This window comes from Lissotriton helveticus, chromosome 11, assembly GCF_964261635.1.
Source record: "Lissotriton helveticus chromosome 11, aLisHel1.1, whole genome shotgun sequence".
Lineage (NCBI taxonomy): Eukaryota > Metazoa > Chordata > Amphibia > Caudata > Salamandridae > Lissotriton > Lissotriton helveticus.
The window spans coordinates 61,436,186-61,568,254 of NC_136072.1; the positions used below are offsets into that span (position 1 = coordinate 61,436,186).

At 44.2% G+C, this 132,069-nt stretch overlaps 1 protein-coding gene across 2 annotated transcripts; it reads right to left on the reverse strand.

Moving 5' to 3' along the window:
• Positions 1 to 14,774: 14,774 nt before the first annotated feature.
• On the reverse strand, positions 14,775 to 64,989 carry LOC144792938 (cytochrome P450 2J4-like). 2 transcript variants are annotated; one of them, XM_078668143.1, is made up of 9 exons: positions 64,286 to 64,989; positions 63,161 to 63,323; positions 56,599 to 56,748; positions 47,651 to 47,811; positions 45,155 to 45,331; positions 31,772 to 31,913; positions 27,142 to 27,329; positions 23,134 to 23,275; positions 14,775 to 15,130 (listed from the first exon to the last, which is right to left on the reverse strand). In XM_078668143.1, the coding sequence occupies exons 1-9, from the start codon at positions 64,454 to 64,456 to the stop codon at positions 14,952 to 14,954; spliced, it is 1,473 nt and encodes a 490-aa protein (XP_078524269.1). In that variant the 5' UTR covers positions 64,457 to 64,989; the 3' UTR covers positions 14,775 to 14,951. The 2 variants fall into 2 exon arrangements, with proteins under 2 accessions (XP_078524269.1, XP_078524270.1); XM_078668144.1 differs by lacking the exon at positions 63,161 to 63,323.
• Between the last annotated feature and the right edge of the window lie 67,080 nt (positions 64,990 to 132,069).

Sequence of the window (132,069 nt, forward strand, 5' to 3'; positions counted from 1 at the left end):
GTATTTTGTTATGTGGATTGTAATGCACCATGAGACCTGTTATCTGAAGATTGTCATTTGTTTTGCACGTGATGTGTTATGTGCAGAGTGCATTCTACTGAAAGGCACAGATTGCATTGCGATAGCGTTTTGTCAGTGGTTTTGTATTTCATGTTGTGCTTGTGCAACAAACACACCAAGTTAACATTTCCATTGTATTGTAAATGCCTAAATTGTTCTAAATTGTGCTTTTGATGAAAATATTGTGATTTAAGTGGTTTTTAGTTCTCTGTGAACGATTAGCAGATTCAAAGAAAAAGGATCCGTAGATAACTATTAAGGTTGTCCGCTGAAAAGTAGTATTTATCATACGTTAGAGATTGATAAATCCTTATTTGTTTAGTTGCATGTAAACTAATAAGGGTTGTGTTGTCTGTTTCTTTTTGTACGAGACACACTTACTCAAAGATAAATAAATTACTGCTGGTCGAGAGTCTATCTGTGTTTACTGTGTAAAGTGTTTTTAGTGTTTTTCCCTTTCTTGTGGTGAGTTTGATTTTCATTTTGTATTCCTCCACCCAGACAAATACTTTGTCTTTGTTTGCTTGCCTTTACATGTTTTGTTTAAGGTATGTGTTCCAAGTCTCATTTTGAAATTGTATTGTGAATGGTTGAATTGTTCCAGTTTGTGTTGTGAGAGTTAGGTTGAGATAAAAATGAGTTCACCTTTGAAAAATTCTAAAATCCCAGTCTTTGTAGGAGATACAGTTCCAACCGAAAGGTACACCTGCACACAAAATGTTACTAACTTTAGGACTTCATTCTTGTTTATGGTTGAAAGAATGGAATAAAATTACCAATGATGATAAGACATGCAATTTTCAATGAATGGTACATTTAACATGTGCAAGATTGAGTATTTGAGGCGTGCCATATATGAGGCAAATCCAAGTCTAGACCTGCATGGTTACAGGCTTTGAATGAGTGGGGTCATATAGGGAATTAAAAAGAGTGCCAGAAAATGATGACAAGACCAGTTGCATTAGGCAATTGGTTGGATGTGATATGGCATATGCAAAAGAAAGCATGAACCAATGGCGTGGTAGAGAGTGTGCATGGGTCTTTATTCAATTGTGAAGGAAATATATAAAAAGAATAAATGTTGACAAAGATGAACCGAAAAGAGACAAAGAGATAGAAAGGGATTCTGGAGATGAGACTGGATTTTTCGACAATTTGTTAGATTACCGACTACCTCTGTATAATGATGAAACAAGACCACTGTTGTGCCCTATGACTGATTGACACAGGTAGCCTGGTAGAGTTTTGTAGACTTCTTTATTGGTTCCATGTAAATATCTACATCAGTCCAGAACAACCACAAAAGCAGGAGAGTCCCCATGGAAATGAAGCAGTACTTAGTTTGCTTGCTGGTGCCCCGACTGAGAGAGGTAGACACAAAACATTTATAGACTAAAAGTGGAATTTGGAGATATTGTTAATGGCACTAATAATCTAGAAAGTATAACATTAACCAATAAGGAAAAATTTAGATAACCGTGTAGGGAATCAGCAAGATGTGCATGTGATGCATATGAGAAGCTTAAGGAATTAGCAGATGAATGTAATTGTGAATTTATATAGAAATGACATGCCAATTACAAAATGGACATGAGCGAAAGTACAATAGGAGTTTGTGAACACATGGTAGATGTGTATTAAAGTGAATAAATGAGTCGGATAACTTGGAAATATTTTGGTCAATGAAAGGGGGAAAATACAAAAACAAAAGAAAATTGAAAGAGAAAAGAAAACAAGCGTAAGTGATTCAACATGTTAAATAGTTGTGGATTACCATTTGTGAGAAGTGCATTAAATAGCATATGTGCATGTACTATGCATGATGAGCAATCTACTAACACTTACAAAAACTTTTTGAAAGCTTAGTAAATAATTGGATAATTGGTATACAGAAGTAGAAAGCATTGTCATAATTTCGAAAGAACTTTGGCTTGATTTGCATACATTGTTCGAGATAATTATTCCTAAAGATTTGTGGATAAAGCGCAAGGAACATGTTGGTTGGCCTGATGCAGAGCCTCAGAGAGCGACTACCCAAAATATTCCATCTCCTATTGTAATGGACAAATATAAATTAGTGATTGAACATTTGAAGACTGAGTTTCCTCAGAGAGAGATACATTGATCAAAGATTATGAAGGTGACACAAGAGCCTAAAGAGTCAGTACATGCATATTATGAGAGATTGCTGCAGATTTACAGGCAGTACAGTGGAATAGAAGTACTTGCTAAAGGAGTTATAGGATTTGTCTCAGTTTTTGTGCTGGGATTGCATTCAGAATTAATTCTCATATTCAGCAGAGTGTAATGTGTTGGCAAGCATAATCCCCTGATGACATCCTCAGATATGTGAAGTATTGTAGTGATTGTTTTGATGCTAAATATAGAACAATTGCCAAAAAGTTGATTGTAGCGCACATGAAGTATTTCAAGAAAGATGGTGAGAAAGGTTCTCACAAGTCAGATCCTAGTTTTTTTTTCTGGTTTGGTTACACGTGCTCTGGGCATGCAAGCAGTTGGTTGTCATGATTACACGATATAGCATTAATTAATAATTATTGAGTTACAGGTAATACAATTCAAAATAATGCTTAACAAAATTGGAGAGCTAGATATAAGCATCTTCAGCTTAAAAGAAAAGCTGGTGTGCACACCGATGAAAGGCATGACTAAGACAAAATCAACATGAAACTCGCGGGAAGAGGAATTTCTGACATGGTGGCCATCTTGGATTGAGATTGCATAAAAGGAGAGCGAAGTCAAAATCTCATCACTTCCCAAAGCATTGAGTTTATGCAGTCATCGGATGATCATCGTGGAGCCAGTGTATTGCAGAAAGAGTGTTGGAATGGAACTTTTTACTTTTTGCACTATCTTGCTATTCAGATAATTTTCAAGACCATTACGTTTTTCAAAGCCTTGTATATTTGCACCTATTCTGTGCATGCACTACTTTCCCAGCATTTTTCAGGTTTTTGCTCATTCTTATTTTGCACTTTTCATCTCTTCTGTTCCATAGTGAACATTGTACATATTGTCAGTTTTCCCTGGACTTACAAGACTGAAATTCCTTTTTACCTTTGGTGCATTGAACTCTCTAGTAAGTCCATAAGAGTCTTACATAAGGACTACACCACAATGTTCAAAGAGAACAAATATTAACAATCTTTTTCTTAGGTGAAAATATTGCATTAACCTAGAGGATAAAGGCCCGAGTTAGAGGACTTGGTACTTGACCTAATTAGGTAAAAGTACTCAACATGACTTTAATAGTATAAGATTCTTTTTCTAATTTAGTATTGTTTCATTACAGGCTTCCATAAGCAGATTCCAAAGGAAGTGTGAGGATCCTTGTATCAGTGTTTTCTCTCTCTTCCCATTTCCACTATGAGATCATGGTCTGTCTGTGGAGGTGATTAGGATTAGTTTCATGGCACTCCTGCAGACTGGAATTGATAATCATTGAACTATACCAGATTGGGAAGTCCACGTTGGCTTATCTGCCTGGGTGCCAGGAATCCCTACAAATTTTCCTTACATGATATTGGAAAGACCATCCTAGGTTTACAAAATAAGATAGAAGAAGTCAGGAGTGAGGATTAGTTCCTAAAATAACAAATATTAAGTATTTCATATCAGATTAATTAACTTAGTAATGGGCCCCCAGGATCAAGTCACAAAATGTAATTGGTAGTGAGAGTACTTACAATCAGAAATCTCACATAGTAGTTACAATACGCACGCCATTTGCTTCACCAGAAAGGTATAGTGGTGTCTCAAAAAAACTAGGAATTTTCTTAACTGAATCTGGTTTACATTATGTCTGTAAAACCAGTTAATTTCCAACCTCAAAGTCGGGGGCGTGGCTTGGAGCTCGGCGAAAATGGCCGCACTGTAGTGCCAGCCATTGAACAAAATTTGCTAAAATCCTGCCTGATATCCCGAGGAGCACCGAGTGGGGACCATCGGAATGCATACGTGAGATAACGGGACCTCTGCCGTGAAATTCTGATCAGCACGGAGAGAGTTGCGGTGTGGTAACGGGTCGGAGGAGCTGGAGACCATACGAGCACAAAATGGAGGTGGCGCGCTAATCACTGAAGCAGACGGGTCGAGCGGAGCGGCGATGAGACTCCAGACAGCGTAGGGAACCTGCGGACCGCCCGTCGGGAACCCCGCACAGTGCTTGATAAAGACGGGACTGTGCGCCGGCCGGGGAGCTGCCTGAGGGCGAGACGAGGGAGCAACCCTGCTGGCCACGATGAAGCACAGACACCGGAGTGGGAGGTACGCGAGGCACCGGCTTCGGCAGGCAGGAAAGGCCGTGGATGTGTCTGAAGGCGCGAGCTGGTGAGATCAATAGTGGGGACCTACTGCGGGCCGCAGATGCGCGCTGAGACCCAGTGCTGAGCGGGGGGCCAGATATCCTCGGGCACGGGTTTCTTCGTGAAGGTGTGCGAGACCGATACCGCAGTGGGACCCAAGACGGCGATAGGGACGCTACGACGCCTGGCTGAGGAGCTACGCGATATGCGCCACAGGCCTGGAGAGGCCGGAGCTGGAGCTCGGACACGCTATAGCTTGCGACTCCACTGAGAATAGCGCGCACACACACTACACGGGGCCACATAGGGTCGATTGATTGAAATGCTGTGACTGCAAGACGCTCTGGGAGAAGACACCCGCTGTAGAGGTGAAAGCAGTCCGCGAACGACCGTTAGAGACACTGCAGGGAGAAAATAACGCGCCATTTTTGTAGGCAGAGAGAACGAGACTGGAGTGAGGTACGGAGGGACTGCCCCTGGGACAATTGCTCTATGTAGACCGTGCTGTAGGGACCACTTTGCTGGCATTACATGCTGTAGAAGGTAACAAGGGACACGAGCGCTGAGAAGCTGTGCTGCCCCGAGAGGGCGGGAATAAGCGCAATCCACTTGCAGCTGGGGCCTGAGACCTGAAGGCTGTAAGGGCCGATAGTGAACTGTGGACAGTGTGGGAAGGCGGCCACCTGATATAAAAAATACAGACCAAGAACAGTACAAACAGCCCAGCGATAATACAGCATTGGTGTAATATCAAGCCCGAGCAAGGCGAAAGGAGAGACCGCCGAGTACAGGCGACACCGGAAGCGACGTGCACGGACCCTGAAGGGGCCGCCATGGGTAAGCCGGATAAGGCCCAGCCAAAGCTGACCTTCGAAGTGAGGAAGGGGGGAAGGTCGCAACGCACGACTGGGTCAGACACGGAGCAGGACACAGCACCCACGACGGCCTTAGAAAAGACACTGGCAGCCATACAGAACAGCCTGCAGACCATAGATGGGAAGATTGAGGTGCTGACGGGACGCATGGACCAGTTTTCCTCCAAACTGGACAAACACACTGCAAGATTGAAGGAAGCGGAACAGCGGATTTCGGACGCAGAACAGATAGCAGAAAAAACAGGGGAATTCGCGAAACTGCTAGAGGTCATACAAGCGAGGAGTGAGGACAGTGAAGCAAGGTCCCGAAGGAACAACATTCGCTTAATAGGCCTCCTGGAATCAACAAATGTGGGGAAAATGGAGGACTACATGGAAACGCTACTGCTGGACATATGTGGTAAGGACGAACTCTCCCCCCTATTTGCTGTGGAAAGGGCACACAGATCTTTGGTGGCGCGGCCCCCTCCAGGAGCGCAGCCGCGGCCGATAGTTGCACGACTGCTAAACTTTAGGGATAGAGACACGATATTGCGCATTGCTCGACAAAAAGGCACCATCATTCACCAGGGAAACAATTTGTCCTTCTACCCGGATTTTACACACGCGGTACAAGCGGCACGCAAGGAATACTCGAATGTTAAGAAGTTACTCCAGAAAGAACAAATTGCTTATGCGATGCTATACCCCGCCAAACTGTGCATAGGAACTTTTGAAAAAGGTAAAATATGCACAACTCCGAAACAGGCGATGGACTATGCGAAGGTGCTGCTGCGCAACAAGAAAGACTCTGCAGAGTGCCAGACATCGGACGTTGATGAATGATAAGTAAGGTGGTTTGTGCATATAGATGGAAAGCGGGGTGGTCATAAGACGGGGGATGAGTTGAGATACACTGTGAGCAGGCCGGAATGCAGCAGACAGACATATGTGCAGCAAAGGGGGTGGACACCCCCGGAGGTGTAGGAAGGGATATTGGACTCTGAGACTGACTCAATGGCTCCCCTCCCATACACTACAAGGGAGTGGTGGTAGCTGTCACGAGCCCCGATGGGTATTCCCCAACCTATTGTTCATCTGTTTGAATTGTTATCACAGAGGGAGTTCATGAGGGAAAATGTCTTTGGCAATAGGGGTATGCTGAAGTGGGTGGAGGGAGGGGGGGGGCGTTATGTTCTTTTATTGCACTGAGGGCTACTATATTCTATTGTGAGTTGCTATGGGTAAAGGTAGACCTGGAACACACGTTGTTGGAACAGAGATGCAGGGACTGCCTAGATGGGTGAACAGATTAGAACAGTGACATGGAACGTCAGAGGTCTCAACACTCCACAGAAGATTAGAAGGGTGTTAGCGTGGCTAGATAGATACAGCGTTGGAATAGCACTTCTGCAGGAAACGCTCTTAACCAGGAAATCTGAAGAACACGTAGCTAAGAGATGGGCAAGCCACAGGGTTGCATCCTCATACTCCACATACGCTAGGGGTGTTCTAATTCTGATAAAAAAGGGGTAAATTTCAAGCTGCTAGATACGGCCAAAGACACGGAGGGCAGATGGGTGATGGTACTGGGTAAACTGGGCCATAGTACGATTACGATAATAAATATGTACGGGCCGGTGGTCGACGACTCTTCAGCTTATGAACGCCTATACAGCGTACTAAGGACATGGCCCGACACTCCAATCATGTGGGGGGGAGATTTGAACACACAGCTGGACCCGGGTGTCGATAGGTCCAATCCACAAGGTGCCAGAATGCTCAAAGTAGCGGCGTGCATCCCGAAGGCCATGGTAGAATTCGGGCTGGTAGATGCGTGGAGACGTAGACACCCACAGACACTACTGGGTACACACATAACTCCGGCGACCAACGGCTGGTCTAGACTAGATTATTGGCTTGTACCCGAGGAGATAAACGCCTGGGTTGAGGACGTGCAGATATTGCCAAGAACCTTGTCTGATCACAACCCTGTTATGGTAATTTGCACATTGCCGAAGACACAGAGACCCCCTTCACATGCCGATTTAGGGCGGAGGCACTGCTAGACACTTCATATGCGGAGACTGTAAGAGTGGCCATAGAACACTATTTTGAAGACAATGTGGGAACTGTAGATAGCATGGAGACACTGTGGGAAGCCTTTTAGGTCACAATTAGGGGCACATGCACTGCTACCTCAGCAGGGATACTAAAGGATATACGATCTCAACTACGAACTATAGAGAGCTGAGAGACTTGGAGACGCAATATGAACAGGGAGATACTGGCAGAGATACATGAGAGCATAGACGAATATAATGAGTTAGCAGAAACTGAAATTAAATATGTTTCCAAAAGACATGTAGCCAGGAGATATGGAGAAGGTGGGAGGCCTGGTAGGTCTTTGGCTTTCCGGCTAACTTCACGAGCTATGCAACCTCCGATAGAGCGGATCATTGACAGCACCGGTCAGGAACACCACACGAACAGGGACATTCTAGAGCAATTTCGTTCCTTCTACAGTACACTTTATGCTTCTGGGGGAGGCACGGAGGGTAGAACATTGGACGCATACTTGGAGGATATCACCTGCGCTTGGCTGTCGGATGCGCATAGAGCGTACCTAAGTCACCCTATAGATGTGGAGGAGGTAGAGGACGCCATCCGTTCACTCTCCAATGGGAAAGCGCCTGGGCCGGATGGCCTAACAGCAGAGTTCTATAAAGCCTATGCGAAGATGCTTGCACCCCATTTGTTGGATATGTATGCGGAGGCTTATGAGACGGGCAAGTTGCCACCTTCCCTCCGGCAAGCTATGATCATAACATTGCTCCAGAAGGACAAACCCCCGGAGGAATGCGAATCGTACAGACCTCTCTCTCTTATAAATATAGATGCGAAAATACTGGCAAAAATTCTGGCGGTGAGACTCCAGCCACTGATGCCACTGGTGGTCCTACCGGATCAAGCTGGTTTCATACCGGATCGCTCAACAGCCATGAATCTGCGCACTATCTTCTCGCTACTCCATGTACTGAACCCCGAGATGCAGGTGGTTGCGGTGTTACTTGACGCCGCGAAGGCATTCGACTCGATAGAGTGGGGAAACATGATACATATTTTGCACAGAATGGGATTCCCTCCCATATTCATAAATTGGATTAAAATATTATACAACGAACCATCGGCAAGAGTGCGAATAGGGGGGGGGACACATCAGACCCAGTGCGCATTGAACGAGGTACAAGACAAGGGTGTCCATTGTCCCCGCTACTATTTGCCATAGTGCTGGAGCCCCTAGCATGCAAAATTAGGCAACTCCACAGACCCGCAGCGCTGAACTTTGAACTGTGGCCGATCGGGATTTCACTGTATGCAGACGACATGGTGCTGTATGTGAAAGACCCTGCCACCAAGCTATCCCCTATACTGTGTGAATATGTCCGCTTCAGTCTGTATTCGGGCCTTCACAATTAATTGGAAAAAATCGGTGATCATCCTGCTGACGGAAAGCACTGGAGCTCTGCCGGTGGAATATCCATTGGTGTGGTCGGCTGAACCGGTCAAATATTTAGGAGTGTGGGTGCATAGGGATCGGCATTAGTAATAACTGAGAACTATGGGGCAGCATACACGGCGCTGGTCGCACAGGTGGATAAGTGGTTATGCCTGCCACTATCATTGGCGGACCGGATAGCAGTCATAAAAATGGTGATACTGCCTAAATTTCTGTATTTATTTTGCAACGTCCCGGTTCCATTAACTAAACATTTTTTTCAAACAATACAAACGCAGCTATTACGTTTGGTGTGGGGTACAAAGCAGCCACGGATCAGCTGGCACACGCTCACTCTCCCCTTTGAGAGAGGAGGATTTAAAGCTCCGGACATGTATTTATACTATTTGTGTTGTCAGGAACAATATGCTTACTACTGGTACAAACCGCATGCCTACGTGCCCCATGTAGCGGTGGAACGGGCTGAGGCTGATCCTATACCTCTAAAGGGAGTTATTTCACATTCTGCTAGACACACGCCTAAGGCAGAGATTAATACGATTAATGTTGCAACGGCGGCCTGGCAGGCAATAGGACGCATAGCGAAAAAACTTCCACTATACGCCCCAATGCTGCCTATGGAGGGTCATGCAGCGTTATCAGTAGCGCAAGCTAAGGGGACTATCAAACTACTGAGGGACGTTGGTCTAACACACATGGGGGATCTATATGTCGAGGGACAGTACATTACGGGGGAGGGACTGGCATACATAGCCAATCCGACAACGTTGTTTACTTTTACCTGTTATCGGCTGAGGAGAGCGATGCAGGCCCATTACACCACATTCCCGACAGAGCCGGAGACTTTATTACCATTACAGACTGTCATAACGGCCCCCACCGAAAAGAAAATGATCACCAAACTGTACAAAGCGACACAGGCTGACACACCACGCATTGAGGACACTAGTTTGGAGAGATGGAACAGGGTATTGGATACTCAACTGACTGCTGCAGATTGGGAAAGAATTTGCACGGCAACTGGAAGGCTGACCCCTAACAGTAATTTGAGAATTATACACCTAAAGTTCATACACCAGACATACCACACGCCCCATGACTCTGGAAGATAGGACTGCGGGAAGATGACACATGCAAGAGATGTAGACGGGGGCAGGCGGGATTCCTCCACTTAGCATGGGAGTGTGGCACTGTGCATGAGTATTGGGAAAACGTACTGCAATGCATAGCGAAGATGACTGGTGTTGAGCTACAGAATGTCCCAGAACTGTGTTTGTTGGGCGTTGTGCCACGCGGGAAGGGGGTACTGGGCAGGTTGATACAAGTGGCACTCCTATTGGCTAAAAGGCGCACTTTATTCACATGGGACAGCAAACGTCGGCCAAAAGTAGAGGCATGGCTTAAAGACATGGTGTACTGCAGGGATCAGTTGGAACAATACGCGGAGGAACTGCCTACCAAATCCAAACCCAGAGACATATGGGCCCCTCTCCGTGAATATTTACTGAGCTGTAGTGAAACCCAATCAGGGGGAGGATCCCCTACTCAGGCGGAATGAGCGTGTGGCCCTAAGGGAGAGACGATAAAGATTAAAGGAGTGTTGGTCACCCACCTGGGAGAAGGGATGAAGTTATAGATGAACGATCTACATATGTGTATAGTACTGGTCAAATTGATACCCTTTCCTTTTATGCCCTTGGTTTGTTGAGGTCAAGTTTTGAGTTAGTAATGTTGTATTGAGTTATATAATATACGTTTCAGACATAAAGGGAGTGGACCACTGGATTAGGTCATGCACACCGACAGCATATTGCATGGAACTGTAATGAAAAACTGGCACCAAATATGTTGCGCTTGCTCTCAATGCTATACTGGTAATTATGCACAGGTGGCACACAAGCAACCCGAGGTCATTCTAACAGAACGTATACCCGATTTCTGAAGTCGGATTTTGTGAGAGTGCTTTGTATTGTGACAACTGTGGAAATGCCGGCCAGTGTATTGTTGTAGGCGCACGTCTGTAATGCACATGTTTTGTTACTAAAGGTGCTTAAAAAAAAAATAATAATAATCCAACCTCAAAGTCAGAGGTTTAGTTCTAATTAGCTATCCGTTATTAAATGACCTTGAAGCAATCAAAATAAATAAATAAGGAGGATTTTTGATAGAAGGACATTGACCCAAGGGATTGATCATGAATTAATAGGCCCAAAGGCAAGATAAGAGAGATTTGTTTCAGTGTGACACAATTCCAGAAATTGATGGTTGAAATCAACTGGCTTGCTGAAAAAAGAAATACCATTTCCTATAGGTGTCTGAACGAAGAATTAAAAGAACTCTTATCTCAGAATCCAGACCTTCCGAAAAGTGTAGAGGATCTAACTGACTTAACTATACGAACTGATAAAAGATTAACAGATAGACAAGTTGAACTGGTGCAGCCTCCCCCGCGTTTTCTATTGGTCGGGGAAAGAGACAGGGTTGCCTCCTGTCCCCTTATTTATTTGCCCTTGCCATGGAGCCTCTGGCTGCGTGGGTGCGAATGGATGTGCAGGTGCATGACTTTGAATGGGCACAGGGACTGTCGGATAGGATTGCATCATACGCGGATGACGTCCTATTCTTCCTCACAAACTTGGACAGAACGGGGCCAGGGCTCTTGCGCATTTTGCAAATCTTTGGGGAGACCTCTGGATTGTATATGAACCCCCGTAAATCTACGTTGTGAATGCTCGACTCTCGGGCGCGAATGGGCGCCTAGGCATCGTCGGTCCAGTTGGTGACCGGGGTACTAAAATATCTTGGGATGTTTATATTGTACATGCCCGCGGTTTTCTGGGAGCGCAATCTGGTTCCGGTGTGGGAGCGAGTGCGTGATGATATTAAGATCTGGTCCTGTATGCCCCTGACCATATATGGCAGATCGGCTATATTTAAGATGGTTGCCCTCCCCGTCTTCTATATCTGTTGCAGAACCACCCCTATCCGATTTCCCCCGATAGTTCCGGCAAGTCCATGCAGCCCTTGGGCAGTTCTTGTGGGACGGGGCCAAGGTGCGTGGTGCCCCACGGACGTGTTTTTTATCTACCTATTGTGGGGGACTAGCATCTTCGGACATTCTGTCATACTATCAGGCTTCACACCTGCTCGTATTGAACGAATGGTGGTATGGCAGTAGGGAGGATCCGGCATACGCGGTCGAGTGGCGGCTTATGGGAGATCACTCGCTGCATAGGATTTTGTGCTCAGCACCGCTGCGGGACTCGCTGCCATCGGCAACGAAAGTCGTGTTTCAGGTCTGGAGGCAAGCGCTGCGAAGGATGGGATGGTGGAACACACTGATGCTGGAGACTCCCCTCTGGGATAATGGCCGTCTGCCCCAACTAGCTGCTTTGCAGGGATTCCGGGGTTGGGATCATATAGGTATATCGTTCTTGGGAGATATTATGAAGGGTCTGGTTTTGAAATCCTTCCAAGACCTCCAGACAGAATTTCATATGCTGAGGTCCCAATTTTTTAAGTACCTTCAATTCCGACACTCCCTGTCCCCCAGCCTGGAGGACTTGGAGTCCATGGCTGAGTTCGGCCCCCTAGAGGCTAAAGTCTTTATGGGAGATCTCCAGGATCGCAAGATCTTCAGGATCTATCAAACCCTAGTTATTCATTGCTCCTCTACTCTGCAGAAACTCCGTGAGGATTGAGAGGTGGATGTGGGTCCCTTGGATGAAGAGGAATGGGTGGAGGCCTTGGCTGCTCCACGAGGGGCGGCCACAGCAGTGCGTTTGCGCCTAGTCCAGTTTAAATACATGCATAGGGCCTGCTATACACAAGTACGTTTGTGGAGGGCAGGGTTGATTGCCTCTCCTGTGTGCCTTAGATGTAATCGGGAGGAGGGTACTCTGGTGCACACATTTTGGCAGTGTCTCTCTCTAGATCATTTTTGGAGGGGGGTTCACACTTGCTTATCGGCGGTTCTGGGTTGGGACCTTCCCCGCTCACCGAAACTGGCCCTGTTATGGAGGGGATAGGTGGCAACATCTACAAATGACATTTACTGCTGTTTGGTCTTACATTGACAAAGAGGGACATAGCGAGGGCGTGGAAAGCACCGAGGCCTCCTTCAGTGGCTGCGTGGAAGAATGGTTTGGATTTTTGCATAGGCCTAGAGAAACCTATATTCATGGCCAGGTGATGCCCCCACAAACATTTTAAAATATGGAAAAGATGGGCAGACTATCGGAGATTGCTGCTGGAGCTGCTTCCAGTGGCACGGGACCCTCATCTATAGAGATTAGGTTTCTCCTGGGAGGAGCCAGGGAGTGGGGCGTGATTTGGAACTCCGGTGGATAGCTCAAATGTAATATCAAAATGTCTCTCTCTAGTGTGGGTGTTTAGTGCAATCAAGGGGGGAAGTTAGATTTTATTTGTATTGCTCTTCATTTTTTCTCTTGCGTTTCAGTATGAAAATGTCAAAGTCAGTATAACATGCTCTGATTGTGCAAACGCCTCTGGGTTACAGGGCCCTGCTGTATATCTGACATTTGACAAGAAAAGATCTGAATTCAGAACAAAAGCGTTCAAGAGAAGTTGTGATACAGTTAGAACCACCCTTCCCCCTCCTGTGCCATCCAGTTAAGCATGATACATCCACCCATAACCAAGGAAGAAAAGGGAAAAAGAAGAGAGCAAGGATTGTGTTTATATTATGGTTCTTATCAATATCATGTTAAACAATGTATTAAGAAACCTGTTAAAAAGCATCAGGAAAACCTGAATGCTTTACAGATGTGAGGAGGAATCAGTTGAGCAATGTTTTAATAGACTCAGCTTAACAAATTTTGAATACATTACAGTCAGGTACATCCTGTGTTTGTTTAAACATTAAATTGAAAGTAATAGTTTTTTCACATCTTACTGCAGTCATTCATTCAGAGGCTACTGGAAATTGTGTAGATTTTAAATTGGTAAAGAAATTGGAATTATCGTTTGTCAAGAAGAACAGCACAGAACAAGTGAGAGCAATGGATGGTACAGAGTTGACTTCAGGATTTATCACCTATTCCCCTGCTTTATTACTAGTAAGGATAATCACAAAATATACTTGTCCTTTGACATTCTTCAATTGTAGATCACCTTAGAAATTCCATGGTCAATTAAACATAACCCAAGGTTTTGCTCAGAGCAAGGTACTCTACTGGCTACAAATTAAGAAATGGGTAGTTTCGAAGTTCATGATGGCCTGTGCAGAAAGGAATGGGGTTTCATGCATATTGGGTGACATTCAGTCAAGTTAAGTTTGCAAAGATCTTGCTTATCTGTGTGATCCACAGATCTAGCACTTGTGCTGATTCCCAAGTTGAAGAGTCAAATAGAGGGTGGCTGTGTTCTCCCATACAAGAACACACATACTTGGGATGGTCTGCTAGTTGCCCTAAGCTTATGGAAGGATCATCATAGGTTTTACAAATTGCTGAAAAACTGGAATTTTCAAGTTGGTTTTTAAGTTCAATGCCACCCTCGCTTTGGTCACTAAGTAATTGTGCAAGTTCTATGCTTTCACTGCTAGAACCACACATGAGGATATTAGTTTTGCTATACAACCCTTTTAATATAACATATGTACATCACCCAAGACAAGAAATCCTGTGTTAAATGGCCTGTTCTCATGTACCTCATTAATGTTCAAAATTCTCCCACCCATGTTTGGTGAAACAAATAAATACATTATTAAATAAATACATAAATTCACCAATACATAGATAAATAATCAAAGGTCAATGGCATCTGCTTTATTCACTTGTAGAAACACATGAAAACTGCCACACACATTCTCGTTGATTTTTGTATTCTTATCACTAAGGAATCAGTAGCTAAATTAGGAATAGAAAATACAGGCCAATTCATTTCACTCAAATTATCAGATTGCATCGGTGCGTTTACAACAAACTACCTGTTGAGTCATTATTCCTTTTTTCAAACTCTTAATAATCATTTCCAAGATTAGCTGAATTTATACACAAAACAGAGGACCCTAATAATTAAATCACACACATCTCCCTATTGAGATTACAATTTCTGATTATGAATATTCCTCATACTTTGGTCTTAAATAACGTAGGATCTACTTTATCTCATGTTTAGTATCATAATTTCATATCCTATAGATACACATTGTGTATAAGGTGACACTATCTAGCGTGCCACTGCACATATTTTAAATGGTAGGGGTTTCAATGTGGACCTTAAAGTGTAATCCGTGCTAGCTTGTTTCACGCCTTCAGGGAGCTGAAATGTGTAGGCCCGGAGAAGGTTGGCGAAGAAGAGGAAGACGACAGTCTTAGCCAGCTGCTCCCCCAAACACACACGATGACCTGTCGTGGGATGGAAAGGAGGGTGTTAGTGCTGTGACCTGTGATTAAAATGATGAACAGTGAGATAAATATTTGAGTCATTGAAGCCACACTAGAATAGGTATGAGGAAAGGTAAAGTGGTATTCAAGTATGCATCTGATTGATTTTATATGAGGCACCAACCCAGCAACTTTCCTGTGAAATTCTCCTATAATAATGCTTGAAACTAGTACATTTCCATTAGCTGGATTTGATATGCCACAGAATGTTTCCCAAAACCTAAATAGGTTGTGATAAGTCACAGTCACATCAGACCAACTATCCCCACCTTTCTAACCTACATCCTACCTTGCAATATCATATGTCACTCGGATATTCAACCAAAGACTCCCTCTTCGCCTTCGTTGATTACCTATTGCTTCACAAAGAATCATAATAAGATAGTAGCACAGATTGAAAAACTTTAATTTCTATAGTCGTTAGTTCTTTGATATATTCAATTAGAGTAAATTTGTGAAACTGCAGTGTTTGTGCATCCTATTGAAAAAAAATCTAAGAACTAGCCCAGCAGTCTTTCTAAAAAAATTCAAAGATTAGAACAATTATGGATTTTCTATTCAACTCAGCCCTTCAACCCAACTCCAACCTTACAGTGATGCTTAACATCATAAACGCCATATCTGTCAATGAAATAACTGAACTAGAAATTGCATAATGTACTACACAGCCCCAGAAACACTCCATCCTCACATGTCTAACATCCATGAAACATCCCTCATGCTAAAGCGATCCAAGAAGCACAAATGATCCCACTGCTTAGGTGAGGGGTGGGGGTTGGCTGTAGAAATCTGTGAATCCACTGCTAAAATCCCAACCAGCCCTGAATGAAAGATGACTTAGTATTTTCAGCAACTCTATTGTTAAGTTTGTTTATGCTAGAGCTGGGGCATTAGTCGATCATTTGGGAATCTCCATGAATCATTTGTATGTGTGATTCTCATTCATGCAGATAGAACTTGTTACACAGACTCAACCTTATTGAAAGTAGGTATATAGCCTATAATTGTTCGATAGAAACTTGGCAAAGACTGAAACTTGCTTAATATACGGCAAAGGGTGTAATCTACACATACACTCTTCGATGTAAGTTTGATGACATAACCTAAGACATGTTGGTACAGACAGATCGGTCAGTTTTGTTCTAAATATTGTTTTCACAATTGATCTGAAAGCTCTACAAATGAAAGCTTTAAAAAAGTTATCAATGTTCAGGGTGAATTCATTCATTGCCTTTGTGTATCAACTCTGAGCCTACACCCTTTCAATGCCAACAATCCTGGACTCTACACAATGCTTGCCACTTTGCACTAGCTTGGAGCTCTCTGAGTAAACTGGGCAAAGAAAAGTAATAGCTTTCCCTTCTTATACAATTCCAGGGTAAATGTGTGTGTACAGATGCAATCACACTGTATGGTCAGTGATTGTTACAAATATGAGGAGTTGTTTTATCCAACAAAAACCAATACAATTAAATGAAAGTGTAACAGTACACCTCATTATGAATGACAATGAGCTGTATATGAATGTTGGCAGGTGTTCACGAAATTGTGTGTTGTGATATGTGGTATATAACTATTCTTCTATTAAAACTCAATTGTTATTCATTTACATATAGTGATTCAAACTTCAGTGGAAAACAATTTTACTGCCCTTTATACCTATCCACATATGGGAGTGCCTCATCACATTCCATGTATATTGGAAGTGACTGTCTAGACAGTTATTCCAACCATATCAATGGGTAGCAAGAAATAATGATGTGAGAGCAACACACACGCTTACCAATATAGGAAACGCTCATATCGCTCATATAAAATAACTGCGCTATTTCTATTACCACAGGGAACAGCTGTAAGGATGTGCAACTTTGTGCCATGAGCTACCAATGTAATAGTTGAAGGAAAATAAATAATGTTCCTTTTCTATATAGTTCCAAGGTGAGTATGTATAAATAGATGTAACTTCACTGTATGATATCTAGTACAGAGACTACTTCAGTACCCATGAGCATGTGTGACTGACTCTGCCTGGGGATTAGGATAGGAGTACTCTTCAGACAGTAAACAACATAAGCTGTGAATAAAGTAAACAGTATGTTTCTTGAGCATATGCAATATGACTTGGTAAAAAGGCACGACTGTCTTGATGTACAACAACAAACCTAATGGCAATAAATAAATCCTTACAGTTTAGTCCTGATAAGCTTCCTATTCGCGGATAAACTATACTGAGCTGGATCTTGTACAACAGTGGACTAAAGCATTCACCACAGGGATGTTTGTCTGACCTCATGGTCACAGGTTCAAGTCCCAAATGATTCACTCAGGTGTTCGCCCTTCCAATGCCAATGAAATGAATACTATTGAGCTGACTAACAATGAGATGAAAGAAAAATATTTTTTCTTTCTTTATTTCTTTCTTTATTTTATTGTTTTAAAGAGAGCGGACTTGACCCTAGGGTATCAGAGCACTTTACAAGGGAAACATAGCAGTGTACAATAGGAAGGAATCACAATAGTTAAGCGGACACGTATGGAAAACAGTTTACATATCATTAACTCCAGATAAGGCCCCCGATTTCTTGAAGAGGTAGGACGGTATTCCGAAGGGAGGCGCTAGTCTGTATTAGGTCAAGGTCTGTGTATTGGTCAAGGACTGAGAATCAGCAGGAGGCAGCATTTAGGAGAGGAATTTACCCATAAGGTAGGTTTTGGCCTCCTTTTTGAAGCATGTCAGAGAAGGGATTCTTCTGATGGCGGGCGGGAGAGAGTTCCATATTCTTGGAGCGGATCCAGAGAAAGCCCGGTTATACATTTTTTTTCTTGAACAGTGCAGTTTGGAGGAAAAGGTCTCTGGCGGTACGGGAGTTTCTGCTTCGGTCGGATACCACAAGTTTCTGTGCAAGGTAGGCAGGGGAGTTGGAGTATAGAGCTTTGTGTGTGATGCAAGCAAGTTTGAGTTGGATTCTGGCCTCGAGCGGGAGCCAGTTCAAAGCTTTCAGGTGTGGAGAGATATGACCACATTTTTGTGAGCTTGTAAGAAGTCTGGTGGCGGCATTAAGGCAGGCTTTTAGGGGTGCAAGGGAGATCTTGGGTAAGCCTGAGAGACTAGAACAACCGTATTCCAGTCTAGAGATTACTAGCGCTTGGACTGCGCTTTTTAGGCCGGTAACGTCAAGGAAGGGTTTCAGTTTCCAGAGGTAGCTCAGGTGGAATCTGGCTGATTTGGCCATCGAGTTCAGCCTTTAATATGCCAAAAGGCATTTTAACAAGCTGCGAGCACAACTGCTCAGATCACAATAAATTAAACTCTCTTGCTTTGTCAGTGCAGAAAATGGGACTGCTTTCTATGTAGAATGCATATAGGAGATAACCAATTGCTAGACCCGAAATCCTTTGTGTGGTACTACCACAAACTTATTATCTTTGCTCCATTCCTTTGCTGAAACCGTTTTTGTTGAGTTTTAGGAATCGAGGGGCATATTAGCAAGGAACCTCGTTAACATTATCGCCGTTTTAGCGGCAGGAAACTGCTAATATGCCCCCTTGTCACTTTACCACTGCTAACCAGGGCAAAAGCTCCTATGCTCTCTCCTTCAAACATGGTAAAATTGGCCTACAGTTAATTGGCAAATTTTACTTGTAAGTCCCTAGCATACTACATGTATCAATAGCCACTGCAGTCTGTAGTGCAGTTCTTAACTGCCATTTTGACCTGGCAAAATAAACCTTTTGATAGGCCTAAAACTTAATTGGTAATAATTATAAGTCACACCTCAGGTAGGCCGTAAGGACTCAAAGGATACTGTGCATTGTATTAAAAAAGTAGGAAGTGTGCGTACAAGGTTTACATGTTCTGGCAGTGAAAAACTCCTAAACTCGTTTTCACTGTTATACGTCCTATCATTCACACACATTAACAAAGGGTTACCTTATTACATTTGATAAGTGCTACCTTTGGATTGGGAGCAGAAAATGATATACTGTTTATACCCAAACAAATGGTAATCTAAAATTCTCTTTAACAGTGAAATTGGATTTTAAATCACAACTCTGACAATTGTACTTTTAGAAATTTGGCATTTTATTGTCTCAACTAATTGTGCCCTTTGCCAGTGCCCTGGTTCACATGACTGTAAATGGTTCTGCTGTTGGGGTTTGTGTATTCCTTCCAGACTGTGACACAAAGGAGGCTTATGTGTGGACATCATGGGCTATCCTGTTATGGTGGCTGAGGGAAGAGCAGTACCCAGCCTCATTTACACTTTTAAGGGATTTGCATTCGGCATCCACAATGGAGTTTGACAACAGAGCCACTCTTTGGAACACTCCTGGAATTGTGAAAGATTCAGAAAAAGGACTATCTTGGTGCCAAAGAACTGCCCTGCTGCTTGAAGGACTGCCTTGCTGTCTGAGAAGGAAGACTGGACCTGCTTTCTTTCATCCCCGGCTACCCAGTGCGACTCCAAGAGTCTGTTGGCTGACCTCCTATGTGAGCTACAGGGGCACTATCATGCTTCAGAGGCCTTCTTGCACCTGCTCAGCTGGCATACTGCAGCTGGACCTGCCTATACCTGCAACTGGACTTGCTTGAACCATGCTGCCTCTACTAACATGAGTGGCTGATCCCCAAGAGGTGCCTCCTTGGGTTCTGGACCAAGGCAGGCATCCGTTTGAACTCTCTCTCAAAAAAAAGGTGATATCCTGAAGTTTCCACACCCCTCAACCAATAACCCAATTGCTTACACCAATTGAAGGTGACTAAGCAGCATGATGACAAAATCTACTTTTCAGATGCAAAATAGTTCCTCACGCATTCCAATAGAATCCCTTTCGGGATGGCAGAATGATACACTGAACAGCCAATAGGATAGAATGACCAGGCATCCTAGATTTACTGGCACATGCCAAGTTGTTCACTACATGTCGTGGCAAATTTTAGTAAATTTACCACACGTACTGGTTTTCAAAGAGGTTTGACTGAACTTTGTTACAGTACACAATTAGTTAGTAGACTCAAGCAAAGCAATTTAGCAAACACAGATGATAGTATGTAACATTCATACTTGAGTACTCTTAGTGACTCATTTTCTATTATGTCTGATTGCTGTCAGTTAAGCCTCTTTAGCCCCTCTGTTGATGCAAAATTGCAGTCCTATTTTCTCCTTGTTTTTGGTTTTCAAAATCTGGTCACTCACTAATAGTATGAGGTGAGAGGTTAATATTCCTTTAAGCAGAGGCAACCCTGTGTATATTTTAAGGAATTGGTAACAATTCTTCGTTGATGAGCCAGAACTTAAAAGGAGAAAATGCTAAGTGCACCCACCTGGATGTGAGCCTTTGACCATGGGGTTCAAGCATAGATCCTTTTGTCAGATGCACGTCCACAGAGCCTCCGGTCCCAGCCCACAGACCACATCTAACTGATAAATTTTGTAAACATATCCCCTCTAATGCTCTGTATTGAGCCACCTAGTCTTTAATATGTATGTACCCACCCTCATCCAGCTAGCAGATAAACTTGGAGCCAAAGTCATCTTCTATGCTGATGAAACTCAGCTCCTTTTCTCCTGGAATAAAAGTGAGTCCAGTTGTACCTATGCTGAAACGTGCCTGACCGCAATCTTTCAGTGGCTATAACTAGCCCAACTGAAGTGTAATAAGGACAAGACAGAGAACCTCTTATTTGGTTACTTCCCTTCACCGTATTGGCTTGCCTTTTGGCGTGATGAGTCTCCCCTGCCTTCACCCCATGGGGTGCCTACTGAGAACTTGGGCATCTGGTTCGATGAAAAATTGTGCTTTGGCCCTCAGATCAAAAAATGATCTGGAATATGCTTTGAAATTCTGAAGGCACTGAAAAAAAATCCTACTGCTGCTCTCAATTACAGCAACGAAAACTGTCACCCAGCCCTTGATCACATCCCGCATTGATTAAGCCAACATGCTGTATGTTGGTCTGCCTGGTTACCTTTTGAAGAAACTCCTGGTCCTTCAGAATGCTGCGGCTAGATTACTACTGAACCTCTCTAAGTGGAAAAGCGTTGGGTAACACCACCATGGCCTCCATTGGTTGCCAGTGAAAGAGAGGGTGAGGTTTAAATCTCTGGTCACTGTTCACGCCGCTCTATATGGACATGGCCCATCCTATCCGAGAACAAGATCCAGGTTTTATGCTCCGGCTAGGCAGTTACGCTCATCTACCAAGCTTATGGAATGCATCCCCAGGTTTCGTAAGTTGAGGATCAGTGGCAGCCCCCTTTCACATCTGGGTGCTGTAGTCTGGAACCAACTCCATGTGGAGTTGCGTGGTCTGATTGACCCTAAGATTTTTCAGAAAGAGACTGAAGACCTTGCTTTTTATATAGCTTTCTCCTCTTCTAATCTCTTCTGGGCATGAGCCGGGACACTTTCTGGAGTAGCTGTGCGCGATACAAGTGTTGTCTAACATAACATAATATCACCATTTAATGTAAGTGTGCCTCATTGTGACGATTTTTTCCACCTGCTTTCCACTTTTATCTATGTGTATGTAGTGCCAGGCGCACTCCCATGTATTGGGACAAGGTGATGACCTTTGACTACCATTATTTTAATTGACTTTAGGTGTTTTCTTGAATGTACAACATCATTTTTTTCTGCATATGCACTTATTTCTTTGAAGATTTATTTCGTGTCTCCTTGTAGTTTTAGAGGGGGAGGGCTTCCACATGGTAGAATAGCCTTGCCAGGAACAGAATGTGTAGGATGTGCGTTTGAAAGCATGAGAGAGAGAAAGGTGAGAAATGTGCTTCTCAGTACTGAAGTGTAGTGCTAAATGCAGTGGTGTTTAAATGTGCATTATGTTGTACATTGGGAGATGAAGTGTGAACTGCTATAGGCAGTGGTGCACAAATGTGCATTGGGAAGTATTATGAAGTTCTGACTATTGACTTTGACATGCCCTCATGCCATCTTGAATTCTGACTCTGTCTAGCTTGAGATTTGAGCACAGGCAGGCCCCCAGATTACTCAAGTTGTTTAGGCTATTCACGTGCAAGGTTGTTTTCTGTAGTTTTGGAGATTGTTTTTTACTTTCTCAAGCTTTGTTAAGATAACTAGCAGGAACATGTGAGAGCACAGAAGTATATGTGAGAACTCTTTTGCCTATGGAATGCTTGCATGGAGAGTGGTCATCTCCAGTATGTTTCCTTGGAAGCTGAGGACGTCCGCTCAGAAACCTCTAGTGCTTTGAGATTATAAAACTCAGGTTTTTTTAATTGTAAACCGGAATTTTGTTCTTGAATAGCGGATGCATCTACTTCAGTGTAGAAGAACCCGGCTTGCTGAGACTCTTAACCCATGTGAATCCCCCAGTCTGGAGTGGGCTAAGATGCAGTGTTTGCAGCCAGTGAGGTGCTTTATTTTTTATTATTGACTTTGTGATGTGTGAGTGTGTCTCTTTGCACATTCAAATCTACAGTGGTTATAATCATCTGAGGTGTTTTAATTGTAATGTGTAAGTGTGTCTGTGTGCACATTCAAGTCCCCAGTGGTTATAATCATCTGATGTATTTAGTGTATATATCTTTCTGATTTCTTGCAGTGGACGTCCATATTATTATCTGCTTGTATTTCATTCCATGTAATTTATTCCATGAATTTAACAGTTGCATATGCTATCTTTGAAGTGTGATATTATTGCTTGCACAGATATATACATTTGAGTGTTGTTCCTTGGACATCCGGGAAAGCCTTTTGTTAGAGAGTGTTGCACAAATTAAACTCCACGTCTTATTCTGAGAACAGTTTTTTTTATGTATCTCCTTTTATAGGAGTGAAATCCCTTTCCAGCTGTTTTTATTGCTTCGCCGTGTTTGTGCCTCCATGTGGGAGTGCTGTATTTTCTATTCTTTGGGAGGGCAAAGCAATACAGTGTGGCCCACAGAGTACACCACAAACTGAAGCAAATGAAGCCTCCTTACCTGCGGAGAAGGCTAAAAAGGCCTCCTTAGCAATGAAATTCCCTTCTTTGTCCAAAAAGTGGCTTGGGTTGAACTGTCGCGGGGTCTCCCAGCATTCAGGATCATACAGGACAGAGGAGATATTTGGCAGGATTACAGTGCCCTGTAAGGGTACAAACAGATTACAATCATGTCATATCTTATTTTCATCCGAAGGAAGCCAGATGATGAGACAGAGGTGTGGTGTGTTTTATTCTAGTAGGTGGGCTGGCTAATAATTAAAAGAGGAAGAGTTAATTTTATTCAGGGTCAATTAAAGAATTCAGTCTTCAAAAATGAAATGCAACTGGAGAAAAAAGTAACTGACCCTAAAAAATGTTCAATTCTTTCCACTAGATGTAGATGTCGATAGGAAATTCAGAAAATATGTTGTTAATAACTTTATCTTAAAACTTTCAAATAATCTAATATTGGTCTATAATGCATGGTCAGATGTTGGCTGCCTAAATATCCGGAGGCTGTTAATTGCAGTACATTGCACGTCGCGCAACAGATCAGAAGCATTATTTATGTATTAACATATTTAGAGGCCCCCATTATCAATAACAGAGGTACAGCCATATTTATTCCCACCTAAATCTTACCTATAGCTTTTCTGTCCCCCAGCTTTTATGGATATCTTTCCATCAATCCCCAACAATCCTAAGCACCTTCCCCTGACCCCCACAGGGCAGCCACTGCCCCATCTGCATTGTCCAGTGTGTTAGAGACTCTATGTCTTTGACAAAACCATTACATTGTTCTTTCTTTTGGCTATAATGAGTCAATACTGCCATCTTCCAGTAGGTATCTTCAGAGAGGACCCTATATGTCATTGCAAAGGGAAGTGCCTGCTGCATTGTTGCAGTATATATACTAGGTCTCTTATCCATTTGACAATGGACATTTACTCCAACACTAGGCTAACTACCTTTTGGTCAAAGGGAGCACCAATGCCACCCATAATCTAGTACATGCCGGAAGATCCTTAACAAATCCCAAAAGGTCCAGAAGTGGAAACTAGTACTTAATTTGTAAATAAAGAAGTGCCTGAGCCAAAGTATTGCTCATGGGCCACTGCAGCTTGCTTTCCCAGTGGGACCTGCCATTGCTGTCAGTTGCCATTATAATTGCTCTGTACTAAGCATCACACTCCTACCAGTATGACAGTTTGACAAGTTCAGGCCATCCACAGCTGTAAGAGTGTCCTGGAGGTGCTAGAATTATTTTTAGGTCTTGCCTATGCAGTGCATGCACTGTCTTTTTGAGACATGCTGTTATCTTCTCTGTGGGGTAAGTGCACACCCATTGCTGCCAGTTGCTTTTAATTGTTTTTTTTATAGTGCCTCTTGTGAATGTGTATTTTTTACTAGTCACTTAGTCATATTTTTCAGTCATTTCGTTGTGTGGTATGCTCACAAGGGGAATGCCCCTGTTACATATACGCTTACCTTGTTCTTAATATAAGCATTTGTCGGCGCACTATTATTTTGCTCGGTTATGTTCCTTTTCGGGTTCATACTGGTACCAGAGACACTCCCTTCAAAATGGAACACAACTTTGGCAGCCAGCCGCTACTGCGCTCCCTCATCTCCACAACACTCCAAGCCTCTTTAACAGGATTCTTGCTGTTTTTACCCATCCCATTTTCTTCCCCCCGGAGTTTAATTATGCATTGTTCTGCTTTTCGTTGTATGTTGCGCCTGGTTCATGTAGAGCCATGATGCATTGCAGCCCCTCCCCCTTGTGCCTGGTGTTCCTGTCCTATCCCTCATCCCTCCTGCCACGTTACTTGCTTGGTGCGCGCCGTCCGAGCTGGATACAGGAGTTGGCAGTCGCTCACAGTCTTACAATAAATATAAAATAGACATCTTTGCTCACTTTAATTTTCTCCTACAAGTACCGAAACACCGGAATTATGCCCGATAGGATGTGGCCATAAACCCTTCCTCCCACGTTACTTGGTTCACAGAGCCTGCTTCCCTGGGGCTGTGTGCTGAAGCGTGTCAGGCACTGCACTGGTTCAGGCTGGTTTTACTTTTGGATGTAGAACGTCAATCTTGTTCTCTGCGACCAATTAGCACTGAAAAATGGCAACAAAGTGGTATCAAGTCCAATGAAAAATAAATGTAAATGTAGTAGTACTTGTATAGCGCACAAATCACCCCATGGGGCATCTCGGCGCTTGTACGCATACCACTGTGGAACCCTTCCTGGCTTTTCCCTGTGAAGTGCCCACTCCTGGGCACCCCCAAGGTGAAGCTAGGCATCCTAGCGTTGTTGGGGCCGTTGTGGAGATTAAGCAAGCTATTGCCCAGAGTTGGACTCATGAATTAGAATAGGCACCGAGGTGAGAATGATCAGGTCCAAAGAAATTAAGCCCAAGACCCGCCGAGGCGGGAATTGAACCCTGGTCCCAGGCTAGACCTCTGCATCAGGGTCTGCCGCTCTAACCATTGAGCCACACTTCTCTGTATATATGTTTAAGTTATAATGGTGAAGGAGAGATTAAGAAAGTAACAATTGTCTCGTCTCTGGTTAGTGGAAAAATAATTTGGACGCACAGCACCGAAAAATGGCTTGCAAGAACATCATCGAGGGTGGTGGCTTCTCAAATACCAAGTTGTTATGTTCCTGCTCTTATTGCGCTTCGGCTCAGGCCAGAGCTGGTGCAGGGAAGAGACCCAGTAGACAGCACAGCACAAATGAAAACACGTGGAGATTTTGCATTCATGTGTGCACAACAATAACTACGGTCACTTGGGCAGAATGTTGCCTGAAGATGTGGAAATGTATGTGTGCGTCTGAGTGAGTGAGAGAGATATTTAAACTCTGGGGCATATTCTCAAGCCCCTATCGCCAAGGGAATGTCACTTTTTCTGATGTTCCCGTGTCGATAGGGTAATCGCCATATTCTCAAGGCAGCATTGACCCACTTAACGTGGCTTTAAGCCAGGTTAAGTGGCTTAACGCTGCATTGAGAATAAGGCCCTTTTCATGCTACATTTAGCGTGAACGGGGCGTGCAGTGGGTGTTGTGGTGGGCGTTCCACCAGGAAGTACCATGTGAGGAGACATACATTGATGATATCCAAGACAGTCTCGTGAAGTAGTATGCCCCCACACCTCATGTGTATCCCTGCTACAGTGGGACTGGGTTGACCTCAGCGAGATTGGCATGGCCTGAAGGGTGTATTTTAAACTGATTACTAGAATGTTGTAGGATCTCTGCATGTGTGCATAGAGCTGACAGCAAAATTAGCAAAAGCATTCCTAAATGACATAAAATACTGTTGAATATGCAAGGGGGATGCTCAGTTACAAATATGTCCCTGTGGTGTATAAAGTCATATTGAGCCAATTGTCCTTTTAATTTTGCAGTCCTCGTGATTTAATTAATTTGTGATGACACAGGCTGGGAGGGCTGTAAAGGACTAGAATAGCTGCAAATAAGTGTGAACAATGCCTGTCACAATGTTTGTAGGCACTGAGGGAACACATTCTTTATCGCTGGTTGGAAAAATACCTTTGGTCTGTGTGGGAAGGTGTAGTCAGGGTAGAATATATGAACTACACCACATCATCATGTAAGTACTTCCCTGAACTCTTGGTGGGATATGAAGTGTTGGAAAGTAAATCTAACAGAATTCTAATGACTTTGTAGTATGATCTAATGGCAGAGTTCAATTTTAACTAAAAGGGCCTACTCACTGCCTCATTCTTCAACACTTGACTGAGAAGAGGTATTTGATTTTTGTTTGGGCCACATGCGGAAAATATTTAAAGAACACGGTTAAGTTGGCCTAAATATCCTGCAATGTATTATTGTTTTGATGACTGTGAAATGTCTGGAAGGTTCCATTTGAGCACTGCACAAAGCTCCATACACACTTATATACAAATATATCAATAATAAATTCCACCTGCTCAGTATCATGACCCATACTTCTGCTAATGCACAGAGTGTGGAACATTGGGGAAGAGTCTGTACCTTCTTCACATGGAACCCCTGCAGCTCTGTTTCCTTTATCACCTGCCTCACGATGCCGACAGAAACAACATTGCTGAAGCGGTGGATCTCATGAACCACAGCATTGGTGTAGGGCAGCCTCTTCCGATCCTCGTACTCGATGACATGCATTGGTCCAACAACAGCATCCAGCTCCTGCTGAACTTTCACTGGGGAAACACATTCCATTATCACAGGAGAAAATGGCGTGTGTCGCTTGCATGCCTGATTTCCCTTCACATTAAGCCGAGGCATAGGTTATCTACTGGACCAGGGTCATTTCCGTACAGTGTTATTATTAGTGTTATGGGATCACTGCCTCATTCCCATAGTGTTCCATGAAGAGTGTTAGGGAATCACGCCTCATCTGTATTGTGTCATGAAGAGTGTTATGGAATCACGGTCTCATCTGTATTGTGTCATGAAGAGTGTTACGGGATCACAGCCTCATCTGTACTGTGTCATGAAGAGTGTTATAGAATCACGGTCTCATCTGTACTGTGTCATGAAGAGTGTTATGGAATCATGGCCTCGTGTGTACTGTGTCATGAAGAGTGTTACGGGATCACAGCCTCATCTGTACTGTGTCATAAAGAGTGTTATGGAATCATGCTCTCATCTGTATTGTGTCATGAAAAGTGTTATGGAATCACGGTCTCACTTCCATACTGTGTCATGAAGAGTGTTATAGAATCAAGGTCTCATTTCCGTACTGGGTCATGAAGAGTGTTATGGAATCACAGCCTCATTTCCGTACTGTGTCATGAAGAGTGTTATGGAATCATGGCTTAGTGTGTACTGTGTCATAAAGAGTGTTATAGAACCACAGTCTCATCTGTATTGTGGCATGAAAAGTGTTATGGAATCATGGTCTCATTTCCGTACTGAGTCATGAAGAGTGTTATGGAATCAAGGTCTTGTGTCTGTACTGTGTCATGAAGAGTGTTATGGAATCATGGCCTTTTATCTGAACTGTGTCATGAAGAGTGTTATGGAATCAAGGTCTCGTGTCTGTACTGTGTCATAAAGAGTGTTATGGAATCATGGCCTTGTGTCTGTACTGTGATAAAGAGTGTTATGGGATCACAACCTCATTTCTGTTGTGTCATGAAGAGTGTTATGGAATCATGGCCTCGTGTGTACTGTGTCATGAAGAGTGTTATAGAATCACGGTCTCATCTGTATTGTGGCATGAAAAGTGTTATGGAATCACGGTCTCATTTCTGAACTGAGTCATGAAGAGTGTTATGGAATCACAGCCTCATTTCCGTACTGTGTCATGAAGAGTGTTATGGAATCAAGGTCTCGTGTCTGTACTGTGTCATGAAGAGTGTTATGGAATCAAGGTCTTGTGTCTGTACTGTGTCACGAAGAGTATTATGGAATCATGGCCTTGTGTCTGTACTGTGTCATTAAGAGTGTTATGGGATCACATCCTCATTTCTGTTGTGTCATGAAGAATGTTATGGAATCATGGCCTCGTGTCTGTATTGTATCATGTAGAGTGTTACGGGATCACAGCCTCATTTCTGTACTGTGTCATGAAGAATGTTATGGGATCACGGCCTCATGTCTACTGTGTCATGAAGAGTATTATGGAATCATGGCCTTGTGTCTGTACTGTGTCATAAAGAGTGTTATGGAATCATGGTCTCATCTGTATTATGTCATGAAAAGTGATATGGAATCAAGGTCTCATTTCCATACTGTGTCATGAAGAGTGTTATGGAAGCACTGTCTCATTTCCGTACTGGGTCATGAAGAGTGTTAGGGAATCACGGCCTCGTGTCCGTACTGTGCCATGAAGAGTGTCATGGAATCAAGGTCTCATTTCTGTTGTGTCATGAAGAGTTTTATGCAATCACGGTCTCATCTATATTGTGTCTTAAAAAGTGATATGTAATCAAGGTCTCATTTCCATACTGTGTCATGAAGAGTTTTATGAACTCACGGTCTCATTTCCATACTGTGCCATGAAGAGTGTTATGGGATCAAGGTCTCATTTCTGTACTGTGTCATGAAGATTGTTATAGAATCACGGTCTCATTTCCGTACTGAGTCATGAAGAGTGTTAGGGAATCACGGCCTCATTTCTGTACTATGTCATGAAGAGTGTTATGGGATCAAGGTCTCATTTCTGTACTGTGTCATGAAGAGTGTTATTGAATCATGGTCTCATTTCTAAATGATATTATGAATAGTGTTATGGAATCAAGATGAAGCCAGAACCTCTGCATACTGAAGTAAAGAAGGGAGGGCGAGAGAGCTGTGTGGGAGAACAGACAGCCTCTTGTGAGCATTGACTTAATTTACTCCTTTCTATGCATCCCGGCAATAGGTTACGTTTTGCCGTAATAAAGCCACGTGCTGGGCGAACACAATGAGCTGCAGGATGTGAAATACAGATTTTCTGTCTTCCAGACTACCACCAAACAAAATATCTCCCCAGAGAAATGGCAGGAACAAACCCATATGTCTGCCATTTGTTCAGACAGACATTGCTATATCTACATAATACAATATCACCCCAAACAATGTAGACAAGAAGCTACCATCTGCAATACACATTCTCGAACACCATTGGCTGTAATCAATGTGCCAAATCAAATTCCACAGGTTTGGGAGACCAGAAATCTTTGATTTTTTTCTGGGTACGGATGCAAAGGAACTGGGAAGAGTGGTCTTGTACGAAGTGCATTGTTGAGAATGTTGGTGCCTGCCTGCTTTTGTCAAACAATTTGCTGCTCAAGGGGTGACTATGACCCATTTATGTATGCTATATTTATGTTTAAATCATGGTCTCATGGCTGTATGGAGTTGTAATACATGGGATTCTATCATCCCTGTATAAATGTCAGTCTCTGATTTCTTTATAATCGACGACTTGTGATGCACCAAATCACGGATTACAAAACAAAGATGTCAGAGCTCAACTATTATAAGTTATTACAGTCGAGATCTGACGACACAATACCTACTGCCAGAGCTAGCATCGGAGGTGAAAGGCAGGTCAAGTCACGGAACATAACTAAGTAGCTGTTTAAAGCAACGAAGACAGGATGTTGCATTTCTTTCTTTTGCACTTTTAGCTTGCAATGACAAGCAGAGAGAACATGTTTATTTTCTGCACTCCTTAGAAAAAAACTAGAATGTTTCTGCATGTTACTACACATTCCGAGCCAGGGCAGCTTTTTTTTTTTTTTTTTTAACATTTCTAACATCCCTTTACAACAAATACCTAACAGGCTCTGATGTGTTTACTTTTGCACTGGAGGTTTTATTTTTATTCTTCATGTTTGCAAACATGCTCCCTTTTTCACATGAAAGAGCTACCCACCAAGGTTTTAAGTGGTTTTTGGGAAAGGTGATGGTGTGACCATGTATTATTTGGGATAAAGTATCTCCTGGCATCCATGATAAGGATATTGCAAGTCACTTTGGATTTCCTTAACCTTATAAAGAGACTCAGACTTTGACTTTGTTCCTTCATATGGTTATGGAACTCCTCGGTGACTAGCAATATCCTTATAATGTACGGGAGGGGGTACTTTATCCCTCATATAATTAGTGTCATAGAACAATGGTTTCTGTATGGTGTTTTGAATAGTGTTGTAGAATCATGGTCTTATTTTCCTACGATGTTATGAACAGCGTTGCGGAATCATCTTCTCATTTTAACACAATGTTTTGTATAACGTTGTGGAATCATGGTCTAATTTTTGTGCAGTGTATAATTAGTGTTGCAGAATCATTGCCTTGTCTCCGTACAGTGTTCTGAATAGTGTTACAGGAACATGGTCTCCCTCTCATACAATGATATAAATAGTGTTTGGAAATCGTGGTCTCAGTTCCATCCGGTGTTATAGTTTGTGTTGTGGAAGCATGGTCTCATTTCTGCATGGTGTTAGAATCAGTGTCCTAAAATCATGTTCTCATTTGCCTATGGTGTTGATATGAGTGTTATAAAATGATGTTCTCATTTCCATATGTTGTTGTGAACAGAGTTGTGGAATCATGGTCTAGCATCTCATCTCAAGTTCCCTGCTGGAAGATGTGGCTCTGGTTCTCAAAGGAAAACCAGAGTGGATACTACCAAGGATCCTACTCTGGCCATTGTGAGAGTAGGGGATTCAAAAGATCCCCTCTGATATTTAAGATAAAATAATGAGGCTGCGAGAAGCTTTATTAGGACCTTTGATATTGTTAGATTTTACTGGAGCCAATTCCAATGCTTCTTTATACTTACTCGAACAGGAGCGGCTCTAGGCTCATGGCAGCCCTGGGCAGGAAGCGTAGGTAGGGGGCCCGAGAAGAGGGGGTCCCGGGTGTTTGGAAGTGGAACAGAGCCGGAGGCCGCCAAATCCCTGCCAGGGGCCGCCACGCAAATATGTATCCATCCACAGAAGATTATTATATTAAGGATATATATTGGCATGGCGGCCCCTGGGGTTTGGCGGCCCTGTGCAGGTGCACAGCCTGCACATGCGTAAGGCCGCCCCTAACTCAAAGCTCTTTGTGATGGGGCCATGAAATACATACAGCTAACAGCTAAATATATTGACTCACAGGGGTTCTGTGTACTTTCAAAAGAGAAATGCTGCCCATCTCTCACCTTGGATGTGTGGATGATTTAACATGTGGATAATTGACCACAGCAGCGTCGTTGTGGTGGTCTCTATTCCAGCCATGAAAATGTCCATCGAAAGGTGTATCAAGTTTTCTTCGTTAAGCGCAGAGGTCATTTTGTCAGATGCCTAGAATGGATAAGGAGGGTCAACAAAGCCAGGCCATTGAAAAAGCAGAAGTATCAAGCAACTTTGAGGATATGGCTAGAAACAAGATGAGGATCCAAAATATCCCCTCAAATGCACTGTAGAAAAGATACAACCCCCAACCTTAACACTATAAAGCACCGCTGTAATCCTTCACACATGGAAGCCACTCCAGAATTGAAGCAAAAGCAGAACCTGGCGTATGCAAATTTGCGATTGAAACATGGACCTTAGTGGTTTATCCATGTATTTATTTATGATTGTATATATCATGGTGATCTGTATAAAAGGTAACATGTATTTGTAAAGCACACATTCACTCAGAAAGGTATCTTGACGCTGAAAAACAGATGTTTATTGTTACAAAACTCAATGGTACTCATTGTTTCGACCTCAGAAGAATAAAAAGCTGAATGGACCTGGTGGAAATTGAACCTGAGACCATAGGTGGGCAGCAGAACAGAGTTCAAGCTTTGAAGCAAATGAAGCCATTTATCAACAGAATATCTACTTGCCAGCGATGGTGTTGGATTTTTGTTGTGGAGGGAAGGGGTCATTTTACGGTGTTACCGCTGTGTCTCTTAGGTTGTGACTAGATGTCGGTTCAGAGAACGGGAATCTTGTATAACTGCTCATATTTTTGCGCACCATAGAATTTGCCATTCCATTTGCTTGTAGGGTATAGAAGGGCTTTAAATACACAGTACACTGAGGTGGGATACTGCTTGTCATGGTGGGGCATTACAAGCAATCATGAAACTGGGAAAATAAATGTTCCAAGATAGGCGTGTGAGGATTTGGAGCACATATTGTCCAAGAATGCAAGCAGCTGCAGTTAGGCCAGAAGAGCACATGTTCCCTTTCACAATATTACAGGTGATAATATAAAGCAGGCAAAAGTCCCCCCATAAAGACTTGGTTTGCATACCACAATGCTACTGTGGAATAGATCTTGTCAGGTTTTAAAAAAAAAATACTTTACAATTTGTAGTCAATCTCCCAATGCAACATTGTACTTTGCTGATATTTTTGTAGGGTTAAAACTGGCTGCATTCTTTACAAAGCCATCATGCCCTACATCCTCACTTTTCTTACAAACTAGTTCACCTAGAGGTTTTCAGCACACCTGCATCAAGAAGACCATGAGACTGCATACTAAAAAGTGTAACAATAAAAACACAAGGCTGCGATACAGACTGAAGGCAAGATGGCGGACTGAGGACGCCGCGGAGCAGCAGCTAGTTGGAGGCTCCTCACTTACCTCACTCAACAAAATCGTAGCGAATCTGGGCTAAAGAGATGCGGTTTTTTTCGATGCTTCAAGGTGATAGGAACGAATGGTGAGTGGCGAATTGATTATCCCAATTAACTCGACTGCTTCTCTTCTGACCTGACCTGACCGGAGAACCACGAGCTACAGCAGGGACGGAAAAAGTAAAACTCTTCAATTGAATTGGAATTACCTGCGACGGCTTCACCCGCCTCGTTGCTTCCCAGGATCTTGGTGACGGATGACGGATGCAGCGGCTGTTTTGGATTCCTCTGCTGATCGCCCGGCATACTATCCCTCGGTTGGTTAGCGGGTCGGCGCTCGGCTGGTCCGGTCTTTGGCCGAGACTGGGTTTGTTGTCGACGTCCGCTGAGGAGGGCTCAGTGTGGGGCCCTTGGTCACTTATGGCTCCCAAAAATGTGCCAAGAGCAACATGCGCAAACAAAAATGCCACTGCGGAGGTGGCGGTAATGACGACGGCGGCGGCTCCCGCGATGAATGCTATCGCGCCAATCTCCGTTGCTCCTTCACAAACGGCGGCCGCAGTGAACGTGCTGACTTCATCTCCAGGGGGAGATGCCTTAGCGTCATCGGGTAAGCAAGTGCTTCGGCCACCCGTGCTTGTTGTGTCGGGGACTTCTTCCGTTGTTAAAAGCGGGACCCTTAAAAGCAACAAAGGAGGGGAGGAAGCTGAGGTTGATGTCATTGCTAATATAGCTGCAGTGGCAGATGTTGGGCTCAATAATATAGCGATACATATTGAGCAAGCCGCTCCCCTGGTTGACACTGGTGATCTGGTATCGGGCTCAGACAGCAGCTCCAAAATCTATCAGGCAGCTGAGCCAGCGCTGCCCGAACCACGTGCCCCTGAGAAAGGTAAAAGTCAAAATACAGGGTCAAGGGAAAGGCCCAGGCCTGAGACAATTTTCCGGAGTTTTTAAATCCAGGAGTTGAATGTACCCTGATTCCGGCCTCTGATCATTCTGAGAGGTGTGTTTCTCCTACAACGGGGATATTTGATAAGACACCAATTTCAAGTACTGAGGCAGCTGATACATTTATTGATTTCTCACAAGTGGTGGCGGAAGAAGTGGCTGGTGAAGATGTTTCCAATGAGGAATATGAGGATCTAGCGGATACTGGCTCCCCCCTAGATACTGCTAAATATCTGATTGACAGAAGAGACAAAGCTAAACTGAAGTCAAAAAACAAGAATAAGAAAGGAAAAGCTCTTGGTTTAGTAAACGCACCATCTTTAATCACCGCCCCTCCTACTAGGAAGTTTCTTCTCGTGGAGAAAAGTCCTCCTAGGAAACGGATACAGGCAAAAGGGCTGGTGAAAAATATGACTTTGAGACTTTCCGGCACTAGTCCATCAGATTATGATTCTACTCGAGACTCTTCTACTTCACCAGACGACCTTTCATCCATCAATAGCATACCACATTTGCCTTCTGCAAATATCACATCATCGGTAGTATCCCCTGAAATTGCTCCTGTAGCTATATGCTCTGTTTTGACCCCTTCTACCGAGAAGACATCTTTAAGCCAGGCAATTCCAAATGATACTAACCCCCCCTCCAGTTCAAGTTCATTAACCCCCCCTGCCTCATTAGCTCCTGTGATATCTTATTCTCCAATTACTGTTTCTGGGCCAACCATACCAGGAGAACAAGAGATTCTCAGTTCATCTCTTGATATTATCTTACAAACTTTAACCATCCATCGGCAGGAAGCACAAGAACACTTTTTGCAGTTGTGAGACGATAATAGCAAGCTGCAGAATTCCCTACAAGAGATTACTCTTAAGATGAGGGGATATCACAGGAAATGGAGGATCTACAACACCGGGTGGTTAATATAGAAAAAGGGTGAGTCCGTACAGATGCTGTTGTGACCCAACACGATGCCCAGATTACGTCCTTACAGCTAAAAGTTGAAGATTTAGAAAACCGTCAAAGACTATTAAATCTGAGACTTTTTGGGATCCCTGAGGGAACTGAGGGAGCAGATCCTAGGGCATTTGTTGTAAATCTAGTTCAGAATGCATTCCCGGATCTAGTTGATTGGGACTGGGACTCCCAACTCCAGAGAGTTCATAGGTTTCCACTTGTTCAGAGGAACAAGGAAAGCAAATTTCCCCGTACCTTTCTTATTTATTTCGGGAATTTTTTATTGAGACAGGCAGTATCATTTAAAGCAATGCCTAACTCTCCTGTTATTACTGAAAATCTGTCTTTTTTTGTACGGTCTGACCTCAGTAAGGCCACTATGGACAGACAGTGGAAGCTACGCAAGCTTATTGACCCGTTTAAATCTCTTAGTGGGCAAGTGTTTCTACAGGAGCCTGCCCATCTAAAAGTTATTAAGGGAGGACGTACTTACTTTTTTACCGATGAAAGGGAGGCCAAGAGTGCACTATCTACACTCGCTTAATTTAGAAAGAAGGAAAGCTTAGATTTCTAACTAAGGGGTATATTATCAGCAACTAGCGATAATTTTTGTCTCTAACTTGTTTAGAGACAAAAATTATCGCCGCACATCGGCGATTTTTATCGCAGATAAACCTTGCTATTAGCAAGGTTTATCGCAAATGCGATAAAAAACGCCCGCAATGCATGAATATCGCTGAAAAGTCAGCGATATTCATGCATTATCGAGCAAATGCTCTTAGCCATGTTATCCACCTCCCATTGGATAACATGGCTAAGAACTGCTCAGGGCAGGTGTTAGCTTTTGGAGATATTCGCCCTTACCGCAAATATCTCCAAAAGTTGGTAATAGGAGATAGCGATGTTAGCGACTGTTTCCAGTCGCTAACATCTTGGCACGCCCACTTTGCATATCATTAGTGATAAATATCACTGACATGCAAAGTGGGGCCCATGATGGTCGCTATCTCCTATTAGCTGTCGCTAACTGGTGTTAGCGACAGCTTGGTAATAAGGAGATAATTTTATCTCCGCTTTCTTGGCTTTTAAAGCCAAAAAAGCGGAGATAAAACCCCTTGATAATATACCCCTAAATTTTTACTTTTATCTTAATGCACATTTCTTTATTGATCGTACTTTGACACTTTCTTTCCTTTTTTTCTCTTTCATTATTTACTCCTGGGTAAGGTAGTAGGTTGAGCCTCATGCTGCTCCTTAGGGTAGCTGCCAATTCAGCGGCAGCAGAATATTGAGGGGTGCTCCCTCTCGAGCGAGGTGAGGGAGCAGGGGGAGGGGGTGGGTTACTTGGTGGGTGGGTGGGGGGTTTTCTTTTGGAAAAAGCAACTCGAGAAGGAGATCTGGTGGAAGTAGTTGGGAGAGGTTCACTTGTTTCATTTCTGCAGAATGCTAAGATTTATATGAATTTTTTTTAATGTTCGGCTAAGATGTCTGGCTTGGAATGTTGCAGGTCTTAATAATAAGAATAAAAGACGCCTGGTCCGAGAAGAGTTAGTACTGTATGACCCACTTTTTATTTTTTTATCTGAGACCCATATTGTTTATAGGGACAGAAAGTTATTGGGACAACTTGGCTATGGGGTTATTATTTGCTCAACTTTCAATGCTTCAATTAGGGGGGTTGCCATTCTTAAAGATAGACGTCTCAGAGTAGAAATTTGTAAAACAGTTTGTGATAAAAGCGGACGATGGGCTATTGTGCAATTATCAATTGAAAAATGTAAATTTGTTTTCTGTGTGGTTTACGGCTCAAACTTTGATGATTCTTTTGTTTTTGATCAATTGAATATGGAACTTTTGGAGTGAGAAGGAGAACTTGTCATTATGGGTGATTTTAATTGTATAATGGATTATCAGCTTGACACCACCCGGCTCGGCGCTTTTCAACGAATGCGCAGATCTCGTGACGCTATCTTAGAAATAGGACGCATCCATAATATCAAAGATGTCTGGCGCAGTATTCATCCTAATGTGGCCGGCTATACTTATTATTCTGCACCTCACAAACTCTGATCTCGCATTGATATGGCCTGGGCATCTGATAATGTTGTGAATACTAGTTCTATCGAGCTATGCCCACGAGTCACCTCAGATCACAATCCTATTTTGCTTTTGTTCAATATAGCACAAATCCATACAGGTACTAGGATGTTTTCTTTCCCTAGGCATTTATTTACAAACACAGTGTTTATTTCCCAGCTAAAGTCACATCTTATAGATTTTATTAAAACTAATCTTAACAAAACACTGACTAATATTATTCTTTTACTCGAACTTTTATTGGCCGACGCTCTACGCTTACGCTCTTCTAATGTGGTGGAACTAGTATTAAAGCTAGGACATTTAAAAGCCACTTTAAAAACAATACTTTGGGAACAAAGTAGTGTAAAATTAAACAAATTTTATATTTCTCAATATGAGAGTCGCGGATGAGAGAACCAATACTTTGATTAAAAGTTGATTAAAAGTCTAAGTGGCCCTAATAATATCATATATGACCAACCGCTACCGATATTAGAACAATTTGTAGAGTTTTACAGGAAACTATACACGCCACAAAACCACCCCACCTCGGCTAGTATTCAGGATTATCTGGATTGTAATATCTTAGAAAAGCAAGATTTCCCCGGGCTCGATCAATTGTCTGAGCATATTAGTCTGTTAGAGATCCGGCAAGCTATTTTTTCCCTACCATCGGGAATAGGGGCCGGGGAAGATACTCTACCTGAAGAGGTTTTTAAAGTCTGTATCGATGAGCTCTTACCCCTTTTCCATCAGGTCATTAGCTTTATTGGCGACAATGGGAAAGCCCCGAGTTCCTGGAACACTGTTAAACTGGTCTTTTTTCTGAAAAAGGGCAAGCCGGCCGATGAATGTGGGTCATACCGACCCATTTCACTTATAAACACAGATGCCAAGGTATTTGCAAAAGTGCTGGCCACTCGACTGGCTCCATTTATACCAAAAATAGTTAACCCACAGCAGCATGGGATCGTAATAGGTAGGGATACTACAGCTCATATTATTATGGACATAACTGCCTTTGACATAGCAGAGATAGATTCCACCCCACACGGTATGATCCTACTGGACGCTGAGAAGGCTTTCGACCGAGTGGGGTGGGATTATCTCTGGTCGGTAATGACTACCATTGGTTTTAGTGGTAAATTCATAAGATGGACCCGATCCCTATATGATAACCCTACCGCGAGAATCAGCTACGCGGGTTTGACATCGGCCTCTTTTTCTATATCTCGGGGCACCCGTCAGGGGTGTCCCTTGTCACCCCTTTTGTTTGCCCTTTCGATGGAACCATTCCTTCATGCGTTGCAATTACAATCTCGTATCATTCCTTTTAGTTCGGGCCCTCATTCATTGAAAATAACGGCATATGCCGATGATATTGCCATTTATTCCACTGATTTCGTAAAGGCTCTACATGGAATAACTACTGAGGCTAGTAGATTCGGAGATGTTTCCGGATACAAATTAAATCTAAGGTTGTTTACGGTGTCTACTAAATACGGACAACCAACTTTATTTTCATATTTTTATGTTAAAGTCGGATTCTAATATGTTTTTGTTAAGAGTTAATGACCTCAATTATTTTAAAAGGATTAAATTCAAGACCGCCAGGGATATGGTTAAGATCTGGTTTAACATTCTGGCTTTTTGCAAAGCCTCTTTTTTCACCCCAAGCTTTTGTTATGGAGTAATCCTGGGCTTCTAGGGATCTTTATGACGATACGGCAAATATATGGCTTGCACATGACATAAAGACACTGGGGGATTTATATGACATCGACTTTTTTTGAGCTTTGAGACACTTAAAATCCTCTATAAAGTAACAGAATCAATGAGGTTCAAATATATGCAAATTTATGATTTTCTTATTTGCAAGATGAAAATACGTGAAATATCGGACTCTGACATCTGGGATTGTTTTTATTCACTTAAGAATGAATCTTTAATTAGTATAGGTTATAGGTGTCTCAATACTTATATAATCAGTGATTGTACTAAAATTAGCAGAAAAATGGAGCACTAAGCTGGGGCTTAATATCACCCCTACTATGATCACCTTATCTTTTCGCAATATCAATAATCTAGTTCAATCCTCAAGCTTAAGGCTTCAGCAATTAAAAAACACTTGTATGCTTTATCACACACCTGAAAGGATATCTAAGTGGTCTACGAATATTTCGTTCAGTGATCAAACTAAATGTCCCAAGTATGGTCTTATTGCTGCGGATTTGGAACATATGTTGTTTTCTTGCCCAATGCTATCCGAGTTCTGGTCAGCTTTGGATAAGATAATGAAATTAAAATTGGCCTGTTCTCCCCCTCTTACAGTATCTTCTGTATTACTTGATATTCATACCATCTCTATCCCGCAGCAAGCAGTAGTTACTATTGTATTATCATGTGCTAACTTAGTTATTGCACGTGCCTGGATTTCTCCTAATCCCCCACATATCATGGAATGGTGGTCATTGGTCAATGAAATGTATTCTATGGAGCATGCTTTGACTAAGCATAGAGGTACTCTGTCTTTCGAAATGTGATAAAATGTGGGGTTCCTTTATCATCTGAATGTTTACTTTAAATTTGGGTATCTATTTTGGGGAAAGTACCTGCAAAGTCATATTTTCCCCTATCTTATCCACTTATTGTATTGACTGGTTTTGTAATTGCTCTAATTTTCATTCTGCTATTTTGTCTTTTCTCTCCCATGCCTGTTTTTGTTTTAATAATTTGTATCTCTCTCCTTCGAGTTGTGAATAAAAACTATTTAAAAAAAAAAAACAAGGCTGCAGACCTTTTCCTACCATGACCTCAGGATCTCAAAAAACATCCCTGTATCCATCAGGGCTGCTCCAGCATTGCTCCAATTTTGGAAAGCATCGATGATGCACTTCATGAAAAATGCTACATCACAATGCATGAACAGTCCACAATCCAGCTAACATTCCCATCAGTGGTTGGCCTTGTGCCAGGCCTTGACTAGGTACATCACTCTGCTGCCTTTTGGCTAGGTTAGAACTCTATTTATACCACATACATGAAAGGTGCTCTGATGACTTTGAGATTATATTTGCATGGTATAAAGCTGTAAATACAAGTAATGCACCATTCACACCAAATAAACTGCTGCTAGGGAAGCCTTAATCCCAAATTTCCTTGAAAGAGCTCATAGTGTCCGTTTATCAACAACATTATTAAAACTTGGAATTTAGGATCTTCATTTGCAAAAAATATTCTTCAAATACATTTTACAGAAAACCGCCTTAATACATTTTCAAAGTGATTTTTAACAACTGTTTTTAGTTAATTATATTCTCTTCATATGCTTGAATACATGATTATACCTGCGTTTTCCTACTATATTTTTGGCACGGTGGTGGTGGAGGGGGACTTGTACTCCCCATTGAACATAGTCTATAAACTTTTTTAGATTGGCCTTCTTTCCTTGGATAAATGTGCTTTAGAAAACAAACATTTGTTTTGGCTCAGTTTCTAGGTTAATTTGGATTTGTACATTCGTTAAACAAAATGAGTAGTACAATACTACAAGATCTTTGAATTAATAAAACCTTCACTATAGAAGCACACAGATAAAAATCATGTATATGATATAAAGCAGTTCAGGCTGGACAATTACTACAAGGAACAGGGTCAAGCCTGATTTGCATATGGCTGGGTCCAAACTGGGGTGGTGTGGTAAGCAAAAGAATCCTTGTGACTGGGGGTAAATGTTTGCATTGTCCAGCATTCTGTCCATCAATTGTTTCTTTTGCATATGTCGCTCTAAGTGGGAAAGGTATGCCACACATGGGTCCCGTGCTCACTACACGTCTGGATTTAAGCTAGCCTGGCGGATGAAGGGTGATGCCCTGAAACCAGTCCCAGGATGCTTGTTTCCAGTCCAAGGAGGACCTGGCTTGGCAGTTCGGGCTGGGCTGTTCCCACAAGGAACAGGGTCAAGATTGATTTGTATATGGCTGGGTCCAAACTGGGGTGGTGTAGTGAGCAAACGAATGATAGATTAATCCCAGATCCTTGTGACTGGGGGTTAATATTTGCATTGTCCAGCATTCTGTCCATGAATTGTTTTTTCTAATATGATATTAAGCTGGCATTACTAAAGCGGGTGATACCTAAAATTTAAGATTAAAGATTTTTTCATTGATAATGCAATGCTTGTGTTATTCATGTAAAACAGTAGCACCCTGAGTTCACATCAATCACAAACATCTCTTTGTAAAAAATATATTCAGAAAAAATCTCTCAAAAAACTATGGGATTCTAAAACAGTTTACAAGCAACAGTTGAGTTTTACCTAGCAGTCCAGATAAGATAAGCTGCCAAGGTTTGGCCTACTCAGAAAAGTGGCTAGGCATCCATTGCATCATATGCGGTTTGATACAATAGAAAGTTCGAAAGATAGAATGTTGAGGGAGCTACCTTGATAGAATGTTGAGAGGATTGACTTGATAGAATGTTGAGTGAGCAGTGTGAGCTTGATGAGTTTGCAGCAGAGACGGAGGAGAGTCACTGATCATTTTCTCTCTACCGAACCTGCCTCTTCCCTTCCACCGAGAGAACAGCCCTGGAATCCTGTGTGTTAATGTTATGGTTGGTGTCAACCTCTGTCAGACCTTAAATGAATGAAAGATGGCTCATGGTGTAAAAGTTCATCGGGGACCAGAAGATTTCTGTATCTGGGCATGTAGGTGCCCATGACCAACATGGCTCAACACAGTCACAGGGAGGCCTGATGAGGTGGAGTTAAACTGAGGAAAATTATCTGAAGAAGTCTAGTGTGTTATGATTGAGTGCAGCTGGACCTAGAGTTCTTACATAGGGTGCAGCCACATGGAGGTGGCACAGTGCAAGGATGTCATGGAATAGTTCCCAAGAATTAGTACCAACGTTTCTTGTTATTGTTGAGCAGCTTCAAGACTGAACTCAGCTAATAAAAACAACTTTCCCCAGGTGAGCTTTTTGAAAGTTAGAGCTGACGTGGCCATCTGGTTTCTCACCTGAAAAGGCGACCAATTTTCAAAACAATTAGGGGAGAGGAATTGAGAAAAAATAGATTCAGTGTCCATAATTCTATTATTACAATTTGCTTGTAGCACCAAGTGTTAATTTAAAATTGTGAGTGAAATGATTCTACCCAACAACACAACTGTTGGAAATGACCTTTTCTGCAGGGTTGCCCCAAACATTTTTCCTTCCTCCTCCACTTTTTCTGACCTCGTTTTTGTTGGCTTTAGGACTATGGGCACTTTTTCAATGCTAATCAGTGCTAAAGTATTTTTGCTCTCGCCTTAAAATGTAGTAACATTGGTGTATCCACAATTGGCATATTTGCTTTACTTATAGGTCACTACATTTGCCCAAGAACAGTAAATTAAATACTACTGATTGTGCCACCCACTTAAGTTAAATATGTATCAGGTCTGCCACTGCAGAGCCTGTGTGTTCAGTCGTCGCCCTATTGAACGGGCAAGCTAAACTACTTCTTAGGCCCAAACCTTCCTTATTTAATACATATAAGTCACCCCTAGAGTAGGCCCTGGATAGCCCAGAGGGCAAGCTGCAATGTATTTAAAAAGCAGGACATGTACTTTTAAGTTTTACATGCCCTTGTAGTGAAAACTCTTACATTTGTTTTTCACTACTGCAAGGCTATCTCTATCAAAGGATAATCCTGGGATTGTCTTATTACAATTGGGAAGAGATAGAACCCCCAAATTTAGAGTCTGTGGAATCACAATTTAAAAACACAATTCATGGCGAAGTTGTTTTGTAAATTGAAATTCTGAAATTACCACTTTTAGAAAGTTGCCATGTTCTTACTGTAACCATTTGGTGCCTTCAGCCTGTCTCTGGAATCCACTTCTGTGGTGGGTGACAGCTGGCTTCCTGTATTTCCTCCCGACAGCCACACACAAAGGAAGAGTAGGTGTGACTAAGTAGCCATCTGCATAATGATGGGTCATCCTGAGCAGGATGGGAAGGGAGGAGATGACACTTACACCTGAAAGGGCTGTGTCCTGCCCCCACACAAAGGGTTGTTGCAGACTCCCCTGTAGTGAGTCTGGAGCCAGGGCAGGAACGGCAGGGTCTTGTGCACTTTAAAGCATCTCTTTGAAGTCTCCCTAATTCAAAGGGCCAACTGGGTATAAGCACAGGACCTGTGAGACCACCAAATCAGGACACTTCTGGAACTGAGGACATTCTACCAAGACAAATGAATGCTGTGCTGTGGGGGAGATTGGGACTTTGCTGAACTGCTTTGCTGTATTGGCCAGCTTGTTCTTGCCTGAGAGTGAGAAGAACTCGACCTGCACCTCCGCACCCCAGAACCTAGGTAATCTCTAAGGGTTTGTTGGCGTGCCTCCTGTTTCTGAAGTTTCAGGAATATCAAAGACTTCACTCAATTTTTCAAACCAACACCTAGACTTTGCTTGCCAAGAGGTGCCAATCCACTCCAGGTGCATCTGCCAGAACCCGGCATCGACGTTGTTGTGCTGATCGAAATGAACGCATCTCCTTTTGCGAGCTTAGGATCCATGCATCACTGCTGCTGCAGGGACCGGTCGGGCACCTCGCACTCGGAACTGCTGCCTTGCCTCTGAAACTACTGCTCTGGAAGCAATGCATCGCTGCTATTGTGTGGAGAAGATTGATGCATCGCCTATCCAGCGTGGATTATCCCAGTGCATCACACTCGGTACCGCTGCACGCAGAACCGGCAATTGACTCAATGGACTCAATGCATCGCCGTAGTTGCATGGGAAAATCTGGCGCAACAACTCAAAATAGTGGGGATCACCGATGTATCGCTTGGCTGCACCCTGTATCTCTTGCTACAACAAGGATTTTGATACTTTTGCTCAGCGGGCCGGGCATGGGTCCCATAACCAGCATGTGTTCCATCGTGGCCTGAACTCTTGCCTTAGTCCCGTTCATGTGCGACCATTTTAACTTTTTTTGCGCTATTTGCTTCTAAGCACTGTGTTGACATTTAATCTTTGAAAATTCATATCTTGACTTCTATATTTCAACTTCTACAATTGGATTTTTGTTGTTTTGGACTTATTTTATTTATAAAATATTAATCTATTTTTCTAAACTGGTTTGGGGCATTTTTGTGGGATTTTCACTGTGATACTGTTTGATATGTTGCACGCATATTTTACACATTACCTCTTATGTTAAACCTGACTGCTCTGCCTGACTGCTCTGTGCCAAGCTACCATAGGGTGAGCACAGGTTAATTTTTCGTGTGTATTGTACTTACCCTGACTAGGATTGTGGTTCCTGCTTGGACAGAGAGCATACTCTGTCGACCCGAAACAAATGAACAGCTACAAATGAATTATTTCTGTGTCAATCAAACACATTCGTTCTGGGAGAATAATTATTGTCAAATTAGATGCAGAGATAAGTGTTACATTTACAGCTGGTTTTAGTTGATAAACATGGAATCCATGCAGGTGCCATTTTGTCATAATGTTCAGTTGGAGTTAAGGCCCCCAATCTGATAAATAAACAATTATGTTGTCTTCCTATATCTTATAGCAAGATGTGTTCTACTGAAGGCAACAGTCTACCTGCCCTCAATCAGTTGAAATATTCTATAATACAGAATAGACCTCCAACTAGTCCAAGAAGAGGGTTATGCTAAAGGAAGAATGTTACATTTGTGTCTAAATAGCAGGAAGAAGGCAGCAGTTCTAGAATGCAAGGTATCAGAATGTTTCAAGTTCATACGCAACATGTATGGAGAGGAAAAGAGGGATCGATTCTTCGTTGAGGGGTATGCAGGTAGACAGAGTTTGAGTAACTTTATGGAGAACATTTCAAATCCACTGATGTGAGTTCATCAGGATACCTTTGAATCATCTGTAACACACAGTTTGCTTTAGAAGATTCTAGGTATAATATGAATTCAAAAACCCAACAAACACTTCTAACCAACACAGCCTTACCTTGGACATCTGGGATAGATAAAAGTCAATGATGTCCTGTGATTCTTCTGGGGTTCCACTCTCTTTATGGCTTCTGATCTCCTTCTCAAAAAATTGGTGAAGGAAGGCATTAAACTTGAACATCTTCTGTTGACCTCCAGGTAGATAGCGCATTAAGGAAGGGAAAACATCAAATAGCTGGAAGGATAACAGATAGGAATGATAAAGTCTGCAGTGTAAACACATGACAGAATAAGATAACAAGCCTTAAAGAGGACTCATATATTTCATTGTTTGTAAACCGACTGTGTCCACTTAAAGTTTCTTATTGCAAGAAAATCATAACATAAAAAACTTCTCATGCTCAACATTCTTTCCTTCACTCTCTCACCCTCATCTATCTAGCTCTCTCTCTCTTTCTTACTGTCTGTCTCCATATCTGTTTATTTCTCCCTCTCATTTTCCCTCAACAGAACCTTTCTCTTTTTCTTTTTACAACCTTTTCGTCGCTTCTTCTGTTTTCCTTTACCTATTTTACTGTCGAACTCTCCATCTACCTGTGACTGTCCCTATCTCGCTCAAACTTCCTCAATATAAAAAATACATTTTTCACCTACAATATTTTGACAACCTTCTGCATATAAATAGGGTTTTGCATTGAATATGGGTTTTAACAGATGGACCTGAGTGCCCATTTAATCTCAACAACAGATTTTATGCTTCCAGCAGGTCACCAAGAAGATTCTAACGTTGGGTGAAATCCTTCTGGGGGTACAAGGACTGGCTGTACAACGAAAAAGGAGTGGGGTGAGAATGTCATTCAATTCCACCTTCTCAATGCCTAGGTCACATCTTTTCAAAACGTTTTTTGAAAAATAAAATTCCTATGCTGCAGTGAGTGACTTTGCAAAGCACTAAGGGCCAGATGTAGGTGGCCCAATACCGGTCGGTAACGGCCGAAATGACCGAATTTCGGCCATTACCGACCGGTATTGGGCATTTGGGATGTAGGTGGCCTAAATTGCAAATTCGGTAATTTACCGATTCGGTATTTTAAGGAATCGGTAAATTACCGATTCCTTAAAATACCCAATCGTAAATTACCAAATTTGAAATGTAGGGAGCACTCAAATAAGTGCTTTTCCCATTTTAGGATTCGTTATTTACCACCAACTGTAAGTCTCCTTGCTGAATTTTTACTGACCATGAGGTTATGAAAAATATAGACCTTTTTATTCCCTTATCTGGTAGTTGGATGGTGCCCTCTATTCTCCCATCCCATTTTTCCTCCCCTGTATGGCAACCGGAGAATCTGAGATTGAATTGCTTTTAGCTCGTCTGCACTATTATAGAAATTGACCATATGCTTACCAGTCTTGATCCCTGCCCGAATGGTTCAGTCAAGCCTGGGTCATTATATATTACTCTCCCCGCCCCACACTCTGAATAGCAACTCAAGCAACACATGACTTTAATGGTCCACATCTGAGAATTGAAGCCTGAGCCCACTTGGTACAGGAAGCTTGGGGCGCATGTCTTGCCATTCCCTTCCCCCAGAGGGAGACTCTTGTAATTACTTTAGAACCATTGTAATCTATATATTTAAATCGTAGCATAATTCATGTAAAATCTGCTTGACCTCGTTGACCTTCCAGAAAAGCCTTTGAAAAAGCATTTGTTTCAGAAGGTCCCTAGGAAATGAATATAAAGTAACCCCGGACGGAGACTTCCGCTCCGCTCGCGGAATGTGCAGAGATTTGCCTCCTCCGCATTGTGCGGAGAAAGCGGAGAAGGCAAATCTCCACACACTTGCAGCAGAGCGAGTTTGCCGGTCCCCGCCTCCACCCGTCCAGTATTAACAATTGATTCTACATGACTTAAAGTTATATTAAAACCACTTACATGGCATGCGGGGTCCCCGGGCTGCTCTCCTCCTCTTCCTCGCTGTCTGGATAATTCTTCTAGAAAACTGAGCAAGCCCAAACGCATGCAAAATTTTCTCACAGAATTATCCAGACAGCGAGGAAGAGGAGGAGGGAAGCCCGGGGACCACGCATGGCAGGTAAGTGGTTTTAACTTAATTTTAAGTCATGTAGAATTAATTGTTAATATAGTAGTGGTGGAGGTGGGTGGCGTGGTGTAGCGTAGCGGAGGTCCATGGAGTTTGTCCACAACTTCGTGGACCTCCGCATTGCCCCGCTATGCCCAGTACGCCTGGGGTTAGTATAAAGGAGGCTAACAATCTCTCCTCTTCTGCTCATGTTCTTCCACAAAGCTTCATCTCCTCTGCTTTTAGTCTATCAGCTAATGACATTATTCTCTGCAAAGTACGCAATACATTTCCTGAAAAAATACAAATAAAATGCAGTGATCAGAATTAAAATTAGAAATGTTATAGACACTAATTGAAAAAAAATATTGCAGGTGATCTTTGTTTAAAAGATGTCATGAATTGTGAGCAGATATTAGCAACCATTTTATATGGCATTTTATGAATGTTATACATTAGGGCCTCACCCTCCCCCATATCGAGCCTCCCATGTTTATCACGCAGTCAGTGGCATCAATCAGCTCAGCGAAGTCTGAGTCGGTTGTGGAGAAGCGATGGCCGAAAACTATTGTGGATAGTACGTTACTGACAGAATGGACGATGGCAGTATTAGGGTCCGTGTCTTTTCCTGTGAGCATAAAACAAGACATACCAACATTTTATCGACCAATGATGTTCACATTTATAGCTTTAAGTAGCGTTCATTGTAACACATTAATAAATTAAACCCAGCTAAATTCTAAATGTGACACAGATAAAACAATATATATTTAAAATTAAATGTTCAAAAATTGTAATACCTGCAAACTTACATGAGAAATGTCTTACAATCATAGAAAAGAACCAAAATAAAATCAACCAATAGAACACATCTGAGACACTCTCTTCCTCTCGATCCTACAAGATGAATCAATATTGTTCTAGAAAAGCAGAAGAAAAGGAAACTTTGGAGCGATTAAAAAGTTCTGACAACTAGTTCAATTGAGGTCTTCCTGTATCTTTTTTTATCATATTGGAGTTCTTGATAAACCCTCCCTAAGAAAATAAGGATATATCAATAAACTACCAAGACAGTATGTCAATTGGCTCCTAAGGATCTAGGTCAAGTATAGACCACAAATAAAGGTGTGGGTTGGTCCACTATAATTCCTTACTATAACTGATAGAAATTGTGCTTGTGTCGCAGCTAGCAAGCTCACTCCCAGCTTGTGATTGGTCAGCACTGCCTTTCGTAAAATAGGAAAGGTAGGTGTGTATCACCATTCGCTTCCTGAGCTCTAATGCCCACTACCACAGGGACTACATGTGGGACTTTCCAGTGTTCAAATAAGCTTCCAAACCTTCCTCTGTGTGCATATACTGACTTCCATTCTTTTCGGCTTTATTTTGAAATTCCTATTCATTCCCTATCTATGCCGAAGCCAGTCTGCTCTTGCTAAAAACTCTAATACCTAGAATTCCCTGCTCATTACTTTGGCTTCGCCCACTGCAGGCCACGGATGAGTGGGCGAATTCAGAAACCCTGTGGCTGTCAGGTGATAGCCTGCTCACACCTGAGGCATGTGATAATTGTGAACTCTTTTAGACCCCAGTTTTCTTCAGGCCAGCATTGTTCATTGTAGCAGATTTCATCTTTGGCTGATCCCTTGTTTCCTGACTTCCTGAACTATAGTTAATCTTTGTTCCTTGTACTAGCACCACTTGCTATGCTTTCTTGATTTTCTGAGACTTAGAGTTTTCTATTTAGTGCTTCCTTGAACTGTCAGTCCTCCGACATTTACCTTTTCCCCAGTGAGTGCCTTCTATCCATTTACCTTGGTTCTAGTTTCTAGTTTGCTACCTTCCTGTTTCTGCTGTCTTATCATCCAGCTCCCGTGTGTGGTTTGCTACTTGCTTTTTGCTAGGTGTGCTTTGTTTTCCCTTCTTTCTTATTAAGCACTCCACTCGCTAGCTCATTGTCTGTTGTGGCTGTGTATTCAAGTTCTACACCCTTGGTATTATTGCCTTGAAGCATTCTGTTTATCGTCAAGATTCTTAGGCACAGCTGATAACCCTGGGTGGTGTTTCTTGTCCACTGTATTGTCTTTGAGTTACTTTTATAACATCATAGTATCAGCTCCACAGACCATGCTTTTTGTTATATATCCCATGTGTGGGTATTTGCAAACAGCAATTGTGGGTGAGGAACTTACTGGCCTTCAGTCTTACAGTGTGGAGCTCCCATATGCATTACACCATGATACGTTTATTGTAAATGTTGTTATATATATGTCTTGTACATCCGTCCTGGTTATTAGTTTGAATGCCACATTGGCTCCCCTTTGAGTCCCCTTTCTCCTCAGACTCCCTGTGTGATTTTGGGTGGCTCTGTACCCACTATTATCTTTGTTTTTCGACCCTGCCAACAGTCCTTGCCAGAGTTCCTTAGAGAATGACAGAGTCATCATTCCCATATTACTTTTGAGATTTTTTTGCATTCAGTCAGCTACCATTTTTCTCTGAATAGTTGTGTGTGACTTGTTTGAATGTGTGCTATAATGAAGGGTTTACGAAAAAAAAAGTGCCAGTGTTTCATTTAAATTTGTACAGGGTAGTTCTTGAGTGCCCAACACTGAAAGGCTTTAGTGTCTACTTTGAGACTATAGGATGATCTTAGTCCTGAAACAAAGAATCACCTTGTAATAATTGGGCATTTGCATTAGAAATATTTTGCTCATTGGCTCTCAAACACCTCTACGGCAAATCCTGACTTAATCTACTAATCCCGCCCTTGCCCATCATTGCCAGGAAGAGGCAGGGCAAGGCAACCCCCCTTGGTTATGACTTTCTTCAGAAAAACGTGGGTAAGTCTTTGCTGTTTCATTCTTTCATTATACTGCCTGTCTCGTGCTGAAATGTGTGCTGTCACCCGCTACTAACTGGCCCTTTTGCAGAGGAGTCCAAGGTGGTTTATGGGGAGGAGTTTCTGCAGAGGGGATCAGGAGAGTGCCTCCTAAACATTCCAAGGGAAGAGTTTTGCCTATTACACCCAACAGCAGTGGACTGGGTTGCTCCTGAGACACTTCTGACAATCTCTACTGACGGCTGTACGACTAGTTTGTATTCACTTAACTCTATCTAGTACAGATCTCAAAGGGCAGGGATTAATTACCCGTTAAAATTGCAAGTATACAGGTTGAAATCTGCTTCCTGCTTTACCCATTAATTCTACCCTCTGCATATCTTGTGGCTTGTTGATTATATTAATCCCAGTTGTTTGTTCTGTGGTTTCCAGATGGGAGGTTACATTGCAGGTCCGCTAAGGTTTAAAAATGGGGAAACGCATCTGCTCTGTTAAACAACTTTGATCCCAAGTAACCCCCTCATCTTTACTGCCTCCAAGCTCAATTGATAGAATGTTACCGAGGGCCATAGGTGCGGTAACATCTGAAATAGAAATCACCGAAAGGCAACTGTCATTAACCCCAGATCTTTGTCTCCCGCTGTTAGTCTATCTACCTCTAAAACTGCTACCCCAGCTTCTACACCTAGGGCAACCATTCCTCCGCCATATTCATGACAAGAAGCTGCACCAAACATTGTAACCCGAAAGGGGTGTGCTGCTTCTAGTCTATCCAAGAATGGGAAGCTTAAGCAAGTAAGTGAGGGGGCAGTCAAAAGTGAGAAAGTTATAGGGGGGCCTACAATTAGAGTAGAGCCTTTGGATAACCCTGATGCAACTGTAGATTGTACTGTTAACACTCGAACAGATATGGTTTATCCATCCTGGATGCAGAAACTGTTAGCGGACCTACTGACCCAACTTAGAGCTATTGTGAAGGAAGAAGTTGCCCCCCTAGCTGATCGTATACCCAATTTGGTAACATTGGGGGATACTAGGAAAGCACACATATTCACCAACACCACACAAACCTCATTGGGGGGGATTTATTTTAGCTGCCAGGTAGACAGCTCAAGCTTGACATCTTCCGACAGGTCTGGTATGCCAAGGAAGCAAGATTCCAACTGTCTCGGGGGACCTAGTCAGGCCGATGATCACACTCACTTGAGAGGCAAAACCACCCTGACCCCTGTGCAAAGTGTAGGTGTACAGCAGGCACAAGATCACGTTACCCACACAACATCAAGGAACGCTAATTGTGAAGTTGGGTACGACAACACAACGGACAACCCGCGGGGCTTAAACAAAAACAATATTACTGCAACAGGGCCTAGAGAGAGTAGAGAAGGGCTGGGGGGAGAAGAGAGCTCAGTGAGGAGGACATAAGTAATGATCAAGCCTACTATAAATTTACCCCAAGCCTCATCTCCTTATGTGATCATATTGACAGGAGTACCGGAACTTAAAAATGGCCAGAGGGAGACACAACTGGACCTCAGGAGTAAAAGCCTGTTTTGGTTTGCAAGATACAGACAGCTCCCCTATGGCAGGGCAAGGGAAAATTGTAACTGTCTGCAGAGTTGGTTGGGTGGGAAACAGTCAAAAAACAATATAAGGGGACTGAAAAGGGGAACATGCCAGGGAACCACATCCTTGAGGTCTCCTGGAGAACTAGAGGAGCACTGTAGCAGTCAACCAAGTCAGTGCACCACCCTCGGGGTAGGTACAGATCCAAAGGGCCTAGCTATACTATCACAACAGGTGACCAGTGGTGTAGTAGGGTTACGGGAAGAGTTGCCTGGACCACTAGCTGCCACAGTCCCTGTTCCATCACACATCAGTGACACGAGGGCAGAAGAACCTATTAGAATTCTTGGTAACCTCCCCTCAGCCCAAATAGGGGGTATTCAAACCTCTGATACCTATGTCTTTGATGTTACAACTGACAAGCACAATCAAGGTAGTAAGCTGAGGGTCCTATTGTGGAATGTTGCTGGTCTAAAAAGCAAACTGTACTATTCAAAGTAGAATTAGTATGATTAGCTTTGCTTGAATATGATTTTATACACACTGGATGAGAAAGACTGCATCACAGAGAGAAGGTACAGAGAAAAGGTAATTGAGGAGCTTATCTCATTAAATAGGCAATACTGACATTAGTAAAAAGCAAAGATTGAAAGTACAACCACTTTTGTTTAACATAGATATTAGACGTCCTACCCGAAAATAGTCCCGCCCTGATGAAGACCTTCATTTAAACACAACGTTCCGATCCAAACATCACGCGGTCGAAACGCGTTGAAATGTATATACAAGGAGGTAAAGAGTGCACAACAATAAAATCATGCCAAATGTCTGGCCTCTTGAGATAAAAAGTTAAACTCAAGTTAGGAATGTGTGATTTGCCCCTGACCCTCATCGGACATAGAAAAATAACGCTTATTGAGGACAAAAAAATAAGGTTTCCCAATAGCAGATAAAAGAATTAGGACAGATAAGCGAAAATAACGCTTCTCTAACAAAGTGTATGTATTTGTACCGTGCTTTTGATTGTAAAGATATGTGTTTGTCTATGAAAATATAATTTTTGTACTGTTAATGTCTTTATATATGTAAATGTTGTAAATGTTGTAAATACTGCTTTGCCTAAAAGACAATATCACAGGCATGTTCAGATGACTGGTGATAGGAACTCTGAATGTAAAAAATATTTATAATAGAGCAGAATATGAATAGAGAACCCAGAGTCAATTAAAAAGACGTCTGAGTAAAAATATAAATACAATCAATGGTGTCTGAGGCATTCTTTGGTTTATAATCAGTTTTCATGATTCCAGCCTCAGATTTCCATAATTGAATCACTCCCCCATTGTTTATAGTCGCATGAATACTTTATAACATTGCTTGTAAGTTAAGCCTCACTGCTTTTTGTACAAATCTAGCAGGGGATAAATCAAAGGTTAATTTAGAGACTTTTGTGGTTCACCCTAAGAGGAATTCAGGCTGTTGCTTGAGCAGCATTAACACCCCACTCAAATGACAACCCAATTTCTCACAGAGCGGCACATGTGGGTAAGCAAGGTCCAGGACGAGGACAGAGAAGATAATGAAAAAGTGGGAGATAAAATAGAATAGGGCAAGGAGCGGTAGGGGGCACAGGCAAAGATCTAGGTCAGAGGACAGAGCAGCAGTAAGTCACCACCTCTACCCACAACAATGGTGCCTAACTGTGGCCCCAATGCTGTTCAATGTATCACTTCGGGCCACAAAACGTCTGCTGCAATGAATGGGAGCTTAATCACCAATATATTGTAATGAAAGTCAAATGGTGAAAACTTATTGGCAAAGTCATTATATGTGGTCTGACAAAACTGAACTTTTTGTATCTATTTTATAGGATAGACAGTAAAAGTGTGAAAGTAAGATGAAGTAAAAACGCTGCCTTTAAAATGTGGTTTTCTTATGTTTGCAAAAAATAAAAATAAGTGAAATATGACCAGTTGCAAAAATGAACAAAAAACCATCATGAAATGAAAAAAGAAATAAAAGCAATAACTGGCCAACCAGTCCTGGAATCATTTGGACTACATTTAGATGAATGAGAACAAAATGGTGTTTCTCCACAGAACAGAGCCAAGTGGGCTGTACCACTGTAGGCTGTGACGGGTGGAAGTAAAATGTAAATGAAAATTGAACAGAACAATTATTGAAGAGGCTTGACCAGAAGCCCCTTTTATGTTTTTACAATATATTTACTTTTAGGATTAACTTTTGGAAAACATCTAGCTTGCAACAGAGCTAGGTGAGACCTAAAAAGGATGATGCCTCACACTGGGCAGATTCCTCTGACTACAACCCAAATTAAATGACCTTGAAATGGTGCAACAGCAAAACTCAATACAACACAATCGACAGTTACAATAAAAAAAAAAGCTAATGAATATTGGACAATTAATAAGGAATTGCCATTCTAATCAATGGACGAGAAGCCATCACCATGTGCCCCACTTCTCTCTGGGTATTTAACATTAGCTCTGTGAGCTGTTGGCATTAAATCATAGGTACTCTTTAACTGCATCTCAAGTAGTATTAGCTTGACTTCTACAAGAACCCAACTAATTTAAGGAGTACAAATTAAAAGCAGTAGAATTCACAAACCACATAAGACAAAGAATCGGGGACTGATTTAGAATTTGCTGAACAGGGCACTTTGTCACAGACACCATTGAATACCCTGTCTGCCAAACTCTCGGTCCGCCTTTCTCATTTAGTGAGTGCCACAACACAGGTTTTCCATTAATAGAGCAAGCAGAATACTGCGGGCCTCATTTATGAAAAGTGACGCACCGCTGCATGAAAACAGCGATGCGTTACTTTTCATTGTGCCCTCCTTGCGATAGCAATGATGCGTCTTATTTACAGTATGACGCATCATGTCGCAAGGAGTTACAGATACGTATCTGTAGGCGCAAAAATGACGCATTGCTGGAGTGTGTCACAAAAGTGACGCAACTCCAGCAATGGGCCATTTACACATGGGCAAGTCCCACGTTAAATGTGCTTGCGTCAGTTTCACGTCTGCCGTGCAGCAGGCGCAAGATATTGACACATTTGCGTCCTGGAAGCGATGCAGTGAAATCTCATAGATTTCACTGCATCACTTCTACGACCCTTTCTTGCACCGGAACACCCACCCTGCATACATTATACCTGGTGCAGGTATAATGTGGTGCAGGGGTTTACAAAGTGACGCATCTATCTATGACACAACATGGCACATTTTTTACCCTGCTGGTGCGTCACAAAAAGTGACGCACCGGCGGCACAAAAGTGATGCAAGGGCTCATAAATAAGCCCCTGTGTCTGGAAGAGTATGGGACATCAGATGAAGGGCATAAACTGCGTGCCTCATTTAAGGTTGATGGAGTAATGTCCTTTTTTTCTGTACATCACCGCCTGGTAAAAATAAATAAGACCCCCATACCCTGGGAGAAAGCTGCCAGGGTATAAGGGTGATTCGTTGTTTTTTGTTTTTCGGAAACAATCTCCCACTTTGGAAGTTTGTTTCTGAAAAACAAAACATACTTAAATGGCGGCCATCCACCCAACCTTTTGTACTTTAAAGGGGACCGCCATGATAGAGATTCCTTTCGAGGTGAAGATGACTGCTGGGCCGGTAGTCATCTCTAAATATGACTTATCAACTACACTCGGGATGGCAGCCGTACTGTCCTTTGACATCTCGAAGGACACTACTACTACTCCTCCTTTCTAAATCTAAATTAGCCCCTATGATTTTTGGTTCATAACTGATTAGTATGCAGCTAAACAGAGCAAGACAAGCAAGAGAGGTTTGGCATAGATCTGCAGGCAGAGTCTGATAGAGAGATAGAAATGGGTCACAGAATGAGATGTAAGAACCAAGACTGTCATAGAAAACAAATCAGAGTGTCCCAACAGAGTTACAAATTTGGAAACAGTACCAAAGGTGGCTGGTAGGGAACGGTAGCGGGGGGTGGGGAAAGGTGGTAGGGGGTTAGGAGAAAAAAAGAAATGAAAACTTACCTACCGCTGCCTCTACTCTGAGCAGGAGCGAGAAAGAACCCAGGTTCCCAGACTCCCATGGGAGAGGGGATGGAGGCTGGGCATGTTCTCCACCTAGGCTGTGTAATTCAGCCTGTGGAGAACATGCAAATTGCGCATGATTGTTTGGCAGACCCAAGACGGCGGGACAAACTGTCATGCGCACTTAAGGGGCAGCCATCACCCCTCCTCCCTCGTCACAGGTGCGCGGCCTCGATCCGCCCCAACAACCTGGCTGCAGTGCAACTGCAACACTAAAAATAAAAATAATTTTTTTTTCTTTGCACTACTTTAAAGCAGTGGGGCAACGCTCAGCTGCGTTAGTGGAGGACCGGTGCAGTAGAAACATTCCATAGAACCATTAAAAGACCTGATTATTAGTCGGGTGGAGTGTAATCCCCGGGTGGGATCCTGCTCCACTCAATTATGAAGGGCCTGGTGTTCTCACACTCAGATTTTCCAAGAGTGGGAACACTAGACCCGGTGATAGGCCACAAAATTCAACCAGTAAAATTGCCTTGGGTAAATTCCATCCAAAGTCTCCATTCCAATGGCACAGAGAAAGCAGGTCATTTTTTATTGCCAGGAAACATTCTCCTCTTCCCTCTGAATCCTCCCCAACTACCGCCCCACCCTACTCTCCCTGCACTAACCCTTTGGTACAGCCTTAAAGCAGGTGGTAACTGTGTGTGTTAAACCCCACAAAAATGTGAATTCTGTGCAGAATTGCTGTTGGTAAAACCCAGTTTGCACAGTTATTGCCTATTCTGTGATGTTTACCTTGTAAAATGTAGTTCTATAATTAGATATGCCAGCCACCCGGTATCTCCACATATATATCCGCCTGACTCGTAACCAGCCCCTTGGTATGGTGAATGTCAAATATCTTTTCTACAATCTGAACAGCAACAGGCAAAGGTAGACATTGTTACTGAAGCACAAACTACGTACCTTTCATCATTGCAAAACTCTCCAACAACCACTGTGCCTCATTCTGAATATGTCCTTCCATAACTTTCTTCCCGACTCCTAGGGCCCGTAGCGCCATCAAGCCACAGCGCCTCTGAGCTTTCCAGTTATTTCCCGATATGAAGATAATACCTGGAACCAATGTAAAAGGATTTGTTATGTATGACTACCTCCCTAAACCAGTTGATGCCAATTAACACACAACACTTTGGGCCAGATGTAGGAAGGCTATTACCGGTCGGTAACGGCCGAAATTAACGAATTTCGGACGTTACTGACCGGAAAAAGGCTTTTCTGATGTAGGGGCCGAAATTAAGGATTCGGTAATTTACCGAATCGGTAATTTAAGGAATCGGTAAATTACCGATTTCTTAAATACCGATTCGGTAAATTACCGAATTCCTAATGTAGGTAGCACTTAAATGAGTGCTTATCCCATGTTAGGATTCAATATTTACCATCAACTACAAGTTGGTGGTAAATAATGAAGAAAAAAAAAGCAATTTTATGCAAATTGCTTCAGTGCCATGTTGCAGATATACATGCCCTTAGGGCATGTATGTCTGTAACATGTGCACCCATACACAATTGAGGGGTGCAACAGGGTGTCAAAGTGACACCTTGCCACCCTTCAATGTTTTCCCCATTTTACCGAATCGGTATTTACCGATTCGGTAATTGCCATTCATTCCTATGGGCCTCCAGGCCCATAGGAATGAATGGCAATTACCGAATCGGAACTTACTGATTTGGTAAATACCGAATCTTAACGATTCGGTAATTTTTACCGATTAATTTGCTACATAGCATTTACCGATTCAAAAATACCAAATCGGTAAAATTCGGTATTTTCGAATCGGTAAATACTATTTACCTACATCTGGCCCTAGATCTCGGATGTTCTAGTACATGCAGGAACTCAAAGAACAGGAGACTCTTCAAACTTACCTCACTGGTAGATTGATTCCACTTTCAGACAATCCTGTCAGTTTGATACACCATGTGCAATAGTTTTGGTATGCTATTTTACAAAAATGATAGCAACATATTTTTGGTTCCTACTAGGAAAGAAGTGCAAAGATCTTTCTAGTGAACTTCTGGACTTTGATGATTCCTACTCAATCTGGAACATATTTCTAAAAAAAAAAATTTTTCAGTTTGTGTCTGTACTTCACTTTTTGCAATTATGCTACAAGTGGTGAGGAATGAAAAAAGAACAATTGACGGACAGAATGCAGAACAATGTCATACACTCACCCCAGTAAAGAGATCTGGGCTTAAATCCACAGTTGTTCTGCTCCCCATGCCATTCCAGTTTAAACCCAATCATATGCAAATCAGTCAACCTGAACTGCCAGGCTAGGTCCTCCCTGAACTGGAAACAAGCAAACTAGGACCGGTTTGGGGTATCACCCCTCATCAGCTAGGCTCGCATGGAGAGCACGGGTGCCACGTCTGGGCATACCCGTCCCACTCAGGGTGGCGCATTTAAAAAGAACAATTGATGGACAGAATGCCCAGCACTGTCATATATTCCCCCCAGTACAGAGATCTGGGCCTAAATTCATAGTTTTTTTGCTCCCTTGCCATTGCAGTTTAGACCCGGCCATATGAAAATCAATCTAGTCCCTGTTCCCCATAGGAACAGTCCAACCCGAACTGCCAGACGGTGCCACTAGATCCAAGCTAGACTGGCTAATGAGAGGTAATACCTCGAAACCGGTCTCAGGATGTTTGTTTCCGGTCCAGGGGGGGACCAGGCTTGGCAGTTGGGGCTGGACTGTTTCCATGAGGCACAGGGTTAAGACTGATTTGCATCTGGCTGACTGGGGTGGCATGGTTAGCAAAAGAATGACAAATGTATCCAGATCTCTGAACTGGGGGTGAATGTTTGATTTGCTCTGCATTCCGTCCATCATCTGTGTGTCTTTTGCAAGTGGTCAGGAGTCATAGTATTTAATAGTGATAAGTTGGGATGGGGAAAACCAGTACTGTAAAAAATAAACTATTAGCAAAGCACCCTCCTTTCTGCTCTGAGGTTATGGTGGAAGAAACATTTAACAGCTGAATTCAGTGATTCTCCCCCGTTGTGCCAACCTATGTCAGTGATCAATCTAGATACAGAATGTCAATGGGGATCATGAAACTCCAGCATGAGTCCAGTCCTCCTGGACTTACCATCTGCAGACATTCATCTGTGACCCCCTCACCCCCCCCCCCACCTCCATCACCAGAAAAGACAATTATGTGCCAATACAGGCACCACAAGGAGCTGTGACAGTATGCTTCATCTGAGTAGTAGTCTCGAAACTCCAAAGACATCTTCCTAGTAAAGTACAGTTTCTTCAGCCCTAGCCCACATAGTGACGTCCCAGTCCATGCTACCACAACTGGTCCATGCGTGTGCAGTTCTTGCACCTGGCTAACAAGCAGGCTAAATTCGGAAAGCTGGTGCAGACTTTGTCCACTTTGGGTCTGGCAAATCCCCCCAAGAGGCAGGTTTCCACTCCACAGGAAAGGAAGCGCTCTAGTGCTGAATGGAAGTGAGGCAGCCCTACGGTCCAATAAGCCTCAAGTGTTGTACACCCTCACATCATGTGACTAAAATCCACGTCAAGCAATCAGCATCTGGAACATTGCTGGGATTCACCACCATAAGTAACCTGTAGCCTGTGTGGGGTAAGGTAGGTCATGTGCAGAAGATTGAATTGTATATGTTTAAGTCTTGTGTTGAGGGAGACTGTCTTGGAATAAGCTAGCATCTTGTCCCATTCCTTGCCAGTGACCGCGCGGCCCAAAATACCATCCCATCTAGTCCCAAGTGCTACTAATCATTTCAATACAAAGATTTATAATGTGGCCAATACCTCTACACACCAATGATATATTCGAAGCACATGCATTTTGTAAACAGTTACACCCATGATGCACACAGGCTGAACAAATTTAGACAAAAGGGTAATCTGGCAGTTACCCGCCACTACGTAACCTATAAAACAAACTAGCACACTTATTGGATTCTGTTCCATGGTTTGAGCGGAATCAGACAGGGATGGGTTCAGGAGATCGTTGTTCTCTAGGTATTTGGTTAGTTGGCGGTTGATGGCTTTTTCTAGGACTTTGGCTGGGAACAGCGAGATGGGCCACTAGTTCTCGAGATCATATGGGTCCTGCAGATGTTTTTTTGAGAAGTGGTTTAACTTCTGCATGTTTCCATTGCTCTGGGAAAGTGACAGAGGAGATGGAGGTGTTAAATATAGTGGCAAGTTATTTGCTGATAGTTTTGTTCCCTAGGTTGACCTTGTGGTGGGGACAGGTGCCCCTGGGTTCTCCTGAGTGAATGGAGCTCATGATGGAAGAGTGCAGAAAAATACAGTGGAATGTTTACTTTTTGTATGTCTGTCACTGGTGAGGAACATTTAATCAATGAAGGTTTTTACTCTAGTTATTACATGAGCCATAGAGATCTCTCTACCATTCTCAACAACCTTACCGTTTACCAGCACAATTATCACCACCAAATTACTGCCACCACTGCCACAATAATTTCCACCACCTCAACTACTACTACTACCACCACCAATACCATCACCAGGATCCCCAGTTTTATGATGACTATTATCGGTACCACTATCACCACCAATATCACCATCACCACCACCATAACATGACATATGACAAAGAACATTTTGTAAAACACAGGGGCATATTACCGAGGAGTGCGTTGGAAAACGCACAACGCACATTCCCGTATCGCCGGATTTCATCGCCTTTTTAGCGCGCAATTATCAATGAGTTTATCGCAGGTCTTTTCCTCCCATCGCCTTCCTTGGTAATAGGGTGTTCCCACCTCCAACCACATTTTACATGTGGTTGGACGTGGGAACGCCCACTTTGCATGTCATTAGCGATGTTTATCGCCGACATGCAAAGTGGGCTTGGGGCAGGCTTTAAAATGCCCTTGTTAATAGGGCTCGAGCAGTATCGCCACTTTCTCGGCACAATTCGCCGAGAAAGCGGCATATGACAAAGAGCATTTTGTAAAACACAGGGGCATATTACCAAGGAGTGCGTTGGAAAACGCACAATGCACGTTCCCGTATCGCCGGATTTCATCGCCTTTTTAGCGCGCAATTATCAATGAGTTTATCGCAGGTCTTTTCCTCCCATCGCCTTCCTTGGTAATAGGGTGTTCCCACCTCCAACCACATTTTACATGTGGTTGGACGTGGGAACGCCCACTTTGCATGTCATTAGCGATGTTTATCGCCGACATGCAAAGTGGGCTTGGGGCAGGCTTTAAAATGCCCTTGTTAATAGGGCTCTAGCAGTATCGCCACTTTCTCGGCACAATTCGCCGAGAAAGCGGCGATACTTGCCCTTGGTAATATGCCCCACAGTTTGTCCTCTTGGGGCATCTTGTTGCTGGTTACCAAATGTTTCTTTCCCTACTCGGTGGTACTCATACAAGCATTACCATAACCACCATTGCCATTAGCGCTACAAGTTCAATCTATACCACCTTCACTATTAGCAGAACCGCTATTACTGTAATTATCACCGCCACCTAACCAGAACCATTTTCATCACCATTACCACCACCATTATCATCATTTATCGCTATTACCACCACCCCATTGCGAATGCCTAGCCACCATTACCACCATCACAACCACCACTGTCACTATTATTACCACATTCAACACTATCACCCTTACCACCATTATCACCACTGCCAGCTTTGCCAACATTACTATGACCATCACCACTACTAAGACAACACATTCACCATCCTACCAATACCAAGATCACCGTAATTATCGCCACCATCAACACTACCACCAATATCGCCAGTCCTACTACTGGCACAGCACCAGTACTACCATTTTCATCACTGCTACCAGAATCACTACATCACCACTTCTCCCGCCATCACAACTGGCATTAATGTTAACAACACTCCCACCACTACAACGTCCTCATGTGTTTTATCGTGTAGGACCTTTTTTGTGTTTGCTAGTTTTTAAGTGTCTGTGTTTAGAGGAAATTGTGATGTTTGCGTATGTGTGGGAGACAATAATGGTGTGCTATCAGTAATAAATAAAAAACATGCCAACCCAACTTATGCAACTTGTCCACCATAAGCGTGGAAGGGTATACTCAGATGTGAGTCGCTAGCTCATTGCACCATCAGGATTCAAGCAAGCCGGGCCGACGAGGCTGAAATGGCAGAAACCGGTCCCCGGTAGCTTGTTTCCTTCCCAGTATAAGAATTGGCTTGGTAGTTTGGTTTGCCCTGTTCCCATCATGCACTGGGACAGGAACAGACTAATTTGCATATAGCCAAGTTCCGAGCTGGGATGGTGCAGTGAGCTAAAAAACGGTGATGGATCAAGCCCTGATCTTTGGACTGGGTAAGAGTGGTCTGCTTAATTCAGGCACTCTGTTCATCACCACCCCCTTTTCTGAATCAACTGGCTGTGCCAGCGCTTGTTTAAAAAAACACTTGATTGAGTAGAGTTGAGTGAAAATTATTATTGCAGTCTATAGTAAGAGCTGTTCCTTATATAGCACTTGCAACCACAGGTTGTAGCATTTCTAAATGCTTAAAAAAATTGCAGATGTTACTGTTACCCATTTTAAATGTGCTAAGTTTATTAAACTCATAAAGAGAAATAGCTGGGGAGGCCCTGCAGAGAATCACACTCGTGCTGCAAGTCAGGTGTAAATGTCATCAGTAGGCTTTTACCCTACTGGCCAACCTGCAGCTGCCTGACCAATGGACCAGCATCGTGTATTTACTCTCTTCTGCTTACTACTGAAATTGTTTAGTTTAACCTCCTTTGAAGTGGGATTGAATGCCTTCAAAGCTGTAAAGGCATTTGTAAAAACATTATTTTCTAACTCTCGTGAGCCCTCCTTTGCAGGATATTTAAATGAGGATTATATTCTGTCTTGGACCAGACAAATAGGGTGGTTGTTACAGGCAAAAAGTGAGATTTAAAAAGAAATGTTCAAATTTTTCTGAACATTGTTTTCCCAAAAAGGATTCAAAATGTTGCATTTACAGATGTTAAACCAACCAGAATTTTGTAAGGATAAGGCAATGTGCACGTGGTATTTTAATTACTGGTCATCTTCATTACTCCGAATCCAGGTCTTCTTTCTCATAAAATGTATATAATTAAGGAATGACTAAGATGAGGTTGAGATAAGGTAGAACTGAACACATGTAGGTAAGTTATAAGCCTTCATCGAGGCAAGCATTATGTCTCATAGGAAAGAACACCCACACCAAATCTAGCCTGACTCGTGCCAGCCTTTTACTGAACCAAAATACCTGCTTACCATTGCCGCCTGCAAAAAGACCAATTGATGAACAGAATGCAGAACAATGTCATACATTCATCCCGGTACAGGGATATGGGCCTAAATCCATAGTTTTTTTGCTCACCATGCCATTCCAGTTTGGACCCAGCCATATGCAAATCAGTCTTAACCCTGCGCCCAATGGAAACAGTCCATCCCGAATTTGTTTGCGTACCTTTGCCGCCTGACATTTCTTCAAAGAGCGGTGTTGTAGGGCGCCCCGACACCTCCTCGGAGTGGCCAATCAAAGCATTCCTCACCGCCTGATATCCGTTCAGCACAACCACGGGCTTCTGCCCCAGCCACATGGTGAAGATGTTGCCGTGGGTCTTTGCCATCTGTGGGTTAAGCATAAAAGGTCTGTAAGTTACCATATGTTGGGTAGACCAGCTGCTAATGCACCCACTTACCACCTTTGCAAGTATTAGAGGGGCTGTCCAGTAAAGAGAGTGAAAGACAGTTCTTTTTACCCAGTTCTAATCAGACATCTGCTGGGGTTTTGAGATCTATTGTGCAGCGGCGGCTCCTCCTCTAAGGCGGAGGAGCATCGGCCCACTGCTTTCTGAGCAGATCAAAAAAGGAAAAATAAAATGATAATACTACAATGTTATTATCATTTTATTTTTCTGTGCTGGCTCAGTTGGTTTACACTCTAGGTGCGGGATGGGCTGGGCTGGGCTGGCCAGAGCAGCGGGGGGAGTGGTAGGCACTCACTAAGTGCGCATGACAGTTTGGCCAGCCGTCGTGGTCTGTCCAAACAGTCATGCGCACTTAGCATTTCTCCACCCTGCTGTCCAACTGTATTGCACAGCCGGGTGGCGAACGTGCACGGACTCCCACTCCCTGTCTGAGCGCCGAACCAGGCCGCTCAGACATTCACAACGCTGCTGTCATGTTAGCGACAGAAGCATCAAGATTGGCTAGGGGAGTCCGGAAGCCTGTGTGCTTCCGTGCTGCTGGGAGTCCGAAGAGAATAGCACGGAGGAGAGGAAGTGGCTGTGCCTAGGTTAGTGCTAAATATATTTTTCATTCCTCACCCGCTCCACCACCCCTGTTGGGTAGCAGCGACTGTTATTGTGGCATCACTCGGCGGATGACCCTTTAAAGGAGCCCATCCGGGGCAGATCACTCTTCGTGGAGCACGACCAGGAGCAGCCGAGTACTGTCCGATTAGTAATAGGAAGTCCAACCAAGGTAGGTCAACATCCTCATACTGTGAGTTCAAGAGCAGCCCACACCCAGAAGGTCATGGTGTTACCCCCTGACATTCTTACCTCCTTATTAGCAAAGGGTACAGTACCTGTATGAAGACCTCGTGATCCAGTCTGAACCCCAGGTCCCACAGGTTGCCGATGATGGGCAGCGGGCTGGGTCCAGGTGGTAGATATCTGCCTAGCCATCGGAATCTGAGATACTGGACAAGCAAGAGAGTCACTAGTAGAGTGGCCAGTACCTCGCCGAGAGCCAGCATGGTGCTCCCCTAAAGTGGGCTCTCTGGCTTGACCTTCTCCTCTATGGTACCCACTCTTCCCTTCTCAGTTTCCGTCTCTATGGCACCAATTCTCCCTCTTTTGCTTATCTCCTCTCTGCTTGTTCACTATCCCTTTAACCATGGAAGCTCCTTTGTCTTTTTTTCTGTTTCCTAGGTCACCCGCCCTTTTCCTTGACCCTTTTCCTCCTAATCCTTCCCTTGCTCTCCCGCCTTCTTGGCCCAGTCACTTCCCCTCTCTTCCGGTGCACCGTTTCCTATCTCGCTCCTTTCATCCCAGTTTCTTCAGTGCCTCCCTTTATTCTGCACTCTTTCTGCGTGTCACTCATCTTCCTCGCTCGAGATGCTCCTCTTCCTCGCTCTCTCCTTTGTTTCTCTCTTAGCACCCCCCGCCACAGCCTGCGTTCTTTCACTTGCTCTCTTTCACCCCGCTTTCCTATCTATTGTACCCCCGTTCAAGCTCCCCCTGTCTCCTTCCCAGCTCTCCCGCGGCGTCCTCTCCTTCTGTGCCTCACAGTCTCTTTCTCTCTCCTTCTACAAAACAAAAATAGTTAATTACTAAAAGGTTTACGTAAGAAGTGGTCCCGTTACTTTCCATTGCCAAAGCCTCGCCCAGAAAGCCAAACTTTTGCCAACTCCAGCCCGTGCCTCGGGGCAGCAAGCAGCTGGCAGCGCACTGAAGCATTTAGTGTCAGAAATTCTCTGTCCAACTGACTTCCAGCCACTCCCCTCTGACCCCTCTGCTCCGAATTTCTTCCGTTCCAGAGATAGTTACCCTTTTCATACTTACTGCTTACCCCGTGGTAAGACCACGCCCTTAGCCCCTTACCTTGCAGAGGTTTACAAGGCAACACCAGTCCCTATCCCACGGGTGCTGACAGTTTACATTGCAGGACATGCACATACATGATCTGCATGTCTGTCTTCATATAAATAACGTGCCAGTTTGAGTGAGGTCTTTCCTTTCCTTACACACCCTTAAAAAATGTGGACATTCTCTGGTCTACGTGTACTCGTTCGCCAAGGCATCCTGGCGCTAAAAGTACCTATATAGCCTGCCACATCTGCATCCTACTCTCAAAAACAAAACAAAATTTGGAAGGCTTGTGAAGGTGCCTGGAACTGAAGAACGCTGGTCAGAGGACCCAGAGACATGGGCAAGGTGTTCTAGGCCCGTACAGCCGCAACAAATAGGGTGGAATCGCTGTGGTTGAATGAGCAGGTTCAAGACGAAAAACGTACTTACCATTGGTAACATTCTTTCTGGCTTATACTCTATCTTACCGCATAATTCTCGCCATATAAATACCCCCTGGTTGAAGGCTGGATCAGGAGAAGTTTCTCAGCAATTCCCTTCCCGTCAGTAGGTGTTGTCATGCAGGTCTGCTCTATATTGGGTTCTTCCCACCCAGGTATGGCTTTGGGGCCCCTAGATAGACTCCACCTCTGCTGCTGGTGTCAGTTTCTTTTTGACCTCTGTGGGGCGTGGAGCCCTTAAAATTAGACTGTGGCAATCTGCTGGTCTCTAGATAGGAATCCTATTAGTATGGAGTAGATGAAACCATTCCACCAATGGTGGGATGGTGAGTCGGTCAGTAATTTGCAGTCACATAGAGTATCCACCAGAAAGAGCATTAGCAATGGTAAGTATCTTTTTCTTCTAATGGATACTTCTACCCGCAGACTCCTCATCTTGTGAATAGGTACCAAATAGTACCTACTCAGGTGGCGGGACTGTGGAATGGCTCAGACCAGAAAATCCTGCTGGACCGACAGGGTAACATACTCCTCCAGTTGGACCTGGTTATCAATTCATTAGCGTTTCATAAATTTGTGGACCAGTGCCCAAGTAGCAGCATGGCAAATGTCCAAAACTGGCACACCGCATGCCAGCTAAGTTGTAACAGACTTTGCTCTGGTGGAAAGCATGCATAAGCCTTCTGAAGAATCCCTCTTAGCTGACCCATACCAGATTTTGATGCACAATACAATCTATCTGGAGATGGTTCTATTCTGTATCATTTCTTCTTTTTTGCTTCAGAGAATCCAACAAAGAGATGATAGTTCACCTGATGTTCCCTGGTAGGGGCCATGTAAAAGCTCAGGGCTCTCTTGGGATCAAGGGGATTGAAGCTCTCTTCCTCTTTGGATGGATACGGAGGGTGGAATAAAACTGGTAGGATGATAAACTGTTCTGTGTGGAAAGGTGTGATGATCTTCGGTAGAGGACAGCTTTTGTGGAAATACGTGTCCTGCAGAACCAGTACTACCATTCAGGGTCCTGGATCCAGCACTGACAAAACTTGGACCAGGGTGAGCATTTTGAACTTGTCCTTCCAAAGGAAAAAGTTCAGAGGGCAAAGATAGAGAGTGGATGCCTATGTCCTTCCTTGGCACCAGCAAAAGTAACCAGTACCAATTTCTGATCAGTGGTGTAACGAAACTTGAGGGGGCCCCCCTGCAAAATACATGGAGGCCCCCCCCCGTGGCCCGGCCCACCACCTACCACTTTGCCCCACTTTGGATGGATTGATGGGTGGGTGGACGGTGGTACGGATGGATGGATGGATGTGGGTGGATGGATAGATGGATGTGTGGCTGGGGATAGATGGATGGACGGATGAATGGATGAGCAGACAGAGGTACGGATTGATGGATGGATGTAGATGGATAGGTGGAGGGATGGGTGGATAGGTGGAGGGATGGGTGGATAGGTGGAGGACAGATGAGTGTGTGGTGGCTGGGCGGACGGATAGATGGATTAATGAACGAATGCGGGTGTGGCTAGGGATGGACGGATGGATATGTGGCTGGGGATGGCTGGACGGGTGGACTGAAGTACGGATGGATGGATGGATGAAAGAATGGGTGTGTGGCTGGGGATGGATGGATGGAAAAATGTATGGATGAAAGGATAGGTGTGTGACTGGGGATGGTTGCATGGGCGGACGGATGGATGGGTGGAATAGGATTTATTTAATTTACTCTATTCTATCGTCTATATTTCCCCCTTTGGTGATTAACTGCACCAGTCGCTGCTGGATGGATGAATGGATAGTTGAAGGGATGGATGGATGGACGGGTGGATGGAATGATGGGTGTGTGGCTGAGGATGGTGGATGATTGGTTGGGTGGATGGTTGGTTGGATGGATGGATGGATGTTTGGGTAAGTGGAATGGGTGGACTGGATTTGAAGGTTAGAATGCACATGACGTAGTAGGCAGTGGGAGGTGACAGGACACTAGGGCCAACTCGGGGTCTGATTTCAGAAGTAGGCATGCAGCACTGGTGGCTGGGAGGCAAAGTGGCGCCAGTCACAGACCCTCCTCTCCCCAGGCCTGTAAGGGGTGCCACAGTAAGCAGACCCTTCCTTAAGCTTCTCTCTAGAGTCTCAACACCCTAAAGGGACCACGGGCCTTTGCCAGACTGTCCCCGACTCATCAGTGAGTGGGGGCCCCATGCCACCCAGACTTGGCCTGTGATTCTCTGCCCCTAAAAGACTCCCCACAGCCTCTCTCCAGCGCTCCTGTGAGCCGCCTTTGTCCAGGTGAACAGCCCCCAGTGACCACAGTCAATGCCCCAATGTTTACAATCAGCCTCGCCCAGTCCCCTGGCACCTGGCCCTACCTCGTAAACACACTTGCTTGCCGGCCAGCACTCTAGTGCTCCTTGTTAGCCCTCCCTAGAGAGCCTTTTAGGAACCCTCAAACCGCCTGTTATTCGTTGAGCGCGCCACTGACCTCGAATGTACCCAGGCTCGGTTCTAGCGAGAGGGCCAGGTGGGCCAGGCCCACCCAAGGTAGCCCCATGGCCCTCCCAGAGCCGATTTGCAAGCAGAAAAACATTGTTTGTTCTTTTTCGTTGTGATTTATTTGGGCCAGCGGCCTCGCTTTCTCATCCTAATTGTTTAATAAACATGATAGGCACCAATGCCATGGGCTGCTTGAAGTGCCTGGAGACAGGCGTGAAATCAGTGAGGATTGCGGTTATCAATGAGCACATGTGAAAAGGAGGAAAGCCTGTGACACTCCTACCAGATCAAAAGAGACACAAAAGCTCTCATCACACAGCATTAGGGAGATGTTATGTTATGTTATGGTATGTGGTCTTCTATAGCGCGCAGCTGCCCCAGCAAAGGGGCGTCCCGGCGCTTTCCAAAAAAAGGAAGAGAGTACGCCAAAACAGATGGAACAGTGGTAATCACATAACGTAACCGTCTAGCAGAAGAGATGGGTTTTAATGGCCTTTCTGAATGGCAAAAGATCAGTTATTCCACGAATCCGGAGGGGTAGGGCATTGCAAAGATTAGCCGCAAGGTACCGGAAGGAGCGGCCTCCCATCCAGGATTGTTTAATACAGGGGACCACTGCTAGGTTCTGGCCCTCCGAGCGGAGAGTGCGTTGAGGCATGTATGCGGTCAAAAGTGGGCATAACATGGGGGGGAGGCGGTTTTCAGAATTCTGAATGCGAGGCACAGGGTCTTGAAATGAATCCTCTTCTCCACCGAGAGCCAGTGGAGTTTGGTAAGTGTATTTGCCACCGAGTGATGACGGGGGAGACCTGTCAAGGCTCTCGCTGCAGCATTCTGAACTCGTTGCAGCCTTGCTTTCTCAGCCTGGTTAGCCCCTAAGAGTAGGGAATTCGCATAATCCAGCTGCGAAAGGATGGCAGACTGTATCACGAGCTGGCGCGTCTGGGGATCGAAAATTTTTAGGATCTGCTTAAGGTTCCGAAGGATCCCGAAGCACGAGGCAGCAACCTTTTTAGTATGGTGGGTGAAGTTGAGAAAGGAGTCAAACCAAACTCCAAGGTTTTTCACCTGGCTTTTAGGCTCGGGGAGCTTACCAAGAGTCTCAGGCCACCATTTGTCTCTACAAGCCGCCGCCTCTTTACCTACAAGTAAGACCTCTATCTTGCCCGCGTTTAGTTGTAGGTAGTTAGCTGTCATCCAGCTAGTTATGGCTGTACGGCCCTGTTTGAAATTTTGTGCACTCAGTCCAGCTTTGTCTCTCAAGGTCACCACTAACTGAGTATCGTTAGCATACAATACTAACAATAGTCCCCATCTCTTGGCTATCTCAGCCAGTGGTAGGATGTATATGTAAAATAATGTTGGACTGAGTGCAGATCCCTGGGGCACTCCCTGTATGATCGACTGTTCCTTAGAAAGGAACGGAGGAGTGGAAACCCGGAATGACCTTCCAGGCAGAAATGCCTTAAACCAGTCCAGGGCCTGTCCCGATATTCCTACCTCCTCTAGCCGAAGCCGATACTACAGGGCCACAATAATATGATAGTATTTTGCCATCCTTTGGTAAGTAATTGAAAATGTGGAATTAGTATTTATATCTTAGTGTGCTTTTGTACTATTCTTAAAGTGCAGCACTATATACTGCAAATACCACATCCGTTGACTTTTGTGAAGTGAAGACTTTTGACAAGTTTCACTAATTCCACACAGATACAGCATTGACAGGGGCAGGGCAGGGCAAGTTCTTATTAAACGAAAAAAACACTGCCGGCTGTCCTGTGGCAGCACTGCCTACTTTTAATTTCCAAAAAACACAAAGGGCCTTGACTCACAACTCAGCAAGGCTGAGCCAAACTTGAATATTTAAACAAAACTGACGCCAGTGCTGAGAACTTCAGTTGAGAACTAACAAACTGAAAAGAAAAAGGTTGTTATGAATATAACATGAACAACTTGCTTGAAGAATTGCAACATATGAATTTTTAATGCTTCTTTTCTTGATTTCTCCACTTTTTAAACACAATTTTTCGTGCATGGAAATACAAAAATATTTTATACACAATATATACAAAGACAAATTAACACTGTGAAAATTAACACTTGCACGCTTCAAACATTCTTGGCCAATCATTCACCAAAAAACATTCACTCAAACAAACAAACAATAATTCATCTCGGTATCAGTGGAACTTTAGTTATAAAGTCAGAGAAGTAGTCCTTTTCGTTTTCCAATGTTAGGATATTTGCAAACTGCAGATCAAATGGAGTTTCCAAGTCTATTGATATTCACTAACAGCCGTTTTGAACAAAAAGTTTTGCATGACCCGAGACCAAATTGGTCTACGCGTTTCAAACCCCGCCAAGTACCGGGGTTCTCCTCAGGACCAATAATGACACTGCAATAATAAAAAAAGAAGAAGACACGACTTTAGGATTAGGACCTGTAATAAAAGACTGAACCCCTATGCTAAACACTAGCGTCCTCGTCCTACCTTGATTCCTAGATCAGAAATCCAAATTAGTTTTCATTAAGGTTTGTATCTCCGTTGGAAGTGCGCGCGGGGGCTAAGAAAGGGTGAGAGAACAACAAAGCGCTGCATTTAGTCATTTCATTCACACGCTTTCTATCAAACATCCAGCTGCCGTCTCTGTGGTAAGGCTTACCTGCTCGAGTGGCGGCGTCTCTGTCGCCGAAAATTCTATTATCTGTCCATCCTTGCAATTAGGGGATTCGAGCGACTGGAACTAATCCCTCCGCTGTTAGGAAAGGACAAGAATTGTGTGTCAGGCATATGCTATAACAAAACGCATGAAATCCATGCCCTGTCTTCGGCGGTAAACACAATGAATGGCATACCGGTTTCAGCAGTTTGGGCACTCCAAAACGGGAAGGCTGGAAGTTTCACCTTCACTCGCTCCAATGTGGTGGATGTCTCGGCAGTTACTTCCTGGTTTGTTAACAACTCCCACATGGTGGTTCTGGGAATTGTAGTTCCGCTCATGGAGTGTAATTCAGCATATTGGTTAGGCAAAACGTGGAGCTGGAACAACGGCGCTTCCTCTGACTTATGCTGTTGGAAGTGTGGGGGAAATGAGTTTCCGGGAGGCCGCTCAAAGCGGAGTAGATATGTAAAAAATCAGCGCTTCAACCTATTCTCCTCCTTAAGATATGAAAAAATCTGGTAGGGACATACACTTATTAAATTGGATCTAGCTGCTAGGTTTGTATATTTCAGAAATTTCATTGATTCCCCTCAAAGCAGTATTAAATTTCATGATTAACATCGCTTCACGCTGGCATAACGTTGCGTCTAAGTCCCCTCCACGTGGGTCCTTTTCTATTTTGGAAAGCACTGTCCATCTCAGATCGGTTTGTTCATGCTTTTTGCTCGTCCAGTGGTTGACCAATGGGGCATTTTCAATTCCTCTCTGAATTCTAGATTTGTGCTGGGTAATTCGGTGTTTCACTTCCTGCGTAGTTTTCCCTATGTATACCATCGGACAGGGACAGACAATAGCGTAGACCACGTTTTTGGTTTTACAGTTAGTAAAAGTTTCGTGTTTCCAATAGATGTTATTGAATGCGAACACTGAATCTTCTATTGTCTCGTCACAGCATGAACATGTTCCGCACTTATGATGTCCTTTGGTTGGAGGTAATCCAAACAAGCTTCTCAATGTTGGGGCTTTTGCAATTGGGAGGGCAGCCCTCACAATGTGGTTAGCCACGCTTTTTTCTTTTTTGTAAGCAAACAATGGTGGTACTGTGAAGTCTTCATGAAGATCTTTCAGTAAATGCCAATTTGACGTAATACATTTTTTGTGTTGGCTTGCTGCTGGGCAAAAGGTGGTGACACACACCAATCTTTTGACTTCTGATTTGATTTTCTTTTCCAGTAGCGTCTCTCGTGGTGTCCACCATGCTCTTTTGAGGGAGTTTTTAAGCTATTGTCTGTCCCTGTCCGATGGTATACATAGGGAAAACTACGCAGGAAGTGAAACACCGAATTACCCAGCACAAATCTAGAATTCGGAGAGGAATTGAAAATGCCCCATTGGTCAACCACTGGACGAGCAAAAAGCATGAGCAAACCGATCTGAGATGGACAGTGCTTTCCAAAATAGAAAAGGACCCACGTGGAGGGGACTTAGACGCAACGTTATGCCAGCGTAAAGCGATGTTAATCATGACATTTAATACTGCTTTGAGGGGACTCAATGAAATTTCTGAAATATACAAACCTAGCAGCTAGATCCAATTTAATAAGTGTATGTCCCTACCAGATTTTTTCATATCTTAAGGAGGAGAATAGGTTGAAGCGCTGATTTTTTACATATCTACTCCGCTTTGAGCGGCCTCCCGGAAACTCATTTCCCCCACACTTCCAACAGCATAAGTCAGAGGAAGCGCGGTTGTTCCAGCTCCACGTTTTGCCTAACCAATAGGCTGAATTACACTCCATGAGCGGAACTACAATTCCCAGAACCACCATGTGGGAGTTGTTAACAAACCAGGAAGTAACTGCCGAGACATCCACCACATTGGAGCGAGTGAAGGTGAAACTTCCAGCCTTCCCGTTTTGGAGTGCCCAAACTGCTGAAACCGGTATGCCATTCATTGTGTTTACCGCCGAAGACAGGGCATGGATTTCATGCGTTTTGTTATAGCATATGCCTGACACACAATTCTTGTCCTTTCCTAACAGCGGAGGGATTAGTTCCAGTCGCTCGAATCCCCTAATTGCAAGGATGGACAGATAATAGAATTTTCGGCGACAGAGACGCCGCCACTCGAGCAGGTAAGCCTTACCACAGAGACGGCAGCTGGATGTTTGATAGAAAGCGTGTGAATGAAATGACTAAATGCAGCGCTTTGTTGTTCTCTCACCCTTTCTTAGCCCCCGCGCGCACTTCCATCGGAGATACAAACCTTAATAAAAACTAATTTGGATTTCTGATCTAGGAATCAAGGTAGGACGAGGACGCTAGTGTTTAGCATAGGGGTTCAGTCTTTTATTACAGGTCCTAATCCTAAAGTCGTGTCTTCTTCTTTTTTTATTATTGCAGTGTCCTTATTGGTCCTGAGGAGAACCCCGGTACTTGGCGGGGTTTGAAACGCGTAGACCAATTTGGTCTCGGGTCATGCAAAACATTTTGTTCAAAACGGCTGTTAGTGAATATCAATAGACTTGGAAACTCCATTTGATCTGCAGTTTGCAAATATCCTAACATTGGAAAACGAAAAGGACTACTTCTCTGAGTTTATAACTAAAGTTCCACTGATACCGAGACCAATTATTGTTTGTTTGTTTGAGTGAATGTTTTTTGGTGAATGATTGGCCAAGAATGTTTGAAGCGTGCAAGTGTTAATTTTCACAGTGTTAATTTGTCTTTGTATATATTGTGTATAAAATATTTTTGTATTTCCATGCACGAAAAATTGTGTTTAAAAAGTGGAGAAATCAAGAAAAGAAGCATTAAAAATTCTTATGTTGCAATTCTTCAAGCAAGTTGTTCATGTTATATTCATAACAACCTTTTTCTTTTCAGTTTGTTAGTTCTCAACTGAAGTTCTCAGCACTGGCGTCAGTTTTGTTTAATTATTACTTTTAATTTCCAGCGGTACTCGCTGATGGCTGAGTCTAATATAATTACACCTCAGTTATGGCACAAACACCACACATTGCTGCGAGCAACAGTGACTGAGTATTCGTTTTATTCTCTTTTTTGTCATATGAATAGATACAAATGGAATATAGCACTGCTGTAGCCCCTCAGATCATAAAGAGATAAGATACTCCTGTGGGCTAATGCACTTGCTTCAAAGATGTTCCTATAATCTGTGACTTAGTAAGTTAAAATCTTCTCAGCCTTTCATTACTTACACAAGAGTGGGACAATTTGTATGTCCTTACATGAGTATAAATATTCTGAGCTTCTCAGTGTCTCTGATCTGGGTAAACACAGATATTTAAGATTCAAATAAATCCGGTCTTTTGGGGCATATCAAAAGTTAGTACACAATGCACTAATGTTGTCGATTAACTAGCAGCTGGGATGGTGTCTTTTCGACAGAAGTCCTGAAAAAAAGTTTTCATACCTGTGGCACTTTAGGGCAGGGAAGATTATCAACAATTATAGAATTTTGATGAGGAGATGAGGATGAGGTGCAGAGATGAGAAATGGAGGAGGGTGATTAGAGGAGAATGTGAGGATAAAAAAGATGAAGTTAAGAAAAAAGGATAAAACAAAAGAATGGTAAAGAAAGAGGTAGGTAAGAGTAACCGAGTGAGTAGAAGGCAAGAGAACACATTTAACAGATGTTGATTAGAGAAGAGTATGAGGGTGATGAGTGTTAAACTAGAGAAGGTGATGAAGATGTTGTTTGAGTTGGATGAAGGAAGATGAAAGAGGACTCTGGGAAAGCAGTATACAGGAGCAGGAGAATGATGAGCAAATTGGGTGATGCAAGTAGACTGATGATTGGTAGGCATGTACTGGGAGAGGGTGATAAGATGGGAGTAGTAGGAGAGGAGTATGAAATAGTGAAGGTGGAAGATGAGTCTGGTGAAGGATAAAAATGATGAGAAAGGAAGATGGGCAGAGAGAAGGGTGGATATACTAGTAGGAGAAAGTAGGGAAACAGGAAAGAGGAGGGGACAAGCTAATCACAATTTAAAAGAGACAGTTCAGTTTTGAAGCATTCACATAAGATGTATGTTTCCTTGAGTTTCACTTAGAATGCATTCTGCTCAAAGAGCTGACAGTCAAATATTGTTTGAGAAACTAGCCACCAAATTGAAGGACCACTTGTCATTCTCAGAAGTTGTAATCTTTGCACAGTGGGAAGATAGGGGTTGAAACAGACCTCTCTCTGTTTGAAGTTTGGTTGGTTCAGCTTAGGTTGGCAACTTTGATTGATCATCCAATTGTTACTTCTCTTCTTTGGAGTACATGTACCGCAATAGGCACTATCCAAAACTTTTTTTTACAAGTTGCATAGGCTATTACTTCTTCTTTAAAACATGTATGGCTTTCAAGTGTTTGTAGATGTTCTGCGTGCTCATGAACACACTATTTAAATAATTCAGGCCTTGTTGCTGCTGTCATTCCAAATGGTAAAGGTCACCAGGGAAGAACAGGAACAGGTGCAGGGCAGCAGGATTGCACATATCCATGCACCCACATAAGTACAGCCACTATCCCTCATGCTGCAGTAGGAAAGGCAAGACTGACAAAAGAGGGTGAGGTGGAGAGAGTCAAGGTTGAGATAGATAGAAAGAAGAATAGGTGAAGCAGAGAGAAGGGAGGGTTATAGGTAGCAGAGTGATGATGAGAGGGAGGAGGTGAGGCAGAGGGAGGATAGTGAGAAAGAGAGAGGGGGGTGACTGGTGAGCCAGAGACAGAGGAGGGTGAAGAAGAGAGAGTTGGGTGAGCTAGAGAGAAGAAGGGAGTGGAGGTGGAGGTGCAGTCAGACCAACGAGAGGTGGAGAGAGAGGGGAGAGTGAAGCAGAAAGAGGCGAGTGAGATGAGAAAAAGATGGGGGTGGGTCAAACAGAGAGGAAGCCGAGCCAGGGAGAGAGCAGGGAGCGGTGGAGAAATAGGAGGGTGAGGCAGAGGAAATGGAAGGAGAGATGAAAAGAAAAGGGGAAAAAAGAAAACAAAAGAGGGGGAGGTGGGTAGGTGAGCAGGGTGAAGTGGAAAGGAAGGAGGTTGAGGTGGAAAGAGAGAAGGGTGAGGTGGGGAGAAAGGATCATGTGGTAGAGAGAAAGAAGCCTGATGCAGAGAGAACAGAAGAGATTAAGCACGTAGGTGAAACCTCAAGAAAGGCCGAACTAAATCTGGTGTACATGCTCTCAGCAGTAGGTACAGTATGCAGCTCAACTCCCTTCAAAGCCCCTCCAGCATGCATGATCCCAACTCACTGATACCTGGAAAATGCTATGCACCTCCACTCATCTTCACGGCCCACCCATGCTTTCTCTTGGCCTTCCAGATCCTGAATCCTGGAGCCGGGCCTGAATGTACCCCTCGGGGCAACTCCTAGTGCCTGGAGTCAGCAGCCCCCTCCCCTGTGCCCACTACAGGCCACGTCGCTTGCCCGTAACCACCCGCTATTGTATGCCCCCACCCCTAGCCCTGTGAACACCCCACTGGGCCATCGGCAGAACCATCACCCCAAAACCATGAGCTGGTTCTGCCTACCTCCCTCAAGTGAATTGCCATCGGTGGCCACCCCTCACCCACGCAGGCAACACTCTGCCATGAAGAGCACACGGCGAGCCACTGGCAAGGCAGCTCTGCTCAACAGTGCTTGCTCTTGCTGGGTGAGGGGGCTCATTCACCCCCCCCCCTCAATGCAGGGACTGTAGGGGCCTGTGTTACGCCCCTGGTCCACAGTCAAACACTGAATATTACTGCAGTCATCCTTCCAGGCCTTCTGCAAGAGTTCTCAACCACTCCTGCAATTAAAAAACCCCGGCCTTGCTTCCTGTAGAATCAGTGGCTTCCTAAAATGTAACAATAAAGGGTTACTTACATTTCTTCAGAGCACTTTCACTTTATTGCACTGTCTCTGCACAAAGAACAGAGCATGCTGGTGTCTGCTGAATATCAGGACAAGCAAGGTGCATGGCTGAGGGGTCCCGGGCCTCCTGCACCTGGGGTGAGGGGGGATAAGCCCCTTTGCGTGCACACACAGAGTTCTATCACCGGTCTCTCCCTCTCAGCATTGCTTCTTCCTTTGTTCTTCCTTTTGACCTTCTCCTGATCACTGCTCTGTCCACTGTTTCTTTCTGCACTCCAGCACTCTGGTTTCCTTCTAAATCCTGGGGTGCCTTCCCTTCCGGCCTCCACAAGAAACAAAAGCTATAAATTGTAACTGTTTTTTTTTGTGTGCAAGATCTTCAGAAAACTGCTTCCTGCCCAAAGAAAGGCTAAAGTTGGTTAGAACTGGTGTGCAGTACTCAGGCCTGTGCTTCAGCACTCTCTTCACTGTAGGGGCAAGGGGCCCCTTCAAGTGTAGGGAAGCCTGGAGCTGCAGGCTTTCTCCAGGTGAAGTCAGCTCTGTGCTGCCTCAGAGGAGCAGGGCCCTCTCTGGGGCCCCAACCCCATCCTTGTCCCGGGCCTGGCTCGTGGCTCCTATTGAAGAGATACAGGGTTGATACTTTGTCTCTCTTCAGTCCACAGCATGTGCAGGGCAGGATGCTTTATGGAGACAGAGGGGACCCCCTTCACTTAGTGACGCCTGCCCCCCCTACCCCCACCGTGTGTGTCCTCTGTCTTCCTTACAGGCCTGCCTTCTCTTCAAGCTCCTTTACTCGTTGGTTTCACCTCCTCTTCTCTTGCCTATCCCCGCTGGCATCTCTCCCCTCCCCTCCCCCCCCATCTGTCTCCGCTCCTTCGCTGTTTGTCCTCCCCCTGCTTCGTGTGCCTGGTACACTTTCAGAGGACCAGGGCCGGGCCTGGACTGGAGACCAATTAATAAGAGGCCGGCCCCCGGCCTGCGCACCTTAAGTGATAAAGAAGATGACGTGGTGTGCCTTGCTAGCTCTGCTCAGACTGAGGGGCCCCTGAAGGGCCCCTGGAGCGCAGGGCCCCCCGCACTGCGGGGGCTGCGGGGGCCTGTGTTACGCCCCTGTTTCTGATACTGACACTCTCTCCATGACCCCCTTACCAAGAGAGCCTGGCAGTCTCCTCTAAGTTTGGACAAGTGGTACTCCAGGAGGAGATGTGATGATGAGGGAGGGAGTAACCATTGTGAATAATTTGGAGCACCCAGTGGTCAAATGTGATGCTCCTTCACCCATGGAGGTGAAAGTTGACAAGACCTTCCACCGGATTGTAGTACTGAATATCGACACCAACAATATTGTGGTATAAGAATATCGAGGACAGAATATCAAGGGACAAAATATGAAAAGATAAGTGAATATAGGGAAATGTAGATTTACTATTCCTAACTCCATTTCTAAGTACCTTGAAGATGTTTGTACCCCAGAGGCACATATATGTAGAGTTAGATGTACAAAATATAGAATTACTTAACTGTATATTTATTTTCAATATTTTGTCCCCAATATTCTGTCACACTGATTTCTGTAGGTTGATATTCAGGGGGCATAGCCTCCCACCAGGCAATCATGTGCAGCTGAGGGCCAATTAAAATTATTTTGCGGCAGCTGCAGGGAGGGGCACAGGGGTTTGGTCAGTTCTTTTGGACACAGGTGGCAAGAACCGCATCCTCTGCCTCAAAAGGCTTGGGAGGCTTGTTGCTTGTGGAAACAAGCCCTGATGCTGGTGTTGCTGGAATCCATTCCAAAGCCTCAAAAGGATCAAAATTGTTGAGGAAACTGTCATGCAAGCAGTGCCAGGTCAAAGGAAAATGCTGTTGCCTTGCTTTCTTTAAAGAGCTCCAGGGCACAGTCTGCCTTGTCTCTGAAGAGACATGCGCCATCGAATGGCATGTCCATAAGGGACTGTTGGAAGATGCTCAAAAATCCTGCTGTGCGGATCTAAGCGTGGCACCTAAGTACCACACTGGTCCCAACTACCCTTCCCAGACAGTTGGCTATCCAGTCCAAGCTGATGGAGTATTTTGCTGCGTCCAGGCCATCCTGGATGAAGCATGAGAAGGTGGCTCTGGTCTTCTAGAATATGTTAGCAAGATGTCCGCCATCCTCTCCCATAGAAATTGAGAGTATCTCCCAAAGAAGCAGCTGGTCTTCACAGATCTAAAGGCAAGGTTGGCCGCGGAGAAAATACGTTTTGTGAATGCTTCCATGTGTTTTGACTCTTGTCTTAGCTGGGTGGTCTGGTACGCATTGGGTTTGAGTCTGCTTGTGGAGGCCTGTACTAACAGAATCTCTGGCATAGGATGTTGCAGGAGGAAGTATGGATCTCATGGCACATGCCTAGACCCTGGTAGGGAGGTGCCATTGAGGACCTCATTAAATGGAAGGAGAGGCTCTTTTGATGTCTTTCCTGGATGAAGGAATTAAATGAGGAGGTTTGTCTTTACCTCAGTGATCAGTGACACCAGGACCAAAATTGTTGCTGCCTTCCTAATGACTGTGGCAAATGAGGTACATTCCACAGTAGCTGTAGCCGGGAAGGCAAGTGGAGGCCAGTGTCAGGGGATGTGTCTAGCCTACTGGCATCCTAAAGTCATAAAATAAGTTCTCCTCATCATATAGTAGGCTTTCATCATCCTTGTCAGGATCAGGGATGTCATATTGTTGTGGAGCCATCTTGAGTCAGAGAGGACGACCAGCAGGAGTGGGTGCAAAGTTGGTGGTTGATTCACCTCAGAGTCCAAAAGGACAAACAGCTCCATCTCCAGTGGCGTTGGTGTCAACACTCAAAGTTGTGGCATCAGACATTGCACCGTGAAGGGCATCTGGCTTTGGGCCATGCCGGGTAAGGTGGGGATTTGTGTACCCCAGTCCTGAAGAAGGTGCTCCACACCGAAACATGTTGACGCATACTAGAAGGAGCTAATGCACATTGTTTTGCATAAAAAATCTCCTCACACTACTTTTTAATAGTACCAGCCCGGGGGTCCATTAAAGTTTTTTGTTACCCAACGAGCCAGGTATTTTTTAACATCACCCTTTTTAAACCCCACTTTTCACTCACATAGTAAATATATAAAAAAAACTCACTTCACCACACATAGTCAATATTAGTGCTCCCGCATAGTCATTGGTAGCAGCATGCCGTACCCCGTAGAGGGGTACGAGGACCCCAATGATGAAGCATGACACCAAGGGGCCTGTTGGTGTGTTAGGGGTACCAAAAAACACCATGGTGTCCCCCACCATTGTAGGAAACACCTTTTCTGAAGGAGTGGATTCCTTTTGTTTAATTGTATATGCCCAGGGAGAACAAATCCATTTTCGACCTAATCTCTCTCTCCCTCCTTTGTTATTTATATTAACCAAGAATTCACCCTGAATCACAAGATTATTAGGGACTGTGTCACCCTGGAGCAAGGTAACCGTATTCCATGTCTATATTATGCCAAGTACACCTTAAACAAATTAAGGCGTTCAGAATTATTTGATTTCCCGGATAAAATAAGAAAAGAGGACCTGGCATGGGTAAAAATAAAAAATTGTAATTTAATGTTGGCAGGGGAACATGGCGGCAGCAAGCTGAGCGGCCGTGGTGCTCCAGCTCTGCGCTCCCAACATCGATAGATATGGTGCAATCTTGAGGACCTAAGCGGCATACATTAATCTGGAACTGAGCGTAAAAGTGTGCTGAAAAAACGGATTAGCGACGCCAGGTTTTTCGGCCCGGTAATTGTTTCCTGCCGGCCCGGCTGTGTTGTGCTACGATCCGATCACCTGAGGCTGAGGCTTACCGGCGTTTGTTGGCGTCTCGGCGTCTTGGTGTCCTCAGCTTCCCTCGCCTCCCATGTGCGTGGAGGAGTGTTCTTCTCTCCTTCCTCCTCCTGGTTCAGGGAGGGCTGCAGGAGCGCTGTTGTTGACGGTGTGTGTCTCTACAAGGCTTACCGTCGGCCCAGCCGGGTTTGCTGAGTTGGTCCCGGGCCGCCCTGGAGCTAAGGAGGGGGCGGCGGCTCCGGAGCCTTCTACACGCTTCTCGCGGGGCGGGGAGCAGCGTTGGAGACATCGGTTTGGAGAGGGCAGTGGAGGCTGGTGAGGATTCACGGCGGGGACTGGAGGGGCAGCTGGAAGGTCAAGGTGATTCAGTCGGTGATTCTCTGGGTAAGAGCGGCACCGAGACAGAGGCATGTGATGTGGTTGACAGCAACCTCTTGACTGTTGTAACAGCACCAATACTAACATCAAAGAAAAGAGGTAAGCGAGGTTTAAAAAGGGGTACGGAGGGTAAAAACGCTGATACCACCGTTTGTGATAGTAATCTAATCACGAGTCCGGTGCCATCCTCCACCTTACTTTTTAAGCTCTTACATTGAAGTTGAGTGTCTATATTAGCCCGGATTTTGGTGCAATAAAATCAAAGAAGACTTCCTCATACTTGAGTGCAGAAAATAAAACTAAGCGATCCAAAAGCCAAAAAATAACAAGGGGTCATACCTCAACTGTTAGCACTGGCTCTAAAATAACCCCATCTTTGCGTTCCTATTTTAAAGCAATCACACAGATTTTGCACCTCCCTGAGGAGCAGGTTATGGCACAGCCCGCCGCTTCGGGATGTCAAGAGTTGGACACAGTTGGGGCGAATGGGGCTAGTGCTATGGAGTTACCTCTTTCTTCTACTGTTGAGGTTGGAGCTGAGGTATTTTCAGCAGATGTAGTGAGAGGGCTGCCTCTTCAAGTAGTGGATAATATGACGGATGTTAATATCCCTGATAACATACCTCTGCGCCATATATTACCAGAAGTCACTTGTGCTCTATCAGAGGGAGCGGTGATAGAGTTGCAACAAATAGTGGATGCCTCGCAAGAACTGCCCCTGCGAAAAGAAACAGATGGCCCTATGACCGCCTCATTGCAGTCTATGCTTTTGGCTCTGTCAGCTGATATAAAGAATGGGTTTGAAGCCTCTAAAGCAAACCAATTAGAGATAAGGAATTATTGTGAATCTCTAGACAACAAAATCGATGGTCTGCATGCCAGAACATCAGCGCTTGAAGAGACAGTTGCAGGATTATCTTTACATCTTGTCCAGGCCAAATGTGACATTTCCAAGCTCAAGAAAGAAGATCTTTTAATGGCCGAAAGGATGGAAACGCTAGAGAATAATTCTAGGCGAAGTAATATCCGCATCTTGAATGTTCCAGAGGGAAGTGAGAGTTCCGATATTAAACAATATGTTGTTTCTCTTTTAAGGGAATCTTTAAGTTTGGCGGTGTCCACTGAAGACCTGTCCCAGGACATTCAACGCGTCCATAGGGACCCTTTTAGGAAAAACCCTCAAAGAGAAAAGCCCCGAAAAATCTTGGTAAACTTTCATACCTACACCCTTAAAGAAAGTATTCTCAACCTAGATTTAAAACAAAAAACCTTGGTAGGGAAAGGGTTTAATTTTCAAATTAGATCAGACCTATCCAGGGCCACCCTCGAGAAACAGTGGAGGCTTGGCAGGCGTCTTGAGGCATTTAGAGGTGCAGGTGCCTCTGCCCAACTTAAGTTTCCTGCCACATTGAGAATAATGTATAACAACAAAATGTTTAATATCAGGTCCGTACAGGAGGCAGATGAGCTGTTATTCACCATGGGGTCAAAGGGAGGAGCTAGGGGTTCTTTGGGCTGAGGCTATTGTTATTGCTGCTTCAGGGTGTACCTAGTTGCTCTTTCCCCCATTTCAATTCTTCCTCACTACCATCTTTTCTTTTTTTCAGGCGGGGGTACTGGTATTAGATAAAGGTAGAAGGAAAGCCAAAAAAAAAAGGGGGAAAGGGACACTTAATGAATCATATTTAGAATTAGGAAAGTGAAAAAAAAAAGAAGTGGAAAGAGAAAAAACGAGAGAAAAAAAACCAATCATAATCTTTTTGTTTGTAATTGTCCTCACTTAAAATTTTGTGGGAGCTGTGGGGGTGGGGCACTATCTTCTGGACTTGTTCCGGATAGATAGGGGGGGGGGGGGTAGGGCAGGACACGGGGGGGCGAGAGCAAAATGAGAAACCTCATTTTCTGCTTAGAACATGGTTATTTTTGGTCTAGATCCATTAACGGTAGAAATTATATCTTACGATTAGGACAGAGAGTACCGAGCTGCTGGAATTGTGCTGGGGGTGGTTCAATCTATCTCCTATGAATAGTGTGAAGGTCATCTCCTGGAACGTGAATGGCCTCCGCACCAGACCCAGGGCGGATAAGATCATGCAATATCTACGGGATTCTGATGCGCAGGTCATCATTCTCCAGGAGACACACCTAAGGGAGGCTGAAATACTCTTTTGGTAAAGAAAAATAGATGGATTGATCTCTCCATTTCAACTTCGCAATCTACTAACACCAGAGGCGTAGCAATCTTTTTTAAAAGACCTCTCAAGGTAAAGTTAATATCAAAAATTGTGGACCGAAGTGGCAGATGGGTCATTGCAGCAGTAATAGTCGCGGGAGTGCAAAGCACGATACTAGGTTACTATGGGCCTAACATAGATGATCCCTCTGTCTTAAAGACTATATTCTCACATCTTTTGTCTTTCCCGGAACCAGCAATTCTGGCGGGGGACTTTAATATAGTTTTGGATCCGGTTCTAGACAAGTCTCCAAATAGTCGACCTCTTGCCCTTTCTAAGACTCGAGTCTTTCTTCTCAGGGCTATGAAACAATACGGTTTAGTTGATGTTTGGAGGGACAGGGTCGGAAAGATGCAGGGGGTTTCGTATCGTAACCACAAATACCATCACCAGTCTAAAATAGATTTTGTTCTAGTCAACCATAGGCTGGTTGTATGTGTAAAAGATATCTGCTATCTTCCATCCCATTTATCAGATCACTCAGCAGTATTTATGAAACTCGAGGGGTTCCCTAAGGTGTCTAGAGCTTGGACGTTTGATCGGTCGCTTCTATCAGCAGCAGATGATATATAATTTCTAAATATGGAATCCCAGGATTTCTTCCAGCGTAATGTGGGATCAGCTGCTTTTGGGATTGTATAGGACTGCTTTAAGGCCTTTTTACGCTGAACTATTTCTAGCAAAGTTTCTTTCAGTAGGAAGAGATATAGGGAAGAAGTAGCTAGTATAGAGGCTGACATGTTGAAAACTCAAAACGAGATTGATCAAGCTTTACCAGGGATTTCAACACAAACACTTGGCAATAAGCTTGTAACCCTAAAGGGCCAAATGGGATCAGTGCTCAATCAACGTCTGCAAGAGAAATGGGAGGCTAGCAAGATGGCTCACTTTGAGTTTGGGGAGGGAGCTGGAAAACTTTTGCCCTGGAAAGCAGAAAATGGAGCAGGTTTGCAATAATATCAATTCAGTCGTCCATGAGAATATATCCTATTTATCAGATTCTGATATTAGGAGAATCTTTAGAGATTTCTTCCAATCAATCTATCAGGAAGATAACATTTTGGACAAAGAAAAAATGGAGAGTTGGTTAAGAAAGATGCCTCTTCCAAAATTATCCGAGGAGCAACGGGCGTCCCTGGATAAAACCATTACAGATGAGGAGGTTAGAGCCGCTATCCTACATCGTAAGAAGGGGAAAGCGGCCGGTCCAGATGGCCTACCAGTTGAGATCTATAGGGCCCTGGAACAAGTAATTGTCCCCTTTCTTACAATGTTATTTAACCAGCTATTGCAGGATGGAATATCACTCCCTGTGTCCTGGGATAGTGCTTCTATTATATTAATCTTAAAGCCAGGGAAGTCTGCAACCTCCTGCACGTCGTATAGGCCTATATCCATTTTGAATGTGGACTATAAGATCTTTTCCACAGTTCTAGCAAAGAGACTGAGCATAGTGGCACCAGACATTTTACATCGGGACCAGAAGGGATTTGTGAAGGATCGGCAATTGTACGAACTGACCTATGACTTGATAGGAGCTATAGATATAGCGAGAACACATTCTCTCCCACTGGCAGTTCTGATGCTTGATGCCACCAAGGCCTTTGACAGGGTGAACTGGGCATACCTGTCGGGGGTCTTGGCTAAGTTTAATATTGGAGACAGCTTTTGCCAAGCTATTAGACTTCTATATTCAAATCCATCAGCCAGGGTGTTAGTGAATGGCGAACTAGCTGACCCCTTTCCAGTCACTAGGGGAACTCGCCAGGGTTGTCCTCTTTCCCCCCTTTTGTTTGACCTCTATATAGAGCCTTTTGCCCAGATGTTGAGGGAAGAAAAATCTATTAAACCATTTATTTTCGAAGGGTCGGAAAGAAAAGTGGCACTATATGCTGATGATATTTTGATATTTTCCACAGATATACGCTCAGCTTTTCCGGCTGCCATTAAACTGGCTTTAGAGTTCGGGGAAATATCTGGTTACGAGGTTAATGCCTCAAAGACCGAGGTCATGGTTTGGAATGATGGAGAATGTGGTACGGAGATTCAGCTGTCCTCGAGTTTAAGATATTTGGGTCTGAACATTATTAAGGATATTAACAAATTAGCTATAATCAACTTTTCAGCTGTGGCAAGTGAATGCCGTACACTCATGCAATCCTGGTCACATCTCCCTTTATCTCTGTTGGGCCAGGTTAACTTAGTTAAAATGACTATTTTGCCCAAGGTGTCTTTTCTTTTTAATACTATTCCTCTTTTTTTTGATTCTGTAGGTATTTCTAAGCTACAGGGAGATATAACATATTTCATTTGGGCAAAACATATCCCAAAGATTGCCTGGAAGAAGCTTAGGCGCCGTAAGGAGAAGGGTGGGTTGGCAGCCCCTGATCTACAAATATATGCGTGGGCGTTCCAACTGTGCCATGCTAGGATGTTGTTAAAGATGCCGACAGGTCAAGGGGTTGGCTGCATGTTCTTAGCCATGCTTAAGGGGGAAGCAGCTGTAATACACGCCAAGAATCAGGAGACTCTGGCTCGTTTCCCAGATGGGAGTTGGGTTTAGATACCCTGCGGATGCCGGTGATTACATCACAAGCATGAGATTCTAATGAAATTTGGACAAGTACAGGTGTGCCTTATATAGGAAGTTCGTCCTGACTTGTGTGACACTTTTGAACTATATCAACAACATTGGACGACCATACCCCTATTGGTTTTGTTATTTGGATAATAACATTTGGATCATTTAAATGAATGTTGTTGCCCTTTGTCCTGATGAGGCCTAAAAATTAATTGAAAGGCCGAAACGCGTCGACAGTCATTATTAATTTCGGCACCTGTTTTGATTTGGAGAATTTGTGGATATATTCCCTAGGAGCATCATTTGGTTTTGAAGCCATAAAATCATTTGGACTTCTTATGCTTCTTGCTATTTTGGTGTCCGAAAAGGAAATAAGGCCAAGAAAAGACAATGCCATGTTTTCCTTGTAAATAAATCATTGGGCTCCTTACACAAACCTTGGATTAAGGGTCCACAACAATAAGACATTTGGATCATCTGGATTTAGATTATAAATTTTGTTTTTTGGACTCACACATGTAATTCCTTACAAGATTGAATATTGTTTGGTTGATTGATTTATATTAAGAATGTATAAAATGAAAAAGGATCTTTAAAATAATTCACAAACTGAATTACTGTTTTGTTGTGTTTTTTCCTTATTTATTTGTATTTGTAATTTGGTAATAACCATCGGATGAACGTCTTAACAGATGAGAGATATATATCATACAACTTAGGTTGCGAAGAGACAGATAATTAATATTTTTTGTTCTCATATTTAACTTTCTTGTAGTAAATACCTTGGCATCACTTTTTTTGTAACTCGTTGTTTTCACCCAGATGCCGTTTGGTTTACCGGGTACCCCCTGTCATTAATAATAAGGGGGAAGCAGCAGCACAGTCTATTTAAGTTTGGAGACCCCAAGTTTTTTTTTTTAAATCAAATTGACGGTTCTACAGGGGTTGGCAAAAGTATGGTTTAAGGTGAGGAATCTAACAAAGCTTGGATATTTTTCTAGTAGAGCCCCATTATGTGGTTCCCCTGGGAATCCTGGTTGGCTGGAAGATATTCTAGTTGCCCCCTTGCGAGATGGCGGGCTTGAGACATGGGGAGACATCTTTGTGGAGGGTAGTCTATTGCCTTGGGAAACCTTAAAAGATAAAATAGGATCTAATCTCTCTAAATTTAAGTACATCCAGAAAGCCAGTTGGGCAGTCTTATTCCATGCAGGCTTCAGGTCGAAGTGGAGCTCCAGTTGCGGGTGGAAACCAACTGGAAACTTTACTTTTGGACAAACCACCCGGCAAGAAAGAAGTATCCCTGTGGTATAATTTGATACTAGAGGAGTCTGAAGGGGAATTCCAGCTACCTGAGTTGCTGTGGGGCCCCTCCTTAGCCTGTGGCAATCTGGTTGATTTATGGTCCTTTGGGATATTGTGAAGCCCACATGGTTGCGCAGGAACCATCTTTACACACTTCACAGAGCATACTATTCCCCATATAGGTTGGCAAAATTTGTCCAAGGTTCCTCGGTTGCATGCGCCAGATGCGGCTTAGTAAATGCCAATGATGCCCATATGTTTTTTGAATGCCCCTCCATTAGTGCCTTCTGGGACTCCATTAGTAAAGTACTCACATCATCTTTGGGTCTGCAAATCTCGATTGATCTCCCTCTAGCAATTATGGGTGTAACGGATGAAGTGCGGAGTCTGGCGAAAAATCCTCTCTTTTATTCGATTTTATTGGCTAGAAGAGAAATCTGTAAAAAGTGGAAAGATCACCAGCCACCTACACTTTCAGATTAGAGAGCGTCAGTTCTACAAGTATCCAAACTTGACTTAGTTAGATCTGGGAACCGTAATAAAAGGGCTTTTTGGCACATGCTTAAATGGAATGAACTATCCGGGGGGGGGTGGGGGGTTCGTTTTTTTTCCCCCGGTTCAATGATTAAGCTGCTGTGGTCTTCACCTTTCGGTACGTGCTTGGCTTAGGGTTGGTTCCCTAGCTAGGACGGCAGCACTTTCCACATTAAAATGGGATTCAATGTATGGGTCCTTAATGGCCTCTTGTATGCTGAAGGGTGTTGGTACAGGAAGATAGTGTAAGCCCTACCAGTAGTATACTGAGTCGGCATTGGAGCTCATTGGTACCTGTCATTTTTTAAACCACAGTGGAAAATGAGGACAAAAAAAAAAAGAATTTAATGTTGGCTGAGCGGGAGGAGACCGAGTTAATGAAACCGTCAGTAAAAGCCTATTTCCTGTTAAAAACCTCCCCCCAGATTGAACCTTTTTTTGAGAATTGTCATGAAGCCCTTCCATCGCCTGCTCTTAACCTGGTTTCATTTTAATTTAATTAATTTTTTCCTGGGTAATTTGCAAGGTTGGAGCAGGGTGTGTGATTCAGGTCCTTGTACTTGTGATAATTTCTCGACTCAGGATACTATGCACTTTATAATGTTTTGTGATTATTACAGTGTATCCTTAGGGGGTTTTTATTTCCAGTTTTAAGGGTAAAAGGTTTTATAGTGGTCAAACCCACTTTACTCTATCTCCAGCTGCTGAATGACCCGTGGGAAATATTTAACATTGCAAGTTTTTTTGTTGCAGCTGTTAGACTTAGGAAAAAACAGTACCCTATGACGTTTTAAGAGTATCCATCAAGCTTATGTGTTATCCTCTTTATGTTGGCATTTTTAATTCTGAATTATTTCCATTGAGGTGATTCATTGTTATACATGTATGAATGGCAGCCTGGGTTTTTATGTTATCTATTGAAATCAGTTTTTTTAACATCTTTTCTTTTTTTAGGTCACCCATACTTACTGATGATTCGGATTTTAGATGTTTTATTGTGTAGTGTATTGTGATATATGTGTTGTAGTTTTATGGTTTTTCTTAACCGAATAAAGTGGTTTGACTGACGGACTGACTGGAAGTCACCTCGGATCCTTAGGGTGCAGGGATGCTCCAGAGGGATCCGGTTGGGTACCAAAGATCCTAAGAGTGTTTTGTTTTAGAATGTTCTCTTTTAACTCTGAGTTGTTGTGGCATCACAGATAGAGCCAGACAATTTAGTGGAACAGGTCCCCAGCGATTTGACGCCCTTAGGTAATTGTTCGCGCTTTACAAATACTGGTATTATTATTATTGTTTCCTCTTCACGGTGATGGGGGCACTTAGGAATTGACAATGCGCCCACTCCAACCAAAGTATTACCATGCCATAAAGGTATGTTTGGATAGTGGTAGAGGATTCAACCAATTGAGTCATTTATAGGTTGCCATGGTAGCGGGCAAATTCAGTTGCCATTTATACCATGGAGAATAGGGCTTCTCCTGCCGTGTTGTGTATTTGGGTTATGTGTTTCCGGTGTGAGTATTCCTGCACTAAGTAAGCTAGTGTCCTACCCGGTCTATCACCTTCTCCTTATTTCCAGGCACGAGCTTGTTGCCCACAAGTGCTACCTCACTATCGGCAAACTCTCTATACTGTCGGACAGATGGTGTCTGTGCAGCAGAAGGGGGAGTTTTGGCAGTCATGTCCAACCTCAAAAGGTCTCGCTCAAGTTTAGTGAACTTTGTACAAATGGGTTTCAGCATTCCTGAATTTTAGAAATTGTGATATACCTGATATAGACCTTAAAGGCTTCCCAGAGTGTGGAATGGATGGACACAGTCCCCTTTTAAGTCTGAAATATTATTCTATTGCCTCACATAACTCCATCCGAAAGAGCTTGTCCAGAAGGGCACCACTCAGGAATTGCTGGGGTTAGGGGGACCCACAACCAGTTATCTGGTGGACCAGTTTTACTGGGGAATGGTCACACAGTGTACGCAGCTGATGTGTTATGTATTTTATCTACGCATTGATGGATTGAATGACTAGCTAGTAGTCGATAAGGGACTGAATCCCGTGGGGGACAGAATAAAATGTATATTTGTGAGTGAAAGAATGTCTGTGTCTCCAAACATCCATCAGGTGTAATTTCTCCATGAGTTCCACCAATGCTCTAGTAGAGTGGAGATTACCCGTACGCCTGGGTGATGTACCTTCTTGTTGCCGTCAAGTACTAAATTGAGACCCCCCCCCAATATTATGGGGACAGTGTCGACAATTTGTGGGGTCCGTGAGAGAGACTGGATAAATGTGGGTGTGGCAATATTTGGAGCATAAGTGTTAAGGAGCACTGCCTTCTGGTTTTCAAGCCTGCTTTCTACCGAAATATATTGCCGGTAGGAGTCTGTGTGCACTCTGTACATGAAGAAGTTGATACACTGGTGTATAAGGATTCAGACATCACGCACGTAAATACCACATGAGGACAAGAATCAATGGGACTCCCCATTTGGCAGCGAACATAGTTGTCATTCCGGGTGGAAAGTGCATTTCTTGATAGAAGGCAATATCTATGCAATGCTGCTCCAAATATGTCATTACTAACTTCCCCATGCATGGTTATTTATACCCCGGATGTTCCAGGGTAACAATGCTGAATGTCTAGCCGCATTGATAGTCATGCCTTAGGGGAAAGTGAGTCATGATTCGTCCAATTAGACTGAACCACCTACTTCATAAATGGATCATGTTTTGTGTGACCTTGTAGCAAAGTATCTGTAGTTAAGAAAAACACTAAACATTTTAAGTTCCCAACCCTCCTCTCCTCTCCCACACTCACATACCCAACTTTCAGTGGTGATTCCCTGTTAATTTTCTACACAATTAAGCAGGTGCTACACAGAGGCAGCGCTATGTAAAACCATTTCCGCCGGACAGATTAATATAAACCTTACAGTATCCCTCAAACAAGAGCACGTGAGAACATGATGATTAAAACTATATAGTTAGAGTTCCTGCACCTCATACACCTCTGAGGAGGCACCTCCGATGCAACAGACAAGAAAGTCTGGACATCCAGTGCAGCTCAATCTCCACAGTCCTACCCGGTATCAGATCCCGCAGCAGCCTCCTGGTGGGCGTTCCGGCTTCTCTTATTTGTATGTTTTTTGCAGAATAGGCTTATGTCCATGGGGTTGCTAAAGATGCATGTTTTGCCATTCTTGTCTACCCACAGTCACATGCTGTAAAACATACCATATCAGATCCCCTTGCTGCCTAACAGTTTCTTCACATCAGTGAATTTATTGCTGGCATCCTACTCTATCTGTGATAAGTCTGGGAAGATAATATTGCAGACCCCTGGAACTGGAGTGGACTCTTCTCCCTGGCGAGGTGTAGCACCGGGTCACGATCCCAGTAGTTCAACAACTGAACTATGAGGGGGCAGGGTGGAGCCCCCGGTGTTGGCCTGTGCCCCAGAGATCTATAAGCATGTCCTACCAGAAAAACCAAGGACAATTCTGAGGTGCCAAACAGTTCCAACAGCGGTTGCTTAACAAGCCCATCTGGGAAATCCATAACAGTGTTCCCAGCTATTCCAGAGATTTGTATATTGTTTCAGTGGGATCAGGCTTCCAAATATTCATTCCTAGACATTACCTTTGAGAGCTGTTTCTCCATTTTGTTCAAATGGGTGGCATAAGCAGTGGTGTTGTCTTCCAGGTCAGAGATTCGGGGCTTCAGACTCTGATGCTCGTACCTTGTCTATTCAGCCTCTCTGCAAGTTTGTCAATCTGAGTATCAAAGGAGTCTATTGTACTGCCCATTGAGTGCAAGCCATCGCAAAGTTCCAGCAAGAGAGTATCCTCAGTGCCCAGGACAAGGACCTCAGGGGTCTCCTCCTCTATGTCAGTCAGGTTATATAGACTTTTTCTGCTCAAACTGTTGTTTGCCCAGTCTAACCCTTCCTCATGTCCGCAGGCCACCTTGGTGTCCAATAAGCTGCAAACATCTCGAGCGGAAGTGGCGCTCTGAGTACGATCCACATGTTAAATTACAATATAAAGCTGCCTTAACAAAATACCATACCCTCTGCAAGATAGCCAGAACTGAATATGTCAAATCATCTATCTTAAATGCTCAAAATCGTCCCAAAGCCTTGTTTAAGGTGGTGCAGGAAATTTCTGGTGCTACTAGTCAACCCAAGGCTCCATGCTTGGATAAAGCACAATGTGACTCCTTAGCAGATTTTTTTATTTCTAAAACCGAGAGTGTATATGCTGAGTTTGGCCCTCCTAACGTCCCCTTAGTCTCCCCTGAACCTGAATCTATCACATCTATTACCCCACGCGTCCCTCAGTCGGCAGCATCGGAGATCACTGCCTGGGACCCTTTGACCCCTTCCATATTACATGACATAGTTAAAAGCATCAAATCCAATCCCCTTTGGATCCTTTCCCTCCTCAAATTCTGCTTACCCTAGACTCCTCTTCTTTAAAATTTATTACGGAGTTATTGAATACATCACTTAGGGAGGCCAAGGTCCCCAATTCATGGAAACATGCAATGGTCATACCGTTGTTGAAAAAGGCCAATGCAGATCCAAATAACCCTGCCAACTTTCGCCCAATTTCACTTCTTCCAGTCTACTCTAAGATTCTGGAAAAGCATATTAATAAACAACTCACCAGCTACATTGAATCTCACAATATTCTACACTATTCACAATCTGGTTTTCGCTCTGGCTTTTCTAATGAATCTACACTTCTGGGAGTCTCTGAACCCATTCGTCATCTGGTGGACAGAGGGGAGACCGTGGCACTTATTCTATTAGATTTAAGTGCCGCATTTGATACAGTCTCCCACCCCATTCTGGTTAACATTCTAAAGTCATCTGGCATCACTCACTCCGCTCTTTGTTGGCTTACCAGTTTCTTGTCCGACCGGACGTTTCAAGTTTTCTCGACCACCTCTGCATCCAAAATTCACAAATCTGCATATGGTGTCCCTCAAGGTTCCATCCTGAGCCCCCTTCTCTTTAATTTATACGTCAGACCCTTGGCTGCTATTGCGGAGCAAGCGGGGCTCTCCATATTTTCATATGCAGATGACACACAGATCATTTTCTCTCTTTCCACCAGTCATCACTCCACTACATCCTCCCTCTGCCATGGTCTCAATAATATTGCCTCTTGGATGCATGATAACAAGCTAAAATTGAATGGAGGGAAAACCGAACTTCTCCTATTTGGCAATAATCCCGCCTTATGGGGACCCTCTCATTGGCCTGCTCAAATGGGTACCCCTCCTAATCCCTCGAAAACAGCTCGCAACCTGGGGATAATTTTTGATGACCAGTTGTCCATGAGACAACATGCCGTTAGAGTCTCCTCCATTTGCATAACCATTCTCAAATGGGTGAAGAAAATTACTTGGATGCTTCCTTTGGACACCCAGAAAACCGTAGTCCAGGCGTTAATAACATCTCGCCTGGACTATGGTAATGTTCTTTTTCTGGGAGCAGGAAAAGAGGTAATCCGTAAATTACAAACGGTTCAGAACATGGCAGTTCGTCTGCTGTGTAAACTACCCTACGAGTCTTCCACGTCTCTGTACCGTCGTAGCCTCCATTGGCTATGCATTGACACTCGCTGTAAATTTAAGGCTCTTTGTCTTATACATAAAATCAATACTGGCAAGGCCCCTCAGTACTTACGATCTTTAATTCATCCGTACCTTCCCTCCCGTACTCTTCGTTCATCCAATCAACAGAAACTTCAGATTCCTAGGGCGAGGAGAGCCAGACTGGGTGGTCGATCCTTTGCTTTTCTGGCACCATCCCTGTGGAACTCTCTCCCTCTGTCTATTCGGATTGAACCCAATTATCTAAAGTTCCGCAGAGATGTAAAAACTTGGATATTTGATCAATAATCTTTGCGACATGCACAACTCCCTTGTTGGTCTAGCGCCGGGAAACCTCCGGGTAGCTGCGCGCTTTATAAAATTAAATATAAATAAATAAAATAAATAAAATTATAAGTCAGAAAAGACAGGCCGGCAACAGCTCGGTGCAAGAAGAGTGTTTTGTATTAATGTTTCTGAGGAGAGCAGAGGCGGAAATGTCTACAGTACAGATCAAGCACCGGGTCAGCCCCACCACCAACTAGCAAGAGGCATGACACTGGAACACAGCCTGAGGGAAGCAACAGGCAGGGGCATTCAGTTGTGGGGTTTTCATAATGCTCACCCACCCACAGGACATCTGCGACCAGCAATAGGAAGCATCCCACAGGCATGCCCATCGGCACACATATCAAGAAGCAGTCTTACATCGCAGGTACAAGATCACACTTTTTTTAGTTTTCTACTGCTTCGACCTGGCAAGTGCACCTACTTGCCAGCCCCAAACCATCCCTTTTATTACATGTAAGACACCCCTAAGGTAGGCCCAAGGTAGCCCCATCGGCAGGGTGCCCTGGATTTAAAAGGTAGGACATGTACTGTTGTGTTTTACATTTCCTAATAGTGAAATACTGCTAATTTAAGTTTTCATTACAGCAAGGCGTATTCTTCTCATAGGGTAACATGGGGATTGCCTTGAAATGTCTTTTAAGTGTAATTTTCCATTGGGAGCAGATAGAGATTTGGAGTTTGGAGTCTCTGAACTCACAAATTAAAAATACATCTTTTGGTGAAGTTGGCTTTTAAATTGCGTGTTTGAAAATGCTACTTTTAGAAACTGGCCATTTTCTTGCTTAACCAATCTGTGCCTCTGCCTGTCTGTAAAATCCACATCTGGGTTGGCTGACAGTTGGGCTCTTGCGCATTCACTCTATACAATCATACAGAGGGAGTTTCGGTGTGCCTTGCATATCCTGGTGGGTCATCACCAAGATAATGGGCCTTCCTGAGCTAGAGTGGAGGGAGGAGGTGTCACTGACACCTGAATAAGGCTGTGCCTGCTCTCAAACAAAGCTGTCTCCATCCCCCTGTCGTGTGTCTGGAGCCAGGTGAAGGAAAGGCAGACTCTTGTGCACTACACTTTATTTTGAAGTTTGCCTACTTCAAAGGGAGAGAGGGGTAAAAGTACTGGACTTCTGACACCCCAAAATCAGAACACCTCTGGGCTGAGGACATTCTGCTGAAGAAAAGCTGGAGGCTGTGGGAGGAAACTCTGCCTGTTGCTTTGTTGTGCTGGCCTGCTGCTTCCTGCTTCTGTTCTGGGATTGAAAGGACTGGACTTTGCTTTCTGTTTACTGCTTTCCAAGGTTCTCCAAGGGCTCTTGAGTGCTGTTAAGAGATTTCAGGGCCATCTAAGACTTCCACTCCCAGTTCCTTGGCTCATCTGCTGACAGTCCTGACTTGCCAAGTGGTGCCAAATCCAGGTTCGGGGCCCCTGGAAGTAGAATCTGGTGAAATGAAGGAGAAAATCCACTCATCAACTCCCAGGACCTGTTTTTATCGATGTATAGCTGCAAATTCTGACGCCACACCACCGTGCGGCTGCAAAACCAATGCAGCCCCACAGTGCGACTGAAGAATTGGCACAGCTCCTGCTTTGCGGCTGAACAATCACTATAGCCTGAGTCCAGAGCACACTGTCGCCAACGTCCGTGACACCCGCTCCGACTCCAACACAGCCTCAGCTGAGCAGCTGAAGAATCAACGCATTACCTGCTTCGCAGCTGTGGTATTGACGCAGCGCATCTGGATTTTCGACGCATCGTCCAACGATGCAGTCTCTTCATCGATGACGCCAAGCACTAAGGAACCGAGGCCGCGTGTCCGGGGATCAAAGCATCACCTCCCTTTCCAGTAAGGAACTGACGCATAACCTCCCCTGTGAGTAAGGAACCAACACATTGCTTAGCTTTTCGGGTGCCTCACCTACTCTGTGCCTCACATTGTCTTTGAATTTGGACACATCTAAGGTACTTTGTGCTAAAAGAAACACATCCATAAGTTTGTATGGACTGAACTTATATAACTTTTGAAAGCTGACATTTTAACTTGTGTATGTTGGATTTTTGTCATTTTGGCCTTGTTTCATTCAGAAAAATATTGGCTCTTTTTTTAGACTGGTGTGGACTCCGTTTGGAGTTTTTTCACTGTGTTACTGTGTGTCTATGTACACATCCTTTACACATTGCCTCTGAGATAAGCCTGACTGCTCGAGCCAAGCTAACAAGGGGGTGAACAGGGGTTATCTTAGCTGTGTGACTCCCTTACCCTGACTAGAGTGAGGGTCTCTACTTGAACAGGGTGCAAACCACTGTTAATTAGAGACCTTATTTCTAACAGTGAAACATCCCTACTTTAAATAATGCATCCTTATTCACTGGAAAATGTCCTTCTCTGAGCACAAGTGGGTGAAGGGCCTGGATACATTTGCTGGATACATTGTTAAATGCAGTATTTACAGCAGAGACATTTGTAGAATAACAGCTTTATTCCACAGGAAAACCTAAGCTGCTGCTGACCCTTCTCTGGCATCTTTCCAACTTCCCTAACTTGCATTCCATGCAGGAGATATTCATTTGCATTGGGCTGAGTGGGGGCCCCCTATTGCAGCTCAATCTCCCCAGTCCTTCCTGGGATCAGTTCACGCAGCAGCCTCCTGGCAGATGTTTGGGCTTTTCTTATTTGCATGTTTTTTATAGAATGGGCTTACATCCGTGGGGTTGCTAAAATGTGTGTTTTCCCATTCACTTTGACCCACAGCCTTGCTGGGGACAACATGCCATATTGAATCCTCTTGATGCATTACAGGTTATCCACATCAGTGAATTTCCTGCGGGCATACGGCTCCATCTGCGTAATGTCTGTGAAGATGGACAATGCAGACCCCTGGAGCTAGAGCGAATGCTTCTACCCAACCAGGTGCAGCGCTGTGTCGCAATCACAGTAGTACAACAACCCAGCTATGAGGGAGCAGGGTGCATTCCCCCTTGGCAGCCTCTGCACCAGAAATCTATAAGCATGCTCTACCATAAACGCTAAGGAAAATTTTGAGGCGCCAAACAGTTCGACAAGCAGTTGTTCAAAAAACTTCTCAGGATGATTCATAACCGTGGTTTCAGATATTCCAGAGATTCGTATAATGTTTTGTGGGATCGGGCTTCCAAATTCTCATTCTTAGCTATTACCTGGGAGAGGTGTTTCTCCATTTTTTTTTTAAACGGTTGCATGACCAGTGCTGTCATTTCGAAGGTCGCTCTACTGATGCGGGGGATGTTGGCTAGGGCGAGGTCGGCGGAGTGGAGCTGGCGGTTGGGGTGTAGAAAGTGGTGTCTGTGTAGATCCAATTACTAATCTACCGCACTGTTTAGTAACTGGATCTACACAGGCACCACTTTATTTTTAATTTCCCACATCACAACTTTCTTCAATAACTGCCTATGACAAAGTGATGTAGGGAATTCTAACTCACTGCACTTGAGCACACACTCGCCCTCTCTTTTAATTTCTGGACCCTACTGACAAACCAGTTGGTCTTCCTCCAGGTGAAGGTCAGCATATACACAATAATAAAGACCCAATGATGATGCTGGAACAGTACACTAAGGTGAAAAATCAAGATATTCCGCCAATCGCCTGTGTACGTATATTAGGGTTTTTATGACGGTTCCCACACAACCAAGACTTGGTTATACAGGACAAGTGGTCCATTCTCCCCTCTTTCTGATTCTTTTGTACTAACCATTGGAAGCCAAATGGATCACAGCTTCTTTTTCCCTCCTCATTGATTGCATAATACTTAGATTACGCAATCACACAGATGGACAGTTTAGAAGCTGCAGTAGTTATGCTGCACCCGTGCTCTTAGTTAATGACTCTGAGTTCAGCAATGGACCTAAGGAACAAGAAGGAAAGCTTTCACATCTGGCTAAGCCAGCATCAAGAAATGAGTACAGGATCTTATTAGTACGTAACCAAGATTGTTTTCGGCTGCGCTGCTCATGCGAAGTGTCAAGATTTGATCTTCTGGAAGAGCTGCCCCAGGTCCTCTTACATGGGTGAAGCATGCCCGCTGCAGTCTACTGTTTCAAATATACACGTGACTGGTGTTTCTAGTTCACATGAGGAGCAGATAATGCATCTACATCATATATGGGCTCCTTAATGCCATCATGAACGAAAAGCGATAGACCGACATGCAAGTGGCTGTGACCACAACGTGTCATAAATCAAAACATTCTTTCTTTGAATATGTGCAATACTAGTATAATATTATGTCCAACTGTTTTTAGGACTTTGCTTTACACCTTTGTGCTATTTGAATGTATTCATTTATTTGCACTATCGCATGTTTAGAGCAAAACAGCTCCAGGTTTTGCGCTGGCTCTTCCGAGCATTTTTTTTTTACCATATTGCATTCGAAACCAGAGACAGAGTGATGGTATAAGCTCCTAGTTGCACTTGCTATGCTATACACCTTGCTTTTTTTAGGCTAGTGCAAGTCCTGAATGAGCAGATCAATGAGATCATCCTCTTAGCACCTTCTGTGCCTGCCTTCCCTCTGATGCGGAATCTGTGCCTGGTTAATGCCCTTCCATTTCTGCTGCTTTACAGAAGTTTTAGTATCTTCTTAGGGTTTCTCGTTGTTCGAATGGGGGTAATTTGTGATATTTAAATATTTTCCTTGGCTTCATTGCTTGATTTTGGTCGCGATAAAGTGTCACTCATAGTCATTGTAATGTCACTCATAATTACACAATGTCACACATAGCAATCCGAAACCTTGGCAGCTATGTGTGAAGGATGAGTGGTCAAGGGTGACAAGGCAACTGCTCAGTGCCATTCGAATATTTAAACGTTTAAAATGGTATTTGTGGTGATCATTAATGCAGATATATGGTTTTCAGTGAATCAGAATCAGGGTCTTACATTAATCTCTTTACTGCAGATGTTGCATTTACCTTAACTTTTTATACAATGCTGATAATCTACTCATATTTCTGGAAATGTTAAAATGTGTAGTGCCTAGACTGAAGCGTTAAATGTAACTACAGAACAGGAGCAATGGTCACTAGTGCTGGGGAGAACCTGATGTTATCCCATAGACTGGACCCTAACACTCTTACACCAATATCTATTGTTCCGGAAGTATTATATTCAGGGCCACTAAAATTATGGGCAGGGGGGGACCAAAGTATTGCGGCAGAGCTGAGCAAATCATGTGGCAAGAAAAGGCAAACTATGTGGCATAACGCGGCACATTGTGTGATAGTATTACCTCACTATTTTGGCATTCTTACACGTTAACACTTTCATCTCATTAGTATCACTTTAAAAACCAAGGGCCTTATTTATGAGGCCTTGCGTCAGTTTTGCGCTTCCGATGCATCACTTTTGTGACACACTCCAGCAATGCGTCACCTTTGCGCTTACGGATACGTCAGAAATACTAACATATCTGTAACTCATTTCGACATGATGCGTCATACATTAAATATGATGCATCAGGTATGTCGCAAGGAGTGCGCACTGAGAAGTGAGGCATCGCTGCTTTCACGCAGAAATACGTCATTTCTCATAAATGAAGCCCCAAATACAGAAATATGCAACAGAAAGGAGACCAGTCAATGTTTGCCAAATGCCAAAGGACTTCCTCTGCGCAACAACATATGATGTAAACTGTACTCAGGAATTACACGAGCTGGTTGACTTTAAAAAAAATCTCCGATGCTTTAGAAAAGAATTCTGGAAAAATATGAGGCCTAACAGATGCCCCTTTTCGATATGTATGGATTTCTCTCCTGTATTACTCTGTACGCCTTTCCATGCTTCAGCGCACATTTATCTCTTGAAATACCCAGTGACGACAAGTGTTTTTTATTGATATGTGCCTGTTATTAAAGTGCGAGGATTTTAAAAAAATATTTTACATGCATGCCACTTAATGCTCGCAATAATGCCTTGTAAAAACATACACGCCTTGAGTTTCGCCCAAGAGCACAATTCAACTCCCTCAACGGATCAAAGTGGCATAAACAAAAGAGAGCCTGAGATATTTCAAATTTATTCACGACCAGTAAGAAACATGTCTCTGTGCCAAATAAGCTAGGGTGGCAACGTAAAAAGCCTGAAAAGTAAACCCTATCTAGTGAGGCTCAACAGAGCCAAGTATGAACTTGTTCATCAACCTCTGAATGTCTGCAGCCCTTGTATATCTGGTTGCCAAGAGATGTCCCTCCCCAGATCCGCCGCACCCTGCTGCCAGGCTGTTTACGTGAACTTTACCATGGATAGTTCTTCACGTTTTTTAAACTCCTTCTAGTGGTATACAGAGCTGTCCCAGTTGAGTCAAATGGTAGATAGGAGTGTCTTTAAAGCCCCCGTAAACTTAACATTTTCATTCCTTCTCTCATTTTGATAGGAAGAGTTTCAGGCCATAAGTTAAGGGGGGACCATTTTTTATCACTGAAACACTACAGGAATTTGTAATCATTTTTTGAAGACTGGGCATTTTGTTGTGATTGCCCCATGCACATTTCTTCCCCAGTTGTGGAGTGTGATATAAGATGGCAATACAATTGTTTTACTAGTAATTCTTCCTGCAAGGTGCTGCCATTGGAGAAATTTGGTGTGTGTTTAAGCCATACGCTTAATTACATAGGCCATGCATGCCCCTTTTAGAGACTCCCACTTTTTTCATCCCACTAAAAATCCTGATGTCAAACTCTTCCATTTCTGGTGCTTTGCAGAAGTTTTAAGATGGTCTTAGAGTTTCTCGGTGTTTAAATGGCTGTAATTTTGGAAATCTCTGTTTCCCTCATCTTTATTGATTAATTTTGCTCGTATGAAAGTGCCACTCATACTCATTGTAATGTCACTCATAATCACACTGAATCAGAAAATGTCTCGCATAAGCAATCCGAAACCGTAGCAGCTATTTTAGATGCCATCTTTTGTGGGCTTTTGGGACGCTGCAGGGCATTGAATGTGAGACTTCCAATTGAGGCAATGTATCTGAGATCTCCTGGTAACATCGGCGCTTCAGGATCAAATGAATGACATAATCTATTAATAAAAAAGCATGTGTGGTAGCAATTGAATGTGGTAATTTGTATCGCCATACCTAGCCATCGGTATGGCCTTCTAATCACACCTGCAGACTTTGAAACTTTGGCCACAGGTTCGAGTCCTAGCATTGGATCCCCATCCTGTGATTCTGGGCACATCACTTAATATCTGGATATCAAGTTTTGCTTGAGGTACTCATGCAGGAAAGTTGCAATGATAGGATGAGCTGTTTGGTCTTAGTCACCTATTAAAACCTAGCTTTTCATGACTACCCTCTTTTTCTGCCTGCCCCGTCTGTGCAGTGGCACCGAGTGGGTCACTGACAGAGTGCTCATGGCTCATGACACGAAGCAGACTACTTAGGAGGATTATTTTCAAAGGGGGTTTCCCGTATCTTGATTGCTTGATTTTGCTCGCGGGAAAGTGTCACTCAGTGACAGTACTAAATAGCTCAATTCAGAAATTGCTCGTAACCACCTGCTCTGCATGCCCAAAGAAACATCCCTCTAGACCACTGTTTACATAGTTCTTCTCTCCCCCATTTTCTATCCCTCCTCCACTTACATCCTATGCCACCAGATCTTTTTTTGCTCTTACCCTAAGGTTAGATCATATATGCAGTTCCCATACCTTGCAAAACACCGATTCCACGTGTCCTTACAAGTTCAAAACTGTCCGATTTTCACACGTCGGACACATTTAAAGCTATTTGATTTACTAAAAGCAGCCACTTTTAATTAGGTGTCCGGCCCCATTTTCTGACCAAGAATGACCCTGCACAGGGTATGGTAAAGCGTTTATCCCCCCTGCGTGCCCCCCCCGCACGACTCCTTCAGCGTGAACCCCCCCCCGCGAACCCCCCTTCACAATCATTGCGTTAGTATTCAGATATTGCTCACAAAGAATACCACTAGTCTTCAAACAGTGGTCACAATCAATAAGACTAGCCATTTTGCTCTTGAAAAAGCACAAGAGCTGCAAATAAACCCTAACAGAATACTACTAAGCTTCACATACTATTCTTCTAGAATACTACTAGTCTTCTTTTAGCAATCAATTGAAGTGTTCATTATGTATTTGAAGGGTAGTTGAGTAGAACTAGTATTCCCTCATTTGCATATTCCGGCTTGTGGGCATACTACATAGTCTTCATGCATACTAAATAAATACTATATTTTAATAGTAAATGAATAGTAAATGAATACCGCTTAAACCACTGGAATCACACTAAGTGAAGATCTTCCATTTTGGTGAGGCCCTCTCCAGATCCGCCGCACCCTGCTGCCAGGCTGTTTCCGTGAACTTTGCCTCGCTTAACCTTAGGTTTTTTTCGAATACGTAGTCATGGGAATAGATACATGACCCATTTCGTACCCGAAAAAACATTCAGAATTCATAAAGGTTTGCAATGTCATGCCCTGAAACCTGCTAAAGCTGCAAGTTTGAAGGAGCGTTCTTGAAAACTGATTGTTTATTCAATTATTTCATAAGCAAAGATACACGTGTGTATTTGCTCATGGGAAATTCTGATGTGCACATGTACGAATGCACTCGTAAATGTTTTAAGGGCGGGCTGGTTACAGGCAGCGTTACCTGCTGCTTGGGTTCATGGCCTCTCAGTAAGTATTACAGAACAGAGTAGAGGGAGGGGTTTTGAGTCCACCACCTCTTTCCTGTTCCTCTTCTTTATAGCCATTTGATCGGGCGGGGTGGGGTGGCAGGAACGTGACTCAGCTATAAAGTAATGGTCCGTGACCAATTTAACATGAATTATATTCAATTATGTACAGTATGTGTTGTGTGGGGCACTACAACACTGATATTTAATATCACAGTGAACTAGCTCAAGCATGCACTCAATTATTATTCATGTATACATGTATAGAGAGACCACACAGTAAATAGCGCCAACACAATGCAGTTCACATAAAACCAAAGCATATATTCGATTGGCTGGACAAGGAATTTCTTTTCAATACATATAGGTTGCGCGCAAGAAAGGAAAGGATTGGGGGAGTGGTAGTGGTGGGTGGTGAGAGGGTAAATCAAAGGAATAAGGATATATACAATTTAGATAAATTCAAAATTACTGGTAATCAAAACCAGACATGGTAGACCTGTCCAATGAAAAACATTCATTTACATGTAATCTATAAATATAGTATGCAATTAATGCATCTTCCAAAGGAGTGCCGGAAAAACAATAGGTACAGGTCTTGTCAAGTGGAGAGCGTCGACGTTTAGACTCGGCTGATGCAAGGAGTGAGATTAAAGTCTCAGCTACGAGTCTTCTTGAGGACTGGATGTGGCAACCTAATCCTGGTGCCAAGCCTGGCTACACAGGTGTTCAATCCAAACAATTAACGCTGTGGCCCAATTCACCACGGGTTCAGTGTTCTGAGATGCGCAGAAACTTCATGCACCATACTGCGTTAGCATCCGTTAATGATAAGGTGTAATTGATTCCTTGAAATCGGGAAATCCATGTTGCTCCTATAGGAGCAACATGGATTGCCCGGAGGTTTCCCGATTTTAAGGAATCAATTACACCTTATCATTAACGGATGCTAACGCATGTTTCATTCTCGTATTGCACCCTGGTCCATTTTGACCAGGTCCGTCTTGACTTTTTGGGTTACCCCATTATCTATAATGGTCAGCTATAAAGTAGTTCCGTAAAGTCTTACAAATAGAGAGTTAACGGATGGATCCGTTTCCAATACAGTGAATTGGGACTTTCCCTGGGGTAACACATGACAACTAGCTATGGGGTTTATTTTGTGAACTTTCTAAAAAATACAGTAGGAAGAGGTTTTACACTGTAAACATTATGAGAAGTGAAAAAAGAAGGGGTTTTGCATGTTTAACTCTGTAACAGACACAGTAGGAAATGATTTTTACATTGTTTAACCACAGCTAGCTTCTTACACAAATCTCCGCTTCAGGAGGAACTAAAGTGATCCTGTCGTCATTGTGAACATTTATAATATTAGCTGGGTGAGTTAAAATACTTTTTCAGTTTTAATGTAAAAGCAGTTTCTGGACATTGATTTATTAGTATTATTCAGTGCTTTGTAAAGTTCTGACCCCCTCCACCGATAGCCTCCCCCACACTTTTTGTGGTGGTGCTTCTTAAAGAATTCTATAGAAAATGCATGGTGGGGTTTGTGGTTTACCCTCCCTTTTTATCTCGGCCCCCGCTTCACAGATCACCCAGAAACTTCCCATGAACAAAATAGGCAAAAAAGGCACTTTTCTGGAAAGTTTCGTGGAGATTTGTCAAACAGTGCCAAAGTTCTTAGCAAAATGAAAAACGCATTTTCAATGTAAACACTGATCTAACTATTACTTCCCAGTGGCAATCGACACTGGGTAATTGAGACACACACATGTATAAATACACACACACACTCAACACACATACAAAACCTTCACCTCAGGAAAACTGGACTTTCATTTGCATTCTCCATATGTGATACAGAAATGTTTAGTTTATCTAAAATGTAACACTTTTTTATAAAATAATGAATGAAAGGCACAACTGTTACTTGTAAGTCTGATACTCAATACTCGAAAGAATACACCAATTCATCATCACTCGTTTTCTTCATACCAGACATGGACAGAATTAAAATCTCATTTAGCCAGATGTCTTTCATATGTATGTTCTACCTCATTTACATGATTAATGATGTCTAATTTGTCTATATTTCACCCACATCAATTGTAGAGTGCAATATGTTTTTGAATGTGCTTACATCACATTAACCTATTCATCATTAAGCTGACTACCAATTTGATCACCAAAGTCCACAGAGGAGGAATCCACAATGCTAGTGCATAAAAAGTGTAAAGTGTAACCAGATGGCCAACCATCATTGGGAATTTACTGTTTCTTTCACTTGGGGTTTAGATCCCTGCTGTTCTTTGCAAAGGGAAACAAATTCACTCCAAAATGAGGCTCAAGCGGAAATCGGAAAAATACTCATTTTTGTAAAAAAAACAATGTTTACTTCAATCCGAGAAATGTACGCTTTTTAGTATACAAAGTAATCCAGAAAAGAATTTCAATTGAAAATGTCGTTAATCACTTTGCTTTTAAGCCCCTCCCAATGCTGAGCCCTTTTTAGGTCGAGCCTAGCGACATACGAGTCTGCTGTAGTAGAGTACGGGAGAGAAGCCATGCCCACTCCCCGCCCATATTTTTCATTAGCTTGTGTCATTGTCTTTCGTAAATGCTGCCTTCGGATTCGTTAATAGGCTTGTTAGTCCCTCCTTAGTAGGGCCTTGTCTTCATTTGTAACCTCCCTTGGCTACTGGCCCCTTTACTTCGGTTGTTACACGGGACCTGTTCTTTAGTCTGTAAACACTATTATTGAGTTTCTTTTACTGCAGGGCCAACATACGCTGCCCCAGCTAAAACCGCTTGTGTTTTTTTAAGCAGCACGGTCTCCCCCCTAACGCGGGCACCCGCTTTCAATCACTTTAACCGGGCATTATCTCGTGTCTGTTTCAACCCCCCAAGTAAAATGGATTTAGAAAAGACTAGCGAATTAAGCCATGTGAATTCCAGGTAGCACATAATCATGTGCTAATGGGCTGAAGCTGGCAACAGCACATCTGTGACATGTCATCTTCACTAAAGCCACCTGACGGGTTGTTTTCAAAAGCCTTTTTTTATTAACAACAACACCACCACCAATACCACCACCACCACCAACAGCACCACCACCAATACCACCACCATCAATACCACCACCTCCACCACCAGCAATACCACCACCACCAATACCACCAACACTACCAATACCACCACCACCAATATCACCACCAATGCAATACCACCTCCAAAAGCAATACCACCACCAATACCACCACCACCACCAGTACCATCAATACCACCACCAATACCACCACCAATACCACCAACAAAACCACCACCAATACCGCACCAATACCACCACTAATACCACCACCAATACCACCACTAATACCACCACCACCAATAGCACCACCAATTCCACCAATAGCACCACCACCAATACCACCACCATCAATACCACCAACACCAATACCACCACCAATACCACCACCACCAATACCACCATCAATCCAATGCCACCACCAAAACCAATACCAGAGCCAATACCAAAATACCACCACCACTATTACCACCAATATCACCACCAATACCACCACCATCACCACCACCAAAACCTCCACCAATACCACCACTAATACCACCACCACCAATTCCACCAATAGCACCACCACCAATACAACCACCACCACCACTACCACCACCACCAATACCACCACCACAAATACCAATACCACCACACCACCAACAATACCAATACCACCACCACCAATACCACCACCACCAATACCAACAACACCAATACCACCACCAATACCACCACCACCAATACCACCACCACCACTAATACCACCACCACCAATACCACCACCACCAATACCACCACCACCAATACCACCACCAATCAAATACCACCTCCAAAACCAATACCACCACCAATACAAAAATACCACCACCACCATTACCACTATCACCAATACCACCACCAATACCACACCAATATCACCACTAATACCACCACCACCAATACCACCACTAATACCACCACTAATACCACCACCATCAATTCCACCAATAGCACCACCACCAATACAATCACCACCACTACTACCACCACCACCAATACCACCACCACAAATACCAATACCACCACCACCACCAACAATACCAATACCACCACCACCAATAGCACCACCACCAATACCAACAACACCAAGACCACCACAAATACCACCACCACCAATACCACCACCACCACTAATACCACCACCACCAATACCACCACCACCAATACCACCACCAATCAAATACCACCTCCAAAACCAATACCACCGCCAATACCAAAATACCACCACCACCATTACCACTACCACCAATACCACCACCAAAAAATACCACCAATACCACACCAATACCACCACTAATACCACTACCACCAATACCACCATCAATCCAATACCACTAAGAAAACAAATACCAATACCAAAATACCACCACCACCAATACCACCACCACCATTACCCACAATACCACCACCAATATCACCACCACCAATACCACCACCAATACCACCTCCAATAACACCACCAATACCACCTCGCCAATTCCACCACTAATACCACCAATACCACCACTAATTCCAATACCACCACCACCACCACAAATACCAATACCACCACCACCACCACCAATACCACCACAACCAATACCACCACCACCAATACCACCACCACCAATGCCACCAATACCATCACTAATACCACCACCACTGCCAATACCACCACCACCACCACCAATACCACCACCAATACCAATACCACCACCACCAATACACCACCAATATCAATACCACCACCAATACCACTACCACCAATACCACTAATACCACCACCTCAGCTCCTCTCACTCACTGGTAATAGCAGAGACCATCCCTCCCTCCAATACCACCACCAATACCACTACCACCAATATCACCACCACCAGTACCACCACTAATACCACCACCGCCAATTCCACCAATAGCACCACCACCAATACAACCACCACCATCACTACCACCACCACCAATACCACCACCACAAACACCAATACCACCACCAACAATACCAATATCACCACCACCAATACCACCAAAACCAATACCACCGCCAATACCAAAATACCACCACCACCAATACCACTACCACCAATACCACCACCAAAAGCACCACCAATACCACCACTAATACCACCACCACCGATACCACCACCAATACCATCACCAATCCCACCACCAATTCCACCAATAGCACCACCACCAATACCACTACCATCAATACCACCATCAATCCAATACCACTAAGAAAACAAATACCGATACCAAAATACCACCACCACCAATACCACCACCACCATTACCACCAATACCACCAATACCACCACCACCAAAACCACCACCAATACCACCTCCAATAACACCACCAATACCACCACCACCAATACCACCACTAATACCACCAATACCACCACTAATTCCAATACCACCACCACCACCACAAATACCAATACCACCATCACCACCAATACCACCACCACCAATACCACCACCACCACCAATACCACCACCACCAATACCACCACCACCAATACCACCAATACCATCACTAATACCACCACCACCACCAATACCACCAGCACCACCACCAATACCACCACCACCAATACCACCACCAATACCAATACCAACACCAATACCACCACCAATATCAATACCACCACCAATACCACTACCACCAATACCACCACCACCAATACCACCACCACCACCAATACCACCACCTCAGCTCCTCTCACTCTCTGGTAATAGCAGGGGCCCTGTACGATGCTGGAGCTGCAGCCGAGACCATCCCTCCCTCCCTCCAATACCACCACAAATACCACTACCACCAATATCACCACCCCCAATATCACCAATACCACCACCACCACTAATGCCACCAATACCAATACCACCACCACCACCACCAATACCAATACCACCACCTCAGCTCCTCTCGCTCACTTGTAATAGCAGGGGCACTGTGCGATGCTGGAGCTGCAGCCGAGACCATCCCTCCCTCCCGCCATGCCTGCCATAAAGCCCAGCCTCCCCTGCGCCAGGAGATGAAGACAGGGCCAACTACAGCTGGAGTGTTTTTTATTAGGCCAAAGATAGCAATGAGATTACGCAATGCCACACTGCACACTCAAGTCACGAATAGGGTAGGAAATAGCCCCAGACCCGCTCATCCTCCTGAGCCGTGACAGTGTAATCACAGAGTGAAAGGTGTTGGAGTGCTTTGTTAGTGTTATAACTCAGATCATATGTAACTTTCACTTCACACTTTGTGTCTGTGTAATTTACAACACCTACACATCACATTCACTGTACTATTTATCACTACTTTGAAGACGCCACAGGCAGGTCTCTTCCTCTGATATTTACAGTCTAACAAGAGGTCGAGAAGGCCCTTTATTGCAATGCAATAGGTCTCACATTAGCAAGAGTTTACGCTATTAGTATTGTAATCGACAACGCCTTTTATTTATGTATTAAAACCCAAAACTTAAATAAAAGGCATTGTCTACAATGCCAAAAGCTCAAACTTGCGTGAATGCGAGACCTATTGCATTGCAAATGCTTGTTTGCTATTTGGGATTCTTTCTGCCTACACCTTCTTAACTTTCTTTCCACAGGCATCCATATCAAATGTGTGTCCCTTTTTTCCAACATCCTGTGGATTCTAAAGGTATCCCGAGCTTGTAGAATATAGTATAATGTTGGTTTTAGGGAAAAATTTGGAAAAAAGCGCTGCGCAAGAAAGCATATATATATATATTTTTTTAATGGCATGAATGTAGTTTGCTGTGCTCGGGTCTCCATCTTCACAGCTTTCAGGTTCAAGCACAGTTGCATCAAAAAGCAATGGGGCAGATTTATGATAACTGGCGCATCCCCAGGTATGCGCCAGTTATTTTGCGCCGCTGCTCCGCCACCCATGGTGCGCCGCATTTACAATGCAATTACAAAAAGGGGGTGGTGATGGACAGAGTATCTGAGTTAATCAGAACACTCCTACCCAGTCAACAGATCAGGGCTTGATCCATCACCGTTTTTTAGCTCACTGCACCATCCCAGTTCAGAACCTGGCTATATGCAAATTAGTCTGTCCCTGGCCCAGTGCATCATGGGAACAGGGCAGACCAAACTACCAAGCCAATTCTTCACTGGAAAGGAAACGAGCTTCCGGGGACCGGTTTCTGGCATTACAGCCGTCTTCGGCCCGGCTTGCTTGAATCCTGATGGTGCAATGAGCAAGGGACTCATGTCTGAGCATACCCTTCCACACTCATGGTGGCCAAAATAATTACAAAAAGGGGGTGGTGATGGACAGAGTATCTGAGTTAATCAGAACACTCCTACCCAGTCAACAGATCAGGGCTTGATCCATCACCGTTTTTTAGCTCACTGCACCATCCCAGTTCAGAACCTGGCTATATGCAAATTAGTCTGTCCCTGGCCCAGTGCATCATGGGAACAGGGCAGACCAAACTACCAAGCCAATTCTTCACTGGAAAGGAAACAAGTTTCCGGGGACCGGTTTCTGGCATTGCAGCCGCCTTCGGCCCGGCTTGCTTGAATCCTGATGCTGCAATGAGCAAGGGACTCATGTCTGAGCATACCCTTCCACACTCATGGTGGCCAAAATAATTACAAAAAGGGGGTGGTGATGGACAGAGTATCTGAGTTAATCAGAACACTCCTACCCAGTCAACAGATCAGGGCTTGATCCATCACCGTTTTTTAGCTCACTGCACCATCCCAGTTCAGAACCTGGCTATATGCAAATTAGTCTGTCCCTGGCCCAGTGCATCATGGGAACAGGGCAGACCAAACTACCAAGCCAATTCTTCACTGGAAAGGAAACAAGCTTCCGGGGACCGGTTTCTGGCATTACAGCCGTCTTCGGCCCGGCTTGCTTGAATCCTGATGGTGCAATGAGCAAGGGACTCATGTCTGAGCATACCCTTCCACACTCATGGTGGCCAAAATAATTACAAAAAGGGGGTGGTGATGGACAGAGTATCTGAGTTAATCAGAACACTCCTACCCATTCAACAGATCAGGGCTTGATCCATCACCGTTTTTTAGCTCACTGCACCATCCCAGTTCAGGACCTGGCTATATGCAAATTAGTCTGTCCCTGGCCCAGTGCATCATGGGAACAGGGCAGACCAAACTACCAAGCCAATTCTTCACTGGAAAGGAAACAAGCTTCCGGGGACCGGTTTCTGGCATTACAGCCGTCTTCGGCCCGGCTTGCTTGAATCCTGATGGTGCAATGAGCAAGGGACTCATGTCTGAGCATACCCTTCCACACTCATGGTGGCCAAAATAATTACAAAAAGGGGGTGGTGATGGACAGAGTATCTGAGTTAATCAGAACACTCCTACCCAGTCAACAGATCAGGGCTTGATCCATCACCGTTTTTTAGCTCACTGCACCATGCGGCGCACCATGGGGCAAAAACGGCACAGATGCATGACGCATCTGTGCCGTAATGGTGGCGCATTGCTGGAGTTGCATCGCAAGCGCGACGCAGCTCCAGCAAGGCTCGGGGGTGCCCCATCTTTACAATGCTGCGTCAAGGCGCAGGGTTTTGACGCAGCATTGGCCTGAAAGTGACTGAGTGAAATCTTATAGATTTCACTCAGCCACTTTTGCGAGGCGCACCTGCCCCGGAACGCCCACCATGCACTGGAACGCCCACAAGTGGCGCAGGGCTTTACAACGTGACGCATCTGCCTAGATGCGTCACGTTGTAAATGGGTCGTAGGGATGCGCCACGTTTACGCCGCAGTTGTGTGACGCAAACGTGGCACATTCCCAACATAAATATGCCCCAATATTTTTACCTCGATGACTGCATTTTCCTAAAAGGCAGTCTATTTTACCTAATTTTTAGGTCTCACCTGACCCATCGCATGCGCTAGCCTGGCGAGACTTTTAGTAAGGCCTTCAAAAAATGCGACCACGCCCGGCCCACAGCTTCCGTGCATGTGCGCGGGCGTGCACACTTACGACCAGCTGAGGCGCCATATGGCTTTCCTCTCGCTCTCCCACACGCGCGCCTTGCTCTGCCTCTCTGTCTTGCTCACCCCTCACCCCCCTCCACAGGGCGCGTCTCGCGGCTGTGCATCTTGCAAAATAGCGGCGTTGCGGCCCCGCGTCTCACGAAATCACGGCCAATGCTTGTTCCAGTACTTTAGTGAAAATGGTCATTCAGTTCCTTTCTCTTTGTAGCCTTTGCCTCATCGGTGGCGGGGGGTTGTTCTAAAATGTTTTCAGGCATAGATTTATTTTGCCCTTTCAAATGAGGCAACAACATTATATAAAACATTGACTCCCCCACAAATTAATTGAAAACAGCAAGGCAATTGCAGCCTTTCACAAAGGCATTGTGTGATAAACTGTTAATAGGGGATGTGGGGTAAGCCAATTAACTTCCTCCCCAAAAATGTGTTGACATTGTAGCATTACAAAATGGCAGTCTTTGGAGAAAAGGAATGGGTTAACAGCTATATTTACACCCCTGTGCTTCATTAAAAAAACGGCAATGCTGAAATTTTTCTTCTACGTGCCCAAAATGTTGCCTTGTGCATAAGTCATCAATGCCTCCGTACTTCCCAGAAGAAGTTTCCAAGCAGAAAGATAGGAAACAGCTGCCATTCCCAAAAGCTTCGACCACGGCATTTTTCCCTCCACATGGGATCGTTTTTCAGAGAGCAGCTGGCAGGTTTTTCATGTGCCCTACACGAGCCAGTTCTGCCATGGCTACTGAAGGGCTTTTCTCAGACTTGGCAATAATGCCGAAGGCTGCCTAAGCACCCCTGCAATTGAGCGGATTTTATTGGCAGTCTGATGTTCATTATTGATACAGATTACAGAGGGCACAGTTAAATGCACAAACGTTACAATTAAACAGCCTGGATTTAAAAAAAATGCTCCGCGGAAGACAACACACAATGCTGTCAGAAATTCTTGAACTTTAGACCATTAATATACCGCCTCCTGCTCCCCTCACTGCCTCTTCCTCCCCTGCCCATCCCCCCACCCTCACCAACCATCAACGAGAAGAAACTAAGCCAAGAAACATTTGCTTGCTGGGATAACCACACAATATGACGCTGAAAGAAAGCGTTTTCAGCAGGGCTGCAGATATGCTTCTATAAAAGGTTTCTATTTCCGAAGATATTCTTGGAGTCCACGTAATTCTTGACAGATGCCAGCATCCCTATGCCCACGTCCGAGATGCTCTCCTTCAGCCAATGCTTCCGTAACTTGCCGACTATAAACCAAACAAGCATTGGCATAGCCAATAGGTCTCGACTTTGGAACCTTATAAGTGTTTGGCCATGCAACGGTTGATGTTGTTGCACCAAGGATATTGTGCTGCATAACTAAATACTTAGAAAAAGCGAGCCCTATTGGATATGCCAATGCTTGTTACTTATAAACTTTAACACACATTCCTTAACTACGTATCTCGTAGTAAAGGAATGCGTGGTAAAGGCTATGCATGGTAACCACGCATGTGTTGTAATGCATGAGTGGTTAAGGTTATGCATGGAAATGGCCGCATTGTAGTGGCTGTTTCCCTAATTAAAATAGGTGAAACTCTACGGGAGAGAAGGGCTAGAGAGGCGGAGAAGTTAACAATTCTGAACTAGAGAGACAGAAAGAATCAAGGGAAAGGAGAGGAGAAATAGAAGAAAGATAGAAAAGAAAGTGATAAGAAGGAATAGATGAAAAGAAGAGCGTGATGGAAAGACAAGTGCCTAAAAAATGGACGGGACCCTAAAGACAAAGGAAAAAGGAACCGGAGAGAAAGCTAGAAGGGCAAGAAAGAAACGAGAAAGAGAAGCTTGTTCTGGAAGTATATTATTCAGGGCCATTAAAATTATGGGCAGAGGAGGACCAAAGTATTGACAAGACTGCCCGGGGGGCCCCGTAGAGGACCCTCCAACAGGGCGGCCACCTTAGTGCCACAGAAAGGCACAGATGTTGGCATCCCAGGCGCCCTGGGCGAGAGACAAAAAGGGTCTGTCGGCCGCATCACTTCCGGTCGTGGGAGGGGGGCAGGGGTACAAAACCTGTCCCCCTCCCACTGGGCAGTCTCTTTACTGCTGCCCGTCTCGCTGTCTGGGTCATGCCGTGAGCTGCTGCGAATTGAGGTTAGTCGTTGCCTGCATCCTCCCCTGTGCCCCGCCTGCTTCCTCCCAAAAAAGGATGTTGTTTCCCACAGGGGCCATGCCCTGGAGGGGCCCTTTCCGGGCTCCCTTGGCGTGGTTTGGCCGGGTGTTGGGGCGGGAAATCAGGGCTCTGGCCGACAGTGCGGGGGGGTATCCTAAGGGGCAATGTTTCTCGGTCCATTGTTGTACAGTGATGCTCGTGGGGCGCCTGGGGTGCGGGGAGCGGTGGCGTTTTGCGGCATGCTCGCGTCCTTCCCCCGCCCCGCAGGCGAAGATCGCATCGGGTCATGCAGATTGTGGAGCCCTACCAACAGGCCCCCGCCCCACCCCTCCATCTTACCTCCTTTCTGCTCCAGCCGACACGGTATTTCGCCTAAACTCTGGGTGTGCTGCTGTTCGGGATCACGCCGGAGAGGGTGAGAGGATTGTCCTGGAGAGAGAGGTTGTTCTGGGGCCAGGCGTAGGGGGGTCCGGGGCAGCCTGCTTCCCATCCCAGCGCCCAGCTTTTCGTCAGAGTCAGTAGCGTGTCTCGTCGGGGGTTGGCACGGAGGTTTGGATTGCCTGGTTTTGGCGCGCCGCCTACCCCCAGGCCCCGTCGGCTCTAGCGGTGGGGGGCAGGGCCACGGTTTGCGTGGTCTGGTTCGAGGCCGTGGGTGTTTTGTTTTTGCAGCGGGGGTTGCGAGATTCGATATCGGGTCTTTCTGGAGCAGCATGCTGTGACGACATGACGCGGGCCGGGTGGCTCTAGGCCCATTCAGGCGCTCAGGTTACCGCGCGTCTCCTCTGTACTGTACCATTATGTGGCGATAACGCCTGCATCCTTAGCTCATATTTATTTATTTATGCGTGTTTATGTAGCGCTGATTTTACCCGAAGGCTTCACAATAGGAACAGTAATGATACATCAGGAGAAAATTACAAGTGAGCATGTTACAAAAGCAAACGTTACGTTACATGAGGTAAAAGTGACAATTGTGAGCAAACAAAATACGGTGCATTCAGGAGGAAATAGGGACATGTGTGCAGGTTACAAGCGAAAACAAAGTACAATCAGAGGTATAATACTGCAATATATGGTAGCCACTCAAGCACAAGAACAAACTTTATGTAGTCAATGGTGGCACTTGTGCAAGTATCTAAAGCAAACAAAATGTGAGAGGTAGCAAACAGTGTGTTACAAGAGAAAAGTAATATCATACATCCCAGCAGCCCCAGGACTTCCATTAGAAGCTGCGCTTTTCCCAATACAGCATGATATGCCAGGTCTTGTGGTAACGTTTCTATTGTCTCAAGCCATGTTTACAGTTTACCACCAGGAGCTGCATCAATGTTTTATTCAAAGTGAGTTAACATGGCGCGAGCATTACCCTCAGGTGTCAGAGCACTGAACATAATAACCAGTGGTTTTTGGACTCTGGAATCGGCATAGCTGCTTTCAAATCAGTCGCAAGAGGAAGAGCTTGAATTTAAACATGTTAATCCTTAGTTATATGGGCACCACAGTTACAGGTACTAGCCTTATTGCTGACTTCTTGCAGGTACTACTTTACAGGTATCATATACTTGGATGCAATTACAGAAACAGCATTATACAAGTTTTCCTAATCAACATACTAGGCCAGTCCTGAGGTGGTTGAAAATGTGCCTCGCGCATGAGCCTTACTTACAGCATGATTAGTGGACAGCTGATCCCGCCCCCACCCCCTTTCCACAGTTACCTGAGGGCTTTGGGGTACGGGTATGTCTCATATATGTTCTTGTTTTACAGAGTTATTAGGGAGAGGGTACACTTACCAGCAAGTCCTCACGTGACACGAGGTCCGCATACACAGCAGAGTCGGCGTTGTAAGCAAGGGCACGAAGGGTGGTACATCTGGAATAAAAAAGTTGGATAGGTGACGCAGCCGGTCGTGGAAACTACCTGGGGCTTCCATGGGGTGACCAGTTTGACCAAGCACACGTGTTTTCTCCCTAAGCAGGTCAGGATCAGAATTGCCGCCCGGATTGACGGCTGACCTCAACCCTCACAACACCCTAACCGACTGCAAACAAAACAGGTACAGCGGCGTTGTAACAGGGACAGTATGTGAGACGAAGGTGAATAGTTCCCGCGCACAATGCATGCAAGAACAGGCAGCAGTCTCAGAGTCGGGGTCACAGGGCCTACATGCCTCCCAGGGTGGGGCATATGTTATGGGTGAAGGCTCAGGGGTGGGGAAAGAACCAACTTCACCTCTGCTTCATCTCCGACACAGATTTCGGGAGGTACGCACTGAGCAGCTCCCAATTAAGAAGGAGAACCCACATTCAGTATAGTAAGTACGGATGCGTGGGTGGGTATGCGCATGGGACAGCAAGAGAAAACTGGGCATGTGAAGGGACGGGGGTACAAGAGCCGATTTGGGGGGTACGCTAACCTGACCTCTGCTTCACCTCCACCACAGAATTCGTGGAGAGACCCATCAACTATACAAGCACGTTAACTCACATCCAGGTTAGTAAGTACAGACGCAGGTTGAGCGTCACGGAAGGGACAACAGGAACATCTTTGGAGTGTCTATCAGAGGTCAGGTTTGTTGCTAACTGCTGTTTTTTATTCCAGGTTGAGTCGTCCTGCTCAAGATAATTATGGCTAGCCAGGGATCCCCTTCACTTTTCCTGTTGACGTCCCAAGTGGAAGAAACTCAGCAAGGCACTTCCCAAGACGCACAGCTAGTGGCCATCGTCGAAATGGCCAAGTCCAAGGGATTGGCTTGGGCAGCTGAACTATTGCAGGTTAGCAATCCGGAGGATTCTGGCATCATCTGATCGAGTTCGATCTCAGAGCAGGAGCCTAGTGAAGAGGCAGGCCCCTTCCGGCACAAGCGGATTTGCAGGGCAACAGTCAAAGGTTTCCCAGCAGACCCGCCGCCATCCAAGAGCCGGGCAGCCGGCACTACCCGAAGTGCCCCGCTGCATGTTCCCCCGCCCGTGGCACAAGGACCAGCCTCCCCCCGGCCGGCAGCATGCCTCAAGTGAGCTTCGCAAAAATGAGGACTTGGGTAAGCTCACTGACACTTTAAAGAGCTTCATGGAAGAGGTCAGAGCTGGTCTTGCCGGGGCTAGCTCGAACATTGGGGCCGTCACTGCGAACACTGGGGAGGTAGAGGTGGCAGCGGCATCTAATGTGTGGGCCCTCCAAGGGAGCTCCCCCAGGTGCAATAGTTATCCCCCCCGGTGACAATACCCGTATTAGGAGCGCAGACAGGGAATGGTTCTACAGGTACAGCCAAGGTACAGGAGTTTCGGGGATGGGGGGGTCCTTGGGTTAGGTATCCAGACTTCGAGCGTGGGACAACAAGTCGAGGTGGTGGGACCTGCTGTGGTGGGGGCAGTGGCTATCACCACTCAGGCCACGCCCAGCGCTCCTTTAGTTACTCCTTCCACAGCACTCCTACCAGTTGCAGCACCCCAGCCTTTGGCAGCTGCAAATGCCGTTACAGTGCAGCCCCCGGGGGCGCAACCAGGGCCCACACCAGTCACTCATGCGCCACTCTTTTCAGGCCGCAGCTCCTTGTCCTGGGAGGTGCCATTTGCTGTTAAGGAATTCATATGGAGGCGGGAATTTCTAGATATTTTTTCCCTGCTCCTGCTTGGCCAACATGGCCAGGACGCCAGGAGGGTTTGGGGGAAAGATGAGGACAAGAAAGGCAGGTTCCAGGCATGGCCGGAGAAGTCTATTGACAGCTGGCTTTCGGCCTTCGCCATCTTCCAGTCTGTGATATTGGAAAAATTCCCAGAGCAAGGGCGGACGCTGGTGCTATACCAAAGACTGATTCACACAGAAGCACAAAAGTGGGGTGGGTCAGGGTGGCTGGACTATGACCGGGAATTTAGGAAGAAGATGGCAGTATGCCCAGAAATGGGGTGGGACCGGAAGGAGGTTTAGTTGTGGGTGGACCATATGGGGTCCCGCGATGTGCAGAACACAGTGAAGCAGCCTAAGGCGCAGAGGGGGCTCACACAGGTTCAGAGTTCTCCCACACAGGCTCGAGGGGTTTCAAGCAGTCCTTTCGTGGGGCGCGGAGGGGGGGGCACAGAGGGGGTTCAGGAGGGTGTCTCCGGGAACATGCAACCTCTACAATGCAGGGGCATGCTCATGGGGGATCAAATGTAGGTTCCAGCATGCCTGCAACAAGTGCAGTGGCTGACATCCCGCAACCTCTTGTCAGTCCAAACAGGATAAGAAACAGTCAGCCAACGAAAAACAGGACAATTGAGGCAGCACTGACATTTGTAGATAGACCAACAGATGACCATCCTCGTAGCGTCTCGACCGCATTTGTCTTTCCGCCCGAGCTTAGCATACCCCTCCTACTCCCCGGCTCACGGGCCGCCCCCGCCCTTAAAGGACCATCACCCATCAACATGACCAACATCCTCCCCCTCCTCCGACGGTTCCCCAACCAGGTAGATGGGGCTTTACTTCTGGGAGGGTTTTCGGAAGGTTTTGTGATCCCTTTTGTGGGGCCCCTATCTTGTAGGGAGGCGGACAACTTAAAGTCAGCCAGGGACCTTCCAGCAATAGTGCAGGCTAAAGTCGGGAAGGAACTGGAGCTAGGGAGGATAGCAGGGCCCTTTAGGGAGCCCCCACTGGACAACTTTGTAGTTTCCCCACTGGGGTTGGTACCTAAGAAGGAGCCTGGGTCCTACAGACTTATACATCACCTATCATACCCAGAAGGGGACTCAGTCAATGATGGCCTTCAGGAAGGAACGTGCTCAGTGTCATACTGTACTAAAGATGTGGCTCTGGGCTTAGTCAGGAGGGCGGGCAAGGGGGCATGGTTAGCAAAGGCAGACACTGAATCTGCGTTCCGCTTGCTACCAGTGCACCCGAGCAGCCAACACCTGCTGGGTTTCAGGCTAGATGGCTGGTACTTTTTTGACAAATGCATGCCCAAGGGGTGCGCCGTTTCCTGTGCTTTCTTTGAGGCATTGAGGGGCCTTTTACCAAGGGCCTTATCACCGCTTTAGCGGGAATTTTATCCGCTAAAGTGGCGATAATTGTATCGCCCTATTACCTAGCTGTCGCTAACACCAGTTAGCGACAGCTAGTAGGAGATAGCGGGCATTTAGGTGCTCACTTTGCATGTCAGCGATAATTATCGCTAATGACATGCAAAGTGGGCATGCCAAGATGTAAGCGACTGGAAACAGTCGCTAACATCTCTATCTCCTATTACCAACTTTTGGAAATAATTGCGCTAAGCGCGATTATCTCCAATAGCTAACGGCTACCCAGAGCTGTTCTTAGCCATGTAATCCAAGGGTAGGTGGATTACATGGCTAAGAGCATTTGCTCGGTAATGCATGAATATCGCTGACTTTACAGCGATATTCATGCATTTTGGCCGATTTCTATCGCTTAGGAGTTAAACCTTGATAATAGCAAGGCTCCTAAGCGATAAAAATCGGCGGAGCTCGGCGATATTAATGTTGGCGCTAAACCAACATAGCGATAATGATCGCTAGTTGTTGGTAATATGCCCCTCAGTTCCTTCTTGCAATGGGCGTTACAGGACACCTTTGGGGAGGAGGGGGTTTCGCACTACTTGGATGATTTCCTTTTATTGGGCGGGAGGGCACACAGGAATGCAAGGATGCACTCACTAACTTCCAGTCCCTTGCGAATCATCTGGGGTACCTCTAGCACCGGGGAAGACAGAAGGGCCTGCACAGGTGCTTACTTTCCTAGGAATTTAACTGGACACTGTGTTGGGGGAAGCCAGGCTGCCTGCAGATAAAGTTCGGGACCTGTGACAGCAGATACGGCTAGCCGTAGGGAAAGACAAGGCCCCGCTGGCCTTCATTCAGAGCTTCCTGGGCAAACTCAACTTTGCCGCAAAGGTCATTCCGGCTGGAAGGGTCTTTGCGCGCAGGCTGGCCAGAGCCACAGGGAGTGGTGTGTCGAGAGGTGGCCAAACTCTTGGCAGAAGAAGAAGATCACCTCAAAGATCACTGTGTTGGAACTCTTCCTCATAGTAATAGCGCTCCACCTTTGGCCGGGGGTGCTGGCAGCAAGGAAGGTCCTGTTCTGGTCAGACAACCTAGCGGTTGTGCAAGCGATCAACTCTCACTCAGCGAGCTGCCCCCTAGTGTTGTGCCTGTTGAGAGAGCTGGTGAGGGCATGCCTGTTAAATAATGTCGAATGCAGGGCTCGTCACATTGAAGGGGTTCAGAATGTTGCTGCTGACGCTCTCTCTCATTTTTAGTGGCGCTGTTTCCGGGAGGCGTGGCCGAGAGAGGAGATGACCCATTTCCCACCACACTTATGGCATCTTCTGAAGTGGAACAACGGATGAGGGGTTTGGGGGAGCTGTCTCTGGCACCAAGAACGGTGAAGTGCCACAGGGCCTGTGTAGAAGAATTTTGTGCAACGATGGGAGCGTGGGAGAATGAGGGGTCTTCTCTGGAGCTCAGAGTGCAAAAGTTCATCCCGTGGGCCAAGGAAGGTGGGAAATCTCACCCTTGGATCATGGGCCATCTGTCGGCCATCAGACACCACGCCAGGCTGAGAGAACAGGAGGACCCGACCAAATCCTTTGTCATCAAGGCTGCTCTTAAGGGCTGGGCTAGAAGTGAGCCTCGATCCCCGGACAATAGGTCCCCCATCAGTTACACGATCCTGCAAGGGATGCTGGACAACATGCCCAGGGCCACCCGCTCAGTATATGAGGCAACACCATTCTACGCTAGCTTCGCGCTGGCCTTTTTCAGGCCTTTAGGATTGGGGAGCTAGTGGCACAATCTAAACAGGACACATCGGGGGTGGCTTTGAATTTCAAGGACATTACCATTAGCAAGTCCTGCCTCAGGATAGTGGTTAGACAGTCAAAAACGGATCAGGCAGGAGAAGGGAGAGTGATCCTGTTACAGGGGCTGGGGGACGCGAGGTATTGTCCTAAGCTCTTGGTAGAGGCTTATTTGGACCTCCGCCCTGTAATGGCGGGGTACCTCCTGGTGCACGAAGACAGTTCTCCAGTCACAAAGTTTCAAGTCGAGCACATCATGCAGGCGTGCTTAAAATTGTCAGGACAAACAGAGGTGGGCAAGAGATTCAGTAGCCACTCCTTCAGGATCGGTGCAGCAACCACAGCCTTCCTATCAGGGATGCCGCCAGAGCGAATAAAACAGGTGGGGCGCTGAGAGTCTCAGTGCTATAAACGATATAACAGGCCTTGAACAGAAGGGTGTGGCAAGTGGAATCTTAGGCACAATGGTCCAACCGGCCTTTATGTGTATTAAAGTGTACAGTTATGGCCAGTCGGCTAAGTAATGTTACAGTGATGAGGTGTGTTGTATAATTGTAGACTTTTATAGTGTAGACGTTACAATAAATATGGTTTTCAAACACAACATCTCTTTATTTACCAGGAACCAAGGTCTGGGTAACGGGCCATTCAAGCATCGTTAGAGTGGCACGGTGGGCAGAGATCAGAGAGTGGCGGCATGGCTTCTCCGCCACCGAGATAACGTGGCTAGGTTTCCCGGGTATGCGATGGAACGACTGAGGAGGAAGCTACAGCAGAGACTTGGGAGGGGGATCGCTCCAACCCATATTCTGGTCATACACCTGGGAGAGAATGACCTGACTACACTGGGGAGGAGAGGACTGCTACAAGTGATGAGGGACACCATGTGTCAGTTGAGTACCCAGCTGGGGGCATGTGAAATGTGGTGGTCAGAAATTTTACCTCGCTCAGTTTGGCATGGGGCCCCTTCGGGAGACGCCATAGAGATCTTGCGTAGAAGAGTGAACAGTGCCATGCGTAAAATCACGGAGCAAAGGGGATTTGGCTTCATCAGACATGGTTTACTTCATGGCAAGTCTCCTGGATGCTGGGAGGCGGATGGGGTTCACCTCTCAGGGGTAGGCATGGACTTATTTCTGCTGGACCTCGGGGAGGCCTTGAGAGCAACAAGATGTACATAGGAATTTCGGCTTGGGTGGGGGGCCCTGGTTGTGACGGTGGCCATCCCCAGAGCTGTGGAGGAGTTACAGGGCGATCCAGAGTCTGCAAGGTACAGAAGGGTACTATACTGCAGCAGCACATTAAGGGTGCTAAGCCAAGGATACCCAGGGATGTCTTAGCGTGTCCCCTGGAAGAACTACGGCGCCCCGTTAGTCCTACGAGCGGTTGTGGGCCTGAGCAACCGGGGGCTGCCTGGAATGCTCCGCCCACCTTTGGGGGGCGTGAGCAAGGGAGTGGACTGGTGGTCCACGGATCGGAGGGGTGGCCCCTCCCAAGGATTGGGAATCACCGTTTGGTGACGGCCACAGTGCAATTTGGCTCATCAGGCGGGCAGGCGGCATAGGGGCGGGCCTGCCCTGGTATCGCCCATAAGATAACCCACGTGTTGGCATATTAGTTATGCAAATAAACCTGCAGCAAATTTCTCCACTAAGAAGGTGTTGTGTGGTTTATTTATGTATGTTGCTGTATGAGAAATGATGAATGTTGCCGATATTGGCACTATGCTGCAGAGCTGAGCAAATTATGCGGCAAGAAAAGGCAAATTATGTGGCGTAACGCTGCACATTTTGTGTTAGTATTACCTCACTATTTTGGCATTTTTACACGTTAAGACTTTCATCTCATTAGTATCACTTTAGGAACCAAATACAGAAATATGCAACAGAAAGGAGACCAGTCAATGTTTGCCAAATTCAAGGGCCTTCCTCTGCGCAACAACAGATGCTGTAAACTGTACTCTGGAATTACACGAGCTGGCTGACTTTAAAAAAAATCACCGATGCTTTAGAAAAGAATTCTTGAAAAATATGAGGCATAACGGATGCCCCTTTTCGATATCTATGGATTTCTCTCCTGTATTACTCTGTACGCCTTTCCATGCTTCAGAGACAATTTATCTCTTGAAATACCCAGTGACGACAAGCGTTTTTTATTGAGTTGTGCCTGTTATTAAAGTGCGAGGATTTTTTTAAATATTTAAATGCATGCCACTTAATGCTCGCAATAATGCCTTGTAAAAAAACACACGCCTTGAGTTTCGCCCAAGAGCACAATTCAACTCCCTCAAAGGATCAAAGTGACATAAACAAGAGAGACCCTGATTTATTTCAAATGTATTCACGACCAGTAACACACATGTCTCTGTGCCAAATAAGCTAGGGTGGCAATGTAAAAAGCCTGAAAAGTAAACTCAACAGAGCCAAGTATGAGCTTGTTGATCAATCTACAAAAATCTCCATCCCTTGTATATCTGGTTGCCAAGAGATGCCCCTCCCCAGATCCGCCGCACCCAGCTGCCAGGCTGTTTACGTGAACTTTGCCTGGCTTAACCTTTATTTTTTTCGAATACGTAGTCATGGGATTAGATACATGACCCGTTCTGCGCCCGAAAAAAAACATAGATTAGAAAATATATACATGGGGTTAACAATCTTGCATGAGAGCAGATTTGCACATTTTCAGAATTCATAAAGGTTTGCAATGTTAGCCCTGAAACCTGCTAACGCTGCAAGTTTGAAGGAGCTTTCTTGGAAAATTATTGTTTATTTGATTATTGCATAAGCAAAGATACACGTGTATATTTTATTTGCTCGTGGAAAATTCTGCTGAGCAAATGTACGAATGCACTCGCCAACTTTTTAAGGGCGGGCTGGTTACAGGCAGCGTTACCTGCTGCTCGGGTTCATGGACTCAAAAAAAGTATTACAGAACAGGGTAGAGGGAGAGGTTCCCTTTCCTGGCCCTCTTCATAAGCATTTGATTGGGGGGGCAGTAATGTTACGCACCTATAAAGTAGTTCCGCTAACTCTTACAAATACAGGCTTTTTCGTTTACACAAATAAGTTTCCAATACAGTGAATTGGGACTTTCCTTGGTGTAACACATGACAAATAAGTGAGTTATACTTTGTGAACTTTCTAGAAAATACAGTAGGAAGGGGTTTTACATTGTGAACATTCTGAGAGGTGAAAAGAAGGAGTTTTACAAGTTCAACTCTAACAGACACACTAGGAAATGATTTGTACATTGTTTAACGCAGATACCTTCTTACATAGATCTCGCTTCAGGAGGGACTAGAGAGATCCTCTTGTCATTGTGCACGTTGGTTACTTTAGTTGTGTGTGAGTTAAAATACCTTTTCCTTTTTAATGTAAAAGCAGTTTCTAGACATTCATGTAATAGTATTATTCAGTGATGGCACCTGAACAAAAGATTACATATCATGTATCGATCCTCCCCCGAATCAGTTTCTACATTCTTACATGAACTGCAACAATTGCACACTAAACCAGGACTAAGTCCCTGGGTCCTGTAATGGCTGAAAGCAGCATCTTTTGCATGTTGCTGGAAGCCAATCAGAGGGCTCGCACCCACAGGAATATGACTGCCATGGAAGCGAGATGACACTAGGGGAAAAACATTCCTCAGCCCATCAGAACGCTTTATTAGGTCTCGCTGAAGCCATCCCGTTAGGGATGCTTGGCGAGATTAAAGTAAGGGCTTTCAAAAGTGCACCCTAAGGCGGATTGCCTACAGTGCATGTGAGCCGGGCGCATGCACATAGCACACCATTTGTTCAGCTTGTGAGCCTCGGCATCAGACTTCAAAGGAATCCGCCCCCCCCCGCATCAGACTTCAAAGGAATCCGCTCCCCCGCCCCCCGCCACGCAATGCAGAGAGCTTGTTTTTATTCCACTTAGAGCACTGTGTTATCCCAACCTCTGCATTTACTTCCCCGCTTCAATGCGACCACCCTGATGCATACTTTTCATTTTGTTTTTATGAATTTCTTAAAGTGCTTTCATGCCATTTTGTTTGTTTCTGTATAATTTTACGTGAACTGATTTATATAGTGCTGTATTATCTTTAGTTTGGCCTTTGAGCACTATGGAGTTCGGTTTTTTTCACTACCTGGTTTTGAGGATTCCGTGTGCGGCTATGTCTCTTGAATTTACTCTTTACATGTGAAAAATAGATTGTCATTAACAGACGACGGTAAAAACCAGAACGGCCGGCAAAGCATCATGTCTTATGCGCTCCCATGCCTAGTAATGCATTAACGTGGATACATCACTGGTGGCTGCTTATCTGTTCTGTAGTTTCGCCTTTGGTTTCTGGTTGCAGCCAGGCACGGTCAGTGGGTGCAACAGTCCCTGGGCGGGCGGCTCTTGGAGGATGTTACTGGCGCATTGTATAGGCTAAGGTTAAAGGACCCCCTCTGCAATTAATCTAGGTCAGGGAAAAGAGGGGTTTGAAATACACACAAGACTATATATTTCCTCACAGACCATCATATTTTCACCCTTGAACATAGTTCCTATACATTTCATTAAACATCAAGGATGCAACAGTGACCACTCAAAATTCTCTCATTATTATTTTTATTTTATCAAAAAACTATTCACTTTCTTTTCATCTCATTTTTTGTCTTTTTATATTTTACCATAAAACTTCATTTTTACAATCTGTTGTTTTTATCACATTTTCTTGTAAGAACACAATAATGTATTATTCTGGATTGGTAAACTCACAAATAAATTTCTTTTAAGGCAGTGATTATTCACAATCCAAAGTTCATAAAACCAATGCTAAGAAAATTGCACTAAGAGAAACAAATACATAATGAAAAATAAATGCCCCTGGTTAGAAATAAATACATACAATCATACTACAGTCACACCGATTCATACAATCTCACATCAACTACAATCATCCAATATCTGTACACAGTTGAGTATTTTCTGGCAAGAGAGAACTCCTGCCAGCATCAGAGTCTCAAATTGGAACACGAGACTCGGCAGTAGGTCGATGCGCGTTTCGGCGGGTTAAAGATGTAAAGACCGCCTTCCTCAGGACCTTTCCAGATATATAGCAATCCTTTCCCAGGGGACATAATGCCAAAAAGGCAATATGTGTTCAGCTCAATACTGTCAATCCAGAAAGTGAGGATCCATCAGCATTTTCTCATTTTAACCTCCAAAGATAGATTGTCAGAACTCCAAAAGCAAGTATGTATATAGTCGTCTAAATTATTTGAAAAACTATTCCTCCTAGGTAGTAGGTCGCATAATGAGATACTTTTGAGTGGTCACTGTTGCATCCTTGATGTTTAATGAAATGTATAGGAACTATGTTCAAGGGTGAAAGTATGATGGTCTGTGAGGGAAATACACTGGTGCATTGTTTATCCTCATCCGTGCACGCATGGTCTGGCGTGATTGTGACTCAATGGAGGGTATGCTGCTTTTGGAAAGCACACTTACTTGGGAGACCAGTTGTGTTCTCTGATCCACACCCATTTTTTGTTTGATAGCCAATATAATTTCTTACCTTACCCATACAAAAGCACACGGTTAGAGACCGTATTAGCCACAATCATAAGACATTGTTTTTAAACTTAATATGAACTCCAGGGCTATTTGATTTTAAGAGAAGCTGATGGACGTGTCCTGCACCCTCACTCGTGTACCTAAAGACATTGGAGTGATTTACATGAGCGCCATGTACATTATACTGACACTTATATACACTGCGCACTCACACACTGTGCACTCACACACTGCGTACTCACACACTGCGCACTCACACACTGTGCCCTCACACTATTTTAGGCCACACACACTGCGCACTCACACACTGTGCACTCACACACTGCACACTCACACACTGCGCACTCACACACTGCGCACTCACACTATTTTAGGCCACACACACTGCACACTCACACACTGTGCCCTCACAGTTCTTTAGGCCACACACACTGCACACTCACACACTGCGCACTCACACACTGTGCCCTCACACTACTTTAGGCCACACACACTGGGCACTCACACACTGCACACTCACACTACTTTAGGCCACACACACTGTGCACTCACATACTGTGCCCTCACACTACTTTAGGCCACACACACTGCACACTCACACACTGCGCACTCACACTACTTTAGGCAGGACACACTGAGCCCACACACTACATTAGGCCACACACACTGCGCCTTCACACTACTTTAGGCCACACACACTGTGCCCTCACACACACTGCACCCTCACACACACTGCACCCTCACACACTCAGTGTCACATAATTATATGCTACATAATTACACTGCACTCAATGCAACATACACTCCAAACAATACCACTCAGTGCCACATAAATACATGCCACACAATTACACTCTACTGAATAAAACATACACTCCACACAATACCACTCAGTGCCACATAATTATATGCTACATAATTACCACTGCGCTCAACGCGACATACAATCCAAATACCACTCAGTGCCACATAATTAAACACCACATAATTATATGCTACATATTTACACTGCGCTCAAGGCAACATTCGCTCCAAATACCACTCAGTGTCACATAATTACACACCACATAATTACACTGCACTCAATGCAACATACACTCCATATACCACTCAGTGCCACATAATTATATGCTACATATTTACACTGCGCTCAAGGCAACATACACTCCAAATACCACTCAGTGCCACATAATTACACGCAAAAAATTAGACTTAGTTTGAGCACTGCTTGAATTTAAAAGAATGTTTTGAATATATTTTACTGTGCTCCACGGCTTTCTCCCCACTCTGGAGAAACGGTAAACATAAAAATCAGGCAAGTCGTTATTTGGCTTGACTCCTTGGGCACAAGTTCAGGCTGGATTCCCAGCAAATAAATTTCTTCAGTTCAATATTTTCGTTTCAAAGAAATGTTTTATTATTTTCCATAATGATATTTCACTGGAGTTTATATCACTCGTTTAGACATAATTACACGCCACATAATTACACTGCACTTAATGCAACATACACTCCAAATACCACTCAGTGCCACATGATTACACACCACATAATTACACTGCACTCAATGCAACATACACTCCCAATACCACTCAATGCCACATAATTACACGCCGCATAATTACATTGCACTCAATGCAACACACACTCCAAATACCACTCAGTGCCACATAACTACACGCCACATAATTACACTGTACTGAATGCAACACACACTCCACACAATATCACTCAGTGCCACATAATTATATGCTACATAATTACACTGCACTAAATGCAACATACACTCCAAACAATACCACTCAGTACCACATAATTACACGCCACACAATTACACTCTACTGAATACAACATACACTCCTCATAATACCACTCAGTGCCACATAATTATATGCTACATAATTACACTACACTCAATGCAACATACACTCCAAATACCACTCAGTGCCCCATAATTACACTGCACTCAATGCAACATACACTCCAAATACCACTCAGTGCCACATAATTACACGCCACATAATTACACTGCACTCAACGCAACATACACTCCAAATACCACTAACTGCCACATAATTACAGGCCACATAATTACACTGCACTCTATGCAACATACACTCCAAATACCACTCAGTGCCACATAATTACACGCCACATAATTACACTGCACTCAAGGCAACACAAACTCCAAATACCACTCAGTGCCACATAGTTACACACCACATAATTACACTGCACTCAATGCAACATACACCCCAAACAATACCACTCAGTGTCACATAATTACACGTCACACAATTACACTCTACTGAATACAACATACACTCCTCATAATACCACTCAGTGCCACATAAACATATGCTACATAATTACACTGCGCTCAATGCAACATACGCTCCAAATACCACTCAGTGCCACATAATTATATGCTACATATTTACACTGCGCTCAAGGCAACATACACTCCAAATACCACTCAGTGTTACATAATTACACGCCACATAATTACACTGCACTCAGTGCAACATACACTCCAAATACCACTCAGTGCCACATAATTACACGCCACATAATTACACTGCACTCAAGGCAGCATACACTCCAAATACCTCTCATTGCCACATAGTTACACACCACATAATTACACTGCACTCAATGCAACATACACTCCAAACAATACCACTCAGTGTCACATAATTACACGTCACACAATTACACTCTACTGAATACAACATACACTCCACACAACACCCTTCAGTGCCACATAATTATATGCTACATATTTACACTTCACTAATTGCAACATACACTCCAAACAATACCACTCAGTGCCACATAATTACATGCCACATAATTACACTCTAATGAATACAACATACAATCCAGACAATACCACTCAGTGCCACATAATTATATGCTGCATAATGACACTGCACTCAATGCAACATACACTCCAAATACCACTCAGTGCCCCATAATTACCTGCCACATAATTACATTGCACTCAATGCAACATACACTCCAACTACCACTCAGTGCCACATAATTACACGCCACATAATTACACTGCACTCAATGCAACATACACTCCAAATACCACTCAGTGCCACATAGTTACACGCCACATAATTACACTGCACTCAATGCCACATACACTCCAAATACCACTCAGTGCCACATAATTACATGCCACATAATTGCATTGCACTCAATGCAACATAGACTCCAAATACCACTCAATGCCACATAATTACACGCCACATAATTACACTCACTGAATGCACCATACACTCCAAATACCACTCTGTGCCACAGTTACACGCCACATAATTACACTGCACTCAATGCAACATACACTTCAAATACCACTCAATGCCACATAATTACACGCCACATAATTACACTCTACTGAATGCAACACACACTTCACACAATACCATTCAGTGCCGCATAATTATATGCTACATAATTACACTTCACTAATTGCAACATACACTCCAAACAATACCACTCAGTGCCACATAATTACACGCTAATTAATTACACTCTACTGAATACAACATACACTCCAGACAATACCACTCAGTGCCACATAATTATATGCTACATAATTACACTGCACTCAATGCAACATACACTCCAAATACCACTCAGTGGCCCATAATTACACGCCACATAATTACACTGCACTCAATGCAACATACACTCCAAATACCACTCAGTGCCACATAATTACACGCCACATAATTACACTGCACTCAATGCAACATACACTCCAAATACCACTCAGTGCCACATAATTACACACCACATAATTACACTATACTGAATGCAACACACACTCCACACAATACCACAAAGTGCCACATATTTATATGCTACAAAATTACACTGCACTCAATGCAACATACACTCCAAACAATACCACTCAGTACCACATAATTACACGCCACACAATTACACTCTACTGAATACAACATACACTCCTCATAATACCACTCAGTGCCACATAATTACACGCCACATAATTACACTGCACTCAATGCAACATACCCTCCAAATACCACTCAATGCCACATAATTACACGCCACATAATTACACTCTACTGAATGCAACACACACTTCACACAATACCATTCAGTGCCACATACTTATATGCTACATAATTACACTTCACTAATTGCAACATACACTCCAAACAATACCACTCAGTGCCACATAATTACACGCCACATAATTACACTCTACTGAATACAACATACACTCCAGACAATACCACTCAGTGCCACATAATTACACGCCACATAATTACACTGCACTCAATGCAACATACACTCCAAATACCACTCAGTGCCACATAATTACACGCCACATAATTACACTGCACTCAATGCAACATACACTCCAAATACCACTAAGTGCCACATAATTACATGCCACATAATTACACTGCACTCAATGCAACATACGCTCCAGATACCACTCAGTGCCACATAATTACACGCCACATAATTACACGCCACATAATTACACTGCACTCAATGCAACATACACTCCAAATAACACTCTGTGCCACATAATTACATGCCACATAATTGCATTGCACTCAATGCAACATAGACTCCAAATACCACTCAATGCCACATAATTACACGCCACATAATTACACTCACTGAATGCACCATACACTCCAAATACCACTCTGTGCCACAGTTACACGCCACATAATTACACTGCACTCAATGCAACATACACTTCAAATACCACTCAATGCCACATAATTACACGCCACATAATTACACTCTACTGAATGCAACACACACTTCACACAATACCATTCAGTGCCGCATAATTATATGCTACATAATTACACTTCACTAATTGCAACATACACTCCAAACAATACCACTCAGTGCCACATAATTACACGCTAATTAATTACACTCTACTGAATACAACATACACTCCAGACAATACCACTCAGTGCCACATAATTATATGCTACATAATTACACTGCACTCAATGCAACATACACTCCAAATACCACTCAGTGGCCCATAATTACACGCCACATAATTACACTGCACTCAATGCAACATACACTCCAAATACCACTCAGTGCCACATAATTACACGCCACATAATTACACTGCACTCAATGCAACATACACTCCAAATACCACTCAGTGCCACATAATTACACACCACATAATTACACTATACTGAATGCAACACACACTCCACACAATACCACAAAGTGCCACATATTTATATGCTACAAAATTACACTGCACTCAATGCAACATACACTCCAAACAATACCACTCAGTACCACATAATTACACGCCACACAATTACACTCTACTGAATACAACATACACTCCTCATAATACCACTCAGTGCCACATAATTACACGCCACATAATTACACTGCACTCAATGCAACATACCCTCCAAATACCACTCAATGCCACATAATTACACGCCACATAATTACACTCTACTGAATGCAACACACACTTCACACAATACCATTCAGTGCCACATACTTATATGCTACATAATTACACTTCACTAATTGCAACATACACTCCAAACAATACCACTCAGTGCCACATAATTACACGCCACATAATTACACTCTACTGAATACAACATACACTCCAGACAATACCACTCAGTGCCACATAATTACACGCCACATACTTACACTGCACTCAATGCAACATACACTCCAAATACCACTCAGTGCCACATAATTACACGCCACATAATTACACTGCACTCAATGCAACATACACTCCAAATACCACTAAGTGCCACATAATTACATGCCACATAATTACACTGCACTCAATGCAACATACGCTCCAGATACCACTCAGTGCCACATAATTACACGCCACATAATTACACGCCACATAATTACACTGCACTCAATGCAACATACACTCCAAATAACACTCTGTGCCACATAGTTACACGCCACATAATTACACTGCACTCAATACAATATACACTCCAAATACCACTCAGTGCCACATAATTACACTCTACTGAATGCAACACACACTTCAGACAATACCACTCAGTGTCACATAATGATATGCTACAAAATTACACTGCACTCAATGCAACATACACTCCAAATACCACTCAGTGCCACATAATTACACGCCACACAATTACACTCTACTGAATACAACATACACTCATCATAATACTATTCAGTGCCA

Excerpts from the sequence above, each read along its gene's own strand:
- LOC144792938 (XM_078668143.1), bottom strand. The coding sequence starts at position 64,456 with ATGCTGGCTCTCGGCGAGGTACTGGCCACTCTACTAGTGACTCTCTTG. Across the intron at positions 63,324-64,285 it reads ATCACGAGGTCTTCATACAG|ATGGCAAAGACCCACGGCAA; the intron begins GTACTGTACCCT and ends CTTAACCCACAG. Across the intron at positions 15,131-23,133 it reads CTTTTTAGCCTTCTCCGCAG|GTCATCGTGTGTGTTTGGGG; the intron begins GTAAGGAGGCTT and ends ATCCCACGACAG.